General features: G+C 46.7%; 2 protein-coding genes, 1 long non-coding RNA gene and 1 pseudogene across 3 annotated transcripts in view; 1 reads left to right on the forward strand and 3 right to left on the reverse strand.

Moving 5' to 3' along the window:
• Positions 1-30,885: 30,885 nt before the first annotated feature.
• LOC116989882 lies at positions 30,886-40,630 on the reverse strand. The gene is made up of 3 exons (XR_004416359.1): positions 40,274-40,630; positions 40,058-40,176; positions 30,886-30,935 (listed from the first exon to the last, which is right to left on the reverse strand). It is a non-coding gene; the product is annotated as an uncharacterized LOC116989882 (long non-coding RNA).
• Positions 40,631-45,792: 5,162 nt separating this feature from the next.
• LOC116989956 lies at positions 45,793-60,038 on the forward strand (annotated as a pseudogene).
• Positions 60,039-66,405: 6,367 nt separating this feature from the next.
• LOC116989857 (nuclear factor 7, brain-like) lies at positions 66,406-69,853 on the reverse strand. The gene is made up of 5 exons (XM_033047426.1): positions 69,225-69,853; positions 68,773-68,868; positions 68,450-68,683; positions 66,894-66,916; positions 66,406-66,624 (listed from the first exon to the last, which is right to left on the reverse strand). The coding sequence occupies exons 1-5, from the start codon at positions 69,627-69,629 to the stop codon at positions 66,477-66,479; spliced, it is 906 nt and encodes a 301-aa protein (XP_032903317.1). The 5' UTR covers positions 69,630-69,853; the 3' UTR covers positions 66,406-66,476.
• A 60,132-nt stretch (positions 69,854-129,985) lies between these two features.
• LOC116989957 overlaps positions 129,986-144,179 on the reverse strand; it is a 551,502-nt gene continuing 537,308 nt past the window's right edge. Inside the window, exons 10-11 of the mRNA XM_033047512.1 lie at positions 136,085-136,128; positions 129,986-130,015 (exon numbers count right to left, since the gene is read on the reverse strand). Coding sequence (XP_032903403.1) covers positions 129,986-130,015; positions 136,085-136,128 — 74 coding nt within the window. The remainder of the gene's footprint in view (positions 130,016-136,084; positions 136,129-144,179) is intronic.

Below are 144,179 nucleotides of genomic sequence, written 5' to 3' on the forward strand. Positions count from 1 at the left end.
AGGGCTTTGAAGGCGAGGAATTCAAATGATGCTACTGGGGGGGAAGGTGAGTTCAGTGATACGAAAATTCTGGTTGAAAATAACAGCGAGGCCACCTCCATGGTGGGAGGGGCGGGGCTTGGAAATATAATTAAATCCAGGTGGGGATGTTTGATTGAGGGAGAAGAAGACATTGGGTTGTTGCCAGGTCTCAGTGAGCAGAAGGAAGTCCAGAGTGTTGTCAAGGATTAGTTCATGGAGGGCAAGGGCTTTGTTGTTGAGCGACCTGGTGTTGAGGAGGGCAAAGTTGGCATTATGAAAGGGTGGAGGGATGGGGGCAGGCTGGAGAGATCTGAGGTTGTCCCGGTTGACAGTGCGTGCGGTCAGCTGGGATGGGGGTGACGCGGGTGAGGGGGGGGCAGAGCGTGTAAGTGAGCAGATGGATGGAATGGAATGTCCGTGGTTGAAGCAAACAAGCCAGCAACTAAGGTAGACAAAAATGCTGGAGGAACTCAGCGGGTGAGGCAGCATCTATTGAGAGAAGGAATAGGCGACGTTTCAGGTCGAGACCCTTCTTCAGACTTTCAAAGCATTTAGACAGTTTGTCTAAATCAGGGTTGGGGATCCTTTTCATGTTGGAATGCCACATTAAGTTAGCTGTAATCTTGATGAAGCTGAATTTTAGTTAAAATATAAGAAGATATTAAATTGGCTTCTGGGCTAGCTTGCAGCTTATATTTAGTCTCAAATTAGGCTTGCCTCAGGTTGCTGTGTGTGAGATAATAAATCCTATAACATTGTCTCCCAAGTGACAAGCAGAGAGGAGAAGCTAGAGAGATCTCTTTGAAGTAAGATGCCATAAACCAAATGGCCAATGTTATGGGGGAGGAGGCGAGAAAGGAAGAGAGAAACAGCTAGTCATATCTGTGAAGTAAGATGCCATAAACCAAATGGCCTATGTTTATGAAGGACCAAATGACAGAGAGAAAGCAGCGAGAGCTAGGGTGATCTCTGTGAAGATAAAATGTTGTAAACCAAATGGCCAATGTTTTTAGTATATCATAACCTGTAAACAAAAGGCCTTTGATGTGATGCCTTTTCCTGTACCTCTGACCATGACTAATGTCTGTGGAATGTGCTAATGTGACAAAGAAACACTATATAATGCAATGTAATTCTGTTGTTCAGAGAAGGGAACAGAGGACAGTCGAGTGTCTATATTGGTCACTTAGCTGGAATTCTTGCTCCCTTCCATCGGCCGATGTTAAGTAAAGTTTTGAACTGGTCTACCAAAACAGTTTGTGTGGTGTCTGTTTATTAAGAAGCGAACCTGGTTTAGTAGTTAAGTAAGTAGCTTTTTCATTGGCGTAGTTATGCAGGCCTCGCTGGGACCACATCAACGGCTGACTGTACAAGAGGTTGCAGAGGTTGCCGGGATTGGAAGGGAGATAACTGAGCTCTATCGGCCCCCTTGTCAGACCGACTCCCTAGAAACTCCCGGGAACATCTGTGATCCTTCATCAGACAATGAATTGGTTCCCTGCCGAGGTTCTTAGAAACAGACAAAGGTAAGACCAGTTGGGCTTTATATGGTTTTTTTTTTAAGAAGGGATTGTGTATGTATTTTTAAGACAGAATTGTGTATGTATTTTTGAGAAGGGATTGTGTATGTATTTTTAAGACAGAATTGTGCATGTATTTTTAAGAAGGGCTTGTGTATATTTTTAAGAAGGACTGGAGCGGGTTCTCTTTCTATCTCTCTTTGTTTTCTCTTTTTTATCTCTCTCTACTAAGGGCTCATCGGCCTCATTGAGACATCCGTGATTTGTCGGGTTGAGATACGGGGGGTGAGGTGTTGTATATTAAGGTTAAAACGTCTGCCAGGTTGAGACAACTGGGGCTTATTTTAAGGGATAAGAAGTCTGCCAGGTTGAGAAACGGGGGTCTTGGTTATCGAGTTGGCCTCGTTGAGACACTTGGGTCGTATATTAAAGAGTTAAAAAGTCAGCCAAATTGAGAAACTGGGGTCTCGAGTAGCGAGTCGGCCTGGTTGATATATTTGGAACGATTCGGAATTAAGAAGTCTGTTTTCTCTTTCTCTTTCTTTCTATCTATCTATGGGGAATGCTCTGGATAACAGTCCAACATATGTGTTATTTGAATCCTAAGTATAATAAGAAATTTAGAATGTTAAGTTACAAGTTGACCAAACAATTGGGGGATGAAGCCTGGCCAGTAGGGGGAACATGGAATGTAGAGACATTTATATGGGAAAGGAAGACAGGAAAGAAATGGGAGAAAGGAATTAAAACATGGAAAGCAGGAACAGAGGAGAAGCATGAGGAAAGTAGAGTTCGAAGTTAGATGGATACTGTATGTAAGAAGGGGATAGAGTTATGAAACAAGGATAACACTATGAAAGGATGGAAAGTATTGCAACTAGAATGCCAGTGGGCGGAGGAACAAGAGAAAATAATTAAGAGAGGTGATAAACAGGGAGGTGAGAAACAGGTGATGGTTAGAAAAAAATAAACCCAGTACTGGTAAATCCTCTGGAGGAGACTTCGTGTCTGGCACGACGACCCTATTTGGTAATGAAGATGAGGAGTTAGATAATCTTGGGAGATGTCCACCTCCCTATGTCCTACCAGTAGCAATGGCATCCTTACCTGTGACAGTTCCGTCAGTAACATCCCTATACCTTGAAGTTCTGACCTTACAAAGCTCCCCAGGATTGGGAGCACGGGAATGCCTTTCTGTGCATAATTTGTTTTAACGCATTGATGCTACCAGAACAGCTGGTCATTGTTAAATGTACTGCACACACTGGTGCTGGGGACCCTATAACAAAAGGCAATGAGTTGCCGATAGTGTATCCAAACAGTGCAGCCTGTACATCCAAATGCGTAGTGACAGCACGTAAACAGATGCTAGCAAATAGAACGGTCCTGCCAAACATGAAGGAGGTATGTACATTACAGAGGGATGCCTCTCATATATAATAATACTATGGAAACAAGAGGGCTGTGCCATTGATACAGCACACCCCGCTTGGACAAGTTGGTGTATTCAATACATTTTTACCCGTCTTACCCATGCTGGTAAGGAAGGAATGATAGGATAACAAAGGAAACGTGGTGGCAGGCCTCTGAATGTAAAATTTGCCAACAAAATAATCCAGGCAAATCAATTAAGATACCCTCAGCGTTGACGCCAATGCCATCACGATCGTTTGAATGCATACAGATTGATTTTATTGAAATACCAAGGGCTCAGAGTTATAAATATTGCTTAGTGATTTTAGATTTATTTAGCAGATGGAGTGAAGCTCTACCAACCACTAATAATACTGCTGAAACTACAGTAACATTGTTGTAATCCCAGGTTTGGCCTACCCACTGCCATAAGTTCAGACAATGGTCCTCATTTTAACCACTATTAATAAGGAAAAATGTGCACATTTTAATATTCAACTGCAATTTCACTGTGTACACCACCCACAGGCATCTGGGATGGTGGAAAGAGTCAATGGGGATTGCAAAACAAAATTACCCCGGAGGTAAATCCTTTTTCTGACAGGCAACTATGTTATAAAAAAATTGGGGATGAAGGGAAATTTGATGGAGAAATGAGGAAAGAGCTAGGGAGACTGAAAAGTCAAGGGGAGTCTGACTAATCATGATCTGGATCAATGTCCAATTAGGGTTAGGTAACCAGGATTTTGGTAAACAGAAGTCTTGTCAGAAAAAGGGAAAGTAAATTACAAAGAGATGTCTTTGAAGATGAAATATTATATACTGCTGGTAAAACAATGTTTTTGTATATATACTGCTGGTAAAACAATGTTTTTGTATATATACTGCTGGTAAAACAATGTTTTTGTATATATACTGCTGGTAAAACAATGTTTTTTATGTGGAATGTGTGAAATTTGAAGCAATGAGCAAAGTTGTGTGTAGCTTTAAGAAGTTTGTCCTTTAAAATGCAAATGGACAGTTTATGGTGTGCTCCGTTAAGAAACAGGCATGAATGGGGGGGCGGAGCTATACTCGAATGATAAAATGTGTTGGTTGATTATAAATCTTTTGAACCAAGTTTAAAAAAGACTCATCCCGATTAAAGTGTTAAATGAGATTGGAAATGTCAAAATTACAGAGAAAAAGAAAATGTATTATTGATTACTGATTCTGAGTGAGTTCTTTTAGGAAAGATTGTTTTGATATGATAACAGAGGTTGTCTTTTAAAATGCAAATGAAGCAAGATTACTGTTTTCAAGCAAACAAAAAGATGTTGAAGCATGGGCTGTGTGAGGGAAATTAGGTAGATGAAAAATTGTCTTATGACTTACAAAAGGGGGTTTGAGGGAACTCACAATGAGGGATGAAAGCAGAGAACATAAAGTAGATTGGGGAAGAGAACATATTTGGAGAATTTAATATTTAGGTGGAGAGAGCCTCTTCGGATATTATCGAATTAAAGAATAAATTCAAAGGGAAGTGTTAGGAAGGAACTGGAGATGCTGAGAGATCAAAGGAAGACAAAAGTGCTGGAGAAACTCAGCTGGGAACAAGATTGATACAGGAAAAGCTGCGGTGTCCACCCCCTGGAGAGTGGGGGGGAAGCCACCGACAGGCCCTGGGCAATTAACTAATTATGTATGGTCGGCAATTAACCCATGTCTTGCCAGATCTACATTCCCAGGTTGGAGGAGTTTTTGCTGGAAACCAGTGACCAAGGCCATAAAAGCTATACGATGATGGTGCTGGGACAAGAAAAATTGAGACTGTGTTAAAAGAAACAACCAAGAGTTGCTAACAACATGAACTGCTGTAAAGATTGAAGATCATCGTCGCTGGATACATTTGATTGACTGTGAACAGTTTGTGGAAACAAGGACGATGGGCTATCGATGCTCCATTTATTCTGGGGTGGCCCAGCCCACATGGACTGAACTTTCTTCAGGCTGGCAAGCTTGTGGACTAACCCACATTTAAAGGATGGTACACACCTCCTTTTAAACAAGATTGAAGTCAAACATGACAAGCGCAGCAAAGATACTCTGACTACAGACAGTAAGAGGTCTGCAAAGGCCAGTTAAATCTACCTGTTTTTGCCACAACCAAGGCACTGGTGTATTTTTAGGAAACAGTATATTTGTGACAGGCATTGTTATGTTGCAAATGCAGTGCCACACAAGAGAAGCATGAACCAGTTACACCAGCACACGGGGAATTCCAAGCGAAGCCGAATAAAGGCTGAGCAATTTTAATGATCCTTTTCCTGTCCTATGGTAGTATCTTAGTGTCACGTCCGGGGGAGGTTGGTGGCCATTTAAAATGTTTGGAGGGACTTGTGGAACGATTGTCCACTATGAAATGATTGTGTTACTAGTGTACTATTAATTTGTCTGATGAGATGCTTATTGTCTTTCGTATGTACTCAGCAAGGACTGTAGTTGTTATCAAAAATTTGATAAAAGGATGGAATGATGAAGCTGAATTTTAGTTAAAATATAAGAAGATATTAAATTGGCTTCTGGGCTAGCTTGCAGCTTATATTTAGTCTCAAATTAGGCTTGCCTCAGGTTGCTGTGTGTGAGATAATAAATCCTATAACATTGTCTCCCAAGTGACAAGCAGAGAGGAGAAGCTAGAGAGATCTCTTTGAAGTAAGATGCCATAAACCAAATGGCCAATGTTATGGGGGAGGAGGCGAGAAAGGAAGAGAGAAACAGCTAGTCATATTTGTGAAGTAAGATGCCATAAACCAAATGGCCTATGTTTATGAAGGACCAAATGACAGAGAGAAAGCAGCGAGAGCTAGGGTGATCTCTGTGAAGATAAAATGTTGTAAACCAAATGGCCAATGTTTTTAGTATATCATAACCTGTAAACAAAAGGCCTTTGATGTGATGCCTTTTCCTGTACCTCTGACCATGACTAATGTCTGTGGAATGTGCTAATGTGACAAAGAAACACTATATAATGCAATGTAATTCTGTTGTTCAGAGAAGGGAACAGAGGACAGTCGAGTGTCTATATTGGTCACTTAGCTGGAATTCTTGCTCCCTTCCATCGGCCGATGTTAAGTAAAGTTTTGAACTGGTCTACCAAAACAGTTTGTGTGGTGTCTGTTTATTAAGAAGCGAACCTGGTTTAGTAGTTAAGTAAGTAGCTTTTTCAATCTAATAAGGCCGCATCCAAGAAACTTCAATTCGATATATTTCAAAATGTACATTGTTTTGTAAAAATCTAACTACTATGTACTAACTTCAAGAAAATGAAAACATTTTGTGAATTCTAAAGTTAACTAAACTTTTAATGACTTTGTTGTGACTGCTTTTTTTGGGAAAGCATTGAATATTTGGTTGCAACATGGAGGTACGCAGTTTCAGCTGATCTTCTAGATCCGTCATTTGTGACCTTAAGGGTGTCTTGGTTTGTATTAGGTAGGAGAATGTAGATTCGCAGAAATAAGTGGTTGAAAAGCAAGAAAGCATTTTTCGTGCATGTTGGGGTATTCTATTGCATTTTTCCATGTTTCAATCGGATATTTCTTAGCGTAAAAAAAGGACTTTAAAATGTCATCTTCTGAGAGCTCAATCTATTCCATATATAGTTCTTTAGGAGCCTTGGAGACATAGAAACATAGAAATTAGTTGCAGGAGTAGGCCATTCGGCCCTTCGAGCCTGCACCGCCATTCAATATGATCATGGCTGATCATCCAACTCAGTATCCTATACCTGCCTTCTCTCCATACTCCCTGATCCCTTTAGCCACAACGGTATCATAACGGAGACATCAACAGTAAGGTTGAAATGCTAATTTGAGTGTGATGTCATGATTCTCAAAGTCAGTGAACCTTTCATTGTATTCTTTAATTAATACGTTTATAACAGCTGCGTATTCTTCAAATAATTTGCATGAATCCTCCTGCTCATTGATGACCTTCACTAACTGGGGGAAATGTTTATCCAAAATTTCATTTTGAAGAAGAGTTTTGAAAAAATATAGCTTTTTTCAAAATGCTTGGATTTTTTTTTGCCACATATCATATATATACACATAGTTTTACCTTGCAAAGAAACATTCAAATCATTTTGCTTTGACATGATATCACAGGGAAATGCGGTATTTCTATAGAAATCTTCTTTCAATAATTCACATTGCTGATTCTGTTCTTCATGAAATTTAACTACCTGTTCTCGCAAAGATAAAAATGTTGCTAACACCTGTCCCTGCAATAGCGAATGCACTTTACAATGATACGGTAAATCCACACTGAATGCCTCATCGTCCAACTTTAGCATATTACGAAACTGACGATGCCGTGTTGCATTTGCACGAATATAGTTAACAATACTTATAACTTGTTGCAAAGTGTCACTTAAAATAGTAGATTTAGGACAGAGATTTTGCTGATGCAAGGTACAATGAAATGAAATTAGAGCATCTGGATCTGATAATACCTTTTTTATCTGTGTAATAAACCCTTCACGTTTTCCTGTCATGGAAGGTCTGTACATACACTCACTAAATTAACCAAATCCAGTCCAACTTCACGACATTTATCTTGAAAGTTGTTGAAGAAATCTATTCCTCGTGTTCTACCTGTAAGAGTGCCCAAAGCGACTAACTCTTCGTAGCAAAGACAATCTTCTGTTATGGCCCGAATGAAGTATAAAACCTGCGCCGAGTCAGTAGTATCAGTTGATTCATCCAAAGCGATTGATTAATATATATTTTCCTTTTGGAGTATTGCGTGAAGTTGTTCTGTGACGTTGAGGCCTAATTCATGCTGCTCATCAATGATAGTTCTCCTTGAAAGAGGCAGTTGTTTGGACTGTTAAACCTTATCGGGGTCTAAGCATCCTTCAACTTCGACAATGCATTCTTTAACGGTTTCTACATCGCTAAATGGCTCCCCCCCCCCCCCCTCCCCTCCCCCTCCCCAGTATACAAGTCGCTTCAGTAGCATTATTTCCGGATCTTGCCGCTGCTTGAAATAACTGCCTTTGCTTTTCATCTTTTAATTTCTGCAATGCAACCTTTCGCACCTCACTCTCTAATTTGAAATTTTTGTGGTCCTTAGGAGTGGCATAATGCTGATGAGCATTGGATTTCTTCAATGTTGATATTACAGTATCACAAAGCAAGCAAATAATCTTAACTTGATCTGAAACAAGTCAAGTCAAGTGAGTTAATTGTCATGTGTCCCTGATAGGACAATGAAATTCTTGCTTTGATAATGTTGCAGTTCGCATTACTCATTAAAAACTTTTTTTTTCTTCCCTCAAGCTTTTTTTTTTTTTTTTTTTTTTTTCACATGATGGGCTGTTAATCAGATAGAATTTTTAAAAATACAGTCGTACAAATACGCTGTTTAACTATTCGCAAATTCAACTTCAAACGTAAAGGCACGTGTACCACTATCAAAAATTGATAATACTGAAGACTAGATGGCCAGCGGACTCTCTCAGACATTTCCCCTCTGGTCAACCAGCCTCGGGCGGTGTTGGCGCCAATTATGCAGTGAGGTTAACGTACATTCTAGAGTCGCATTAGGACTAAATCATGAGCATAACAGGTGTTAAAATAGCCCTCATGACTTACTAATGGCCGTCAGTCGGGGAGGATTATTTAGTTGAATCTTCTTTTACTCTTTGGTATTTTAAATACGTTCATTTTAAGATTAAAATAAAATTAATAAAAGACAAACAAAAACATATTAATAAACATAAATGGATTTGCTCTACAAAATTTGGATTCATTCAAAAAGCCGCACTTAATGGCCGCAGGTTCGCCACCCCTTGTCTAAATGCTTCTGAAATGTCGTGAGGGTAATGTTATAACCCATCAATCCTCTACCCCAATACAATTCCCTGCTGCCTATTCCTTTTCACGTGCCCATTAATACCCATTTATCCGTCCACCACCCACTTTCCCAGGGATTATAACAGTCACCGATTGACCATTGAACCAGCGTGTATTGGGGACGTGGAAGGAATCCGACGCGGTCACGGGGAGAAGGCGTGAACCACACGGGCAGCACCCGAGGTCAGGATCGAACCGGTTCACCAGAACTAGGAGACAGCAGCACTACTTGTGTCACTGCGCTGCCCTATTATTACACGCATCACAGGGATCAAATCTACACAAGATCAGGAAATCGAAACTTAAAAGCCTCACCAGAACTCCAGAAATCTTCTGTTTCTGTTGCTGCTCCATTCGCTGGATCCCTGATTTCTTTTTTGTAAGAGACTGGATGAAAGATTTCACCTGATCCTGGGATTGTGATTGAAAATCAGAAAATAGAAGTGTTAGATTATAAAGATGGAATTAAACAATAATGCGATCAAAATCGGTTTGCTTTTACCTTGTAGGTTTCAGCAGCTTCATCCACGAGCATGAAGCGGTGATCTCTGTGATCCCGCGCATCTCGACAAATCACACAGATCAGCTTCTTGTCAGTTTCACAAAACAGCTTCAGTTCTTCCTGATGTTCCCCGCACTGAAGTTTACTTTCCTTCTCTGTCCGATTCAGGCTCAGTGTTCGAGCTTTCTCAGACAGTCTCGCCAAGGCCCGATTCACCCTGAGGGTGCGGTCTGTAAACTCCTCTCTACATTCCGGGCAGGGGCTTCTCCCCTCCCTGTCCCAACTCTGTGTGATACAGGAGCGGCAGAAGTTGTGCCCACACTCCAGCATAACCGGATCGGTGAAGAAATCCAGGCAGATGGGACAAACTACCTCCTCGGTCCAACACTCGACCTGCTCTTTCGCAGCCATTTTAACCTCCACTTCCTGGTTCAAAACGCATTCCCATTCGCTGAAACTGCTGACGCCCGACAGTAATTAATTGGAGCGCCGGAGGCTGAAGTGCATGGGATCAAGAGGTGAATGGATAGGGTGAATGCACAGTCTTTTACCCGGAGTAGTGGAGTCGGGAACTAGAGGACACAGGTTTGTGGTGAGAGGTGCAAGATTTAATCGGAACCTGAGGAACAATATTTTCACACAGAAGGTCGTGGGGAAATGGAACAAGCTGCCAGAGGAGGTCAGTGAGGCTGGACAACAACATGTGGGCGGGGTTTAGGACCCGGGGGAGCCCGGAGCTGTGGAACGATCAATGAAAGGGGCGGGGCACGGCTGAGGGGAGGCGGAGCTCAGCCCCGTCAATCACAGCCCTGACCAAAAAGCCGATGTCATTTGTAATCAGCTTCGGGTAAATTTCATTCCCTTAAACTAAAGTTTTTCCAGTTAAATGGGTGATTGGAACGTGAGTCTGACCATAAAATGCCAACAAAAAAACAGAAAACGTTGTCGGCATTCAGCAGGTCGGGCAGTGTACAGTATCTGGAAAGGGAAGGGTTAATATTTCTGAGGTAATATGGAGAAGCAGATTGAACCACTGCCTCACGGGGCCAGAGACCCGGGTTCGATCCTGACCATGTTCACTGTTCGGAACGTGCACATTCTCCCTGTGACCGCGTGGATTTCCTCCGGGTGCTCCGGTTTTCTCCCACATTCAAAAGACATGCGGGTTTGTAGGGTAATTGGCCCTCTGTAAATTGCCCCAAGTATGTTGGGAGTGAACGGGAAGGTGGGATAACAGAGACCAAGTGATCGATGGTCCATGTGGACTCGGTCGGCCGAAGGGCCTACTTCCATGCTGTATCTCTAAAGTAAAGTAAGCTCCACTATGGTCAGAAAATCAACCTTGCACTGCCGCTCAACAGAGAAAACAAGTCGTCATCAATACTGCACAGGAACAGGACTTTCAACACACAATGTCTAGCTTATGGAAGGACCATTCAGAAGCCTGATAACAGATGGGAGGAGGCTGTTCCTGAGACTGGTAGTGCGCGCTTTCAAGATTCTGTACCTTCTGCCCGACAAGAACAGTGAGAAGAAGGAATGGCCGGGGTAGAACAAGTATTTGATTATGTTGGCTGCTTTTCCATGATGAGGGATGATCTTAGAAGAGATGTAAAAAAATCATGAGAGGAACACATCGGGTAGTCGCACAGAGCCCCTTGCCCAGAGGAGGGGAATCATGTACCAGAGGACATAGGTTTAAGGTGAGGTTGGAAAGGTTTAATAGAAACCTGAGGGGTAACTTTGTTCACACAAGGGGTGGTGGGTGTATGGAATGAGCTGCTGGAGGAGGTAGATGAGGCGGGCACTATCGCAACGTTTTAGAAGCATTTAGACAGGTACATGGCTAGGACAGGTTAGAGGTATGTGGGCCAAACGCGGGCAGTGCAGGTCGGTTGTGGGTAAGGAGCTGGAATGGGAGCTCTAATGGAACCTGTCAGTTTTATTGACGGCCACATAGAACCAGAACAGTTCCTTCAGCCCACATCAAACTGTAATGCCTCCTCCGTATGTGCCTCGACCACCACTCCAGCAGCGCGTTCCAGGCACCCACCACCCTGTGTGATAAAACATGCCCCGCACATCTCCTTGAAATATCCCCCTACTGTGTTAAAATCTATGTCGTCCCGTCATTGACTTTTCCACGCCGGGAAAATAGCCCTGAATCATTCCAAGCGGAGAGCAACCCGGCGGGGGGCAGCCGAGAACGAGGGGGGACCCGGCGCGGGGCGCCTGGTGCGGCGGGGCCTGGTTCGCCGCTGCGGGGAAATATAGACTGTTCCATGAACTTCTCGCAACCTAGTTGGCGCCCACTGCACCGCCCAGGTCAGATCTGTATTTTACCGGGTTACTGGCAAAAACAAGGCATTTCACTGATCCGAGGTACATTGAACAATAGAGTATGATTGTTTAAGAAAGAACTGCAAATGCTGGAAAAATCGAAGGTAGACAAAAATGCTGGAGAAACTCAGCGGGTGAGGCAGCATCTCTGGAGAGAAGGAACGGGTGACGTTTAGGGTCGAGACCCTTCTTCATTACAGTGCCTGGTATTGAAGTGATGTTATTGTGTCTGGTATTGAAGTGATGTTATCACCCTTCTTCAGACTCGTATGGGGGTGGGGGGGGGGGGCGGGAAGAAGAAAGGAGGAGGCGGAGAGTGGGATGTGAGAAAGCTGGGAGACAACAAGGACTACCTGAAATTGGAGAAATCAATGTTCATACCGCTGGGGTGCAAACTACGCAAGTGAAATATGAGATGCTGCTCCTCCAATTTGCGGTGGGGCTCACTCTGGCCATGGAGGAGGCAAGGTCTGCATTTTACAGGTTTGCATGCAAAAGCAAATAATTCCACCGTCACAAGGTACACGTGACAATAGAGTATAATTGAATCATTGAATTCAAGTTTACACATGAGATTATTAAATAAAAATCGAGCGTATAAGAAGGTACTGCAGATAGACACAAAAAGCTGGAGTAACTCAGCGGGACAAGCATCAACTCTGGAGAGATGGAATGGGTGACGTTTCGAGACTAGACCCCTTCTTCATTCCAGTGTCTGGTATTGAAGTGATGTTATTGTGCAGAGTCTGAGACCAAGCGTAGGCTTGGCGATCGTTTCGCCTCTGGCTGTCTCCTCCTCCTTTTTCCTTTATTTCCCCCCCCCCCCCCCCCCATCCATTTCCTTCGCTGCATAGATGCTGCTGCATCCGCTGAGTTTCTCCAGCATTTTTGTGTACAGACAAATTACAACGTTTGCACGCGTTTTAACGTTTTTCCACGAGTACTCTCTGGAACGATAGGTGATGAATGTACAGAAGTCGAAGTCACCGCATGAATAAATAACACTATTAAAGGTACAGATACTGACCATGTGTGAATGAATAGCTTGCACGGTTGTTTGTTTTGTCTGTCTCTGGGTCTATAACTCAGCGGGACAGGACAGGCATGGAAATAGCCAACGGAGGGGTTGAGAAGGAGTTTCTTCCCAGAGGCCATTCGGACTGTAAACTCCTATCTCACCAGGGACAAACTTTACTGAACGTTTTTTCCTTCCAATATTTAATATGTAAAAGAATATGTGTGTGTTTATGATTGTGTTTGTAGTTTGTTTGGTTGTTTGTTTGTTTTTTTGCACAAAGTCCACGAGCATTGCCACTTTTCATTTCACTGCACATCTCGTATGTGTATGTGACGAATAAACTTGACTTGACTTGACAAAGATGCTGCTCCTGCTCCTGCTCCAGTATCTCAGGGCAGTCCCAGCTAAAGATCTTATAAGATCTTTGGTCCCAGCAAAGATGCTGATGCTGCTCCTGCTCCAGTATCTCAGGGAAGTCTCAGCAAAGATGCTGATGCTGCTGCTCCTCCAGTATCTCAGGGCAGTCCCAAAGGACCAGGGACTAACTTTACTGAACGTTTTTCCTTCCAATATTTAATATGTAAAAGAATATGTGTGTGTTTATGATTGTGTTTATAGTTTCTTTGGTTGTTTGGTTGTTTGTCTTTTTGCACAAAGTCCGCGAGCATTGCCACTTTTCATTTCACTGCACATCTCGTATGTGTATGTGACGAATAAACTTGACTTGACATCCCTGGAGAGAAGGGACGACGCGGGCCAATCACGCGGTCAGCGTGGGGGGGGCGGGCTATTCTGGTCTGGCCCGACCAATCACGCGTCAGTGGGCGGGACATGGCGATCTGGATCCACCAATCACGCGACAGTAGGCGGGCCATCATGATCTCAGCCGGCCAATCACGCATCTGGGGGCGGATCATAGTGATCTGGACCGACCAATCACGCGTCAATGGGCGGGCCGGTGATGTCAGAGAGAACAAAGGATTTTGTGAATGGAGCTTTAACTGGAGCGCGCTCATGAGTGACAGCAGGTTAACGAGGCAGTGTTTACGAGGCCTGTCCCACCAGTATGCGACTGACTCCATGCGTCAGGTGAATGTTATTTGTTTCAGAAGGAACTGCAGATGCTGGAAAATCGAAGGTGCACAAAAATGCTGGAGAAACTCAGCGGGTGCAGCAGCATCTATGCAGCGAAGGAAATGGGCAACGTTTCAGGCCGAAACCCTTCTTCAGACTGGTAGGGGGCGGGGAGAATAGAGGAAAAAGGAGGAGGACACAGCCAGAGGGCTGAAGGAGAGGTAGGAAGGGGAGGAGACAGCAAGGGCTAACAAAATTGGGAGAATTCAATGTGCATTCCCCATCTAGCAATGTTACAAATTTTTGAGATTTTTAAAATCAAGTCTGCAATTTATCCCATCAGATAAAGCATAAAAAGAAGTTTAATTTGTCACCTAATTCACTTTCATATCTTCAGTATTAAAAAAAGTCATAGAAACATAGACATAGTAAATAGGTGCAGGAGTAGGCCATTCGGCCCTTCGAGCCTGCACCACCAATCGATATGATCATGGTGATCATCCAACTCAGTATCCCATCCCTGCCTTCTCTCCATACCCCCTGATCCCTTTAGCCACAAGGGCCATATCTTAAATATAGCCAATGAACTGGCCTCAACTACCTTCTGTGGCAGAGAATTCTACAGATTCACCAGTCTCTGCGTAAAAAATGATTTTCTCATCTCGGTCCTAAAAGACTTCCCTCTTATCCTTAAACTGTGACCCCTAGTTCTGGACTTCCCCAACATCGGGAATAATCTTCCTGCATCTAGCCTGTCCAACCCCTTAAGAATTTTGTAAGTTTCTACAAGAATATGTGGCCATTTTCATACTCGGAAATTAGCATCTTTTCCCCTATTAATTTTCCATTGACTTAACACAAAAGCTGTGATCGAGGACAGTCAAATGGCCATAACTTTCTTAAAAATTAAGAGAACTAAAATAAATTTTCAGTTATTATAGATTGAAGCATTCTGAAACAAATATGAAACAATCTTACTTAGATGACTTGAAATTAAAGCATATAATTAGTTAGTTACCTAATTCTAGCTAATTACAAAATTCAATTACCAGATCTAAACATCTATCAATTTCTTAAGAATAGATTAATATTTTTAGTTATGGAGGGAGCGGTCTTTGCGGAAGGCAGACATGTGGGGAGATGTGGCCAGTGGTGGGGTCACGTTGGAGGTGGTGAAACTGACGGAGTTGTAGACTGTCACGCTGGTGAGTGCCCTGCCAGCCCTCTGCTGTTTTTCAGTCCTCCGAGCGCTGCGGTCCTCGCTCTGGTCCACGACGCCGGCAGCCTAGCTTGGGCCCGGTGCCCGATGGGGAGGCTTGTGCTCCATGACCGGTAGCTGCTGCCTCTACCCCCTCCCCCTCCCTCTCTACCCCCTCCCCGAGGCAGAGAAAGCGAGAGAGAGGTGGGGGGGTAGAGAAGTGGGGAGAGAGGGGGTGGATGCCTTGTGCCTATCAAACCCTCAACCCCCCCCCCCAGTTAGGCAATTAAGGGACTATTTGGGGAGTCTGGTAGGACCAAGGCAATGGGTGATTTTGTATTTCCAAAGCTGTAATTGACCATCTAAACCTGGTTTTAACTGGTATCTTTAATATCTTTAATAATAGGGTTCATTTAGGGTGTCTGGTAGACCCAAGGCAGCAGATAATTGTTCATTTATAGGTCATAGGTCAGCAGATAGGGTCATTTTATATCACCCCCCCCCCCCCCCCATGGTGTGATAGATCATTTAAACTTGGTTTTAGCCTAAGGGTTTTGGCCTGAAACGTTGCCTATTTCCTTCGCTCCATAGATGCTGCTGCACCCGCTGAGTTTCACCAGCATTTTTGTGTACCTTCGATTTTCCAGCTTCTGCAGTTCCATCTTAAAAACTTCTTAACCACTTACAATATTGTAGGTTTGTAGATTAATACAACATACACTTAATACCCTGATGTTGAATTTGGATAATTCGCATCACCAGTAACATTCACAAGAACTGAATAGAAAGATTGTATTTGAATTCTGTGCTTGGTGCTTCTAATACTACAATTGAAATAAACCCAAATCGCTTTGCACTGTATAGCATGTTTTTAAACTCCTTTTGTGTGTTCCTGTCTACAAATTGACTCCTGCATTTCAGTTGCCATTCGTGGCTGCTCTTCAAAGAGACTTATGCCCCTGTCCCACTTAGGAAACCTGAACGGAAACCTCTGGAGACTTTGCGCCCCACCCAAGGTTTCCGTGTGGTTCCCGGAGGTTTTTTGTCAGTCTCCCTACCTGCAACCTCCGGCAACCACCTGCAACCTCCGGGAACCACACGGAAACCTTGGGTGGGGCGCAAAGTCTCCAGAGGTTTCCGTTCAGGTTTCCTAAGTGGGACAGGGGCATTACGCATGTAAAGCACTGTGGGGTCTCCTAAAAGAGACGCGAGGATATTTTGTAAATGTAAGCGTGTTGTTGTTGTACTCACTCGATCTTGTGGGGAATATTGCATTTCTGATGCATGAAAAGGGGTCGAGGTTAGACGAGGTAGCCGATGGCGTCCGCGGGCTTGGAATGGATTTTGTTCACTCTTGTTTTCTCTGAGCGAGAAAGTGAAGGGAAAGGGCTCGAGCAAAGGAACGTGGGAGCTGGTTGGAAACTGGCAGTGAGGGAGCTTTTCCCATTAAGAGTAGGGAAGATTCAAACAAGAGGACATGACTTGAGAATTAAGGGACAGAAGTTTAGGGGTAACATGAGGGGGAACTTCTTCACTCAGAGAGTGGTAGCTGTGTGGAATGAGTTTCCATTGGAAATGGCGGAGGCAGGTTCGATTTTATCATTTAAAAATAAATTGCATAGGTATATGGATGGGAAAGGAATGGAGGGTTATGGTCTGAGTGCAGGTAGATGAGACCAGGGGAAAATAAGTGTTCGGCACGGACTTGAAGTGCCGAGATGGCCTGTTTTCCGTGCTGTAATTATATGGTTATATGGAGATAAAGCGTTAAGGCGGTGAACGAGAGCAAGAAGCAACACCGATACAGACATGATGTACCTGGGAGAGAGGTGAGGGAGGGATCTGGCGGCGACTGAAACAAGGAATGTTCTACATATTCTACAGAGACAGGCAGAGCCCGAGTACAACAGGCTCCCACCTGGAACCAGGAATTCGGTTTGAACCCATTCTTCCAAAGATCCTTCCCGAAGAACACAAATCTGTTGTGCGGAGAGCAAATGCTGCAAACACCTGATGAACTTCTGAACAAGTGGGAAGGGCAATTGTTTCAATCTTTATATTTTCACAAAAGTATTTCTGTTCCTTCGCCGGACGCGGTTAACGCGTTGAAATGAACGGATCGACAGACAGCTCTGATTTCAGTTGCTGTTTATTTCACTCTTCCCACATTTACATCCCCCCTGGTTTTATTTCCGCGCTCACTGGGGTTTCACGACGCGGAATTTGGGGATTAAATGGAAGCCGTTCAGCACCGACCTGTTGTCCACCGGGTTTCTGCCCCACAGCCCCTGAGCCCTGCTCCTGATGCTGAGCAGCACCGGACCAGATTCTCAGCCACTTTTCATCCCAAGGCCTGAAGAAAGGATAAAGTTTCTCCGTGAATTTGTTCCCAGCGAAGGTGTGGAGATGGGACTTGGTGTCCACGTCGTAAAATGAAACTATCCCGGACTCGTAACTGAGATAAACTCCCACCCTCCCGGGGATGGGACGGGCGGGGAGAGGGGATGGAGGGGAGGTGAATGCATCAAACACCTCATCCCACCGCCATATCCTCCAGATTCCATTCTCGGGGGTCAGTGTGACCGGCCCCTTCCTCTCCACAGACTATGCGGCGACTCCCAGACTCCAGCCCCGACACCTCCCAGTAATGTCTCCCCGATGTGAATCCCTCCGATCCCAACACACACGCCCCGGCTGTAAACCTCTTCCCGGTGTCAGGGAGACTCCTCCGGGTCTCGGTCCGTCTCACCCTCTTCCGATCCTCAGACACCTCAAGCCACTGATGCGCTGTTTCCACATCCAGGGTGACGGAGACTGGGGGGAGAAGCAGAGAATCAGAGAGTCCCCGGGGGTCGGTGGGGGAGAGTCAGGCACAGGCGGGCGGACAACTGACACCTTGCTCAGGGGTTTCACCCACAAACACATTGGATGGACAACAGACATCTTTCCATGAGCTTTTAACCGGGCTGTAGAGGGGAAATTCCGCAGATTATCGGGAACAGGAGGGGGCACGGTGCGTGGATGGGGAAAACAAACGTGGAAAGTGAGGATGTACAAGAAATTGCGGGTGGAGATGGTGAAATAAGGCGGGTTTTCAAATATCTTGGCAGTAGATGGCGAGGGAGAGGCAGATTGGAAGATGAGGAGACGGAGGTGTGTGATAATTAAAGAGGAAGTAGAGATGTGGGGTGGAGTAGCCGTGATCATACTGAACGGGAGTGGACTGGACAGGCGGGGCAATCTGCTACTCTTTACTTGCTTTCTTTAGTGGAGGGTAGATTTGATGTGTCTGTACAACCAAGAACACTCTGATCTCATTGTGAAGCAATATATGAACTTCACTGAGGGACTTGACAATGTTTCACATGTAAGGCTGGTTCATAAAAGGAAGTCAGGTTGGATCCAAGACGAGTTGGTAAAATGGTAAAAAGTAGGTGTGATCTTTCTGCCTGGAAATCTGTGACTGGTGGTGTGCATTAGAGATCGGTGCTGCAACCATTGCTGTTCATTTTATGTTTTCATGGCTTTGATGTGCATGTAGGAGGTGTGACTACTAGTTTGTGGAGAACGGGTAATGTTGTGGATAGCAAGGTAGTCTGTCAAAGTCTGCAGCAGGATGTAGGCTAGATCATCGAAACCTTATTGTCATGCAGGGAGATCAATACTGGAGGACGCAGTTTTCTTCACACACAGAGTTGTTAATACCTGGAATATTTTGCCATAGGATGTGGTGAAATCAGATGTAACCACTATATTTAAGAGGCATTGCGATTTGGCAAACGAGGGGTAGAATAAGGTACACAAAAATGTTGGAGAAACTCAGCGGGTGCAGCAGCATCTATGGAGCGAAGGAAAAAGGCAACGTTTCGGGCCGAAAACCCTTCTTCAGACTAATATGGTTCTCATGTGGGCAAATGGGATTTGTGTGGCTGGGGAAAAGGGCGGACATGGAGGCGATGGGCCGAATGGCCTGATTCTGTAATGTACAACCATGGCTCTCTGGCTCCAAGAGCATTGAATGATTGATTATGCACAGCCACCGGGTGTGCAGTGAATTCTAAAGGTTGCCTAGTCTCAGCATGCAGTAATGTCTCCTTGTCTCTGTCCTAAATGGTGCAGCTCACATTCAGAGGGTTTCCACTGGCTTCAGACCCCCTCAGACAGGGGAAACATCCTCCCTGCATCCAGCCCACTGAGCCGTGTAAGGACTTTGTGTTTCACTGAATTCTCCTCTAATACACCTGAGCCCTCGAGTACACAGGCCTAGTCTACGCAATTTCACCCAGCACAGCAAACCTATTCTCCCAGGAACAAGGATCTGTTCAAATGCAAACAATCTTTGCTTTGTCTTTGTGATACTTCCCCCAGAGTCCATTAATCTTCACATATAAGTATTGCATAAAGATGTCTTAAAAGAGATCAATGGAAAAGGTATCAGTTTTACCTCGTTTGATGATATCACATGTTTCGCTCAATGCTATGTTGTAGAAAAGGGTGCGATCATACTTTTCAATGGGCAACGCGCTATCTACCACCAACATTGGTTTGGTTTCATCAATAACCCTGCAAATATTTAACATCTGGTTAGAAACTGAGCATTAGCTGTTTTTTTGAGTGAAATTGTAAAAACGTACATTGTTTCAGTCAAAAGCATGTCCTACCTCCTCTTGCGACCAGCTTCCTCCTGAAATAAATAAAACACAAATCTCAATAGACTGAGATGGATCGTCATGATCCCGACGGCGGGTATTTCACTAGATTGCTACAAAATACCCTCTGAGAATTCCCAACTCTTTGTCGCTGTCACACAGACAGAAAGTGGATATTGTCGTAGAGACATCGAACACGGGGGAGAAAGCATTAGGAATGTCAATGAAAATAACTGCGAGTATGCAACTTACGAGTAAAACCGGGCAGGTCGTGGGATTTTATCTGGAGAAGGGAGGACAAAATGGAGACACAAGGGAAAGAGAGTAAAAGAAAAGATAAGACACCAGAATTAACGGGGCAGAACGCCCAGGAAGGGATAGGGGAGTAAGGCCAAGTGAAATGGGAATCAATGTGAAAGGTGCGGGGAGTAATGGATTAAAAGTATTATATATGACAAGGACGCTGCTGACAACCTTCTATCGCTGCACCACAGAGAGCGTATTAACGTATGGCATCTCTGTGTGGTATCTCAGCTGCACGGAGGCGGAGAGGAGCGTCTTCCACAGAGTGCAGAAGATTATTGGGACACCGCTACCAGCCTTGGAGGGCATCTACCACACACGGTGCCTCAGGAAGGCCGTCAGCATCCATAAAGACTCCTCACACCCTTGTAATGGACTGTTCGAACTACTTCCCTCCGGCAGACGTTACAAGGCCTTCTACGCCCGAACCTCCAGACTCAGGAACAGCTTCATTCCCAGAGCTATAGCGACTCTGAACCGGCCCTGCTGAGTGCCCCCCATCCCCCCTGGACTGTCTCCCTCGGATGGTCACGTCGCACAGACACATCTGCACTTTAGTCTGTTTGAACTGTTTTGACTATTTTCTATTCTTTTACAAACCATGTTCTCGGGATATCTAAATCTAAATTTTATTAGTTATTTAAGTTATGACATTGGATGGAAGCAGCATACCAAATCTAGTTGTGCTTATGTGCAATGACAATAAAAGATATTATTATTATTATTATGAATGCACGAAGTATAAGAAATAAAGTGGATGAGCTTGAGGCTCAGTTAGAAATTGACAAGTATGATGTTGTGGGAGTTACAGAGACATAGCTGCAAGAGGACCAGGGCTGGGAACTGAATATTCAAGGGTATACGTCCTATCGAAAAGACAGACAGGTGGGCAGAGGGGGTGGGGTAGCTCTATTGGCGAGGAATGAAATTCAGTCCCCAGCAAGGAGTGATATAGAATCAGGAGATGTATAGTCAGTATGGATAGAACTGAGGAATTGTAAAGGTAAAAACACCCTAATGGGACTTATCTACAGGCACCCAAATAGTAGCCTGGATATAGGGTGCAAGATGAATCAAGAGTTAAAATTGGTCGTAAAATGTCGCAAAGGTAATGCTACGGTTGTTATGGGAGATTTCAACATAGAAACATCGAAACATAGAAATTAGGTGCAGGAGTAGGCCATTCGGCCCTTCGAGCCTGCACCGCCATTCGATATGATCATGGCTGATCATCCAACTCAGTATCCCATCCCTGCCTTCTCTCCATACCCCCTGATCCCTTTAGCCACAAGGGCCACATCTAACTCCCTCTTAAATTTAGCCAATGAACTGGCCTCAACTACCTTCTGTGGCAGAGAATTCCACAGATTCACCACTCTCTGTGGTGAATGCACGTAAAGCTGCTGGCCCTGACGGCATCCCCGGGCGCGTGCTCAGGGCCTGTGCTGCGCAGCTGACAGACGTCTGGACTGACATCTTCAACCTGTCACTTGCCCAAGCAGTTGTCCCCACGTGCCTTAAAACCACCTCCATCGTGCCAGTGCCAAAACACTCCACTGCGGCAAGCCTCAACGACTTCCGCCCAGTTGCACTTACCCCCATCATCACCAAGTGCTTCGAGAGGCTGGTCCTGGCACACCTCAAAAGCTGCCTACCCCCCACACTGGATCCCTATCAGTTTGCCTACCGCAAGAACAGGAGTACGGAGGATGCCATCTCAACGGCACTTCACTCCGCCCTCTCCCACCTCGACAACAGAGACACTTACGTAAGAATGCTGTTCATCGATTACAGCTCAGCATTCAACACCATTATACCATCAAAACTGATCACCAAACTCGGTAACCTGGGCATCGACCCCTCCCTCTGCAACTGGATACTGGACTTTCTAACCAACAGACCCCAGTCTGTTAGGTTAGACAAGCACACCTCTTCAACCCTCACCCTAAACACCGGCGTTCCACAGGGCTGTGTGCTGAGCCCCCTCCTCTACTCCCTCTTCACCTATGACTGCACACCTGTACATGGTACTAACACCATCATCAAGTATGCAGATGATACAACGGTGATTGGCCTCATCAGCAACAACGATGAGTCGGCCTACAGGGAGGAGGTCCAGCACTTAGCAGCATGGTGCGCTGACAACAACCTGGCCCTTAACTCCAAGAAGACCAAGGAGCTCATTGTAGACTTCAGGAAGTCCAGGGGCGGCACGCACACCCCCATCCACATTAACGGGACGGAGGTGGAACGTGTTTCTAGCTTCAGGTTCCTGGGAGTCAACATCTCCGATGACCTCTCTTGGACCCACAATACCTCAATTCTGATCAAGAAGGCTCACCAGCGTCTCTTCTTCCTGAGGAGACTGAAGAAGGTCCATCTGTCTCCTCAGATCCTGGTGAACTTCTACCGCTGCACCATCGAGAGCATCCTTACCAACTGCATCACAGTATGGTATGGCAACTGCTCTGTCTCCGACCGGAAGGCATTGCAGAGGGTGGTGAAAATTGCCCAACGCATCACCGGTTCCTCGCTCCCCTCCATTGAGTCTGTCCAAAGCAAGCGTTGTCTGCGGAGGGCGCTCAGCATCGCCAAGGACTGCTCTCACCCCAACCATGGACTGTTTACCCTCCTACCATCCGGGAGGCGCTACAGGTCTCTCCGTTGCCGAACCAGCAGGTCCAGGAACAGCTTCTTCCCGGCGGCTGTCGCTCTACTCAACAACGTACCTCGGTGACTGCCAATCACCCCCCCCCACCCCCCGGACACTTATTATCACTTATTATTATTTATTCAAATCATTTGCTATGTCGCTCTTCCAGGGAGATGCTAAATGCATTTTGTTGTCTCTGTACTGTACACTGACAATGACAATTAAAATTGAATCTGAATCTGAATCTGAATCTGAAAAATGATTTCCTCATCTCGGTCCTAAAAGTCTTCCCTCTTATCCTTAAACTGTGACCCCCTAGTTCTGGACTTCCCCAACATCGGGAATAATCTTCCTGCATCTAGCCTGTCCAACCCCTTAAGAATTTTGTAAGTTTCTATAAGATCCTCCCTCAGTCTTATGAATTCCAACGTGTACAAGCCGAGTCTATCCAGTCTTTCCTCATATGAAAGTCCTGCCATCCTAGGAATCAGTCTGGTGAACCTTCTCTGTACTCCCTCTATGGCAAGAATAATAATAATAATAATACATTTTATTTGTATAGCGCTTTTCAAGGACTCAAAGTCGCTTTACATGGTGAGTCAAGAACAAAACAAAATAGAGCAGTAAGACAGAGATGCAAAGGGGAGGGGGACGTGGTATGCAGAGGTGAAGAGATGGGTCTTGAGGCGGGACTGGAAGATGGTGAGGGACTCAGAAGATCGGATCAATTGTGGGAAGGAGTTCCAGAGCCTGGGAGCTGCCCTGGAGAAGGCTCTGTCTCCAAAAGTGCAGAGGTTGGATTTCAGAATGGAGAGGAGACCGGCTGAAATGGATCTGAGGGACTGTGAGGGTTGGTAGGGGGAGAGGAGGTCAGTGAGATAAGGGGGGGCCAAGTGGTTGAGGGCTTTGTAGGTGAGGACCAGGATTTTGTAGATGATCCGGTGGGAAATGGGAAGCCAGTGAAGTTGTTTGAGGACTGGGGTGATGTGATGCCAGGATTTGGTGTGGGTGATGAGTCGGGCGGCTGCGTTCTGGTTCAAGATACTCCTCCATGTCTACAAAGCCCTCAATGGGCTTGCCCCCACCTACATTAAAAGTCTTCTCACCCACCTGGAATTGCTGGAATTAATGCCAAAGAGAAGAGAGTTACAGTAGTCCAGTCGGGAGGAGATGAAGGCATGGATGAGTCTTTCAGCAGCGGCGGGTGTGAGAGGGTCTGATTTTGGCAATGTTGCGGAGGTGAAAAAATGACGTTTTGACAACATGGCGGATGTGAGGCTCAAGGGAGAGGGTTGAGTCAAAGATCACGCCAAGGTTGCGGGCCTGAGGAGATGGGGAGACAGTGGTGCCGTCAATAGTGAGAGTGGGGTTGTTAATTTTGGTAAGTGTTGATTTGGAGCCAATGAGGAGAAATTCTGTTTTGTTACTGTTTAATTTAAGGAATGTCTTTCCTCAGACAAAACTGTACGCAATACTCCAGGTGTGGTCTCACCAAGACCCTGAACAACTGCAGTAGAACCTCCCTGCTCTTATCCTCAAATCCTTTTGCTATGAATGCTAACATACCATTTGCTTTCTTCACTGCCTGCTGCACCTGCATTCCTACTTTCAATGACTGGTGTACCATGACACCCAGGTCTCGTTGCATCTCCCCTTTTCCTAATCGGCCACCATTCAGATAATAGTCTACTTTCCTGTTTTTGCCACCAAAGTGGATAACCTCACAATTATCCACATTATACTGCATCTGCCATTACCTTTCATAAATCCATGCTGACTTTGTCCAATGAACTCACCACTTTCCAAATGTGCTGCTATCCCATCTTTAATAACTGACTCCAGAATTTTCCCCACCACCGATGTTAGACTAACTGGTCTGTAATTCCCCGTTTTCTCTCTCCCTCCCTTTTTAAAAAATGGGGTTACATTAGCTACCCTCCAGTCCTCAGGCACTACTCCAGAATCTAAAGAGTTTTGAAAAATTATCACTAATGCATCCACTATTTCTGCGGCTACTTCCTTAAGTACTCTGGGATGCAACTTATCCGGCCTTTAATCCATTCAATTTACCTAACACCACTTCCCGGCTAACCTGGATTTCACTCAGTTCCTCCATCTCATTTAACCCCCGGTCCCTTGCTATTTCCGGCAGATTATTTATGCCTTCCTTCGTGAAGACAGAACCAAAGTAATTATTCAATTGGTCTGCCATGTCCTTGGTCCCCATGATCAATTCGCCTCTTTCTGACTGCAAGGGACCTACATTTGTTTTAACTAATCTTTTCCTCTTGACATATCTATAAAAACTTTTGCAGTCAGTTTTTATGTTCCCTGCCAGTTTTCTTTCATAATCTATTTTCCCTTTCCTAATTAAGCATTTTGTCCTCCTCTGCTGGACTCTGAATTTCTCCCAGTCGTCTGGTAGGCTGCTTGTTCTGGCTAATTTGTAGGCTTCCTCTTTTGTTTTGATACTATCCCTGATTTCCCTTGTTATCCACGGATGCACTACCTTCCCTGATTTATTCTTTTGCCAAACTGGGATGAACACTTGTTGTAGTTCATCCATGCAGTTTTTAAATGCCTTCCATTGCATATCCACCGCCAACCCTTTAAGAATCATTGGCCAGTGTATCTTGGCCAATTCACGTTTCATACCCTCAAAGTCACCTTTCTTTAAGTTCAGGACCCTTGTTTCTGAATTAACAATGTCACTATCCATCCTAATGAAGAACTCAACCATATTATGGTCACTCTTGCCCAACATGCAGGTAGATTGGGAAAATCAGGTTGGTGCTGGACCCCACGAAAGGGAGTTGTGGAGTACCTTCGTCATGGATTCCTAAAGCATCTTGTACTGGAGCCTGCTAGGGAGAAGGCAATTCTGGATTTAGTGTTGTGTAATGAACCGGATTTGATAAGGGAACTCGAGGTAAAGGAGCCATTAGGAGATAATGACCATAATATGATAAGTTTTAATCTACAATTTGAGAGTGAGAAGGGAATATCGGAAGTGTCAGTATTACAGTTGAACAAAGGGGACCATGGAGCCATGAGGAAGGAGCTGGCCAAAGTTGACTGGCAAGATACCCCAGCAGGGATGACAGTGGAACAACAATGGCAGGTATTTCTGGGAATAATACAGAAGGTGCAGGATCAGTTCATTCCAAAGAGGAAGAAAGATTCCAAGGGGAGTAAGGGGCGACCATGGCTGACAAGGGAAGACCAGGACAGTATAAAAATAAAAGAGAAGTATAACGTAACAAAGATGAGCGGGAAGCCTGAGTGAGGATTGGGGAACTTTTAAAGGGCAACAAAAGATAACTGAAAAGGTAATACAGGGGGGGGGGGGGAGATAAGGTACAAAGGTAAGCTAGCCAAGAATGCAGACTGTAACAGGTGAATTTATTATAGGGAACAAGGAGATGGCAGACGGGTTGAACAGGTACTTTGGATCTGTTTTCAAGTTCAAGTTCAAGTGAGTTTATTGTCATGTGTCCCTGTATAAGACAATGAAATTCTTGCTTTGCTTAAGCACACAGAACACAGTAGGCATTTACTACAAAACAGATAAGTGTGTCCATATACCATAATGTAAATATATACACACATGAATAAATAAACTGATAAAGTGCAAATAACAGAAAGTGGTTACTAATAATCAGAGTTTTGTCCGAGCCAGGTTTAATAGCCTGATGGCTGTGGGGAGATATCTATTCCTGAACCTGGTTGTTGCAGTCTTCAGGCTCCTGTACCTTCTACCTGAAGGAAGACACATACAATCTCCCTGATGCACTAGTGGCCAGAGGAACTAGGGTGACAGAGGAACTGAAGGAAATTCACATTGGGCAGGAAATGGTGTTGGGTAGGCTGATGGGACTGAAGGCTGATAAATCACCAGGGCCTGGTGGTCTGCATCCCAGGGTACTTAAGGAAGTGGCTCTAGAAATCATGGATGCATTGGTGACCATTTCCCAATGTTCTATACATTCAGGATCAGTTTCTGTGGATTGGAGGGTCGCGAATGTTACCCCACATTTTAAGAAAGACGGGAGAGAGAAAACAGGGAATTATAGACAAGTTAGCCTGACATCAGTGGTGGGGAAGATGCTGGAGTCAATTATAACAGGTGAAATAGCGGCACATTTGGATAGCAGTAACAGGATCGGTCCGATTCAGCATGGATTTTCCAAGGGGAAATCATGCTTGACTAATCTGGAATTTTATGAGGGTGTAACTAGGAAAATGGACAAGGGAGAGTCAGTAGATGTAGTCTACCTGGACTTTCATAAAGCATTTGATAAGGTCCCACATAGGAGATTAGTGGGCAAAATTACAGCACATGATATTGGGGGTAGGGTACTGACATGGATAGAAAATTGGTTGGCAGACAGGAAACAAAGAGGAGGGATTAACGGGTCCCTTTCAGAATGGCAGACAGTGACTAGTGGGGTACCGCAAAGCTCGGTGTTGGGACTGCAGCTATTTACAATATACATTAATGATTAAGATGAAGGGATTCAAAGTAACATGAGCAAATTTGCAGATGACGCAAAGCTGGGTGACAGTGTGAACTGTGAGGAGGATGCCATGAGGATGCAGAGGGACTTGGACAGGTTGGGTGAGTGGGCAGATGCATGGCAGATGCAGTTTAATGTGGATAAATGTGAGGTTATCCACCTTGGTGACAAGAACAGGAAGGCAGATTGTCTGAATGGTATCATTGGGGAAAGATGAAGTACAAAGAGATCTGGGGGTCCTTGTTCATCAGTCACTGAAAGTAAGCACACAGATTCAGCAGGCAGTGAAGTAAGCTAATGGCATGTTGGGCTTCAAAACTAGAGGAGTTGAGTACAGGAGCAAAGAGGTCCTTCTGCAGTTGTACTAGACTGAAGTGAGACCAAACCTGGAGTATTGTGTGCAGTTTTGGTCTCCAAATTTGAGGAAGGACATTCTTGCTATTGAGGGAGTGCAGCTTAGGTTCACAAGGTTCATTCCCGGGATGGCGGGACTGTCATATATTGATAGAATGGAGCAGCTGGGCTTGTATAGTCTGGAATTTAGGATGGAAGGGGATCTTATTGAAACATATAGGATTATTAAGGAATTTGACACGCTAGAGGCAGGAAACACGTTCCTGATGTTCGGGGAATCCAGAACCAGGGGCCACAGTTCAAGAATAAGGCATAGGCCATTTAGAGATGAGGAAAAACTTTTTCACCCAGAGTTGTGAATCTGTGGAATGATCTACCTCAGAAGGCAGTGGAGGCTAATTCTCTGGATGCTTTCAAGAGAGGGTTTGATAGAGCTATTAATGATAGCGGAGTCAGGGGATATGGGGAGAAGGCAGGAACGGGGTACTGATTGTGGATGATCAGACATGATCATATTGAATGGCTCGAAGGGCCTACTCCTGCACCATTTGTCTATTATTGTAACATGTCAGAGATAATGGGATGGAACATTTTAAGATCAGCGGCAGATTTAAATGTGTGGGGGTTGGAAATATTGTCTCTACTTGTGGGGAGAAGAAAAATAAAACCTGAAATGTATGATGGCCTTTAATAAATTCTACAAGAATAGCAGTAAAAAGAATGTAGAACTCACAGGGTGGCCTGAAGACAATATTGCAGATAGATTTAAGTTGAAGTAGGATAAATACATGAGGTTTCCTGGAATTTGGGTCATTATTGTCGGATGTGGAGAGTAGATGGAACATTGACCCAGAACTGAATTACTGGTAAATGCAGCATTTATTTCAGAAATTTAACCCACCATTTTGTGACTGTGCACTTTCACTTCGCCAAACTGTAGTGTAACCCCTCACCTTCAGAAATATCACACCGTCCTTGTGGTCTATCTGTCCCTGTAATTTTGATAGGTCCTCCTGAATGGAATTTAAATTCTCTTGAATCTCTTGAAGATTTTTCTCCATTGTTTTTACAATCTTCGCCTCTTCTTCTCGGACATCTCCGAGTAACCGCTGCTCTTTCTCAGTGAGAATCTGGTGCAGTTCAGCAAACTGGGATGTGATCAGTGACTGAAGGTTGTGTGACTCTTCCTGTCAGATGAAAGATGCAAATCAATATAAACCACGTCAAAGCAAAACTGGCAAAGTCTATAGCAATATTGGGAAAATCAAGACACATTCTGGACCACAAATCATTACATACTTTGTATAATACACTCATATTGCCATATCTGAGTTACTGTGTGGAGATATGGGGTAACACCTACAAAACCAACCTACAGCCGTTATGCACATTACAAAAAACAGCAATAAGAATTATCAATAACGTTGGATATCTTGAACATACCAATTTATTATTCTTAAAGTCACATACACTGAAGTTCACTGATCTGGTTAAATTTAAGACTGCGCAAATCATGTACAAAGCAAGAAATAATTTACTTCCAAGAAATATACAAAAACTGTTTATGGAAAGACAGGGTGGGTATAATTTGAGAGTGGAACATAATTAAAAAAAACTCTTAAACAGAACAACTTTTAAAAGTATGGGCATAGCAATCTGTGGTGTGAATTTGTGGAATGGTCTGGAACAGGAGATAAAACTTAGCACAAGCATAATTCAGTTTAAAAATATATACAAAAACACTTGTTTAAAGGGATATTGGGATGAGGATAGGTGAGTGGGATATTTGTTATACTGATTGTATTGGGAAGGGTGATTATAGAGTGATGGGTTGTATATATGACTAAGATACTGTATAGTATATGCGGGATTTCTATTTTTTTATTTTTTGTATGGCTTTGTAAATATTTGATTAGTGTTCAAATGTAACTAATTTGGTGTACATATAGTGGCTGGTGTACATATGGTGTACATATAGCTGCTAAATTTGTATAAGATAATTACAAGCAGTTGAATAAGGGGTGGGAATTAATAAGCTTTGGCTTCTTCCTGCTCCTTTTCGGACACATATGATTTCATTTATTTATAGATATTGTTTATGACGCTATAAATATTTTTGTTTTGTTTTTTTATGCTGTTTCACATTTGCTTTTTATTCTTTTATTCTGTTCGAAATAAATAATAAAATTAAATTTTAAAAATATATATAATGTGTCACTCTGCCGTGTTTCCTCTTGACATGGAATGTGACAATCGGCTAATCAATGTCGAGTTCTGGAGTGCAGAAATATGCCATTCGGCCCAACATGTCCATGCTGGGCTCTGTACGTATCTACACTAATCCCATTTACATTATTTAATCCATAGCCCTCATTACCTTGGCAATTTAAGTACTCGTCTTGATAATTATGAAATATTATGTGAAAGTAACGCACAATCAAATAATTCCCATTTCACCAGTATAATTACCTGCAACCTATTCCATTTCATGTGTCCATTAACCCCCAGTGGACAGAACCAGGTCATCAGAAGTAGCAGACACCAGCACCACTTAGAATGACAGACTTCATAGAGTCATACAGCAAGGTTGATTAGTAGGACTGGGTGTTACAATCCCTAAGATTTTCACTACAATTGACATTCTTGGGGATGACCACCAAGTGAATTTGCTAACAATCAGACACATCTTCAGTTGTGGACCTCAACGTCACTGGGTGTTTCGGCCTTTTATCACAAGACACCCTCAGTCGAGGCAGGCCCACCGCAGGGAGATCAGACCTCCCCCCCCCCCTCCCCCCCACCCACAGCCCCCTCTCCCCGCTCCTGACGCCGGTCACGGGACCCGACCCGTATACACACCCGGAGCGGAACCGGAGCAGATTGTCAGCCAGTTTACATTTTGAGTCTGGAAGAAAGGATAAAGTTTCTCCGTGAATTTGTTCCCAGTGAAGGTGTGGAGATGGGTCTTGGAGTCCGCGTCGTAAAATGAAGCTGTCCCGGACTCGTAACTGAGATAAACTCCCACCCTCCCGGGGATGGGACGGGCGGGGAGAGGGGATGGAGGGGAGGTGAATGCTTGAAACCCTTCACCCAGGCACCACCCGATGCTCCAGACTCCAGTCTCCGCGGTCGGTGTGACCCCTCTCTTCCTCTCCACAGACTCTGCGGCGACTCGCACACTCCACCACATATTCCCCGCCACCTCCACCTTCCAGTAATGTCTCCCCGATGTGAATCCCTCCGATCCCAGCACACACAGACTGTATGTAATAATAATAATAATAATGGATGGGATTTATATAGCGCCTTTCTAATACTCAAGGCGCTTGTATAGTATATGCGGGTTTTTTATTTTGTAAACCTCTTCCCGGTGTCAGGGAGACTCCTCCGGGTCTGGGTCCATCTCACCCTCTTCCGATCCTCAGACACCTCGAGCCGCGGATGCGCTGTTTCCACATCCAGGGTGACGGAGACTGGGGGGAGAAGCAGAGAATCAGAGAGTCCCCGGGGGTCGGGGGGAGACTCGGGCACAGGCGGACGGACAACTGAAACCTTGCCTGGGGTTTCACCCACAACTACATCGGGTGGACAATACACATATTTCCTGGAGTTTTATCCAGGGAAGGAGAGGGGAATTTTGTGAAGTGGGGGGGGGGAATGAAGTGGGCTTTTCAGATATGGAAGCAGATCGGAGCAAGAGGATATTGAGGTGAGTGGTAGTTTGAGGTTGTTAAAGAGGAGGTAGAGGTGTGGGGTGGAGTCACCATGATCATAGTGAATGGGAGGGGGAGACATGAGGGGCCAGATGACCTGCCTCTGTTTCTTTGAGTGGAGGGTGAGAGAGAGGGAGGGGTGGTTTGGACCATGGAAGGAAGCAGAGGTTGAATGATCAGGTGTTAGACAGAATGGGTGGAGACTTGTGGTTGTAGGGTCGCTGAAAGAGAGGGGATTCACGGGTGGATTTGATGGGTGTGTACAACCAAGAACACGCTGATCTCATTGTGAACCAATATATGAACTTCACTGAGGGACTTGACAATGTTGCGCATGTAAGGCTGGTCCAGAAAGTGAAGGCAGGTGGGATCCAAGTCGAGCTGGTGAAATGGATCCACAATTGGCTTGGTGGTTGGAGGTAGAAGGTAGCGGTAGAAGGATGAGTTTTCTGCTTGGAGGTCTGTGACTGGTGGAGTGCAGCAGAGATCGGTGCTGCAGCAGGGATATCAAATCAAGAGTGCAGGTTTATCTTGAGAGAAAGGAATTTTAAAGTGGTTCTGAGTAGTAAGTTTTCTTTACACTGAGAGTGGGTGATATCTGGAACATGCTACAGAGGAGGCGGTGGTGAGATCTAATCATTATATTTGAGGCACTTATCTAGGTGAGATGCAGAAGAATACCAATGTATTGTGGGCAAATCGATTAGTAAAGCTGGGAAATAGGTGCACATGGACATGATGGGCCGAAGGGCCTGATGCTGTAATGTACAACCATGGCTCTCAGCTCCAAGACAACTGAATAACTGAATCACCACAGCCACCTGTGCAGGGAATTCCAAAGGTTCCCCAGTCTCTGCGTGCAGTAATGTCTCCTTATCTCTGTCCTACATGGTGCAGCCCACATTCTGAGATGGTGCCCGTTCTCCAGACCCCTCAGACAGGGGAAACATCCTCCCTGCATCCAGCCCACTGAGCCGTGTAAGAACTTTGTATTTCACTGAGATCTCCTCCAATACACCCGAACACTCGAGTACACAGGCCTAGTCTACTCAATCTCACCACGCACGGCAAACTCATTGTCCCAGGAACAAGTATTGTTAATCTTTGCTGCATTTCCTCTGTGTCAAGTCTGTCAATTTATCGGTACACAGGAGCATAGGAACACAAGAAAACAGGAGCAGGATTAGGATCTGCACCTCAGGCTTGCCCCTCCATTCAATGTGATCATGGCTGATCTAAGCTGGCACCAATTCCTCTTCTGTGTGAGTTCCCCATCATCTTAAATATTGGATCAATCAAATATTTATTTGTAGCCAAGATGCACATATCCAATAACTCAGCCTTTTACCACCACCTTGGACACAACATTCCAGATATTCACTGCCCTCTGAGAGATGCAACTTCTACACACCGCATGAGAGGCCGCTCTGGAAGGTTGGATCTCATGGAATCCGGGGTGAACTAGCCGATGGAATACAACATTTACCTGAAGGTCGCAGACAGAGGATGTTGGTAGAGGGTTGTTTTTCAGACTGGAGACAGAGTCCACTGTTGTTCCTTATTTATATACACGATTGGGTGTGTATGTAGGTTGCACAGTTAGTCAGTTTGCAGATGGAACTAAAATTGGTGACATCGTGGAGAGTGAAGAAGGTTATCTGAGAGTAAATGGGATCCCTGTGAACTGGGCCAATGGGCTCAGGAACGGCAGGTGGGATTTATTCATGTGAAGGTGAGGTGATGCACTTTGCTGAGACAAACCAGGGCAGGACATACACAGTAAACGGGGAACATTATAGAACTGAGAGATCTCGGGCTGCAGGTATACAGTGCCATGGAAGATGCAACAGTGCAGGCAGGGTGGTGAAGATTGTGTTTGTCACTCATGCTTTCATAGGTCAGGGTATTAAATACGGCGTTTGACACAATAAAGTTGTTAGCATATTAGAGAGGGTGCAAAAGTATTTACGATAATTTCATCAGGTCTGAAGGACTGGATTATAAGGAAACGTTGGACAGGCAGGGACATTTGTCTCTGGAGCCCGTCCGGGTGTTTTTATAGATGTGTATAAGATCTATATAAGGTGCACAGATAGGGTGAATAGCCACAGTATTTCACCCAAAGCAGGAGAGTATGAACGTCTGACTCTGTGATGCTTCCCAGCTGATGGGTTTAGTGGTATCTCCAATTTCCCTTCAGTCCACAATACTATTAATGTTTGCATCTAGGTATTGCTTAAAGATATCAGAAACAATAATAATGGAAAAGGTACAAGCTTTACCTTGCTTGAAGTCATCAGATGCTTCTTTGAATGCCGTGTTGAACGAAACAGGGCAATGAAACTTTTCAATCGGCAAGGCTTCATCTACCACCGACAGTGGTTTGGCTTCATCACGAACCCTGCAAATATTGAACAGCTGGTTACAAACTGAGCATTAGAAATGTTTTAAGCTGTTCCACAAAACACTTACACTGTTTCCATCAAGACAATGTCCTACCTTCGCTTGCGACCAGCTTCCTCCTGAAAGAAAGAAAACACAAATCTCAATAGACTGAGATGAACCGTCCTCATCCCGATAGCGGGAATTTCACCAAATTTCTACAACCCTCTGATAATTCCCATTTCCCAACTCTTATCGCCACTGTCATGCAGAGAGAAAGCGGATATTGTCGCAGAGATGTAGAACGATGGGGGAAAGCACAAGGAATGTTCATGAGAATGACGCCATAACTGAGAGGATGGAACTTAATGAAAAGACTGGGCAGGTCGTGGGATTTCATCTGGAGAAGATGTCAGGAATGATGAGAGAGAATTTAATATTATCGGTGCATTTAAATGTGTGGGGATGAAATAATATCTCAAATCGAAGGGGAGACCAAGAATCAAAGGTGAAATGTAACGTGGTCTTCAATAAATACCTAAAGCAATGCAGTCATGAGAACATGGACCTCACTTGCATTGGTGGAACTGAAGCCAACAGCAGAGATAAATTTAAATGCAAGCGGTGACAATTGCTCGGTTCTAAGCTTCCCCCCAGTCTAGTTTCAGTAAAAACACTGAATCAAGCACTTGAATCAATTAATTGTATTCTACCAAAAGCACGTCACAGATCACGCCTTGTACCTATCCCACCGTGGGTTCGATCCCTGCGTCTATCTGTTCACATCTCTGATGGGCGTGCACATCTCTGAAGATCTTTCCTGGTCCGAGAACACTAACGCAATTATCAAAAAGCTCATCAGCGCCTCTACTTCCTGAGAAGATTACGGAGACTCGGTTTGTCAAGGAAGACTCTCTCTAACTTCTACAGGTGCACAGTAGAGAGCATGCTGACCGGTTGCATCGTGGCTTGGTTCGGCAATTTGAGCGCCCTGGAGAGGAAAAGACTACAAAAAGTAGTAAACACTGCCCAGTCCATCATCGGCTCTGACCTTCCTTCCATCGAGGGGATTTATCGCAGTCGCTGCCTCAAAATGGCTGGCAGTATCATCAAAGACCCACACCATCCTGGCCACACACTCATCTCCCTGCTACCTTCAGGTAGAAGGTACAGGAGCCTGAAGACTGCAACAACCAGGTTCAGGAATAGCTACTTCCCCACAGCCATCAGGCTATTAAACCTGGCTCGGACAAAACTCTGATTATTAATAACCACTTTCTGCTATTTGCACTTTATCAGTTTATTTATTCATGTGTGTATATATTTATATCATGGTATATGGACACATTTATCTGTTTTGTAGTAAATGCCTACTATTTTCTGTGTGCTTAAGCAAAGCAAGAATTTCATTGTCCTATACAGGGGCACATGACATTAAACTCACTTGAACTTGAATCGGCCCTGAGCCTCGTGACCAGTGACTTTTATATGGCCCGCAAACTCGAGGGGCCTAACCACACGGGTCTCTTAATCACCCAATTACAAATATCGATTAACCCCATACATAACAGGCAATTTCCTAACCCAATGATACAACAATTCAATACATTGTTTCACAACGGACTTCAAGATGAAGTCAACTTGGAAACATTTACCCTGATGAACAGAACTCTCAGACAAGGCTCAACACCCCATGCAATCAACTCTTAGCAGAGCCAGACTCTGCAACATTATTTACAAGCTATTTACAAGGTATATGTCTGGTTTGCAGCCATCCAATCCATTTTATGCATTTAGTACCAGATTGACAGGATTTGCAAGGCTTCCCATTCTTTGCTTGCAAATTGTATCTAAGTTCCAGACTTCCTGGCATCTCTCGCAGCCTGTCCCAGAGAGCAATTCCAATTTAACCAAATCTCCCAGCAAACCCTGAAACTTAACCCCATTTTGAAGTCCTGGCTGGTCCAATTTAGGGCTCATGGAATTTGGGGTATTGTTATCGGGTGTGGAGAATAGATAGGAGGGATGATGAGTGGAGCAGAAATCTTGACTGGATAGGATGGGCCAAATGGCCTGTCTATGATGTAGAATGGGATGTCATTCTATGGTGAAACAAGGTGGACAAAACAAACAGCAAATTCCCTCAAGGTGACCACCCACTGCTGATGGGAACCGGATATAAATGATCAATCTGATGTGTGCACCACGTTCTAGATTTCAATGTTAATGCCCACAATGTGGCCATGGCTGATCTAGCCCAGAACTGAACTCCTCCTCTTTGCCTCATTCCCATCAATTACAATTCCCCAAATTTCTTTTAAATGTATCCTACTCTGGTTTAAAAATATGTCCAACATGTAAAACCTCTCAGAGTCTCTTGGTTGGAGACTCCCAGATATTCACTGCCCTCTGTCCATTCGTGGTCCTTGGGATCAGATATAGGATCACCTGTCAATGTTCTAAACTCCACATAATATAAACACCTCTCTACATTCCGGCCAGACAGTCCTGAGATCCCATAGATTCAGCGGGAGGCCAATTAGTTTCTGAACAACAACAGCTGGAACAGACGGAACATTTACTCAGTTCCGAATTACTGGTAAATACAGCATTTATTTCTGAAATGTCACCCACCATTTTGTGACTGCACTTTCACTTCACCAAACTGTAGTGTAACCCCTCACCTTCAGAAACACAACACTGTCTTTTTGATCCATCTGTTGCTGCAACTTTAAAAGTTCCTCCTGAATAGATTTTAAATTCTCTTGAATCTTTCCAAGATTTGTCTCCATTGTATTTAGAATCTTCTTCTCTTCCTCCCGGATATCTGCCAGTGTGCGCTGCTCTTTCTCAGTGAGAATCTGGTGCAGTTCAGCATACTGGGATGTGATCTTGGACTGAAGGGTGTGTGACTGTTCCTGTGAAATAAAAGGTGAATAATAATATATAATGTCACTGGTTGTGTTTCCTCACGACTTTGACCGTAACATTTGTCCTTGACATATTTTATTTGCTTTGCCAATTCAATTCTTTGTCTAAATGCTTCTGAAATGTCGTGAGGGTAATGTTATAACCCATCAATCCTCTACCCCTAATACAATTCTCTGCTGCCTATTCTTTTTCGCGTGCCCAATAATTCCCATTTATCCATCCACCACCCACTTTCCCAGGGATTATAACAGTCCATTGAACCAGCGTGTATTGGGGACGTGGAAGGAATCCAACGCGGTCACAGGGAGAAGGCGTGAACCACCCGAGGTCAGGATCGAACCCGCTCACCAGAACTAGGAGACAGCAGCACTACTTGTGTCACTGCGCTGCCCTATTATTACACGCGTCACAGTTATCAAACTACACAAGATCAGGAAATCGAAACTTAAAAGCCTCACCAGAACTCCAGAAATCTTCTGTTTCTGTTGCTGCTCCATTCGCTGGATCCCTGATTGCTTTTTTGTGATAGACTGGATGGAAGATTTCACCTTATCCTGGGATTGTGATTGAAAATCAGAGAATATAAGTATTAGATTATCAAGATGGAATTAAACAATGATGCGATCAAAATCAGTTTGCTTTTACCTTGTAGGTTTCAACAGCTTCTTTAACCGGCATGAAGCGGTGATTTCTGTGTTCCCGCCCAGCTGCACAAATCACACAGATCAGCTTCTTGTCAGTTTCACAAAACAGCTTCAGTTCTTCCTGATGTTCCTCGCACTGAAGTTTACTTTCCTTCTCTGTCCGATTCAGGCTCAGTGTTCGAGCTTTCTCAGACAGTCTCGTCAAGGCCCGACTAACCCTGAGGGTGCGGTCTGTAAACTGCTCTCTACATTCTAGGCAGGAGTTTCTCCCCTCCCTGTCCCAACTCTGTGTGATACAGGAGCGGCAGAAGTAGTGCCCACACTCCAGTATAACCGGATCGGTGAAGAAATCCAGGCAGATGGGACAAACTGCCTCCTCGGTTAAACCCTCGACCTGCTCTTTCGAAGCCATTTTAACATTTGATTTTAACCATCCACTTCCTGGTTTAAAACGCATTCCCATTCGCTGAAACTGCTGACACTGCGCACGCAGCCGTTTCGGGGAATGAATGTAATTCGGCTGCAAGTGTTCAGTGTGAAGATGCAGAAACATGGAACTGCAGATGCAGCTTCACAACAAAAAGGCACAAAGTGCTGGATTAACTCAGCGGGTCAAGTAGCACCTCTGGAGAACATGGACAGGTGATGTTGCGGGTCTGGACCCTTCTTCAGACTGATTGTAGGGGCGGTGGGTGGGAGATGGGAGAACGATGGAAGGATCCCCCCCCCCCTCTCTCTCCCCCCCACCCCCCCCCCACAGGTGTGCTGTACAACCAGTTCCTGTCGCAGGTGGACTTTGAGTTGCTGCGTGACTATGCGCGGGACCTGGGGGTGCTGGTGTGGGAGAATCCCCCCAAGCGGCTGATGGTGGTCACCCCCACCGGCCACCCCGACGTCAAACGCTTCTGGAAACGGCAGAAACACAACTGACCAACCGGGGAATCTCCAATATGATCATGACTGATCATCCAACTCAGTATCCCGTACCTGGCTTCTCTCCATACCCCCTAATCCCTTTTGCCACAAGGGCCACATCTACCTCCCTCTTAAATATAGCCAATGAACTGGCCTCAACTGCCTTCTGTGGCAGAGAATTCCAGAGATTCACCACTCTGTGTGAAAAATGTTTTTCTCATCTCGGTCCTAAAAGACTTCCCCCTTATCCTTAAACTGTGACCCCTTGTTCTGGACTTCCCCAACATCGGGAACAATCTTCCTGCATCTAGCCTGTCCAACCCCTTAAGAATTTTGTAAGTTTCTATAAGATCCCCCCTTAATCTTCTAAATTCTATCGAGTACAAGCCGAGTATCCAGTCTTTCTTCATATGAAAGTCCTGACATCCCAGGAATCAGTCGGGTGAACCTTCACTGTACTCCCTCTATGGCAAGAATACAATAGTACAAAGAATTGCTGAACCATTATACTGCACTGGCCTCAATTAGAGTCTCGTATTGTGCGGGAAGGAACTGCAGATGCTGGTTTAAACCGAAGATGGACACAAAATGCTGGAGTAACTCAGAGGGACAGGCAGCATCTCTGGAGAGAAGGAATGGGCGACGTTTCGGGTCGAGACCCTTCTTCAGACTGACCCGAGACGTCACCCATTCCTTCTCTCCGGAGATGCTGCCTGTCCCGCTGAGTTACTCCAGCATTTTGTGTCCATCTAGGAGGAGTGTGTACATAGAAAGTGACATCTCAGAGGATTAAGGGTGGAGGTGTACACAATCATGTGAGGAATAGATTGGGTGGATGCAGTCTCTGTTTCCCAGAGTAGGTGAATGGAGAACCAGAGGACATAGGTTTAAGGTGAGGGAGGAAAGAGTTAATAGGAACCTGAGGGGTACCTTTTTGACCCAAAGTGTGGTGGGTGTATGGTGTACCTCCGGAGATGATCTTTGAGATAGGTGCCATTGTAGTATTTAAGAAGGTACATAGATAGGACAGGTTTAGAGAGATCAGTTTAGAGACAATGTTTCGGAAGGAACAGAATCTTGATTAGTACGTGTGTCAGGGGGTTATGGGGAGAAGGCAGGAGAATGGGGTTGAGAGTGAAAGATAGATCAGCCACGATTGAATGAGGGAGGAGACATGATGGGCCGAATGGCCTTATTCTGCGTTAAACATTATTCACTTATCATGTAGCTGTACTCTGTGAATGGCTGGATTGTAATCATGTAATCATGGTTAGCAGGCAATAGAAGCTTTTCACTGCACCTCGGTACACGTGACAATAAATACAATACAATAATACATCATTAGCCAAGACTGATTCCTGGGATGTCAGGACTTTCATATAAAGAAAGACTGGATAGACTCGGTTTGTACTCGCTAGAATTTAGATGATTGAGGGGGGATGTTATAGAAACTTACAAAATTCTTAAGGGGTTGGACAGGCTAGATGTCGAGCTTGCACAGTTGGGAACATTTGTCTCAGGGTGACATTAGAGACATGTATAAGATGCACACTTAAGGTGAAAAGCCACGGCATTTTTGTAATCTAATACTTGAAGACATCCATTTCAGGTGAGAGGGGAAACACGAAAGGGCACTTGAAGAGCATCTTTCTCGAGCAGTAGGTAGCTCCTATATGGAACAAACTGCCAAAGGAAGTGGTCGAGGAGGTACAATTACGATATTTAAGAGACACTTGGGCAGGTAGGTGGACAGGAAAGACAGAAGGATATGGGCCAGACGCAGGCATGTGGGTGTAGCTTGGTTGGGCTACTTGGTCGGTATGGGCAAGTACAGTCAAAGGGCCTGTTTCTGTGCTGCATCCCTCTCTGACTCTGTGATGCTTCCCAGCATAGATGAATTTGTCTGAGAACAATATTTCAATTTCCCTTCAATCCATTCATCACACCAACCTCTGCATCAAAGTATTACATAAAGACATCAAACAACAATGGAAAGGGATTAAGATTTACCTTTCTTGATGACATCAGTTGTTTCTTTTAATACGGTGTTGAGCAGAAAAGGGTTATCAAATCTTTCGATCGGCAAGGCTCCATCTACGACTGACAGTGGTTTGGCTTCATCATGAACCCTGGAAATATTTAATGACTGGTTATAAATCGAGCATCATTATGTATTTGAACTGTTCTACAAAAACATACAGTGTTTCAGGCCGGAGCATGTCCTACCTCATCTTGCGACCAACTTCCTCCTGCAAGAAATAAAACACAAATCACAATTAACTGATATGAACTTTTCTCGTCACGACTTTGGGAATTTCACGTGGATTGCTACAAGCCTCTGATAATTCCCCTTTCCCAACTCTGATTGACAAGATTACAGCAACTCTTTCCCAAGGAGTTTGCAGGCAGTGCTGAGCTCCCATAGATTATGAGGGAAGCCATTTAGTTTGGAACAACAGCAGCACATTGCTGGGACAGAGGGAAGATTGACCCAGTTCTGAATCACTGGTAAATGTGGCATTTATTTCACAAATGTCACCCACCATTGTGTGAATGTGCACTTTCACCTCACCAAAACTGTAGTGTAACCCCTCACCTTAGATCCAGTAGTTCCTGTAACCTTTTGACTTCCTTCTCAATGGAATTTAAATTCTCCTGGTCCTTGGGATCAGATATAGGATCACCTGTCATTGTTCTAAACGCGTCTATCTGTTCAAGCCAGGGCAGGACATACACAGTAAACGGGGAACCTAATAGAACTGAGAGATCTCAGGCTGCAGGTACACAATGCCATGGAAAATGCAACAGTGACAAGGCAGGGTGGTGAAGAATGTGATTGTCTCTCATGCTTTCATAGGTCAGGATATTAAATACAGCATTTGACACAATACGGTTGTTAGCAAATTAGACAGGGTGCAAAAGGATTTATGATGATTTCATCAGGTCTGAAGGACTGGGTTATAAGGAGACGTTGGACAGGCAGGGACATTTGTATTTGGAGCACATCCAGGTGTTTTTATAGATGTGTATAAGATCTATATAAGGTGCACAGATAGGGTGAATAGCCACAGTATTTCACCCAAAGCAGGAGTATGAACGTCTGACTCTGTGATGCTTCCCAGCTGATGGATTTAGTGGTATCTCCAATTTCCCTTCAGTCCAAAAGACCATTCATGTTTGCATCTAGGTATTGCTTAAAGATATCAGAAACAAGAATAATAGAAAAGGTACAAGCTTTACCTTGCTTGAAGTCATCAGATGTTTCTTTGAATGCCGTGTTGAACGAAACAGGGCAATGAAACTTTTCAATCGGAAAGGCTTCATCTACCACCGACAGTGGTTTGGCTTCATCACGAAACCTGCAAATATTGAACAGCTGGTTATAAACTGATCATTAGAAATGTTTTAAGGTGTTCCACAAAACACTTACAATGTTTCCGTCAAGACAATGTCCTACCTTCGCTTGCGACCAGCTTCCTCCTGAAAGAAATAAAACACAAAGCTCAATTGACTGAGATGAACCGTCCTCATCCCGACAGCGGGAATTTCACCAAATTTCTACAATCCTCTGATCATTCCCATTTCCCAACTCTTATCGCCGCTGTCATGCAGAGAGAAAGCGGATATTGCCGCAGAGATGTAGAACGATGGGGGAAAGCACAAGGAATGTTCATGAGAATGACGTCATAACTGAGAGGATGGAACTTAATGAAAAGACTGGGCAGGTCGTGGGATTTCATCTGGAGAAGTTTTCAGGAATGATGAGGGAATTTAATATTATCGGTGGATTTAAATGTGTGGGGATGAAATATCTCAAATCGAAAGGGAGACCAATAATCAAAGTTGAAATGTAACGTGGTCTTCAATAAATACCTAAAGGAATGCAGTTATGAGAACATGGACCTCACTTGCATTGGAGGGACTGAAGCCAACAGCAGAGATAAATTTAAATGCAAGTGGTGATAATTGCTCGGTTCTAAGCTTCCCCCCAGTCTAGTTTCAGTAAAAACACTGAATCAAGCACTTGAATCAATTAATTGTATTCTACCAAAAGCACGTCACAGATCACACACTGTACCTATCCCACCGTGGATTCGATCCCTGCATCTATCTGTTCAAGCCCTCTAGGCCTCGCACAGACAGAGGCTCTCCAGAAGGGAACCTGGACCTGAGCGCTCTTCCAGAAGATGGGCCCTGAGCCTCGTGACCAGGGACTTTTATATGCCCCGCAAACTCGAGGGGCCGAACCACACGGGGGTTGTCTCTTAATCACCCAATTACAAATATCGATTAACCCCATACATAACAGGCATTTCCCTAACCCAATGATACAACAATTCAATACATTGTATTCACAACGGACTTCAAGATGAAGTCAACTTGGAAACATTTACCCTGATGAACAGAACTCTCAGACAAGGCTCAACACCCCATCCAATCAACACTTAGCAGAGTCAGACTGCAACATTATTTACAAGCTATTTACAAGGTATGTGTCTGGTTTGCAGCCATCCAATCCATTCTATGCATTTAGTACCAGATTGACAGGATTTGCAAGGCTTCCCATTCTTTGCTTGCAAATTGTATCAAAGTTCCAGACTTCCTGGCATCTCTCGCAGCCTGTCCCAGAGAGCAATTCCAATTTGACCAAACCCTGAAACTTAACCCCATTTTGAAGTCCTGGCTGGTACAATTTAGCCAGGATTAACGGTGGGGTAAACACATTAGGGCTCATGGAATTTGGGGTATTGTTACCGGGTGTGGAGAATAGATAGGAGGGATGATGAGTGGAGCAGAAATCGTGACTGGATAGGATGGGCCAAATGGCCTGTCTATGATGTAGAATGGGATGTCATTCTATGGTGAAACAAGGTGGACAAAACAAACAGAGCAAATTCCCCCAAGGTGACCACCCACTGCTGATGGGAACCGGATATAGATGATCAATCTGATGTGTGCGCCACGTTCTAGATTTCAATGTTAATCCCCACAATGTGGTCATGGCTGATCTAGCCCAGGACTGAACTCCTCCTCTTTGCCTTATTTCCTCTATTACAATTACCAGATTTAAAAAAAAAATGTATCCTCCTCTGGTTTAAAATGTGTCCAACATTTAAAACCTCTCAGAGTCTCTTGGTTGGAGACTCCCAGATATTCACTGCCCTCTGTCCATTCGTGGTCCTTGGGATCAGATATAGGATCACGTGTCATTGTTCTAAACTCCACATAATACAAACACCTCTCTACATTCCGGCCAGACAGTCCTGAGATCCCATAGATTCAGCGGGAGGCCAATTAGTTTCTGAACAACAACAGCTGGAACAGAGGGAACATTTACTCAGTTCCGAATTACTGGTAAATACAGCATTTATTTCTGAAATGTCACCCACCATTTTGTGACTGTACACTTTCACTTCACCAAACTGTAGTGTAACCGCTCACCTTCAGAAACACAACACTGTCTTTTTGATCCCTGTTGATGCAACTTTAAAAGTTCCTCCTGAATAGATTTTAAATTCTCTTGAATCTTTCCAAGATTTGTCTCCATTGTATTTAGAATCTTCTTCTCTTCCTCCCGGATATCTGCCAGTGTGCGCAGCTCTTTCTCAGTGAGAATCTGGTGCAGTTCAGCATACTGGGATGTGATCTTGGACTGAAGGTTGAGTGACTGTTCCTGTGAAATAAAAGGTGAAGAATAATATATAATGTCACTGATTGTGTTTCCTCACGACTTTAACGGTGACATTTGACCTGTGCATTTTTTATTTGCTTTGGCAATTCAATAGTTTGTCTAATGTAGACAAAAATGCTGTAAGAACTCAGCGGGCGAGGGAGCATTTATTGAAAAGGAATGGGCGTCGTTTCGGGTCGAGACCCTTCTTCAGACTTCAGAAGCATTCAGACAGTTTGTCTAAATGCTTCTGAAATATCGTGAGGGTAATGTTATAACCCATCAATCCTCTACCCCAATACAATTCCCTGCTGCCTGTTCCTTTTCACGTGCCCATTAATTCCCATTTATCCGTCCACCATCCACTTTCCCAGGGATTATAAGTCACCGATTGACCATTGAACCAGCGTGTATTGGGGACGTGGAAGGAATCCGACGCGGTCACGTGCAGAAGGCGTGAACCACACGGGCAGCACCCGAGGTCAGGATCGAACCCGCTCACCAGAACTAGGAGACAGCAGCACTACTTGTGTCACTGCGCTGCCCTATTATTACACGCGTCACAGGTATCAAATCTACACAAGATCCTGCCATCCCAGGAATCAGTCTGGTGAACCTTCTCTGTACTCCCTCTAAGGCAGAGAATTCCACAGACTCACAACTCTTTGTGAGAAGGAGTGTTTTCTCGTCTCCATTCAAAATGGCTGACCCCTTATTCTTAAACTGTGTGTGGCCCCTGGTTCTGGACTCCCCCAACATCGGGAACATGTTTCCTGCCTCTAGCGTCTCCAAACCCTTAATGATCTTATGTTTCCATAAGATCCCCTCTTATTCTAAACTCCAGAGTCCCGCCATCCCGGGAATTAACCTTGTGAACCTACGCTGCACTCCCTCAATAGCAAGAATGTCCTTCCTCAAATTAGGGGGCCAAAACTGCACACAATACTCCAGGTGTGGTCTCACTAGGGCCCTGTACAACTGCAGAAGGACCTCTTTGCTCCTATATTCGACTCCTCTTGTTATAAAGGCCAACATGCCATTTGCTTTCTTCACTACCTGCTGTACCTGCATGCTTACTTTCATTGTGCTCCTAATTCTGCTCCTATCACTTATGACCTTCTGTGTCTTGTCTCTGCGCCCTTTCCAGCTTGATGGCATTTGCTGCTTGTTGTCCCGTGAGGACCTGCACTAATTATAGTCTAGGCGGGAAGCCTGATCGCGACTCGTTATTTATACTGGAAGAAATTAATGGCCGTCTATTAGATTGCAGATCGCTCCTCACTCCTGCTGTTCTGCCAGCGACCTCAATCAGTCCCCTTGCCCTGGGGAATGTACCCAATAACAGAGTCTCACTTTGTCTCCTGTCCTGGTCATCTTTTCCCAAGGGCAGCTTTGTGGCGCAGTGGTAGAGTTGCTGCCTCACAGCGCCAGAGACCACGGTTCAATCCCGACTACGTGTGCTGTCTGTACGGAGTTTGCACGTTCTCCCCGTGACCTGCGTGGGTTTTCTCAGAGATCTTCGGTTTACTCCCACACTTCAAAACTTACAAAATTCTTAAGGGGTCGGACAGGCTAGATGCAGGAAGATTGTCCCCGGTGTTGGGGAAGTCCAGAACTAGGGGTCACAGTTTAAGGATAAAGGGGAAATCTTTTGGGACCGAGATGAGAAAATCATTTTTCACACAGAGAGTGGTGAATCTGTGGAATTCTCTGCCACAGAAGGTAGTTGAGGCCAGTTCATTGGCTATATTTAAGAGGGAGTTAGATGTGGCCCTTGTGGCTAAAAGGATCAGGGGGTATGGAGAGAAGGCAGGTACAGGATACTGAGTTGGATGATCAGCCATGATCATATTGAATGGCGGTGCAGGCTCGAAGGGCCGAATGGCCTACATCTGCACCTGTTTTCTATGTCTATGTCTAAGTTCGGCATGCCCCCAACAACTCTCACCAACTTCTACAGATGAGCCGTAGAAAGCATTTTACCTGAAGAAGGGTCTCGACCCGAAATGTCACCCATTCCTTCTCTCCAGAAATGCTGCCTGTCCCGTTGTGTTTATTTTTGAGTATTCTCGGGATGAATCACAGCCTGGTTTGGTAACAGCTCCATCCAGGACTGCATGAAATCACAGAGAGTTGTGGACACAGCCCAGACCATCTCACCAAGACCCTGTACAACTGCAATAGAACCTCTCTGCTCCTATACTCAAATCCTTCCCGAGCCTTCTGAGGACGTAGAGATGTTGGTGTGTATTTTGGACATCGCTTCGATGTGGCTGGTCCTTAGGGATGCCAACTTTCTCACTCCCAAATAAGGGACAAAAAGGTCAAAATACGGGACAAATTCCCCACGGCAATTCGTTGACCGACTGGGCTGTGGCTGGGTGAATGATGAGTTGGCCCGGGTGCTGGACTGGCCTGCACACAAAGCCCAGCCGGCTGGCCAGCTGTGAGGAGTTTTGGCCCGGGGGCCGCCCGCACAGTCCGGCGCCCCGTCCAACCCGTGAACCGATGATCAGCCATGAGAAAGAGGGGTGGTGGTGTCAATAGACAATAGACAACAGGTGCAGGAGGAGGCCATTCAGCCCCTCAAGCCAGCACCGCCATTCAATGTGATCATGGCTGATCATCCACATTCAGTACCCCGTTCCTGCCTTCTCCCCATATCCCCTGACTCCGCTATCTTTATTTAACTCTCTCTTGAAAGCATCCAGAGAATTGGCCTCCATTCCCTTCTGAGGCAGGGAATTCCACAGACTCGCAACTCTCTGGGTGAAAACCGATGATTGGCCATGAGAAGCAGGGGTGGTGGTGTCGGCGGTCAGCGAAGGCGTAGGTTTATGGTTGGCGTGGTGTACTGAGGTGGGGGCGTGTTGGTGTGCCTGTTGCCTCTACTCATTGCTGACTCTTCACCCCCCCCCCACCCCCACCCACAGGTGATCCTGCATTTCATGGTGGGCTCACCCAGTGCAGCCGTCAGCCAGGATCTGTCCCAGCTCCTCATCCAGGCCGGGCTCATGAAGAGGTGAGTAATGCCGTGTACCAGCCCAGCCCAGTGTATGACCACACACACACACGCACACGCGCATGCACACACGAGCGCACACGCACACGCACACGCGCGCGCACACACACACACACACACACAGCAGATCTGACCCTCCCCCACTGTCTCCACATACTAGTGTTGCCAACTGCCCCGTATTAGCCGGGACATCCCGTATATTGGGCTACATTGTTTTGCCCCGTACGGGACGGCCCTTGTCCCGTATTTAACCGCCACTACCAGATGCCCCTCCACGTACGTTCTGATAAACCCATCGTGAATGGAAAATATCATAAGTGGAAAATGCCAACACCAGAGGGTTCAGGGTTGGACCGCCAGGCACTTGTGGGTTTTCAATCTCCGGGTTAGTTCCATCCCCCCCCTCACCTCCCCACCCTCTCTCTCCTCTTCAGTCCTCTGCCTCTGGGAGTGTTTTTAATTTCCACGTTTTAATTATAAAATCTCTTTTGCCTCTCTGTGGTAATGTTCATTCTCTCCGCTCCAGTGAAGGGACAGAAGCCCCCTGTATCACATCTGCTGGCTTCCAGTTCCTGCTCCTCGACACCTCCTCCCAGCTTTGGTACTTCATGCTCCAGTACCTGCACACTGCTGAGGTAGGCAGCTGGACAGGGAACTCTCACCCCCCCCCCCCTCACCACCCCCTTCCCCTTTCACTCCACCCCCATCCCCCCCCCCCCACCTCCACCCCCCTCCCTCCACCCCCCCCCCCCCCCTCCTCTCCACACTGCTGAGGTAGGCAGCTGGCCAGGGAACTCTCTCCCCCCCTCCCCCCTCACCACCCCCTCCCCCTTTCACTCCACCCCATCTCCCCCTCCCTCCACCCTCTGCCCCATCTCTCTCCCTCACCTCTCTCCCCCACCTTTCTCTCCCCCACCTTTCTCTCCCCCCACCTCTCCTTCTCCCGCACCTCTCTCCCCCCACCTCTCCTTCTCCCGCACCTCTCTCCCCCCACCTCTCTCTCCCCCACCTCTCTCCCCCCCCACCTCTCCCCCCCCACCTCTCTCCCCCCCACCTCTCTCCCCCCCACCTCTCTCCCCCCCACCTCTCTCCCCCCCACCTCTCTCCCCCCCACCTCTCTCTTCCCCACCTCTCTGTCTCTGTCCACAGTGGTGAGGTGGGACAGACCCTTAACTCTACGGCTGTTGCCACCGTGACCCCCAGTGAGGGACGAACTTGTTGCTAATTCACCTCTTGCTTTATTTCCTCCAGACACGAAAGATGGACCTGGTTGAGATCCTGTCGTTTGTTTTCCAGCTGAGTTTCTCCACGCTGGGCAAGGTGAGCAGGGTGTCGTCTTGTTCCTGTACCCTGTACCCTGCACCCCCACCCCCACCCACCCACCGTGGCAGGGGGGAGATAGAGAGAGAGGGGCGTAGGGTTGCCAACTTTCCCACTACCAAATAAGGGAGAAAAAGTCAAAATACAGGACAAATTCCCCGGTGGCAATTCGTTGACCGGCATGGCCCGTGGCTGGGTGAATGATGAGTTAGCCTGGGTGCTGGACTGCACACAAAGCCCAGCCGGCGGGCCAGGCACGGTCCAGCGCTCCGTCCAACTCACGAACGATGATCGGCCGTGAGAAGAAGAAGAAGAAGAAGAAAAGGCGGCGGCGGCGGCTGCTGCTGCTGCTGCTTTAGTAACTTGTCAGTTTCTTTGTCGAACTAAATTAAGGCGCATGTTGCAATCAAAAGCGCTTGAACAATTGGAAACGAGAGATATAGACGGTGATGTAGAGAGATATAGAACAATGAAAGATTCAAATTATATGATGGATAGATAAATATGAAAACTGTCAGAACTCGTATAATACAAATTTTAATGTGTAAGAAGGATCTACAGATGCTGGTTTAAACCGAAGATAACAAAAAGCTGGAGTAACTCAGCGGGAACGACCATTCCTTCTCTCCAGAGATGCTGCCTGTCTCGCTGATCAGCAAGATAACATGTGATATCACTGTTCAAATATTCACAAAGGGTTAAATTTCCCCCAATGAAATGCTGCACGTACTAGACCAAATATAGCAGGTATACTCGAATTCAGCACGAATAATGTTGAACATCAAATTGCACGAGTCAACTTTTTCTTGCAAAACTTGAAATATCACTCTTTCCGCGTGATTTTACGACAAAAAAAAGTTGTACTCCCTCTACCGAAGCACCAAACCAAAGAAAGAATTCCGCAAAGAAGGAATACCTCCGGAGATAATGAAAATCCGAGTACAGAAAATAAACATGTCAACAATACCAATTCAAAACAGCAGTCCAACGGTATCATAAGTTTCAGCAACCCTGGTCATAAACCAACTAGCCATTCAAACCATGTGATTTGTTGTAAAAAGCTAATTGTTTCAAGCGATTGATCGTTGCTGGATTGGGCGCTACTTAATCCGCTTAATTCGCTCTCCCGCCTTTCTGCGGCTCAGCAGCTGAGTACAAGTGACTGGGGCAAGTGAACTTCCTGTCAGCGCCTTAAAACCATGTTTCATTTCTTTCAGAAGCTGCCACGGAATAAAACGCGTTCATCAGAGCCGGCATGGAGCCGTTGTTCGTTTGGGCAAGGCCCTGTCAATGCCGGGCCAGGCCGGGGCCTAAGACCAACCGCGGCCTCACTCACACAGGCCCTCATTCCCTCCCTCCCTCCCCCTCACTCACTCACTCATTCACTCACTCCCACCTCTGCTCTCTCCCTGCACGGGAGACCCGACCTTTTCTTTGTCGGGTCTCCGTTGTCGTTGGGGCTGCAACGAGGAGCGGCCTCCAACATGAAGACCGGGGACTCCAGTGCCGAACTCACCTCACCGTCGCGGAGCTGGCCGAGTCCAGAGCGGGTGGAGCTGTGGTGGACGCTGCTGCGACCCGACCCCCGGAGTTTCGGTGGCTGCAACTGCGGGTTTGGCGGACGGCGACACCGGGAGCCCGCGGGTCCCTGGAGGGAGACCGCTTTTCGGGGCTTCCGCAACGGCGACTTCTCCCGCCCGAGTTGCGGGGTTGAAGAGCTCCTGGAGCGGGGCCTTACAGCACCGCCCCGCGCGGCTTGGAATGGCTGCGGGTCTCTGCGAGCGCCCGCCGGGGATCTAACACCAAGACCCGGTGTGCGACCTTGCATCACCCGACGTGGCTTTAATGGCCACGGGACAATTCGCCATCGCCCGCCGGGGGCTTTGACTTTGACTCTGACATGGGGGGGGGGGGAGAGTGCAGTGGAGAGAGAAGTTTTTTTGGCCTTCCATCACAGCAATGTGATGGATGTTTATGTAAAATATGTTGTGTCTTGGGTCTATTTGTTTGTAATGTATGGCTGCAGAAACGGCATTTCGTTTGGACCTCACGGGGTCCAAATGACAATAAATTGAATTGTATTGTATTGTATTGTATCTCTCCCGCCGCTTCGTCAGTGGCCGCTTGTTGCTCGTGTCCTGGTCTCGGGATCTGCAGCATCTCCGGCAGCGCTGCCTCCCGCCGGCTGTTGGTGGAGGAGCCCGGCCACCGCGCCACTGCCTCCCTCTTCCTTCCTTCCTTCTCTCTCCCTCCCTCCCTCCAGCCGCCGCCGCCAGCACTCGGCTCCCGCGCTCAGCGCGCGCTCCAACCGCCAACCCGCTCTCGCTCGCGCCGCCGCCCCCGCGTTCCCTCGCGCCGCCGCCCCCGCGTTCCCTCGCGCCGCCGCCCCCGCGCGGTCCCTCGCGCCGCCGTTCCCGCGCGTTCCCGCAGCGCCGCCCCCTGCCGTCCGCTCACATTTGGCGGGAAGCTGATTGACTGGCGTCTCCCACGTGGGCCCTGCAGCAACGTCCCGGCAATATTCCAGTAATATTCACAATGTGACAAATGTGAAGTTGAAACCAAAGACTTTCAAAAGGTTAAAGATGCTCCACAAACTGCCTATCGGACTGCCACGGATAGGCTGGAGTAATCTTTAGTTTAAACTGTGTTCATAAGCGGTGACAAAGGCAGAACGCTGTGGGCTCAGTGACCGGTAGGCGCAGAATATCTCCAATCGGACACAGAACATAGACACATAGAACATAATGCAGGGCTGCCAACACTGGGTGGGAGTTGGGAGTGAGAAATTGCGAGAGACCACCCTAGGGGCCTAGCGACCGAGAGGGGGGGGGAGAGAGAGGGGAAGATGGAGGGGGGGGGGGGGGGTCGGAGAGGGTGTGTGTGGGGGGGGGGGGGATGGGGTGTGGGTGGGGGGGTAAGAGAGGGTGTGGGGGGGGGGGTTTGTGTGGGGGGGGGGGGGGGGAAGAAGGGTTTGGGGGTGAGTTGGGGGGGGGGGCTTCCTCTCGGTGGTGGGGGCGGTGTGGGGGGGGGTGGGTTGTGGGTGGGGGAGAGGGGTGTGGGGGGGCCGGGTGTGGGGGGGGGGAGGTGTGGGGGGGGAAAGGGTGTGGGGGGAAAATGAGGGTGTGGAAGGGGGTGTCCACCCTCGCATGGCACGGATCTTTTGCATTTTTCAGTTTGAAATTGTGCAATCAGCTGCATACTGTAGCAAGCCTTTTAACTTACACTTGAATGCAACATTTGTGCTTTAAATTGGATTAGCTATGAATAAGGTTGGGCTAAATTACATTCCACAGTAGAGCCAGGCTCTGATCAACAGGTGCAGCAAATGAATGAATTTAGTATATTCATGTATGGAAATCAGATTATAATCAAGCACTTGGCTCATGTTGACCAACCTGAGTCTCACTGCACACCTGGTACTACTCCTGACCCTGACTCCAGTTGCATACCATCTCATTCCTGACCCTGAGTCCAGCCTTACACCTGCCCCCCTATTCTACCCTGATCATAGCTGCTTACCTGCTTTGGTTCCCAGTGCAGAACACTCCCATTGTCCCAGCTTTGACCACACCTAGTACCGTTCCAGACCTTGACTATGGATGCACACTTGGCCTTGCTTCTAGTCCCTCTGACCACATATCTGGCCCACACATGAAGCCCAATATCAGACCCCCTGGACTATTATATTCAAGTCTACAGGTGCTTATCTAATCTTTTATGGGGCACTTCACGGGGTCGTCATGGCTGGTCGTGGTTTTGCCACGCTCACTGTCAGTGCGCTTGTTCTGAGATTCTGGATTTCGGAGGTCCTCAGAAGAAGAGAAAAATACGCCTGCAGGCCGGATAATTTCGGGTTATGAAATGTGTCTCGCCAAAAAAAGTGGAGGGGCTGCACCCCCTCTGGTTGGTATTGGTGGAGGGGCTGCAGCCCATCCGTTGGTATTAGTTTTGAAATTCTCGTTGATGTTCTCACGACAGAGCGTGAGAAATTCTGCGATCAGCTTGAGAGCGTGAGAATTGGGTGAAAGCTTTACCAATTTTTTTTTTTTACTTCTGGGCAGTCAATATTAAAAATATGAACTTCTGGTTGGAAGAAATGGACCAGCAACCGGACTGGTTAAAAATGGAAAAGGAAGACTGTTTGCCTTTTGAGATTGGCTCGATTCTGTTAGCTCCCACAAAACTGAACAAAAAAAGCTATAGTGAAAACCCTATAATATATAGTGGTATACGAATTTGGAAGACTTTAAAATTGGATAATTTATCACTCCTTCCCATTGTAAACAATCGTTCATTTAAACCCTCAGTGTTGGATAAAGATTTTACACACAATGGAAAAATTATGGAATTAAAAAGGTGGGACATCTTTATAGGAAAGGTATTTTTCTTACATTTCAGGAGTTACAACAGAATTACGGACTACACTCAAATAATTATTTCAGATATTTACAACTTAGAGATTATGTTAAATCACATATACAAGATTACAGAACTAGAGAACCAGAAACTCTTGATGAATGTTTGAATAAACATCCTAATACAGATAAATTAATATCTCATATTTATAATACCCTCTTAGATAGTGAGGTCCCATCGACGGAATTATATTGACAAATATGGGAAAACGAATTAGGCCAACCTATAACAAAAGATATTTGGGACGAAAGTCTACAACATATACATCAATGCTCGTTAAATGCCAGACATTCTTTAATACAATTTAAAGAATTACATAGACTGCATTACTCTAAAACAAAATTAAATAGAACATTTCCCACATATCTCTCCTATCTGTGATAAATGTCAATACTCAAGACGCTAACTTAACTCATACTTTTGTAAATTGTGTAAAAATCAAAAATTTCTGGACGGATATTTTTAGAATAATTTCTGAAGTTGTTAATTGGATCCCGACTCAAAACTAATAATATTAGGAATATCAGAACAAAGCCTAAAACTCACAACAAGCCAAAGAAACTTCCTTGATTATGGTATAATAACTGGGAAAAATTAATATTAAAATTTTGGAAAGGTCCTACAACCCCCAGTTTAGAGATACAGTGCGGAAACAGGCCCTTCAGCCCAAACTCTGCACAGACAGTACATTAGCAAATTTGCAGATGACCCAAAGCTGGGTGGCAGTGTGAACTGTGCGGAGGATGCTATGAGAATGCAGGGTGACTTGGACAGGTTGGGTGAGAGGATGCTATGAGAATGCAGGGTGACTTGGATAGGTTTGGGGAGTGGGCAGATGCATGACTCTCCCCCTCTCTCTCTCCCTCTCCCTCTCCCCCCCCAGGATTATTCGGTGGAGGGGATGAGTGAGTCGCAGTTGACCTTCCTGCAGCATCTGCGTGAGTTTGGGCTGGTCTTCCAGAGGAAGGTACGGGGAGACACAGCGTGAATGGGTGTGGGGGGGGGGGGGATTCTGTGGGGGAGGGGGAGGGGCAGGGGGTGAGACACTGAACGGGGAGAGCAATACATCTCTCCCTTCTCTCTGCCCCACTCTCTCTAAACTGTCCCTCTCTCCCCCCTCTCCCCCCTCTCGCCCCCTCTCGCCCCCTCTCTCCCACTCCCCCTCCCTCCCTCTCCCCCCCTCTCCCCCTCTTACTCCCTCTCTCCCACTCTCTCCCCCCCCTCTCTCTCCCCCCTCTCCTCTCTCCCCTCTCCCTCCCTCTCCCCCCCCCCTCTCCCCCTCTCTCTCCCCCTCTCTCTCCCCCTCTCTCTCCCCTTCTCTCTCCCCTCTCTCTCCCCTCTCTCCCCCCCTCTCCCCCCTCTCTCCCCCTCTTCTCTCCCCCCCCCTCTCCCCTCTCCCTGCCCCGGTCCAGCGTAAGTCTCGGCGGTTCTACCCGACACGGTTGGCCATAAACCTGGCGCTGGGTGTGACGGGCAGCGCGTTGGATGTTCACCGGCAGGGTTACATCGTGGTGGAGACCAACTATCGTATCTACGCCTACACCGGTCAGTGTACAGTCCTGTGTGTGTGTGTGTGTGTGTGTGTGTGTGAGATCTATGTGTGTGTGTGTGTGTGTGTGATCTATGTGTGTGTGTGTGTATGTGTGTGTGATCTATGTGTGTGTGTGTGATCTATGTGTGTGTGTGTGTGTGAGATCTATGTGTGTGTGATCTATGTGTGTGTGTGTGTGATCTATGTGTGCGTGTGTGTGTGATCTATGTGTGTGTGTGTGTGATCTATGTGTGCGTGTGTGTGTGATCTATGTGCGTGTGTGTGGGATCTATGTGTGTGTGTGTGATCTATGTGCGTGTGTGTGTGAGATCTATGTGTGTGTGTGTGTGATCTATGTGTGCGTGTGTGTGTGATATATGTGTGTGTGTGTGTGTGATCTATGTGTGTGTGTGTGTGATCTATGTGTGTGTGTGTGTGTGATCTATGTGTGTGTGTGTGTGATCTATGTGTGTGTGTGTGTGTGTGTGTGTGTGTGATCTGTGTGTGTGTGTGTGTGTGAGTGATTGTGTGTGTGTGTGTGTGTGTGTGTGTGTGTGTGTGTGCGAGCGCGTGTGCGTGATCTGCGTGTCTCTGATCTGTGTCCGTGTCACTCCAGACTCAGAGCTCCAGCTGGCCCTCGTTGCGCTTTTCTCCGAGATGCTTTACCGGTTCCCCAACCTGGTGGTGGCTCAGCTGAGCAGAGAGAGTGTGCAGCAGTCTATAGCGAACGGGATCAGTGCCGAGCAGGTCAGTGCCCAGCCCCCCACCGTGTCCCCCACCTCCCCTCCCCCACCCCCACCTCCCTTCTCTCCCTCCCCTCTTTCTCTCCCCTATTTCTCTCTCTCCCCCCTCTCTCCCCTTTCTCCCCTCTCTCCCCTCTTTCTCTCCCCTCTCTCCCTCCCTCCCCCTCACCCTCACCCTCAGCTCATTCTCTGCTTTACTCCTGCAGATCATCCACTTCCTGAGGACCAGAGCTCACCCCGTGATGCTGAAAACGGTGAGACAAACACCTCCTCACTCCTCCCCCTCACTCCTCCCCCTCACTCCACCCCCCTCCCCCCACACCCCATCCCTCGCCCCCCACCCCCACACCCCTCACTCCTCCCCCTCCCCCCACCCCCCTCCCCCCACACCCCCCTCACCCCTCCCCCACCCCTTCCCCCAAAGTGGGTCAGGCAGCATCTGTGCATTTGCAATTCCTTCCTACAGTCTGAGGAAGAGTCTCGACCTGAAACTTCACCCATTCCTTCTCTTCAGAGATGCTGCCTGTCCCGCTGAGTTACTCCAGCACCTTGTGTCCACCTGTAACTTGACCCGCTGAGTTACTCCAGCACCTTGTGTCCACCTGTAACTTGACCCACTGAGTTACTCCGACACTTTTGAATTGAATTGAAGAAATGTTATTAGCCAAGTATGTACACATACAAGGAATTTGCTTTGGTGCTCCGCTCGCAAGCAACAACACGACATACAGTAGACAATTACAAATAAAACATAATTTAATCTTGTGAAGAATTAAATAAAATACCAAAGCAAAAGGTGATGTGTGGCTGTTGAGAAACTACTCTCCTAAAGACTACTATCAATTCCACTGTCTTAAGAGTCCATTGTCCACTGGCTTTAAGGATAAGGGGGAAATCTTTTAGGACCGAGATGAGAAAAACATTTTTCACACAGAGAGTGGTGAATCTCTGGAATTCTCTGCCACAGAAGGTAGTTGAGGCCACAGTTCATTGGCTATATTTAAGAGGGAGTTAGATGTGGCCCTTGTGGCTAATGGGATCAGGGGGTATGGAGAGAAGGCAGGTACAGGATACTGAGTTGGATGATCAGCCATGATCATATTGAATGGCGGTGCAGGCTCGAAGGGCCGAATGGCCTCTACTCCTGCACCTATTTTCTATGTTTCTATGAGGATTGAGCTCCAGGTTGTTGCGATGGCACCAGCACGCAACAAGCTGGGGCTCAGGTTGCGGGGTTCAGGCACAGTCAACCGGGAGAGTTTGGAGTGTAGTATCTCTGGGACAATGGTGTTGAATGCAGAGCTAGAATCCACAAACAGGATCCTTGCATGGGTCCCCTGTCCGTCTAGAGTCGACACCACCATCTGCTGGTCACGGCCGGTGCTACAGGGGACAGTGCGCACTCTCAGGCTCTGTCCGTGGAGCGATGCCACCATCTGCTGGTCACGGCCGGTGCTGCAGGGGGCAGGTTCTTACATAGAAACATAGAAAATAGGTGCAGGAGGAGGCCATTCGGCCCTTCGAGCCTGCACCGCCATTCAATATGATCATGGCTGATCATCCAACTCAGTATCCCATCCCTGCCTTCTCTCCATACCCCCTGATCCCTTTAGCCACAAGGGCCACATCTAACTCCCTCTTAAATATAGCCAATGAACTGGCCTCAACTACCTTCTGTGGCAGCGAATTCCACAGATTCACCACTCTCTGTGTGAAAAATGTTTTTCTCATCTCGGTCTTAAAAGATTTCCCCTTTATCCTTAAACTGTGACCCCTTGTTCTGGACTTCCCCAACATCGGGAACAATCTTCCTGCATCTAGCCTGTCCGACCCCTTAAGAATGTTGTAAAGTCTTGACTGCAGGAGGCATGTCCACCCATCGCCAAACCACCCCCTCCACTATCAGGGGTTACACGGTGGCTCAGCGGTCCCTGTGGGTTGGAGGGTAGCTAATATTATCCCACTTTATAAGGAAGGCGGGAGAGGGAAAACGGGGAATTATAGACCAGTTAGCCTGACATCGGTGGTGGGGAAGTTGCTGGAGTCAATGATCACATTGTATGACGGTGCTGGCTCGAAGGGCCGAATGGCCAACTCCTGCACCTATTGTCTATTGCTTCCTCACAGTGCCAGAGACCCAGGTTATATACTAACTACGGGTGCTGTCTGTGCGGAGTCTGTACGTTCTCCCCCCCGTGACCTGTGTGTGTTTTCTCCGGGATCTTCTGTGTTTCTTCCCACGCTCCAAAGACGTGCAGGTGTGTAGACTAATTGGCTTGGTGCTAGTGTAAACTATCCCTCGTGTGTGTAGGATAGTGTGGGGATCACTGGTCAACCATGATAGAATGGCGGAGTAGACTCGATGGTCCAAATGGCCTAATTCTGCTCCTATATCTTATGAAGGGTCCCGAGCTGAAACGTCACCTATCCATGTTCTCCACAGATGCTGCCTGACCCGCTGAGTTACTCCAGCACTCTGTGAAACGTCACCTATCCATGTTCTCCACAGATGCTGCCTGACCCGCTGAGTTACTCCAGCACTCTGTGAAACGTCACCTATCCATGTTCTCCACAGATGCTGCCTGACCCGCTGAGTTACTCCAGCACTCTGTGAAACGTCACCTATCCATGTTCTCCAACTATGCTGCCTGACCCGCTGAGTTACTCCAGCACTCTGTGTAATTTTTTTGTAAACCAGCATCTACAGTTCTACTTATGGCTAGCAAATGGAATCAGCAGTGGGACATCGAGGGCGAGATGGGCTGAAGGGCCTGTCCCTGTTTCCCCGTCTCTGGAGAACACAGAGTGCTGGAGTAACTCAGCGGGTCAGGCAACATCTGTGGATAACATGGATAGGTGACGTTTCACAGAGTGCTGGAGTAACTCAGCGGGTCAGGCAGCATCTGTGCAGAACATGGATAGGTGACGTTTCACAGAGTGCTGGAGTAACTCAGCGGGTTAGACAGTATCTCTGGAGAACGTGGAGAGGTGACGTTTCAGTTTGAGACCTTTCATCTTCTTACAAACCAGCATCTGCAGTTCCTTATTACAGTCTGAAGAAGGGTCTCGACCTGAAACGTCACCTATTCTTCTTGGTTTCTTGGTTTCTTGGTCCTCCAAAATATTCCAAATGGAATTTAAACTGGAGGTGGTGAAGGGAGGGCTTAAGCCAGAAAGGGTTATTGGGAAGAAAGAGCTACTTTAAATTTAGTTGCATCTGGTTGGGTAACTATAGTTGGGTGGAGATTATTCCATGCTTTAATTGTGCGGGGGAAGAACGAATTGCTGTACACATCTGTCTTTGTAGCTGGGATCACAAATTGGATCGCATGCCCTCGTTTGCTCCTAATTGGTTTGGGTTTGGTGTAGGTCTTGTCGAGCTGACCATTTTGTAAAAACAGGTCAAACGGTGAGCTTCACGTCTGTCTTGGAGAGGGTTCCTTCCACCCCAGAGAATTCAGAAGTTTGGTGACACTCGCTTCTCTCTCATAGGTGTTAGTAACAAATCGAGCTGCCCGTCTTTGGACACGTTTGATGGAAGAAATGTTTTTATTTGTGTATGGGTCTCATGCTGCAACTGCGTAGTCCTTTCTCTCCAGAGATGCGGCCTGACCCGCTGAGTTACTCCAGCACTATGTGAAGCGTCACTTGTTACTTGACCCGCTGAGTTACTCCAGCACTTTGTAATTTTTGCTCCAGAGTCCAGCGCCTGCAGTTCCTGGTGGCTTGGTTTCCTCGGTGGAGGGTGAGGGGAGCTTCTATGTTGGACTGAGATGATCCAATATGACCCTCAGTCCCTCTGCACCTGGCTGTGCCCATCTGTGGAGCGACACCACCACCTGCAGGTCACGGCCGGTGCTGCAAGGGACAGTGGGCTCTCTCAAGCTCTGCAACACTTGTCCCTTTACCTCCCCCCTCGACTCCTTTCAAGGACCCAAGCAGTCGTTCCAGGTACGATAGAGGTTCACCTGTATCTCCTCCAACCTCATCTATTGCATCCGCTGCTCTAGATGTCAGCTGATCTACATCGGTGAGACTAAGCGGAGGTTGGGCGATCGTTTCGCCGAACACCTCCGCTCGGTCCGCAAGAACCTACCTGACCTCCCGGTGGCTCAGCACTTCAACTCTCCCTCCCATGAGGTGCTGTCCTGGGTCTCCTCCATGGCCAGTGTGAGCAACAAAGGAAATTGGAGGAACAGCACCTCATATTCCTCTTGGGGAGCCTGTATCCAGTGGGCATGAACATTGAATTCTCCCAATTTTGTTAGCCCTTGCTGTCTCCTCCCCTTCCCCAGCCCTCGGGCTCCTCCTCCTCCTTTTTCCTTCCTTCTCCCCGCCTCCCCCTATCAGTCTGAAGAAGGGTTTCGGCCCGAAACGTTGCATATTTCCTCCGCTCCATAGATGCTGCTGCACCCGCTGAGTTTCTCCAGCATTTTTGTCTACCTTCTCTCAGGCTCTGTCCGTGGAGCGACACCACCACCTGCAGGTCACGGCCGGTGCTACAGGGGCCAGCATCTTGTGCATTGTGGGTGGAGGTCTCTGTGGTTTCCCCGTTGACCCAGTCTGTGTTTGTCTCCCACAGACCCCGGTGCTGCCTCCCACCATCACCGACCAGGTGCGGCTCTGGGAACTCGAACGTGACCGGCTACAGTTCACCGAAGGCAAGTTCACCGTGTGGTGGCTGCACCGGGGAGAGGTTGGGGAGGACGGGGACAGGGAGGGGACTGGGGGGGGGGTCAAGGATGGTGGAGCGGGGGGGCAGGAGGGTGCGGGGCGGGGAGAGGGGGATGGAGAGAGGGGTATGGGGAGGGAGAAGGGGAGGGCAGAGAGGGGGGTTGGGGAGAGGGGAGGGGAGGGGATGGGCTGAGGGGAGACGGGAGGGGGGGGGAGGTGGGGAGGGGAGACGGGAGGGGAGAGGGAATGGGGAGGGGATGGGGATGGGGAGAGAAGGGCCGGGCAGAATGCAGCCTCGAGATCTCACGGTCGAGTTTAGGGTGATCTCCCCCTTCTCATTGTACCCCTCCTTACTTCCCCCCACCCACTTCTCCCCCCCCCCTCTCTCTCCCCCCACAGGTGTGCTGTACAACCAGTTCCTGTCGCAGGTGGACTTTGAGTTGCTGCGTGACTATGCGCGGGACCTGGGGTGCTGGTGTGGGAGAATCCCCCCAAGCGGCTGATGGTGGTCACCCCCACCGGCCACCCCGACGTCAAACGCTTCTGGAAACGGCAGAAACACAACTGACCACCCGGGGAATCTCCCCACATTCCCGCCCCATCCCCTCTCCCCCATTCCTGCCCCCCAAAGCCCAGACTGGAGTAACCCTCCCAGCTTTGTCTCCCCCTCCCGCACATTCAGTCTGAAGAAGGGTCTCGACCCAAACCGTCAGCTGTTCCTTTCTCTTCAGAGACGCTCACAAGTTATAGGAGTAGAATTAGGCCATTCGGCCCATCGAGTCCACTCCACCATTCAATCATGGCTGATCTCTGCCTCCTAATCCAATTTTCCTGCCTTCTCCCCATAACCCTTGACACGCGTTAAGGCTGCCTGACCCGCTGAGTTACTCCGGCACTCTGCGCCCTGTCCATGTTCCCCAGAGATGCTGCCTGACCCGCTGAGTTACTCCGGCACTCTGTGTCCTCTCCATGTTCCCCAGAGATGCTGCCTGACCCGCTGAGTTACTCCGGCACTCTGTGTCCTCTCCATGTTCCCCAGAGATGCTGCCTGACCCGCTGAGTTACTCCGGCACTCTGTGTCCTCTCCATGTTCCCCAGAGATGCTGCCTGACCCGCTGAGTTACTCCGGCACTTTGTGTCCTCTCCATGTTCCCCAGAGATGCTGCCTGACCCGCTGAGTTATTCCGGCACTTTGTTTCCATCTCCCACCCATATTCCACAAAGATAGACACAAAAAGCTGGAGTAACTCAGCGGGACGGGCAGCATCTCTGGAGTGAAGGAATGGGTGACGTTTCGGGTTGAGACCCTTCTTCAGACCTGCCTCTCCCGCTGAGTTACTCCGGCATTCTGTGCCCTGTCCATGTTCAGCAGAGATGCTGCCTGGATCCTCCCCTACCCCCACCCAGGTCACGGGGAGGATTGTTGGGGGTGGGGGGGTCACTGGGTCCAGTTTCCAGCACCCCCTCCCCAAGTTGGGCTGGGCAGCGGGAACCGTCCCACCCTCCCGACCACGCGTGATCCTGGGACCGGCGAAGATTCACCACCGACAGAGGCGGCCGCTGTTTCTGTGTGTTTTTGCATTTTCTTAATAAAAGGTGGATGACGAGAAGTCTGTCTCAGTGCACGTTGCCAACGCCAGCCCAGAGAGCATGTAAAATAAAACTTCATTCACAGAAGTATTCACGTGTACACACCAGCGCCCAGCGTTCAACACATTCATTTTATGCAGGAAGGAACCGCAGATGCTGGTTTAAACCGCAGATACACACACACACAAAATGCTGGAGTAACTCAGTGGGACAGGCAGCATCTCTGGCGAGAAGGAATAGGTGATGTTTTGGGTTGAGACCCTTCATCAGTCTGCAGTTCCTTCTTTATATAATATGGGTGAATATGTTGACATATTCTGTTGAGCTGCTGCAAGTAAGAATTTCATTGTTGTGTCTGGGACATGTGGAAATAAAGCACTCTTGACTCTTGGATTGAAAGCATCTGTAAATGCTTGTGTCTCAGAACTGTTCTGTAGCTTTAGCATTTTGTACGTGATTATATTTTCTAGAAACACCTCCACAAGTCCCATGGCATGATTTGGCACAGAATACATAAAGAACATTGCAATAGTCTTGGCGTGGTTCAGTCTGAGCCACAGCCCACTGTTCCAATGCACATTATAAGCAGATGGCACTGTGCTAAATGTCGCAACTCTCCCTACACACAAAGAGCAATTTACAGAGGCCAATTAACCAATAAACCCACATGTCTTTTGTATGTGGGAGAAAACCGGGGCACCTGGAGGAAACCCACGTGGTCACGGGGAGAACGTGCAAACTCTGAACAGACAGCACCCAAGGTCAGGATTGAACCCTGGTCTCTGGCCCTGTGAGACAGCGGCTCTACCCGCAGCTCCACAGTACCTCAGAAATATTAACCCTTTCCAGACACTGTATACTGCCCAACCTGCTGAAGGCCCACAACGTTTTCTGTTTTTTGTTGGCAGTTTATGGTCAGACTCACATTCCAATCACCCATTCAACTGGAAAAACTAAAACAAAACACAGATGCTGAAAATCCAAATGGAAACACAATTCGTCATCAGTATTAGATCTGAAATGTAAGGTCTGTTTCACCTTGCAGATGCTGCCTGACCTGCTGAGTATTTGGGGCAATATCAGCTTTTATTCCACATTTTAAGCCATGCATTTGGTTTGGGCCGCAGGTGTGGTAACTGGTCACAAAAGTCACTTATTAAATCAGATTCCCGCTGTTTCTACAATTGTCAAAGTTAATTCTCAAAATGAACGGATCGACAGACAGCTCTGATTTCAGTTGCTGTTTATTTCACTCTTCCCACATTTACATTCCCCCTGGTTTTATTTCCGCGCTCACTGAGGTTTCACGACGCGGAATTTGGGGATTAAAGGGGAGCCGTTCAGCGCCGACCTGTTGTCCACTGGGTTTCTGCCCCACTGCCCGAGCCCCGCTCCTGACGCCGGTCCCGGGACCCGACCCTTTTACACACCCGGAGCGGAACCGGTGCAGATTCTCAGCCAGTTTCCATCACAAGGCCAGAAGAGAGGATAAAGTTTCTCCGTGAATTTATTCCCAGTGAAGGTGTGGAGATGGGACTTGGTGTCCGCGTCGTAAAATGAAACTGTCCCGGACTCGTAGCTGAGACAAACTCCCACCCTCCCGGGGATGGGACGGGCGGGGATACGGGATGGAGGGGAGGTGAATGCATCAAACACCTCATCCCACCGCCATATCCTCCAGACTCCAGTCTCCGGGGTCAGTGTGAGCCCTCTCTTCCTCTCCACAGACTCTGCGGCGACTCCCAGACTCCAGCGCCGACTCCCCGCTACCTCCACCTCCCAGTAATGTCTCCCCGATGTGAATCCCTCCGACCCCAGCACACACTGCCAGTCTGTAAACCTCTTCCCGGTATCAGGGAGGTACCTCACGGTCCGGGTCCGTCTCACCCTCTTCCGATCCTCAGATACCTCGAGCACCGGATGCGCTGTTTCCACATCCAGGGTGACGGAGACTGGGGGGAGAAGCAGAGGATCAGAGAGTCCCCGGGGGTCGGGGGGAGACTCGGGCAGCGCGGCCCCGGGGCCGGGGGAGAAGCCGCTCGACCTCAGGCACAGGCGGGCGGACAACTGACACCTCGCCCGGGGTTTCACCCCCAACCACATCGGGTGAACAACAGACATATTTCCTGGAGTATTTATTCAGGGAAGGAGAGGGGAATTTCGTGAGGTGGGGGAGGGTGGACGGGGAGGACGAGTGCAGAGAGTGAGGAGGATTGCGAGATTGCAGAGGCGATGGAGAAATGAAGCGGGCTATTCAGATATGGAGGCAGATCGGAGAAAGAGGATATTGAGGTGAGTGGTTGTTTGAGGTTGTTAAAGAGGAGGTAGAGGTGTGGGGTGGAGTCACCATGATCATAGTGAATGGGAGGGGGAGACATGAGGGACCAGATGACCCGCCCCTGTTTCTTTGAGTGGAGGGTGAGAGAGAGGGAGGGGTGGCTTGGACCATGGAAGGAAGCAGTGGTTGAATGATCGGGTGTTGGACAGAATGGGTGGAGACTTGTGGTTGTAGGGTCGCTGAAAGAGAGGGGATTTACGGGTGGATTTGATGGATGTATACAGCTAAGAACACACTGATCTCATTGTGAACCAATATATGATCTTCACTGAGGGACTTGACAGTGTTGCGCATGTAAGACTTGTCCAGAAAGTGAAGGCAGGTGGGATCCAAGGCGAGCTGGTGAAATGGATCCACAATTGGCTTGGTGGTTGGAGGTAGAAGGTAGCGGTAGAAGGATGATTTTTCTGCTTGGAGGTCTGTGACTGGTGGAGTGCAGCAGAGATCAGTGCTGCAAACTTTGCTGTTTATGTTATATGTTCATCCTTTGGATGTGAATGCATGAGGTGTGATTAGTAAGTCTGTGGAGGACTCAAAAATTGTGTATAATGGGGAAGGTTGTCAAAATCTGCAGCAGGATATCGGGTAAACTATCAAAATCGTATTAGCATGCAGGGATATCAGATCAAGAGAGAGCAGGTTTATCTTTAGAGCAAGGAATTTTAAAGTATATCTGAGATTTAGCTTTACTTTACACTGAGAGGGTGATATCTGGAACATGCTACAGAGGAGGTGGTGGAGTGAGATAGAATCACTATATTTGAGGCACTGGTGAGGTGTAGATGTGGGCAAATCGATTAGTATAGCTGGGGAAAAGGTAGACTCAGACATGAACTTTTAACACTGCAACGTAACCTGTGTGATTTAAAACTTGTTTTAAATGCTGACAAGACAAAGCTCATGCTGTTCACTAAAGCTAAATCAAAGCCCTCGGACCCCCCTCCTATCACCACTTTGCAGGGCTCTGTGATTGAATCTGTGTCTCAATATAAATATCTGGGAATTATAATTGACGATTCTCTCTCTTTTAAACCTCATATCCAGCAACTTGTGAAAAAACTAAAGATAAAATTAGGTTTTTACTTTAGAAACAATCTTGTTTTTCTTTTGAAGCCAAAAAAAGACTTGTTGCTTCAACGTTTATGTCTCTGTTGGACTATGGTGATGTTTTATATATGAATGCATCTTCAAAATGCCTACAGTCTTTGGACACGGTCTGCCACGGTGCACTGAGATTTGTTACTAATTTTAAAACCCTCACGCACCACTGCTCGTTGTATGCTCAAGTTGGATGGTTTGCCCTGTCCACCCGCAGACTCCATCATTGGCATATCCTTATTTATAAGACTATCCTCGGTGTTCTTCCTTCATACCTGCAGAAGTATGTAATTCGAAAAAGCACAGGAACTTATCAGCTCCGCTCTGAGGACTTGTTCTTACTAACTGTACCTAAAGTCCGCACTGAACTGGGGAAAAGGGCATTTAGTTATGCTGCGCCCTTCGCATGGAACCAGCTGCAGAATGAACTGAAACTTAAGGAGCTGGTTTCTCTAAACAGATTTAAATCCCTTCTTAATGATGTTGAAGCGGACTCTTCTGTCTGTACATGCTTTGTTTGATGATGTTCTGACTGTGACTATATTTATATGTTCTCTGTTGTTTTTAAATTATTGTCTGTAACTGTGGAACTGTGCTGCTGCCTGTCTTGACCAGGACTCTCTTGTAAAAGAGATTGTTAATCTCAATGAGACTTCTCCTGATTAAATAAAGGTTAAATTTAAAAAAAAAAATTTAAAATGAAGGGACATGATGGCCCCTTGGACAACAGTGAACATAATATGGTGGAATTCTGCATTAGGATGGAGAGTGACACGGTTAATTCAGAGACTAGGGTCCCGAACTTGAATAAAGGATACTTTGAAGGTATGAGACGGGTATCGGCTAGGATAGACTGGGAAAATATACTTAAAGGGTTGACAGTGGAGATACAATGGCAAAGATTTAAAGACCGCATGGATGAACTCCAGAAATTATTTTCCTTGTGTGGCGAAAAAATAAAACTTGGAAGGCGGATGATGAGGGAAGGATAGTGTTAAATCCAGGGAAGAGGCATTTAAATTGGCTAGAATAAGCGGAAAACCAGAGGACTGGGAAAAATTTAGAACTGAACAGAGACCAAAGGGTTTAATTAAGAAGGGGGAAAAGAGCATGAAAAAAAGCTTGTGGGGAATATAAAAACTGACTGTAAACGTTTCTTTAGGTATGTAAAAAGGAAAAGATTAGTGAAGACAAATGTAGGTCCCTTACAGTCAGAGACAGGTGGGAAACACGGAAATAGCAGAAGAGTTAAACCAGTACTTTGGTTCCGTCTTCACTAAAAGCCACAGACAATCTCCCGGATATACTCGGGGATCGAGGATCTAGTGGGAGGGAGGAACTGAAGGGAATCTACATTAGTCAGATAAAGGTGTTTGGTAAACTGTTGGGACTGAAGGCAGATATGGTCTGCTTCCCAGAGTAGAAATCGTGGATGCATTGGTGATCATTTTCCAATGTTCTCTCGACTCTGGGTCAGTTCCTGGGGACTGGAGGGTAGCCAATGTAACTCCACTTTTTCAGAAAGGAGGGAGAGAGAAAACGGGGAATTATAGACCAGTTAGCCATGCATCGCTCGTGGGGAAGATGCTGGAGTCGATTATTAAATATATTTAGTGTTCACTGTAGTAACAACGTTTGTCTGTTGTTTGCACTGCGGTTGTGTTCAGGGAACTGACATGTCCAGCGGTATGAATATTGACTTCTGCCCTTTCACCCAACCATTCCAAGTCACCCTTCAGCCTCATAGCATCCTCCTCGCAGCTCACATTGCCACCCAGCTTGGCAACATCTGCAAACCTGGAGGTATTACATTTAATTCCTTCGTCTAAATCGTTTATATATATATTGTAAATAACTGGCGTGCCAGCACCGAGCCTTGCGGCACCCCATTGTGCATCGCTGCTTGCAATTCTGAAAAGTATCCGTAAGAGAGGCGCAAGTAATTCAAACCTGGAACCACAGGAAGTTGAAGCACCCAGTCCAGTATTAAATATACACTGTACATGTAATTGATACATCAAGTACTCTAACGGTTTAAAACAAAAACGTTTTTACCTCTCTTAATGTCACCGGTCACTTTGCTGAACACCGTGTTCAACAAAAATGGGTGATTGAACTTTCCAATTGCCAAGGCACCGTCTGCTACCGACAGCGTCCGTTCTTCATCACTCACCCTGCATGAATTAAACACCCGGTTATAAGACCCGCATCAACGATTTCTGTGTTCAAGAAGGAACTGCAGATGCTGGAAAATCGACGGTACACAAAAAAGCTGGAGAAACTCAGTGGGTGCAGCAGCATCTATGGAGCGAAGGAAATAGGCAACGTTTCGGGTCTGAAGAAGGGTTTCAGCCCGAAACGTTGCCTATTTCCTTCGCTCCATAGCTTTTTTGTGTATCAACGATTTCTGGGTCACTTTCCAAAAGAGTGCAGATAGTCTCACCTCCTCTTCTGACGAGTTTCCTCCTGAAATATATAACATCAGAAAGATCCATTAATTTACACTGAGCGACCACATCGTGACAGCAGAAATGTCATCCAAATTGTTACAATATTCCTACAGATCTTTGCTCTCGTTGCTGATGGAGCGCCCCATCAGTCCGGTATTAAGTATGAATAAAGTAGTATTTAATACTGGACCTATGGGGCGATTCAACGTCCTCTGGTTCCAGTCATGAATTACATAATTTGTCCAGCAAGGGTCGCCCTGTACTCATTGTTACCATATTGCGTTTAATATCTGTGTGACAAGCCATGGAATTTTCTTCTATCCTATTCGCCAACGATCCTACATTGCCACTTCAAACACCCCCTGGTTCCTCTTGCGATATAGGTCAGCAAGAGGGGACCCATATCGTCTATGTCTCCACAGACATCATGTTGCCAGCTTGTGACCAGATGTTCATGTCAGACATAGAGAGGATCTGGCTTGAACCACATGGAAATTATGACACTGCTCAATGTGATAAGTACAACTACTCTTCCCGATAAAGATGCAGCCAGCCCTGCCATGGAATGGTGTGTGTTAATGGGAGTAAGACAGTAATATGGCACCGGAGAAAATATACCATTTATTTGGAGACACAAGATGCTGCATAGAGTGGAATGGTGATCAGGCCAGCCAGGATCTGAGGAAGGAAATGTACACATGACGCGTCTGGACAGGAGCCTCTTTCCATCTTATGGAACAGATGGGAGAGTGCTGGTAAATAGAGGCGGAGGGGAGGAACTGGGGCAATAAATGGCAAGAGATACGTGAATTTGGGCGAGGATGACTGGTGAGTGGTGAGTGGTGAATCTCTGGAATTCTCTGCCACAGAAGGTAGTTGAGGCCAGTTCATTGGCTATATTTAAGAGGGAGTTAGATGCGGCCCTTGTGGTTAAAGGGATCAGGGGATATGGAGAGAAGGCGGGTACAGGATGCTGAGTTGGATGATGAGCCATGATCATATTGAATGGCGGTACAGTCTCGAAGGCCGAATGGCCGACCTCTGCACCTATTTTCTATGTTTCTATGTTTCTATGATGACAGACTGATTGATGGCACTGCTGATGGCGAAAGGGAGAAAACTTGCAACTGAATTGGAATCTGAACAGAGAGAATGTGCTGGGTGCCAAGTAGGATGGGTTGGGGATCAGCGGTTGGAGAAGGGGAAGCAACATGGTGACGGGGATTTGGGATGAAAATAAATACCTGTGGGGGACAATTGGATGAACAGGGAGATCTGGAAGGGATAAGGTTTACCTGTAAGATTCAGATTCAGATTCAGATTCAGATTCAACTTTAATTGTCATTGTCAGTGTACAATAACAGGGGAATACAATGTACATGTTGTTGGGTTGTAGGTTGCTCAAAATATGAGGTGTTCGTCTTCCCTTCCAACTGATTGGTTTCAATCAGCCCTGAATTATTGGGGAATTCTGCATTTATCGCACACTTATCCACTATTTTGTGATTGTGCCCTGACACTGAATCAAAGTGAATATGTAACTCCTTACCTTCAGAAATATCAAACTGTCCATTTGATTCATCCGCTCCTGCAGCTTTAGGAGTTTCTCTTGAATAGAGTTTAACTTCTCTTGAATCTCTTGTAGATTATTCTCCATTGGGTTTAGAACTCTCTCCTCTTCTTCCCGGAGTTCCTTGTGAAAGGACCGCTCTTCCTCATTGAGAATCTGGCGCAGTTCAGCAAATACAGATGTGATGTGGGTCAACACATTCTGTGACTGTTCCTGTCAAATGAAAGATGAAGATGAATAATATCGAGCCTGGAATCTAAGACAATAGCACAAAATCAGAGAAGGGAAACTGGATACCTTACCCGAACTCCAGAAATCTTCTGTTTCTGCTGCTGCTCCATTTGCTCCACCGCTGATTTATTTTTTGTGACAATCTCTAAGGATGTTTTAATCTGCTCCTGTGGATTGAGATTCAGATTCAGTGAGTAAAAGAATTAGACCAGACAGAACCAATGAACTGTAGACACGGAACTGCACATGAAAGATTTACAAATAGATACAAACTGCTGGAGAACTCAGTGGGTTAGGAAGCGAATCAAGGCTGTCTCACCTGGAATGATTGCTGGAGTCCTGTAAGGGCGAAGGTATATGGGGACAGGTGTTTCATCTCCAGCGGTGACTGGGACTGGGGCAAGTAACTGGGCAAAGGGCTGGTTTTGTGTGGGAGTCTGTGTGAACCGAACAATCGCCAAGGGAGCGCGGTCCGCAAAATGCAGAAAGGAAATTCTGATAATGAAATTCTGTTTGTTTTTACCTTGTAGCTTTCAACGGCTTCTTTAATCGGCAGGAAACGGTGAGAGTTGTGTTCCCGCGCGTCTCGGCAGATCAGGCAGATCAGTTTCTTGTCTGTTTCACAAAACAGCTTCAGTTCTTCCTGATGTTTCTCGCACTGAAGTTCTTTCCCTTCCGTGTTCAGGCTCAATTCTCTAGCTTTCTCAGACAGACTCGCCAAGGCCCAATTCACCCTGAGGGTGCGGTCTGTAAACTCCTCTCTACATTCCGGGCAGGAGTTCCTCCCCTCCCTGTCCCAACTCTGTGTGATACAGGAGCGGCAGAAGTTGTGCCCGCAGTCCAGTGTAACCGGATTGGTGAAGAAATCCAGGCAAATGGGACAAATCGCGTCTTCGGTTATACTCTGGATCTGGTGTTTCGAAGCCATTTTAACTCCGACCACTTCCTGCTTCAAAATCCTTCCCCCTTCAGGAAGCTGCCAACCCGCACAGAACCGCAGGTGTCTACTGCGCCGCACGTTGCAGTGCGCCGGGGAATTGATTCTGTGTTGAATAATAGGAGGTAAACAAAAATGCTGGAGAAACTCAGTGGGTGAAGCTGCATGGAGAGAATGAATAGCTGACGTTTCGGGTCGAGACCCTTCTTCATACTGATTATCCGTGAACGTCGCCTATTCCTTCACTCCACAGACGCTGCCTCACCTGCTGAGTTTCTCCAGCATTTTTGTCTACCTTCGATTTTTTTCCAGCATCTGCGGTACTTTCTTAAAGACTGTGTTGGATAATGTTGTTTTGCTGCGAGTGTTCCGGGCGAAGAGCCTCTGGCAATCTCCCACTGATTTCACCGCAGCAAGCGGCTGGTAACTCGTTAAACGAGTCCGAATATTACGGGAGGTAGACAAAAATGCTGGAGAAACTCAGCGGGTGCAGCAGCATCTATGGAGCGAAGGCAATAGGTAACGTTTCGGGTCGAAACCCTTCTTCAGACTGATCGGGGGTGGCGGGGAGAAGGAAGGAAAAAGGAGGAGGAGGAGGAGGAGGAGCCCGAGGGCTGGAGGATGGGAGGAGACAGCAAGGGCTAACGAATATTACACGAACCGGGCGGCCGAGCTCCGCGCAGTCTAAGGAAGGGCAGAAATGAAATGGGAATGTATTAAGTTATCTCTGAGTAGATTGTGAAGCGGTGGTTAAATATCAACTGAACAACTGCTGGTAAAATAATGTCTCCAATAAAATAGGGGACCTGGAGAGAATATTGTGTTTTGAGGTGCCGGATTCGCGACAATCGCTGCATAAAAAGTAGGAAAGCGAATAGTCTGTTACTGCGTGGAACACATTCATCTTCTCTGTGAAAGTCGGCTCGATTTCCACTGGCCTTCCTATGCTGAAGGACCCTGACATTAACCCTGCATGGCCCAGCTCTGATGTAAGATCAGAGGGGGGATCTTATAGAAACTTACAACATTCTTAAGGGTTTGGGCAGGCTAGATGCAGGAAGATAATTCCCGATGTTGGGGAAGTCCAGAACAAGGGGTCACAGTTTAAGGATAAGAGGGAAGTATTTTAGGACCGAGATGAGAAAATCATTTTTTACACAGAGAGTGGTGAATCTGTGGAATTCTCTGCCACAGAAGGTAGTTGAGGCCAGTTCATTGGCTATATTTAAGAGGGAGTTAGATGTGGCCCTTGCTACAGGGATCAGGGGGTATGGAGAGAAGGCAGGGATGGGATACTGAGTTGAATGATCAGCCATGATCATATCGAATTGCGGTGCAGGCTCGAAGGGCCGAATGGCCTACTCCTGCACCTATTTTCTATGTTTCTATGATTTTGGCCACTCAAGTTTTCCCTGAAACGGCGACAGACACGGCGAGAAAGCGGAGGGAAGAGTCGGGGTTCGAACAGAGGAAAGTGGGAGTTGATTGGAAATTGGCAGTGAGGGAGATGAAGCGTTAAAGCGGTGAACTAGAGGCAAGAAATATGTTCACGATGTTGGGGGCGTCCAGAACCAGGTGTCACAGTTTAAGAATAAGGGCTGAGCCATTTAGAATGAGACGAGGGAAACTTTTTCACACAGAGAGAATTGTGAATCTGTGGAATTCTCTGCCTCAGAAGGCAGTGGAGGCCAATTCTCTGAATGCATTCAAGAGAGAGCTGGATAAGGCTCTTAAAGATAGCGGAGTCAGGGGATATGGCGAGAAGGCAGGAACGGTGTACTTATTGTGGATGATCAGTCATGACCACATTGAAGAGCCGAATGGCCTCTACTCCTGCGCCTATTGTCTATTGTCTGTTGTCTATTGACTGATCTAAACTCGCACCTATTTCTGTTCAGTGTGAGTTCCCTTTACACCTCAATTCCTCCACCTTTCAACTATTAATCTATGTCCCCTTCACATATTTTGCAATAATCTACATAGGACGAAGTAGTTTAGTTTTGTTCAGGTGAGTTTTGATTATTGTCACGTGTATCGAGGTACAGTGAAAAACATTTTTACGTACAATCCAGTCAGCGGAAAGACAGTGAATGTGTCTATCAGTGTGATTGACTTGAACTATTATGACCATGGACTCTTGTGAAGAGTTTGACTGTTTAAACTTGACACCAGCTGGAAATGAAAGGGACAATGATGACTGTGATGGTTGGAACTTTAAATCATTTAAATTCACTGATCATAATATGCATGATTTTGAACAAGATATTGACCCTGAAAATAATTTTCTTAACAATATAAACAATAACTGCTGTTATTACTCTGAACATCAATTCAATATGAACATAAAATCAGATCATGGAATGTCAATAATTCATTTCAATAGCAGAAGTTTATATGCAAATGTTTACAACATCAAAGATTACTTAAGTCATCTAAACAAACCATTCAATGTGATAGCCATATCTGAGACCTGGCTTAGTACTGAAAAGGGTGTGGATTTTGCGTTAAATGGATATGAACTGAATTACATATAGAGGAAAAATAAAAAAGGAGGGGTGGCTTTGTATGTAGATAAAAGATTAAATTATAAAATAGTGGAAAATATGACAACTAATATTGATGATGTGATGGAGATTATTACTGTAGAAATCTACCTGGAAAAAAAATCAAAAATGTAATTGTAAGTTGTGTATACAGAGCACCTGGTTCCAATATTGGAATATTCAAGAATAGTATGGAAAGATTGTTTGCCAAGAAAGATCACAGAGTTGTGTTCATTTGTGGGGATTTTAATTTAGATCTCTTAAATTCCAACAAGCACAAACAGACTGATGAATTTATCGATGTATTGTTCAGTATGAGTTTTTTTCCACTTATCACCAAACCAAGTAGAATAACATCTGACTGTGCAACTCTAATAGACAACATATTTACAAACAGTATGGACAACAGCATAAAGAGTGGGTTACTACTAAATGACATCCGTGACCATCTGCCGGTTTTTGTAATGTTTGTTTGTGATTATGTTAAGTGTAAGGATGTTAATAAGATTAGATACAGGAGAGTAAGAACAGAAGAATCTATAAATAAATTTAGAAATGTATTACTGACCCAAAATTGGAAACAAGTGTTTAAAGGGACTGATACCAACAAGCGTATGAAACATTCCTGATAATATTTAAATCATTATATGATGAACACTGACCTTTGAAACAACACAACAAGAAGCAAAAATATATAGATAGGCCATGGATGACAAAAGGACTACAAAATGCATGCAAAAAAAAAAATATCTTGTATAAAGAATTCATAAAATTCAGAACTATAGAAGCAGAAAGTAAATACAAAATACAAAAATAAATTGACTAGTATTATGAGGATATGAAAGAAAGATTATTATAATAAAATATTAAACTATAATAAAAATAGTATCAAGGCATATGGAATGTGTTAAATAATATTATCAGGAATGGATCAATGAATATAAACTACCCTCAGTATTTTAAAGACAATGATACAACTGTAAGCGATATGAATGATGTGGTTAATGGGTTTAACAAATTTTTTGTAAGTGTGGGACCAAAACTGGCAGAAGGAATCGATAATCCACAGTCAGAGGAAGGAGAGGGGAAGGTTGTGGATTTGTTACACAGCAACCCAAACTCAATGTTTTTGAAAGCAGCTGATGAAAAGGAGATTATTGACATTGTTAGTAATTGTAAGAATAAAAGGTCTACAGACTGGAATGACAATGATATGGCTTTAATCAAGGTAGTCATTGGTGTAATTGTAAAACCCTTAACTTATATTTGCAATTTATCTTTCAAAACTGGTGTATTTCCATGTAAAATGAGTACTGCCAAAGTCATCCCACTATACAAAGCTGGAGACAGAAATCAATTTACAAATTACAGGCCGGTGTCGTTATTCTCTCAGTTCTCAAAAATATTAGAAAAACTGTATGTAAGTAGATTAGATAACTTTATCGAGAAACACGAATTGCTAGTTGATAGTCAATATGGATTCAGGTCAAACAGATCGCATCCATGGCATTAATGGAGTTAATTGAAGACATTACCAGTTCTATAGCTAACAAGAAATATGCAGTGGGTGTATTTATAGATTTGAAAAAAGCATTCGATACAATTGATCATCATTTGCTAATCAAAAAACTGGAAAAGTATGGAATCAGAGGGGTTGTACTAGAGTGGATGAGAAGCTACATAAGTAAAATACATCAGTTTGTGCAAATAGGGGACTGCAAATCAACATGCTTAGAAATAACTTGTGAAGTCCCACAGGGGTCGGCTTTGGGCCCCAAATTATTTATTTTGTATATTAATGATATAATGTAGGGTGTCAAACATCTTGAAATTTGTGTTATTTGCAGATGACACTAATATTTTCTGTGATGGGGACAATTTGCAGCAGCTTTTGGAGGTGGTCACAGCAGAAATGAGTAAACTAAAAACATGGCAACGTTTCGGGCCGAAACCCTTCTTCAGAGTCTGAAGAAGGGTTTCGGCCCGAAACGTTGCCGATTTCCTTCGCTCCATAGATGCTGCTGCACCCGCTGAGTTTCTCCAGCCTTTTGTGTATCTTCGATCTTCCAGCATCTGCAGTTCCTTCTTAAAAACTAAAAACATGGTTTGATTTGAATAAATTATCATTGAATTTAAACAAAACCAAACTTATGCTGTTTGGAAAACGCAAAATAAATACACAAGTAAAAGTAATGATAAATAATGTTGAAATAGAAAGAGTGTATGAAAATAAATTTCGGGCTGTGATTCTTGATCACAAAATCTGCTGGAAACCCCATATAAAACATGTGAGAGCAAAAGTAGCACGGAGTATTGGAGTGATGGGGGAAAGCAAGGCATGTTTTGAATGAGAGAGCACTGTATATTCTGTACAGCTCACTTGTGTTACCGTATTTAAATTACTGTGTGGAAGTATGGGGCAACACCTACAAAACCACCTTACAATCACTAAGCACACTACAAAAAAGAGCTATTTGTAGAGTAAACAATGTAGGATATCATGAACACACCAATATACTGTATTTAAAATTACACACCTTAAAGATTAAGGATCTGGTAGAATTTAAGACTGCACAAATAATTTATAAAGCAAAAAATAAACTGCTACCTGTAAACATACAAAAACTGTTCAAAGACAGAGGGAGGTTATAACTTTAGAGGGAAACTAAACTTGAAACAGCATTATGCTCGGCCCAATTTAAAAAGTATGTGTATTTCCATTTGTGGGGTGGTTTTGTGGAATGGTCTTGACGAAACGATTAAACAAAGTATGAATATAATGCAATTTTAAAAAATGTACAAAAGATATATCTTTGAAAAGTACAGTAATGAGGAAGGAGAATGTAAATCTCACAGATGTTAATGGTGCTTGTTCTTTTTGTTCTTTTTTTCTTAATAGCTTGATTGGAGTAGTTTTATTTGAATTGTCTGTTTAGTTTATTTTATTGAATTTTGCATTTGTTAATGGTGAAGAATGGGGGTAAGACTTGACAAGCATAGGCTTCTTCCTATCCCTTTTCCAACGAGTCTAATGTGTATTATGTTGAATTTGGCTTTTGATTTTTTAATGTATGTATGTACATATATGTTATGTATATGTGTATATGTATGTATGTATATATGTACATGTATATGTATGTATGTATTTATGTATATACTAGACCAAGTGCAGACCCGTTGGGTCTGTTTCCCCAATGGCGTTTGCGGGGCGGGGGCGGCTGCGGCATCAAACTCACATTAACCACCCCCCAAACACACCGGTGGGGGGAGGGTGAGAAGAAGGGAGGGAGGGGAGAGGAGGAGGAGGAAACGGGATAAATTTGGGAGGGAAAGGAGAGCGGGGTAGTGGATGAGAGATGGGGAGAGAGATGTGGGGGAGGGGGGATGGGGAGGGAGGGGAGGAGGGAGGGATGGGGAGAGGGGTGGGGGGAGAGAGGGGAAAGAGTGGGGAGGTAGAGTGGAGGGGAAGGGGGAGAGAAGTGGAAGAAGTGGGGGGAGGGAGGAGGAGAGGGGTAGGGGAGTGATGGAGAGGGACAGAGGGTAGGGGGGGGGCGGTGAGAGGGAAGGGGGTGGGTGAGAGAGGAAGGGGGTGGGGAGAGAGGATGGGTGAGAGGGAGGGGTGATGAGAGGGAATCAGAAACTGGAATTAAGTGCAGAGTAGCATTCGGAGCTTCGAGCCTGCACACCATTCAGATGTCATGGGATCTCAGAAGATCCGTACCTGCCTCTCTCATAGGGTGGAGGGGACAGAGGGGAGGGGAGGGGTGGGGGAGAGAGGGGAAGGGAGCGGAAGAGAGAGGGGTGGGGAAGGGAGAGGCGTCGGGTAAGGGGATAGAAGTGGAAGAATGGGGAGGGAGGGGTATGGGGAGTGGTGAAAGAGGGACAGAGGGGTAGGGGTAAGGGGTGGTGGTAGAGCGGGAAGGGGGGTGGGGGAGAGAGGGATGGGTGGGAGAGGGAGAGGGGTGAGGATGAGGGAAACATAGAAACATAGAAATTAAGTGCAGGAGTAGGCCATTCGGCCCTTCTAGCCTGCACCACCATTCAATATGATCATGGCTGATCATCCAACTCAGTATCCTGTACCTGCCTTCTCTCCATACCCCCTGATCCCTTTAGCCACAAGGGCCACATCTAACTCCCTCTTAAATATAGCCAATGAACTGACCTCAACTACCTTCTGTGGCAGAGAATTCCAGAGATTCACCACTCTCTGTGTGAAAAATGTTTTTCTCATCTCTGTCCTAAAGGATTTCCCCCTTATCCTTAAACTGTGACCCCTTGTTCTGGTCTTCCCCAACATCCGGAACAATCTTCCTGCATCTAGCCTGTCCAACCCCTTAAGAATTTTATACGTTTCTATAAGATACCCCCTCAATCTTCTAAATCTAGCGAGTACAAGGCGAGTCTATCCAGTCTTTCTTCATATGAAAGTCCTGACATTCCAGTAATCAGTCTGGTGAACCTTCTCTGTACTCCCTCTATGGCAACGATGTCTTTGAGCATTGGGCATTGTGACATCACACGATGGAACGTTCATCAGGGGCTGGGGCTGCTTCTATGGGTGAGAAGCCAGTATTTTCTGAAATATTGGGGGGGGGGGGGGGGGGGGGGGGTGTGCGGCATCACACTCACATTAACCACCCCCCAAACACACAGGTGGGGGAGGGGGGGTGAGAAGAGGGAGGGTGGGGAGAGGAGGAGGAGGAAATGGAACAGATTTGGGAGAGAAAGGAGAGCGGGGTAGGGGGTGATGAGAGGGGGATGGGGAGAGAGAGGTGGGGGAGGGGGGATGGGGAGGGAGGGGAACAGGGAGGGAGGGGGAGAGGGGTGGGGGGAGAGAGGGGAAAGAGTGGGAGGGAGAGTGGAGGGGGTGGGGGGAGAGAAGTGGTAGAGTGGGAATGGAGGAGGAGAGGTGTAGGGGGAGTGATGGAAGACGGACAGAGGGACTAGGGGAAGGGGGCGGGGGGGGAGAGAGGGAAGGGGGTGGGGTTTAGAGAGGGAAGGGGGTGGGGGGAGAGAGGGATGGGGAGGGAGAGGGGGTGAGGATAGGGAGGGGGGAGGAGAGAAGGGGGAGAGAAGTGGTAGCGTGGGGAGGTGAGGGAGGGGTTAGAGGGGTAGCGGGAGTGGTGGAAGAGGGAACGGGTGAGTGGGGGAAGAGACAGAGGGTAGGAGGAAGGGGTGGGGGAGAGAGGGAAGGCAGGGGAAGAGAGAGGGGTGGGGAGGGAGAGGGGTGGGGTAAGGGGAGACAAGTGGAAGAGTGGGGAGGGAGGGGTAGGGGGAGTGGTGGAAGAGGGACAGAGGGGTTGGGCGAAGGGGGCGGGGGAGAGAGGGAAGGGGGTGGGGTAGAGAGGGAAGGGGGGTGGGGGAGAGAGGGATGGGTGGGAGAGGGAGAGAGGTGAGGAGAGGGAGACATAGAAACATAGAAATTAAGTGCAGGAGTAGGCCATTCGGCCCTTTGAGCCTGCACCACCATTCAGTATGATCATGGCTGATCATCCAACTCAGTATCCTGTACCTGCCTTCTCTCCATACCCTCTGATCCCTTTAGCCACAAGGGCCGCATCTAACTCCCTCTTAAGTTCCGATTGCACATATGTGAACATTGGGCATTGTGACATCACACAATGGAACGTTCACCATTGGCTGGGGCTCCTGCAAAGGCATATGTAAATGGATCCATTCCGATTGGACATCTGTGAGCATCAGGCATTGTGACATCACATGATGGAACGTTCATCAGGGGCTGGGGCTGGGGCTGCTTCTATGGGTGAGAAGCCAGTTTATTTTTGAAATATTGGGGGGAGGGGGGAAGGATTTGATTAAAAACGTGTACTTAAACACGACGAAATGTAATGAGGAGCGGATACTTAGAAGGAAAAGTGAAATCTCTACCGAAATGGAAAAGATGTCAGCGATTCTGCGTCTGGTTTCGGAGTTGCAGTGAATCAAAGGAAGAAAGGCGGCCAGCAGCCGTCCATGTAAATGGATCCATTCCGATTGGACATCTGCGAGTATTGGGCATTGTGACATCACACGATGGAACGAATCAAAAGGAAGAAAGGCAGCCGGCAGCCGGACGGACGGCAGGCGACAGGCACACAGTTTTATATATTAATAGATAGAATAGATAGATAGATGTTCATGGCTTGGATGTGAATGCAGGTGGTGTGATTAGTAAGTCTGTTGAGGACTCAAAAATTGTGGAGCCCACATTCTGAGAGGGTGCCCATTCTCCACACCCCCCAGACAGTGGAAACATCCTCCCTGCAACCAGTCCACTGAGCTCTGTAGGAACTTTGTGTTTCACTGAGATCTCCTCCAATACACCCGAAAATCGAAGGTGGACAAAAATGCTGGAGAAACTCAGCGGGTGCATCAGCATCTATGCAGCGAAGGAAATGGGCAACGTTTCAGGCCGAAACCCTTCTTCAGACTGATGGGGGGCGGGGAGAAGAAAGGAAAAAGGAGGAGGAGGAGATAGGAAAGGGAGGAGACAGCAAGGGTTAACAATATTGTGAGAATTCAATGTTTATACCACCAGGATGCAGACTCCCCAAGCGGAAGATGAGGTGCTGTTCCTCCAATTTCCGATGTTGCTCACTCTGACCATGGAGGATGCCCAGGACACAGCAAAGATCTTATAGGATCTTTGGGACACAGGGCCGCTATAGGATCTTTGGGACACAGGGCCGCTATAGGGAGGTTTCACGGCAATCGGGTCACAACCCATGACCCGTACTGTTGCTACACTACTCCAAATGGATTACACGCGATGAACTGCAGGTAGGCGCTTACCATTGTTTCCAGCGTAGCGGCCCGTTAAAACCCGCTGAAATTGTCAATTTTTGCGCTGTAAATAGCGAAGAGTGAGGAGGATTGCGAGATTGTGGTGGGGATGGAGGAATGAAGCCGGCTATTCAGATATGGAGGCAGATCGGAGGAAGAAGATATTGAGGTGAGTGGTAATTTGAGGTCGTTAAAGAGGAGGTAGAGGTGTGGGGTGGAGCCACCATGATCATAATGAATGGGGGACGCCATGAGGGGCCAGATGACCTGCCCCTGTTTCTTTCAATGGAGGGTGAGAGAGAGGGAGGGGTGGCTTGGACCATGGAAGGAAGCAGAGGTTGAATGATCAGGTGTTAGACAGAATGGGTGGAGACTTGTGGTTGTAGGGTCACTGAAAGAGAGGGGATTCACGGGTGGATTTGATGGGTGTGTACAACCAAGAACACACTGATCTCATTGTGAATCAATATATGAACTTCACTGAGGAACTTGACAATGTGCCACATATAAGGATGGTCCAGAAAGTGAAGGCAGGTGGGATCCAAGGCGAGCAGGTGAAATGAATCCACAATTGGCTTGGTGGTTGGGTAGAAGGTAGCGGTAGAAGGATGAGTTTTCTGCTTGGAGGTCTGTGACTGGTGGAGTGCAGCAGAGATCGGTGCTGCAACCTTTGCTGTTTATGTTATATGTTCATGGCTTGGATGTGAATGCATGAGGTGTGATTAGTAAGTCTGTTGAGGACTCAAAAATTGTGGATAGCGGGGAAGGTTGTCAAAGTCTGCAGCAGGATATCGGGTAAACTATCAAAATTGTATTCGAATGCAGGGATATCAGATCAAGAGAGCAGGTTTATCTTCAGAGCAAGGAATTTTAAAGTGGATCTGAGTTGGAAGTTTTCTTTACACTGAGAGTGGGTGATATCTGGAACATGCTAGAGGAGGTGGTGGAGTGAGATATAATCACTATCTTTGAGGCACTATATGTGAGGTGCAGAAGAATAGCGATGTAATGTGGAAAAAATCAATTAGTACAGCTGGGGAAAAGGTGGACATGGACGTGATGGGCCAAAGGGCCTGATTCTGTAATGTACAACCATGGCTCTCAGCTCCAAGAGCACTGAATGACTGGGTCTCCACAGCTACCAGTGCAGGGAATTCCAAATGTTCCCCAGTCTCTGCGTGCAGTAATGTCTCCTTATCTCTGTCCTACATGGTGCAGCTCACATTCTGAGAGGGTGCCCATTCACCAGACCCCCGACAGTGGAAACATCCTCCCTGCAACCAGTCCACTGAGCTCTGTAAGAACTTTGAGTTTCACTGAGATCTCCTCCAATACACCCGAACTCTCGAGTACACAGTACATGCAGATGGAACTAAAATTGGTGACATTGTGGAGAGTGAAGAAGGTTATCTGAGAGTAAATGGGATCCCTGTGAACTGGGCCAATGGGCTCAGGAACGGCAGGTGGGATTTATTCATGTGAAGGTGAGGTGATGCACTTTGCTGAGACAAACCAGGGCAGGACATACACAGTAAACGGGGAACATTATAGAACTGAGAGATCGCGGGCTGCAGGTACACAGTGCCATGGAAGATGCAACAGGGACAGGCAGGGTGGTGAAGAATGTGTTTGTCACTCATGCTTTCATAGGTCAGGATATTAATTACAGCATTTGATAAAATAAGGTTGTTAGCAAATTAGAGAGGGTGCAAAAGGATTTACAATCATTTCATCGGGCGCTTTTATAGACGTGTATAAGATTTATATAATGTGCACAGATCAGGTGAATAGCCACAGTATTTTGCCCAAGGCAGGAGAGTCTAAACCTCTGACTCTATGATGCTTCCCAGCTGATGAGTTTAGTGGTAGATCAATTCTCTAATTCCCCTTCAGTCCACAATAGAACTCCTTTGCATCTACGTATTGCTTAAAGATGTATAGAAATGAACTGCAGATGCTGGTTTAAACTGAAGATAGACTCAAAGAGCTGGAGGAACTCAGCAGGACAGTCAGCATCTCTGGAGAGAAGGAATGGGTAACGTTTCAATTCGAGACCCTTCTTCAGACTGGTTATGGATAAGGGAAACAAGAGATATAGACGATGATGTAAAGAGATAAAGAATAATGAATGGAAGATATGTAAAAAATAACAATGATATAGGAGACAGGCCATTGTTAGTAGTTTGTTTGGTGAAAATGAGAAACTAGTGCGACTAGGGTGGGGGAGGGATAGAGAGAGAGAGGGAATGTCGGGGCTACCTGAAGTTAGAGAAATCACCATTTCATACCACAGGGCTGTAAGCATCCCAAGCCAAATATGAGATGCTGTTCCTCCAATTTGTGTTTAACCTCACTCTGACAATGGAGGAGAGCTAGGACAGAAAGGTCTGTGTGGGAATGGGAAGGAGAATTAAAGTGATCAGCAACCAAGAGATCAGGGAGGTTCAGGCAGACTGAGCAAAGGTGTTCAGCGAAACGATAGCCCAGTCTGCGTTTGGTTTCATCAATGTATAAGAGTCCACATCTTGAACAATAGATACAGAAGATGAGGTTGGAGGAGGTGCAAGTGAACCTCTGCGTAACCTGAAAGGACTGTTGGGGTTCCTGGACAGTCAAGGGAGGAGTTATAGGGACCGGTGTTGCATCTTCTGCGGTTACATGGGAACGTACCTGGGGAGAGGGTGGTTTAGGTGGGAAGGGATGAGTTAACCAAGGAGTTGTGGAAGGAGCGGTCTCTGTGGAAGGTAGAAAGGGATGGCGATGGGAAGATGTGGCTAGTGGTGGGATCCCATTGGAGGTGGCGGAAGTTTTGAAGGATTAGTTGTTGTATGCGGCGGCTGATCGGGTGAAAGGTAAGGACAAGGGGGACTATGTCTATGTTGTGACTAGGGGGAGGGGGAGCAAGGGCAGAGCTGCAGGATACCGAGGAGACACGTGTGGGCCACATCTATGGTGGGAGAGGGGAACCCCCATTTGTAATAGACGTCTATCGATAGTCTATTTCCTGTGATGGAGACTGTGAGATCAAGAAAGGGGAGGCTGTCGCAGATTGTCCAAGTAAATTTGATTGCAGGATGGAAATTGGTGATGAAGTTGATGAAGTCCATGAGTTCTGCATGGGTGCAGGAGGTAGCACCGATGCAGTCATCAGTGTAATAGAGATAGAGTTCAGGGATAGGGCCTTGGAGGATTCCAAGGAGAAGTTATTAAGAGCGAGAACCAGCTCCGCTGGGCGTAGTAGTGTTAGTGGAGGGAAATTGGATGGTTCTGCGGTCGAGGAAGAAACGGAGAGGGCTTTAAGTCCTTCCTGGTGGGAGATGGAGGTGTAGAGTGACTGAACGACCATTGTAAAGATGATGGGGTGGGGGCTCGGAATGTGGAAGTCATTAAAGGGATGAATGGCATGGGAGGTCTCTCGGACATAGGTCGGTACAGATCGGATGAGAGGAATAGGATGGAGTCGAGGTACGTGGAAATCATTTCAGTGGGACAGGAGGAGGCAGAAACAATGGGCCTGCCAGGGCAGTTGTGTTTATGGATTTTGGGGAGAAGGTAAAACCGGGCTGTGTGGGGCTGGGAAATGCTAAGGTGTCAGGTGTACGGCTTAAAGGTGTCAGAAACAAGAATAATGGAAAAGGTACAAGCTTTACCTCGCTTGAAGTCATCAGATATTTTTTTGAATGCCGTGAACGAAGCAGGGCAATGAAACTTTTCAATCGGCAAGGCTTCATCTACCACCGACAGTGGTTTGGCTTCATCACGAACCCTGGAAATATTTAACAGCTGGTTATAAACTGAGCATTAGAAATGTTTTGAGTTGTTCCACAAAACACTTACAATGTTTCCACAAGACAATGTCCTACCTTCGCTTGCAACCAGCTTTCTCCTGAAAGAAATAAAACACAAATCTCAATTGATTGAGATGGACCGTCCTCATCCAGACAGCGGGAATTTCACCAAATTTCTACAACCCTCTGATAATTCCCATTTCCCAACTCTTATCGACACTGTCATGCAGACAGAAAGCGGATATTGTCGCAGAGATGTAGAACGATGGGGGAAAGCACAAGGAACGTTCATGAGAATGACGTCATAACTGAGGGAATGGAACTTAATGAAAAGACTGGGCAGGTCGTGGGATTTCATCTGGAGAGGATGTCAGGATTGATGAGAGGAAATTTAATATTATTGGTGGATTTAAATAGGTGGGGATGAAATAATATCTCAAATCGAAAAGGAGACCAATAATCAAAGCTGAAATGTAACTGGTCTTCAATTATTACCGAAAGGAATGCAGTCATGACAACATGGACCTCACTTGCATTGGAGGGACTGAAGCCAACAGCAGAGATAAATTTAAATGCAAGCGGGATAAACACATTAGGGCTCCTGGAATTTGGGTTAATGTTACCGGGTGTGGAGAGTAGATGGGAGGGATGATGAGTGGAACAGAAATCTTGACTGGATAGGATGGGCCAAATGGCCTGTCTATGATGTCATTCTATGGTGAAACAAAGTGGCCAAACAAACAGAGCAAATTCCCCCAAGGTGACCACCCACTGCTGATGGGAACCGGATATAGATGATCAATCTGATGTGTGCGCCACGTTCTAGATTTCAATGTTAATCCACACAATGTGGTCATGGCTTATCTAGCCCAGGACTGAACTCCTCCTCTTAGCCCCATTCTCATCGATTACAATTCCCCGATTTTTTTTAAATGTATCTTCCTCTGGTTTAAAATATGTCCAACATGTAAAACCTCTCAAGAGTCTCTTGGTTGGAGAATCCCAGATATTCACTGCCCTCTGTCCATTCGTGGTCCTTGGGATCAGATAAAGGTCACCTGTCATTGTTCTAAACTCCACATAATACAAACACCTCTGTACATTCCCGCCAGACAGTCCTGAGATCCCATAGATTCAGCGGGAGGCCAATTAGTTTCTGAACAACAACAGCTGGAACAGAGGGAACATTTACTCAGTTCTGAATTACTGGTAAATGCATCATTTATTTCTGAAATGTCACCTACCATTTTGTGACTGCGCACTTTCACTTCACCAAACTGTAGTGCAGGGTAGGACCTGAGGTCATCAGATATTTTTTTGAATGCCGTGTTGAACGAAGCAGGGCAATGAAACTTTTCAATCGGCAATCTACCACCGACAGTCGTTTGGCTTCATCACGAACCCTGCTAATATTGAACAGCTGGTTATAAACTGAGCATTAGAAATGTTTTGAGTTGTTCCTCAAAAACTTACAATGTTTCCATCAAGACATTGTCCTACCTTCGCTTGCGACCAGCTTCGACCCTGAAATAAATAAAACACAAATCTCAATTGACTGAGATGGACCGTCCTCATCCCGACAGCGGGAATTTCACCAAATTTCTACAACCCTCTGATAATTCCCATTTCCCAACTCTTATCACCACTGTCATGCAGACAGAAAGCGGATATTGTCGCAGAGATGTAGAACGATGGGGGAAAGCACAAGGAATGTTCATGATTCTTTTATTTGTTTTTAAATCGTTGAATGGGCTCGCCCCGCCTTACCTCTCTGAGCTGCTCCACCTATATGCTCCTGCCCGGTGCCTCAGGTCAGCTGATCAGCTGCTCCTTGAGGTACCAAGGTCTAAGCGGAAGCTCAGAGGGGATAGAGCCTTTTCTGTTGCTGCTCCGGCACTCTGGAACACCTTGCCGTTGCACATCAGACAGGCCCCCTCACTGTCCATCTTCAAATCCTCCCTAAAAACATATTTTTATTCTTTGGCTTTCGACACTGGCTGAGGCATTGCTCCTGTTTTTAGTGCTTTTAATGTCTTTTAATTTTTAGTGTGTTTTTTATAGTCCTTCGTTTTACGGTTTTTAATGGTTTTTAATTGTTTGTAATAGCTTTTTGTTCATGATTTCTCATGTACAGCACTTTGTGGCAACTGTAGTTGTTTAAAGTGCTTTATAAATAAAGTTATTATTATTATTATTATTATTATGAGAATGACGCCATAACTGAGAGGATGGAACTTAATGAAAAGACTGGGCAGGTCGTGGGACTTCATCTGGAGAAGATGTCAGGAATGATAAGAGGGAATTTAAGTTTATCGGTGGATTTAAATGGGTGGGGATGAAATAATACCTCAAATCGAAGGCGAGACCAAGAATCAAAGCTGAAATGTAACTGGTTTTCAATTATTACCGAAAGGAATGCAGTCATGAGAACATGGAACTCACTTGCATTGGAGGGACTGAAGCCAACAGCAGAGATAAATATAAGTGCAAGCGGGATAAACACATTAGGGCTCCTGGAATTTGGGGTATTGTTACCGGGTGTGGAGAATGGATAGGAGGGATGATGAGTGGAGCAGAAATCTTGACTGGATAGGATGGGCCGAATGGTCTGTCTATGGTGTAGAATGAGATGTCATTCTATGGTGAAACAAGGTGCACAAAACACACAGAGCAAATTCCCCCAAGGTGACCACCCACTGCTGATGGGAACCGGATATAGGTGATCAATCTGATGTGTGCGCCACGTTCTAGATTTCAATGTTAATCCCACAATGTGGTCATGGCTGATCTAGCCCAGGACTGAACTCCTCCTCTTTGCCTCATTCCCGTCTATTACAATTACCCGATTTTTTTTTTAATGTATCCTCCTCTGGTTTAAAATATGTCTAACATGTAAAACCTCTCAGAGTCTCTTGGTTGGAGACTCCCAGATATTCACTGCCCTCTGTCCATTCGTGGTCCTTGGGATCAGATATAGGATCACCTGTCATTGTTCTAAACTCCACATAATACAAACACCTCTCTACATTCCGGCCAGACAGTCCTGAGATCCCATAGATTCAGCGGGAGGCCAATTAGTTTCTGAACAACAACAGCTGGAACAGAGGGAACATTTACTCAGTTCCGAATTACTGGTAAATGCAGCATTTATTTGTGAAATGTCACCCACCATTTTGTGACTGTGTACTTTCACTTCACCAAACTGTAGTGTAACCCCTCACCTTCAGAAACACCACACTGTCTTTTTGATCCATCTGTTGCTGCAACTTTAAGAGTTCCTCCTGAATAGATTTTAAATTCTCTAGAATCTTTCCAAGATTTATCTCCATTGTGTTTAGAAACTTCTTCTCTTCCTCCCGGATATCTGCCAGTGTGCGCTGCTCTTTCTCAGTGAGAATCTGGTGCAGTTCAGCATACTGGGATGTGATCTTGGACTGAAGGTCGTGTGATTGTTCCTGTGAAATAAAAGGTGAAGATCAATATATAATGTCACTGGTTGTGTTTCCTCACGACTTTGACCGTAACATTTGTCCTGGACATATTTTATTTGCTTTGCCAATTCAATTCTTTGTCTAAATGCTTCTGAAATGTCGTGAGGGTAATGTTATAACCCATCAATCCTCTACCCCTAATACAATTCTCTGCTGCCTATTCTTTTTCACGTGCCCATTAATTCCCATTTATCCGTCCACCACCCACTTTCCCAGGGATTATAACAGAATAGAATTCAATTGCTTTTTCTATCAGCATTAAGCTGTGAGACCTGTGCTGCTGCCCAGATGCACAAATCAAACAGATCAGTTTCTTGTCAGTTTTACAAAACAGCTTCAGTTCTTCCTGATGTTTCTCGCACTGAAGTTTACTTTTCTTCGCTTTGAGATTCATGCTCAGTGTTCGAGCTTTCTCAGACAGTCTAACCAAGGCCCGATTCACCCCGAGGGTGCGGTTTGCAGATTCCTCTCTACATTCCGGGCAGGGGTTTCTCCCCTCCCTGTCCCAACTCTGTGTGATGCAGGAGCGGCAGAAGTTGTGTCCGCAGTCCAGCGCCACCGGATCGGTGAAGAAATCTTTGCAGATGGGACAAACTACCTCCTCGGTCCAACTCCCGGCCGGGCGTTTCGCAGCCATTTTATTAACTCCCGCACTTTCTTTGCTTTCTGGTTTAAAACGTTTTCACTCCACGTGTAGTTGCAGAACCCCTGCAGTACCGCGAGTGTCCACTGCGCTCGCTGCCGTCCCGGGCAGTGAATGTAACTTGTTTAAGAAGGAACTGCAGATGCTGGAAAATCGAAGGTGGACAAAAATGCTGGAGAAACTCAGCGGGTGCAGCAGCATCTATGCAGCGAAGGAAATAGGCAACGTTTCAGGCCGAAACCCTTCTTCAGACTGATGGGGGGCGGGGAGAAGAAAGGAAAAAGGAGGAGGAGGAGATAGGAAAGGGAGGAGACAGCAAGGGTTAACAATATTGTGAGAATTCAATGTTTATACCCCCAGGATGCAGACTCCCCAATGAGGTGCTGTTCCTCCAATTTCCGATGTTGCTCACTCTGGCCATGGAGGATGCCCAGGACATAGCAAAGATCTTATAGGATCTTTGGGACACAGGGCCGCTATAGGATCTTTGGGACACAGGGCCGCTATAGGGAGGTTTCACGGCAGTCGGGTCACGACCCATGACCCGTACTGTTGCTACGCTACTCCAAATGGATTACACGCGATGAACTGCAGGTAGGCACTTACCATTGTTTCCAGCGTAGCGGCCCGTTAAAACCCGCTGAAATTGTCAATTTTTGCGCTGTAAATAGCGAAGAGTGAGGACGATTGCGAGATTGCGGTGGGGATGGAGGAATGAAGCCGGCTATTCAGATATGGAGACAGATCGGAGGAAGAAGATATTGAGGCGAGTGGCAATTTGAGGTTGTTAAAGAGGAGGTAGAGGTGTGGGGTGGAGCCACCATGATCATAATGAATGGGGGACGACATGAGGGGCCAGATGACCTGCCCCTGTTTCTTTCAATGGAGGGTGAGAGAGAGGGAGGGGTGGCTTGGACCATGGAAGGAAGCAGAGGTTGAATGATCAGGTGTTAGACAGAATGGGTGGAGACTTGTGGTTGTAGGGTCACTGAAAGAGAGGGGATTCACGGGTGGATTTGATGGGTGTGTACAACCAAGAACACACTGATCTCATTGTGAACCAATATATGAACTTCACTGAGGGACTTGACAATGTTGCGCATGTAAGACTGGTCCAGAAAGTGAAGGCAAGTGGGATCCAAGTTGAGCTGGTGAAATGGATCCACAATTGGCTTGGTGGTTGGAGGTAGAAGGTAGCGGTAGAAGGATGAGTTTTCTGCTTGGAGGTCTGTGACTGGTGGAGTGCAGCAGAGATCGGTGCTGGAACCTTTGCTGTTTATGTTATATGTTCATGGCTTGGATGTGAATGCATGAGGTGTGATTAGTAAGTCTGTGGAGGATTCAAAAATTGTGGATAGCGGGGAAGGTTGTCAAAATCTGCAGCAGGATATCGGGTAGATTATCAAAATTGTATTCGAATGCAGGGATATCAGATCAAGAGAGAGCAGGTTTATCTTCAGAGCAAGGAATTTTAAAGTGGTTCTGAGTTGGAAGTTTTCTTTACACTGAGAGTGGGTGATATCTGGAACATGCTAGAGGAGGTGGTGGAGTGAGATATAATCACTATCTTTGAGGCACTATATGTGAGGTGCAGAAGAATAGCGATGTAATGTGGCAAAAATCGATTAGTACAGCTGGCGAAAAGGTGGACATGGACGTGATGGGCCAAAGGGCCTGATACTGTAATGTACAACCATGGCTCTCAGCTCCAAGAGCAGTGAATGACTGGGTCTCCACAGCTACCAGTGCAGGGAATTCCAAATGTTCCCCAGTCTCTGTGTGCAGTAATGTCTCCTTATCTCTGTCCTACATGGTGCAGCTCACATTCTGAGAGGGTGCCCATTCTCCAGACCCCCCAGACAGTGGAAACATCCTCCCTGCAACCAGTCCACTGAGCTCTGTAAGAACTTTGTGTTTCACTGAGATCTCCTCCAATACACCCGAACTCTCGAGTACACAGTACATGCAGATGGAACTAAAATTGGTGACATTGTGGAGAGTGAAGAAGGTTATCTGAGAGTAAATGGGATCCCTGTGAACTGGGCCAATGGGCTCAGGAACGGCAGGTGTGATTTATTCATGTGAAGGTGAGGTGATGCACTTTGCTGAGACAAACCAGGGCAGGACATACACAGTAAACGGGGAACTTTATAGAACTGAGAGATCTCGGGCTGCAGGTACACAGTGCCATGGAAGATGCAACAGGGACAGGCAGGGTGGTGAAGAATGTGTTTGTCACTCATGCTTTCATAGGTCAGGATATTAATTACAGCATTTGATAAAATAAGGTTGTTAGCAAATTAGAGAGGGTGCAAAAGGATTTACAATCATTTCATCGGGTGCTTTTATAGACGTGTATAAGATTTATATAATGTGCACAGATCAGGTGAATAGCCACAGTATTTTGCCCAAGGCAGGAGAGTCTAAACCTCTGACTCTATGATGCTTCCCAGCTGATGAGTTTAGAGGTAGATCAAATCTCCAATTCCCCTTCAGTCCACAATAGAATTAATCTTTGCATCTAGGTATTGCATAAAGATGTATAGGAATGAACTGCAGATGCTGGTTTAAACTCAAGATAGACTCAAAGAGCTGGAGGAACTCAACGGGACAGGCAGCATCTCTGGAGAGAAGGAATGGGTAACGTTTCGATTCGAGACCCTTCTTCAGACTGGTTATGGATAAGGGAAACAAGAGACATAGGCGATGATGTAAAGTGATAAAGAATAATGAATGGAAGATATGTAAAAAAATAACAATGATATAGGAGACAGGCCATTGTTTGCTGTTTGTTTGGTGAAAATTAGAAACTAGTGCGACTTGGGTGGGGGAGGGATAGAGAGAGAGAGAGGTAATGCCCGGGCTTCCTGAAGTTAGAGAAATCAACATTTCATACCACTGGGCTGTAAGCTGCCCAAGCCAAATATGAGATGCTGTTCCTCCAATTTGCGTTTAACCTCACTCTCCCTAGGACAGAAAGGTCTGTGTGGGAATGGGAATTAAAGTGCTCAGCAACCAAGAGATCAGGTAGGTTCAGGCAGACTCAGCAAAGGTGTTCAGCGAAACGATAGCCCAGTCTGCGTTTGGTTTCATCAATGTATAAGAGTCCACATCTTGAACAATGGATACAGTAGATGAGGTTGGAGGAGGTACAAGTGAACCTCTGCCTAACCTGAAAGGACTGTTGGGGTTCCTGGACAGTCAAGGGAGGAGTTATAGGGACCGGTGTTGCATCTTCTGCGGTTGCATGGGAACGTACCTGGGGAGAGGGTGGTTTAGGTGGGAAGGGATGAGTTAACCAAGGATTTGTGGAGGGAACGGTCTCTGTGGAAGGTAGAAAGCGATGGCGATGGGAAGATGTGGCTAGTGGTGGGATCCCATTGGAGGTGGCGGAAATTTTGGAGGATTAGTTGTTGTATGTGGCGGCTGATCGGGTGAAAGGTAAGGACAAGGGGGACTCTGTCTATGTTGTGACTAGGGGGAGGGGGAGCAAGGGCAGAGCTGCAGGATACCGAGGAGACACAAGTGTGGGCCTCATTTATGATGGGAGAGGGGAACCCCCAATTGTAATAGACGTCTATCGATAGTCTATTTCCTGTGATGGAGACTGTGAGATCAAGAAAGGGGAGGGAGCTGTCGCAGATGGTCCAAGTAAATTTGATTGCAGGATGGAAATTGGTGATGAAGTTGATGAAGTCCATGAGTTCTGCATGGGTGCAGGAGGTAGCACCGATGCAGTCATCAGTGTAATAGAGATAGAGTTCGGGGATAGGGCCTTGGAGGATTCCAAGGAGAAGTTATTAAGAGTGAGAACCAGCTCCGCTGGGCGGAGTAGTGTTAGTAGAGGGAAATTGGATGGTTCTGCGGTCGAGGAAGAAACGGAGAGGGCTTTAAGTCCTTCCTGGTGGAAGATGGAGGTGTAGAGTGACTGAACGACCATTGTAAAGATGAGGGGGTTGGGGCTCGGAATGTGGAAGTCATTAAAGTGACGAATGGCATGGGAGGTATCTCGGACATAGGTCGGTACAGGTCGGACCGGGGGGGGATAGGATGGAGTCGAGGTACGTGGAAATCATTTCAGTGGGACAGGAGGAGGCAGAAACAATGGGTCTGCCAGGGCAGTTGTGTTTATGAATTTTGGGGAGAAGGTAAAACTGGGCTGTGCGAGGCTGGGGAATGATAAGGTGTCAGGTGTACGGCTTAAAGGTGTCAGAAACAAGAATAATGGAAAAGGTACAAGCTTTACCTCGCTTGAAGTCATCAGATGTTTCTTTGAGTGTCGTGTTGAACGAAACAGGGCAATGAAACTTTTCAATCGGTAAGACTTTATCCACCACTGACAGTGGTTTGGCTTCATCACAAACCCTGGAAATATTGAACAGTTGGTTATAAACTAAGCAGTAGAAATGTTTTGAGTTGTTCCACAAAACACTTACAATGTTTCCATCAAGACAATGTCCTACCTTAGCTTGCGACCAGCTTTCTCCTGAAAAAAATAAAACACAAATCTCAATTGATTGAGATGGACCGTCCTCATCCTGACAGCGGGAATTTCACCAAATTTCTACAACCCTCTGAAAATTCCCATTTCCCAACTCTTATCGCCACTGCCATGCAGACAGAAAGCGGATATTGTCGCAGAGATGTAGAACGATGGGGGAAAGCACAAGGAACGTTCATGAGAATGACGTCATAACTGAGGGAATGGAACTTAATGAAAAGACTGGGCAGGTCGTGGGATTTCATCTGGAGAGGATGTCAGGATTGATGAGAGGCAATTTAATATTATTGGTGGATTTAAATAGGTGGGGATGAAATAATATCTCAAATCGAAAAGGAGACCAATAATCAAAGCTGAAATGTAACTGGTCTTCAATTATTACCGAAAGGAATGCAGTCATGACAACATGGACCTCACTTGCATTGGAGGGACTGAAGCCAACAGCAGAGATAAATTTAAATGCAAGCGGGATAAACACATTAGGGCTCCTGGAATTTGGGTTATTGTTACCGGGTGTGGAGAGTAGATGGGAGGGATGATGAGTGGAACAGAAATCTTGACTGGATAGGATGGGCCAAATGGCCTGTCTATGATGTCATTCTATGGTGAAACAAAGTGGCCAAACAAACAGAGCAAATTCCCCCAAGGTGACCACCCACTGCTGATGGGAACCGGATATAGATGATCAATCTGATGTGTGCGCCACGTTCTAGATTTCAATGTTAATCCACACAATGTGGTCATGGCTGATCTAGCCCAGGACTGAACTCCTCCTCTTAGCCCCATTCTCATCGATTACAATTCCCCGATTTTTTTTAAATGTATCTTCCTCTGGTTTAAAATATGTCCAACATGTAAAACCTCTCAGTTTCTTGGTTGGAGAATCCCAGATATTCACTGCCCTCTGTCCATTCGTGGTCCTTGGGATCAGATATAGGATCACCTGTCATTGTTCTAAACTCCACATAATACAAACACCTCTGTACATTCCAGCCAGACAGTCCTGAGATCCCATAGATTCAGCGGGAGGCCAATTAGTTTATGAACAACAACAGCTGGAACAGAGGGAACATTTACTCAGTTCTGAATTACTGGTAAATGCAGCATTTATTTCTGAAATGTCACCTACCATTTTGTGACTGCGCACTTTCATTTTTCCAAACTGTAGTGCAGGGTAGGACCTGAGGTTAACAGATATTTTTTTGAATGCCGTGTAGAACGAAGCAGGGCAATGAAACTTTTCAATCGGCAAGGCTTCATCTACTACCGACAGTCGTTTGGCTTCATCACGACCCCTGCAAATATTTAACAGCTGGTTATAAACTGAGCATTAGAAATGTTTTGAGTTGTTCCTCAAAAACTTACAATGTTTCCATCAAGACAATGTCCTACCTTCGCTTGCGACCAGCTTCCCCCTGAAAGAAATAAAACACAAATCTCAATTGACTGAGATGGACCGTCCTCATCCCGACAGCGGGAATTTCACCAAATTTCTACAACCCTCTGATAATTCCCATTTCCCAACTCTTATCGCCACTGTCATGCAGACAGAAAGCGGATATTGTCACAGAGATGTAGAACGATGGGGGAAAGCACAAGGAATGTTCATGAGAATGACGTCATAACTGAGAGCATGGAACTTAATGAAAAGACTGGGCAGGTCGTGGGACTTCATCTGGAGAAGATGTCAGGAATGATAAGAGGGAATTTAAGTTTATCGGTGGATTTAAATGGGTGGGGTTGAAATAAAATCTCAAATCGAAGGCGAGACCAAGAATCAAAGCTGAAATGAAACTGGTCTTCAATTATTACCGAAAGGAATTCAGTCATGAGAACATGGAACTCACTTGCATTGGAGGGACTGAAGCCAACAGCAGAGATAAATATAAGTGCAAGCGGGATAAACACATTAGGGCTCCTGGAATTTGGGGTATTGTTACCGGGTGTGGAGAATGGATAGGAGGGATGATGAGTGGAGCAGAAATCTTGACTGGATAGGATGGGCCGAATGGCCTGTCTATGGTGTAGAATGGGATGTCATTCTATGGTGAAACAAGGTGCACAAAACACACAGAGCAAATTCCCCCAAGGTGACCACCCACTGCTGATGGGAACCGGATATAAATGATCAATCTGATGTGTGCGCCACGTTCTAGATTTCAATGTTAATCCCACAATGCGGTCATGGCTGATCTAGCCCAGGACTGAACTCCTCCTCTTTGCCTCATTCCCGTCTATTACAATTACCCGATTTTTTTTTTTTAATGTATCCTCCTCTGGTTTAAAATATGTCTAACATGTAAAACCTCTCAGAGTCTCTTGGTTGGAGACTCCCAGATATTCACTGCCCTCTGTCCATTCGTGGTCCTTGGGATCAGATATAGGATCACCTGTCATTGTTCTAAACTCCACATAATACAAACACCTCTCTACATTCCGGCCAGGCAGTCCTGAGATCCCATAGATTCAGCGGGAGGCCAGTTAGTTTCCGAACAACAACAGCTGGAACAGAGGGAACATTTACTCAGTTCCAAATTACTGGTAAATGCAGCATTTATTTCTGAAATGTCACCCACCATTTTGTGACTGTGCACTTTCACTTCACCAAACTGTAGTGTAACCCCTCACCTTCAGAAACTCCACACTGTCTTTTTGATCCATCTGTTGCTGCAACTTTAAGAATTCCTCCTGAATAGATTTTAAATTCTCTTGAATCTTTCCAAGAATTGTCTCCATTGTATTTAGAATCTTCTTCTCTTCCTCCCGGATATCTGCCAGTGTGCGCTGCTCTTTCTCAGTGAGAATCTGGTGCAGTTCAGCATACTGGGATGTGATCTTGGACTGAAGGTCGTGTGACTGTTCCTGTGAAATAAAAGGTGAAGATCAATATATAATGTCACTGGTTGTGTTTCCTCACGACTTTAACGGTGACATTTGGCCTGTGCATTTTTTTTATTTGCTTTGGCAATTCAATAGTTTGTCTAATGTAGTCAAAAATGCTGGAGGAACTCAGCGGGTGAGGCAGCATCTATTGAGAGAAGGGATAGGCGACGTTTCGGGTCGAGACCCTTCTTCAGACTTCAGAAACATTTAGACAGTTTGTCTAAAAGCATCTGAAATGTCGTGAGGGTAATGTTATAACCCATCAATCCTCTACCCCCAATACAATTCCCTGCTGCCTGTTCCTTTTCACGTGCCCATTAATTCCTATTTATCCGTCCACCACCCACTTTCCCAGGGATTATAACAGTCACCGATTGACCCAGCATGTGTTGGGGACGTGGAAGGAATCCGACGCGGTCACAGGGAGAAGGCGTGAACCACACGGGCAGCACCCGAGGTCAGGATCGAACCCGCTCACCAGAACTAGGAGACAGCAGCACTACATGTGTCACTGCGCTGCCCTATTATTACACGCGTCACAGGGATCAAATCTACACAAGATCAGGAAATCAAAACTTAAAAGCCTCACCAAAACTCCAGAAATCTTCTGTTTCTGTTGCTGCTCCATTCGCTGGATCCCTGATTTCTTTTTTGTAAGAGACTGGATGGAAGATTTCACCTGATCCTGGGATTGTGATTGAAAATCAGAGAATGAAAATGTTAGATTATAAGGATGGAATTAAACAATGATACGATCAAAATCGGTTTGCTTTTACCTTGTAGGTTTCAACGGCTTCTTTAACCGGCATGAAGCGGTGATCTCTGTGTTCCCGCCCAGCTGCACAAATCACACAGATCAGCTTCTTGTCAGTTTCACAAAACAGCTTCAGGTCTTCCTGATGTTCCTCGCACTGAAGTTTACTTTCCTTCTCTGTCCGATTCAGGCTCAGTGTTCGAGCTTTCTCAGACAGTCTCGCCAAGGCCCGATTCACCCTGAGGGTGCGGTCTGTAAACTCCTCTCTACATTCCGGGCAGGAGTTTCTCCCCTCCCTGTCCCAACTCTGTGTGATACAGGAGCGGCAGAAGTTGTGCCCACACTCCAGTATAACCGGATCGGTGAAGAAATCCAGGCAGATGGGACAAACTATCTCCTCGGTTAAACTGTCGACCGGGTCTTTCGCAGCCATTTTAACCTCCACTTCCTGGTTCAAAACGCATTCCCATTCGCTGAAACTGCTGACGCCCTGCAGTAATTAATTGGAGCGCCGGAGGCTGAAGTGCATGGGATCAAGAGGTGAATGGATAGGGTGAATGCACAGTCTTTTACCCGGAGTAGTGGAGTCGAGAACTAGAGGACACAGGTTTGTGGTGAGAGGTGCAAGATTTAATCGGAACCTGAGGAACAATATTTTCACACAGAAGGTCGTGGGGAAATGGAACAAGCTGCCAGAGGAGGTAAGTGAGGCTGGACAACAACGTGTGGGCGGGGTTTAGGACCCGGGGGAGCCCGGAGCTGTGGAACGATCAATGAAAGGGGCGGGGCCCGGCTGAGGGGAGGCGGAGCTCAGCCCCGTCAATCACAGCCCTGACCAGAAAGCCGATGTCATTTGTAATCAGCTTCGGGTAAATTTCATTCCCTTAAACTAAAGTTTTTCCAGTTAAATGGGTGATTGGAACGTGAGTCTGACCATAAAATGCCAACAAAAAAACAGAAAATTGTCGGCATTCAGCAGGTCGGGCAGTGTACAGTATCTGGAAAGGGAAGGATTAATATTTCTGAGGTAGTATGGAGAAGCAGATTGAACCACTGCCTCACGGGGCCAGAGACCCGGGTTCGATCCTGACCATGTTCACTTTTCGGAACGTGCACATTCCCCCTGTGACCGCGTGGGTTTCCTCCGGGTGCTCCGGTTATCTCCCACATTCAAAAGACATGCGGGTTTGTAGGGTAATTGGCCCTCTGTAAATTGCCCCAAGTATGTTGGGAGTGAACGGGAAGGTGGGATAACAGAGACCAAGTGATCGATGGTCGATGTGGACTCGGTGGGCCGAAGGGCCTACTTCCATGCTGTATCTCTAAAGTAAAGTAAGCTCCACTCTGGTCAGAAAATCAACCTTGCACTGCCGCTCAACAGAGAAAAGAAGTCGTCATCAATACTGCACAGGAACAGGCCCTTCAACACACAATGTCTAGCTTATGGAAGGACCATTCAGAAGCCTGATAACAGAGGGGAGGAGGCTGTTCCTGAGACTGGTAGCACGCGCTTTCAAGATTCTGTACCTTCTGCCCGACAAGAACAGTGAGAAGAAGGAATGACCGGGGTAGAACAAGTATTTAATTATGTTGGCTGCTTTTCCATGATGAGGGATGATCTTAGAAGAGATGTAAAAAAATGATGAGAGGAACAGATCGGGTAGTCGCACAGAGCCCCTTGCTCAGAGGAGGGGAATCAAGTACCAGAGGACATAGGTTTAAGGTGAGGGTGGAAAGGTTTAATAGGAACCTGAAGAATAACTTTGTTCACACAATGGGTGGTGGGTGTATGGAATGAGCTGCTGGAGGATGTAGATGAGCCAAGTGCCATCGTAACGTTTCTGCCCTCACCCCAACAATGGACTGTTTACCCTCCTACCATCCGGGAGGCGCTACATGGCTCTCCATGGCATGGATCTACCAACAGGTCCAGGAACCCCTTCTTCCCTGTGGCTGTCACTCTACTCATCAATGTACCTCGGTGACTGCCAATCACCCCCCCCCCCCCCCCCCCCGGACACTCCTCCCACAGGAAAAACACTATAACTGTATACATGTAAATAGATTTATTTATTGAAATCATATTCTATGTCGCTCTTCCAGGGAGATGCTAATTGCATTTCGTTGTCTCTGTACACTGACAATGACAATTAAACTTGAATCTGAATCTGAATCTGAATCAGAAGCATTTAGACAGGTACATGGCTAGGACAGGTTAGAGGGATATGGGCCAAACGTGGGCAGTGCAGGTCGGTTCAAGAACCTAATGGTTGTGGGTAAGGAGCTGGGAATGGGAGCTCTAATGAACCTGTCGGTTTTGTTGACGGCCACATAGAACCAGAACAGTTCCTTCAGCCCACATCAGACTGCAATGCCTCCACCGTATGTGCCTCGACCACCACTCCAGCAGCACGTTCCAGGCATTGGAGTGATGTTATTGTGCAGAGTCTGAGACCAAGCGTAGGCTTGGCCATAGTTTCGCCTCTGGCTGTCTCCTCCTCCTTTTTCCTTTATTCTCCCCGCCCCCCCACCAGTCTGAAGAATTGTTTCTGCCTGAAATGTTGCCCATTTCCTTCGCTGCATAGAAGCTGCTGCATCCGCTGAGTCTCTCCAGCATTTTTGTTTACAGACAAATTACAACGATTGCACGCGTTTTAACGTTTTTCCACGAGTACTCTCTGGAACGATAGGTGATGAATGTACAGAAGTCGAAGTCACCGCATGAATAAATAACACTATTAAATGTACAGATACTGACCATGTGTGAATGAATAGCTTGCACGGTTGTTTGTTTGTTTTGTCTGTCTCTGGGTCTATAACTCAGCGGGACAGGACAGGCATGGAAATAGCCAACGGAGAGGTTGAGAAGGAGTTTCTTCCCAGAGGCCATTCGGACTGTAAACTCCTATCTCACCAGGGACTAACTTTACTGAACGTTTTTCCTTCCAATATTTAATATGTAAAAGAATATGTGTGTGTTTATGATTGTGTTTATAGTTTGTTTGGTTCTTTGTTTGTTTGTCTTTTTGCACAAAGTCCGCGAGCATTGCCACTTTTCATTTCACTGCACATCTTGTATGTGTATGGTACGAATAAACTTCACTTGACTTGACTTGACAAAGATGAAGCTCCTGCTCCTGCTCCTGCTCCAGTATCACAGGGCAGTCCCAGCTAAAGATCTTATAAGATCTTTGGTCCCAGCAAAGATGCTGATGCTGCTCCTGCTCCAGTATCTCAGGGAAGTCTCAGCAAAGTTGCTGCTGCTGCTGCTCCTCCAGTATCTCAGGGAAGTCCCAAAGATGCTGCGCCTGCTTCTCCAGTATCTCAGGGCAGTCCCAAAGATGCTGCTCCTGCTCTAGTATCTCAGGGCAGTCCCAGCCAAAGATGCTGCTCCAGTATTTCATGGCAGTCTCAGCAAAGATGCTGCTCCTCCTCCAGTATCTCAGGGCAGTCCCAGCTAAAGATGCTGCTGCTGCTCCTCCAGTATCTCAGGGCTGTCCCAGCTAAAGATGCTGCTCCTGCTCCTCCTTCAGTATCTCAGGGAAGTCCCAAAGATGCTGCGCCTGCTTCTCCAGTATCTCAGGGCAGTCCCAAAGATGCTGTTCCTGCTCCAGTATCTCAGGGCAGTCATAGCCAAAGATGCTGCTCCAGTATTTCATGACAGTCTCAGCAAAGATGCTGCTTCTCCTCCAATATCTCAGGGCAGTCCCAGCTAAAGATGCTGCTGCTGCTGCTCCTCCAGTATCTCAGGGCTGTCCCAGCTATAGATGCTGCTCCTGCTCCTCCTCCAGTATCTCAGGGCAGTCCCAAAGGACCAGGGACTAACTTTACTGAACGTTTTTCCTTCCAATATTTAATATGTAAAAGAATATGTGTGTGTTTATGATTGTGTTTATAGTTTGTTTGACTTGACATCCATGGAGAGAAGGGACGGCGCGGGCCAATCACGCGGTCAGCGGGGGGGCTATTGTGGTCTGGGCCGACCAATCATGCATCTAGGGGCGGGCAATCGTGATCTCGGCCGGCCAATCACACGTTAGTGGGCGGGACCTGGTGATCTGGACCCACCAATCACATTTTAGGGGGCGGGCCATCGTGATGTGGACTGACCAATCACGCGTCATTGGGCGGGTCATAGTGATCTGGACCGACCAATCACGCGTCAGTGGGCGGCCCGGTGATGTCAGAGAGAACAAAGGATTTTGTGAATGGAGCTTTAACTGGAGCGCGCTCATGAGTGACGGCAGGTTAACGAGGCAGTGTTTACGAGGCCTGTCCCACCAGTACGCGACTGACTCCATGCGGCAGCAAAGATCCCATAGCGGAGCTATAGGATCTTTGGTGAATGTTATTTGTTTCAGAAGGAACTGCAGATGCTGGAAAATCGAAGGTGCACAGAAATGCTGGAGAAACTCAGCGGGTGCAGCAGCATCTATGCAGCGAAGGAAATGGGCAACAGTCTGAAGAAGGGTTTCGGCCCGAAACGTCGCCTATTTCCTTCGCTCCAGTTTATCCAGCAATTTTGTGTCCCTTCTTCAGACTGGTGGGGGGCGGGGAGAATAGCGGAAAAAAGAGGAGGAGACAGCCAGAGGGCTGAAGGAGAGGAGATAGCAAGGGCTAACAAAATTGGGAGAATTCAATGTGCATGCCCCCATCAAGCAATGTTACAAATTTTTGAGATTTTAAAAATCAAGTCTGCAATTTATCCCATCAGATAAAGCTTAAAAAGAAGTTTAATTTGTCACCTAATTCACTTTCATATCTTCAGTATTAAAAAAAGTCATTGAAACATAGACATAGAAACATAGAAAATAGGTGCAGGAGTAGGCCATTCGGCCCTTCGAGCCTGCACCGCCATTCGATATGATCATGGCTGATCATCCAACTCAGTATACCATCCCTGCCTTCTCTCCATACCCCTGATCCCTTTAGCCACAAGGGCCATATCTTAAATATAGCCAATGAACTGGCCTCAACTACCTTCTGTGGCAGAGAATTCTACAGATTCACCACTCTCTGCGTAAAAAATGATTTTCTCATCTCGGTCCTAAAATACTTCCCTCTTATCCTTAAACTGTGACCCCTTGTTCTGGACTTCCCCAACATCGGGAATAATCTTCCTGCATCTAGCCTGTCCAACCTCTTAAGAATGTTGTAAGTTTCTATAAGAATATGTGGCCATTTTCATACTCGGAAATTAGAATCTTGTTCCCTATTGCTTTTCCATTGACTTAACACAAAAGCTGTGATCGAGGACAGTCAAATGGCCATAACTTTCTTAAAAATTAAGAGAACTAAAATAAATTTTCAGTTATTATAGATTGAAGCATTCTGAAACAAATATGAAACAATCTTACTTAGATGACTTGAAATTAAAGCATATAATTAGTTAGTTACCTAATTGTAGCTAATTACAAAATTCAATTACCAGATCTAAACATCTATCAATTTCTTAAGAATAGATTAACATTTTTAGTTACGGAGGGAGCGGTCTTTGCGGAAGGCAGATATGTGGGGAGATGGGAAGATGGGGCCAGTGGTGGGGTCACGTTGGAGGTGGTGAAACTGACGGAGTTGTAGACTGTCACGCTGGTGAGTGCCCTGCCAGCCCTCTGCTGTTTTTCAGTCCTCCGAGCGCTGCGGTCCTCGCTCTGGTCCACGACGCCGGCAGCCTAGCTTGGGCCCGGTGCCCGATGGGGAGGCTTGTGCTCCATGACCGGTAGCTGCTGCCTCTACCCCCTCCCCGAGGCAGAGAAAGCGAGAGAGAGGTGGGGGGGTAGAGGGGGGGGGGGGGGGGGGGGGGTGGGGAGAGAGGGGGTGGAGAGGGGGGGGGGTGTGGATGCCTTGTGCCTATCAAACCCTCAATTCCCCCCAGTTAGGCAATTAAGGGACTATTTGGGGAGTCTGGTGGGACCAAGGCAATGGGTGATTTTGTATTTCCAAAGCTGTAATTGGCCATCTAAACCTGGTTTTAACTGGTATCTTTAATATCTAGGCTAGCCTAGATGGGCCCAAGGATCCATTTAGGGTGTCTGGTAGACCCAAGGCAGCAGATAATTGTTCATTTTTAGGTCATAGGTCAATGGATAGGGTCATTTTATATCTCCCCCACCCCCCCCCCCCCCCCCCATGGTGTGATAGATCATTTAAACTTGGTTTTAGCCTAAGGGTTTTGGCCCGAAACGTTGCCTATTTCCTTCGCTCCATAGATGCTGCTGCACCTGCTGAGTTTATCCAGCATTTTTGTGTACTTTCGATTTTCCAGCATCTGCACAGTTCCATCTTAAAAACTTCATAACCACTTACAAAAATTGTAGGTTTGTAGATTGATACAACATACACTTAATACCCTCATGTTGAATTTGGATAATTTGCATCACCAGTAACATTCACAAGAACTGAATAGAAAGATTGTGTTTATTTGAATAATGTGCTTGGTGCTTCTAATGCTGCAATTGAAATAAACCCAAATTTTAAACTCCTTTTGTGTGTTCCTGTCTAAAAATTGACTTCTGCATTTCAGTTGCCATTCGTGGCTGCTCTTCAAAGAGACTTATGCCCCTGTCCCACTTAGGAAACCTGAACGGAAACATCTGGAGACTTTGCGCCCCACCCAAGGTTTCCGTGCGGTTCCCGGAGGTTTTTGTCAGTCTCCCTACCTGCAACCTCCGGCAACCACCTGCAACCTCCAAGAACCGCACGGAAACCTTGGGTGGGGCGCAAAGTCTCCAGAGGTTTCCGTTCATGTTTCCTAAGTCGGTCAGGGGCATTACGAATGTAAAGCACTGTGGGGTCTCCTAAAAGAGACGCGAGGATATTTTGTAAATGTAAGCGTGTTGTTGTTGTACTCACTCGATCTTGTGGGGAATATTGCATTTCTGATGCATGAAAAGGGGTCGAGGTTAGACGAGGTAGCCGATGGCATCCGCGGGTTTGGAATGGACTTTGTTCACTCTTGTTTTCTCTGACAGAGATAGAGACGGCGAGAAAGCGAAGGGAAGAGTCGGGGCTCGAGCAGAGGAACGTGAGAGCTGGTTGGAAACTGGCAGTGAGGGAGATGAAACGTTAGAGCGGCGAACGAGAGCAGGAAGCAGCAGCGATTCAGACATGATGGACCTGGGAGAGAGGTGGCGACTGAAACAAGGAATGATATACATATCCTACAGAGACAGGCTGAGCCTGAGCACAACAGGTTCCCACCTGGAACCGGGAATTCGGTTTGAACCCATTCTTCCAAAGCTCCGTTCCGAAGAAAACAAATCTGTTGTGTAGAGAGCAAATGTTGCAAACACGTTTAAAATCTCTGAATCTGCGGACTTTAGGGCCCGGGTGAGCCCGGAGCTCAGGACCCGCAGCTGCTGCTGAACCCGCGGGAAGGGCGATTGTTTCAATCTCTATATTTTCACAAAAGTATTTCTGTTCCGTTGACAGATGCAGTTAACGGGTTAAAATGAACGGATCGACAGGCAGCTCTGATTTCAGTTGCTGTTTCTTTTACTTTTCCCACATTTACATTCCCTCTGGTTTTATTTCCGCGTTTACTGGGGTTTTCACGACACGTAATTTAGGGTAGAAATGGGATCCGTTCTTCACCGACCTGTTGTCCACCGGGTTTCTGCCCCACAGCCCCCGAGCCCCGCTCCTGACTCCAGCAGATTCTCAGCCAGTTATTATGCCAAGTTGCAAAGAAAGGATAAAGTTTCTCCGTGAATTTAATCTTATTGAAGGTGTGGAGATGGGACTTGGTGTCCGCGTCACAAAATGAAACCGTCCCAGACTCGTAACTGAGATAAACTCCCAGCCTCCCGGGGATGAGACGGGCGGGGAGAGGGGATGGAGGGGAGGTGAATGTAACAAACATGTCAACCTGCCGCCCGATGCTCCAGACCCCAGTCTCCGGGGTCAGTTTGACCCCTCTCTTCCTCTCCACAGACTCTGTGACGACTCCCAGACTCCAGTACCGATTCCCCGCCACCTCCACCTCCCAGTAATGTCTCCCCGATGTGAATCCTTCCGATCCCAGCACACACGGACTGGATGTAAACCTCTTCCCGGTGTCAGGGAGACACCTCTGGGTCCGGATCCGTCTCACCCTCTTCCGATCCTCAAACACTTCGAGCTCCGGATGCGCTGTTTCCACATCCAGGGTGACGGAGACTGGGGGGAGAAGAAGAGAGTCAGAGTCCCCTGGGGTCGGGAGGGGGGGGAGACTCGGGCAGTGCGGTCCCGGGGAGAAGCCGCTCGGCCTCAGGCACAGACGGGCGGACAACTGAACCCTTCACCCACAACAACATCGGATGGACACACACATTTCCCCCGGTTTCTCAAGCGGGCAGAAGAGCGGAAATTCTGCGAGTTATCGGGAAGGGGAGGGGGCGAGGCATGCGGACGGGAAGAACGAACGCGGAAAGTCAGGATGAACGGGACATTGCTGGTGAAAATGGAGAATTGAAGCGGGTATTCCAATATCTTGCCAGTTGCTGGGGAGGGAGAGGCAGATTGGCAGATGAGGAGACTGGTGTGAGTGGTAAATACAGATGGTTAATGAGGATGTAGATAGACAATATGTGTAGGAGTAGGCCATTCGGCCCTTTGAGCCAGCACCGCCATTCAATGTGATCATGGCTGATCATCCCCAATCAATACCCCGTTCCTGCCTTCTCCCCATATCCCCCGACTCCGCTATTTTTAAGAGCCCTATCTAGCCAGTGAACCTGCCTCCACCGCCCTCCGAGGCAGAAAATTCCACAGACTCACCACTCTCTAAGAGATAAAGTGTTTCCTCATCTCCGTTCTAAATGGCTTACTCCTTAATCTTAAACTGTGGCCTCTGGTTCTGGACCCCCCCCAACATCGGGAACATGTTTCCTGCCTCTAGCATGTCCAAGCCCTTAACAATCTTATACGTTTCAATGAGATCCCTTCTCATCCATCTAAACTCCAGAGTGTACAACCCAGCTGCTCCATTCTCTCAGCATATGACAGCCCCACCATCCCGGGAATTAACCTTGTAAACCTACGCTGCACTCCCTCAATAGCAAGAATGTCCTTCCTCAAATTAGGGGACCAAAACTGCACACAATACTCTAGGTGTTGTCTCACTAGGGCCCTGTACAACTGCAGAAGGACCTCTTTGCTCCTATATTCGATTCCTTTTGTTATAAAGGCCAACAAGCCATTCGCTTTCTTCACTGCCTGCTGTACCTGCATGCTTACTTTCATAGACTGATGTACAAGGACCCCCCAGATCCCGTTGTACTTCCCCTTTTCCCAACTTGACGCCATTTAGATAGTAATCTGCCTTCCTGTTTTTGCTACCAAAGTTGATAACCTCACATTTATCCGCATTGAACTACATCAGCCATGCATCTGCCCACTCCCCCAACCTGTCCAAGTCACCCTGCATTCTCATAGCATCCTCCTCACAGTTCACACTGCCACCCAGCTTTGTGTCATCTGCAAATTTGCTAATGTTATTTTGAATCCTTTCATCCAAGTCATTGATGTATATTGTTCCTTTCTGCCAACCACTTCTCTATGCATGTCAGCACTCTACCCCCAATACCATGTGCCCTAATTTTGCCCACTAATCTCCTATGTGGGACCTTATATTGCTTTCTGGAAGTCCAGGTACACTACATCTACTGGCTCTCCCTTGTCCATTTTCCTAGTTACATCTTCAAAATATTCCAGAAGATTAGTCAAGCGTGATTTCCCCTTCGTAAATCCATACTGACTCGGACTGATCCTGTTACTGCTATCCAAATGTTCAGCTATCTCATCTTTTATAATTGACTCCAGCATCTTCCCCACCACCGATATCAGGCTAACTGGTCTATAATTCCCTGTTTTCTCTCTCCCGCCTTTCTTAAGAAGTGGGATAACATTAGCTACCCTCCAATCCGCAGGAACTGATCCTGAATCTATAGAACATTGGAAAATTATCACCAATGCATCCATGATTTCTAGAGTCACTTCCTTAAGTACCCTGGGATTCAGACCATCAGGCCCTGGGAATTTATCAGCCTTCAGTCCCATCTGTCTATCCAACACAATTTCCTGCCTAATGTGGACTTCCTTCAGTTCCTCTGTCACCCCAGATCCTATGGCCACTACTATATCAGGGAGATTGTTTGTGTCCTCCTTAGTGAAGACAGATGTGTGGTGGAGTTGCCGTGATCATACTGAACGGGAGGGGACTGGACAGGTGAGGCAATCTACTGCTATTTACTTGCTTTCTTTAGTGTAGGGTGGTTTGATGCATCTGTACAACCAAGAACACTATAATCTCATTGTGAAGCAATATATGAACTTCACTGAGGGACTTGACAATGTTTTGCATGCAAGGCTGGTCCAGAAAGCGAAGGCAGGTGGGATCAAAGACAAGTTGGTAAAATGGACCCACAATTGGTTTAGTGGTTGGAAGTAGAAGGTGGAGGTTGAAGGATGATTTTTCTGCCTGGAGGGTCTGTGACTGCTGGAGTGCAGCAGATCGGTGCAGCAACCATTGCTGTTTATTTTATGTTTTCATGGCTTGGATGTGAATGTAGGAGGTGTGACTACTAAGATTGTGGAGAACGGGTAATGTTGTGAATAGCAAGAAAGTCTGTCAAAGACTGCAGCAGGATATAGGCTAGATCATCGAAACCTTATTGTCATGCAGGGAGATCAATACTCGAGGATGCACAAAAAGTTAATACCTGGAATATTTTGCCAGAGGATGTGGTGGAATCAGATGTAACCAGTACATCTAAGAGACATTGCGATTTAGCAAACGAGGTGTAGAATAATACGGCTCTAATGTGGGCAAATAGGATTTGTGTGGCTAGGAAAAAAGGTGGACATGGACGTGATGGGCTGAAGAGCCTGATTCTGTAATGTACAACCATGGCTCTCTGGCTCCAAGAGCATTAAATGATTGATTATGCACAGCCAACGGTGCAGTGAATTCTAAAGTTTGCCTAGTCTCAGCATGCAGTAATGTCTCCTTGTCTCTGTCCTAAATGGTGCAGCTCACATTCTGAGAGGGTTTCCACTGGCTCCAGGCCCCCTCAGACAGGGTAAACATCTTCCCTGCATCCAGCCCACTGAGCCCTGTAAGTACTATGTGTGTTTCACTGAGTTCTCCTCTAATACACCTGAACTCTCAAGTACGCAGGCCTAGTCTACGCAATTTCACCCAGCACAGCAAACCTATTCTCCAGGATTTGTTCAAGTGCAAACAAACTTCACTCTCTGGTTCTGTGATACTTCCCCAGAGTCCATTAATACCATTAATCTTCACATATAAGTATTGCATAAAGATGTTTTAAAAAAGAACAATGGAAAAGGTATTAGTTTTACCTTGTTTGATATCAGATGCTTCGCTCAATTCTATTTTGTAGTGTAAGTTGCAATCATACTTTTCAATGAGAAAAGCCCCATATACCACCAACATTGGTTTGGTTTCATCACTAACCCTGCAAATATTTAACAGCTGGTTAGAAACTGGGCATTAGATGGTTTTTTTGAGCTGTACTATAAAAACATACATTGTTTCAGTCAAAAGCATGTCCTACCTCCTCTTGCGACCAGCTTCCTCCTGAAATAAATAAAACACAAATCTCAATAGACTGAGATGGATCGTCATGATCCCGACGGCGGGTATTTCACCAAATTGCTGCCAAAAACACCCTCTGCTAATTCCCATTTCCCAACTCTTTGCCGCTGTCACACAGACAGAACTTGGATATTGTCATAGAGACATCGAACACGGGGGAAAGCAGTAGGAATGTCGATGAAAATAACTGCGAGTACGCAGCTTACGAGTAAGTCTGGAGAAGATGTCAGAGATAATGGGATGGAACATTTTAAGATCAGCGGCGGATATAATGGGTGGGGATTGGAAATATTATCACTACTTGTGGGGAGGAGAAAAATAAAACCTGAAATGTATGATGGACTTTAACAAATTCCACAAGAAATGCAGTAAACAGAAACTGGAACTCACAGGGCGGCCTGGTTATTGCAGATAAATTTAAGTTGGTGGGATAAATACAAGAGGATTCCTGGGATTTGGGGCATTATTGTCACATGTGGCGAGTAGATGGAACAGACGGAACATTGACCCAGTACTGAAATACTGGTAAATGCAGCATTTATTTCAGAAATTTAACCCACCATTTTGTGACTGTACTCTTTCACTTCACCAAACTGCAGTGTAACCCTTCACCTTCAGAAATATCAGGCCGTTCTTGTGGTCTGTCTGCTCCTGTAGCTTTGAGAGTTCCTCCTGAATTGATTTTAAATTCTCTTGTATCCCTTGAAGATTTTTCTCCATTGATTTTACAATCTTCTCCTCTTCTTCCCGGACATCTCCGAGAAAACACTGCTCTTTATCAGTGAGAATCTGGTGCAGTTCAGCAAACTGGGATGTGATCTGTGACTGAAGGTTTTGTGACTCTTCCTGCCAGATGAAAGATGAGAATCAATATATTATATCACTCGAGTAAAGACCTTGGCTGCTCAACCTCTGCCAACAGTTCTGGCTCTCGACTACTGATCTTTATAGAGGTGCCAAATTATTGCACACATCACAGGGTTGAAATCTACACAAAAACATTAAATCGATAGTACAAAGCCTCACCTGCACTCCAGAAATGCTCTCTTTCTGTTCCTGTTCAATTTTCTGGATCTCTGATTCCTTTTCTGTGACAGATTCGAAAGAAGTTTTCACCTGTTCCTGGGGTTGGGTTTCAGATCAGAGAATAAAAAATGTCAGACAATGAAGAAAAGATTAGACAATGATGTGATCAAAAGTGATTTGGTTTTACCTTGTAGAATTCAATTGCTTCTTCTATCAGCATTAAGCTGTGAGACCTGTGCTGCTGCCCAGTTGCACAAATCAAACAGATCAGTTTCTTGTCAGTTTTACAAAACAGCTTCAGTTCTTCCTGATGTTTCTCGCACTGAAGTTTACTTTTCTTCGCTTTGAGATTCAGGCTCAGTGTTCGAGTTTTCTCAGACAGTCTAACCAAGGCCCGATTCACCCTGAGGGTGCGGTTTGCAGATTCCTCTCTACATTCCGGGCAGGAGTTTCTCCCCTCCCTGTCCCAACTCTGTGTGATGCAGGAGCGGCAGAAGTTGTGCCCGCAGTCCAGCACCACCGGATCGGTGAAGAAATCTTTGCAGATGGGACAAACTACCTCCTCGGTCCAACTCCCGGCCGGGCGTTTCGCAGCCATTTTATTAACTCCCGCACTTTCTTTGCTTTCTGGTTTAAAATGTTTTCACCAAAGATCCTATAGGGTGATTTCACGAAAGGTCACTGGAGCGTAAATCCCCACTCACGTGACCGAAAATTTTAACTGGGGGACAAGCGTCACTTCCGGTACATGTTAGTGGATGGGAAAACACGCACTTTCACACCCGTTAAAAACATCGAAAACGGCCAGTTTTTGAGCTGCAATTAAGTGAGCCAGTCGGGGTGACCGTGAGGAACAGCTACCTAAATTTACAGTCCAAAAAAAAGATAGAAACTAAGGTAAATTCAAGAGCGAGCTGAAGGTGTAAACAAGGCGGAAGTGCTAGCGGACTTTTTTCTTGGAGATTTAAAGATCCAAAATATCGGGAATTATGGCGTTTGCTCGCTGCGTTTCATCAAAAGTGGCATTATTGACGTTTTATCTTTATTCATTTGTTATATGAAAAGTATTAAAAGTTAGAAACCCGTCAGTAAAATTGCAAAATCGCCCATGGATCTCGGGTGGGTTTAACATGCAAAATGAAAACGCTTCTGAAGCTCCATTTACCATTTAAATAATCGTAAGCTTGCATCTCAGTAAAATTGATTTCCAAACGCATTGAGAGTTTACGATTATTTAAATGGTAAATGGAGCTTCAGAAGCGTTTTTATTTTGCATGTTAAACCTCACCCGAGATCCATGGGCGATTTTGCAATTTTACTGACGGGTTTCTAACTTTTATTACTTTTCATATAACAAATGAATAAAGATAACAAAGTCAATAATGCCACTTTTGATGAAATGCAGCGAGCAAACGCGATAATTCCCGATATTTTGGATCTTTAAATCTCCAAGAAAAAAGTCCGCTAGCACTTCCGCCTTGTTTACACCTTCAACTCGCTCTTGAATTTACCTTAGTTTCTATCTTTTTTTTGGACTGTAAATTTAGGTAGCTGTTCCTCACGGTCACCCCGACTGGCTCACTTAATTGCAGCTCAAAACCTGGCCGTTTTCGATGTTTTTAACGGGTGTAAAAGTGCGTGTTTTCCCATCCACTAACATGTACCGGAAGTGACGCTTGTCCCCCAGTTAAAATTTTTGGTCACGTGAGTGGGGATTTACGCTCCAGTGACCTTTCGTGAAATCACCCTATAGCGCTATAGGATCTTTGATTGAAGGTGGACAAAAATGCTGGAGAAACTCAGCGGGTGCAGCAGCATCTATGCAGCGAAGGAAATAGGCAACATTTCAGGCCGAAACCCTTCTTCAGACTGATGGGGGGCGGGGAGAAGAAAGGAAAAAGGAGGAGGAGGAGATAGGAAAGGGAGGAGACAGCAAGGGTTAACAATATTGTGAGAATTCAATGTTTATACCACCAGGATGCAGACTCCCCAAGCGGAATATGAGGTGCTGTTCCTCCAATTTCCGATGTTGCTCACTCTGGCCATGGAGGATGCCCAGGACACAGCAAAGATCTTATAGGATCTTTGGGACACAGGGCTGCTATAGGATCTTTGGGACACAGGGCCGCTATAGGGAGGTTTCACGGCAGTCGGGTCACGACCCATGACCCGTACTGTTGCTACGCTACTCCAAATGGATTACACGCGATGAACCGCAGGTAGGCGCTTACCATTGTTTCCAGCGTAGCGGCCCGTTAAAACCCGCTGAAATTGTCAATTTTTGCGCTGTAAATAATTATGGAAATCGGGATAAGCGTGTGAGACATTTAGCCTACTTCAGAATTCCAAAAGTGAGGAGAAATGACGGTAGATAGAAGCGAGAGCTGAAGGGACAACAACAACCAGATTGCTTAGCGAACCCCCACACACACACCCCCATCCACATTAACGGGACGGAGGTGGAACGTGTTTCCAGCTTCAGGGTCCTGGGGGTCAACATCTCCGATGACCTCTCTTGGACCCACATTACCTCAACTCTGGTCAAGAAGGCTCACCATCGTCTTTTCTTCCTGAGGAGACTGAAGAAGGTCCATCTGTCTCCTCAGATTCTGGTGAACTTCTACCGCTGCACCATCGAGAGCATCCTTACCAAGTGTATCACAGTATGGTATGGCAACTGCTCTGTCTCCGACCGGAAAGCACTGCAAAGGGTGGTGAAAATTGCCCATCGCCGGTTCCTCGCTCCCCTCCATTGGGTCTGTCCAAAGCAAGCGTTGTCTGCGAAGGGCGCTCAGCATCGCCAAGGACTGCTCTCACCCCAACAACAGACTGTTTACCCTCCTACCATTCGGGAGGCGCTACAGGTCTCCGTTGCCGGACCAGCAGGTCCAGGAACAGCTTCTTCCCTGCGGCTGTTACACTGCTCAACACTGGACCTCGGTGATTGCCAATCACCCCTCCCCCCCCCCCCCCCCCCCCCCCCCCGACACTCCTCCCACCAGGAAAAAAATACTATGACTGTATGCACGTAAATATATTTATTTATTGCTCATATTTATGTCGCTCTTCTAGGGAGATGCTAACTGCATTTCGTTGTCTCTGTATTGTACACTGCACAATGACAATAAAGTTGAATCTGAATCTGAATCTGAATCGGATCTGAACATTGACCGTTTGCTCACTGCATTTCATCAACTAAGGCATTATTTGTGTTTTCTCTTGATTCCTTTGGCATCTAAAATGTTTCAGAAGTGATAAATCTGGCTGTAATTTTTTTAAATCGCCCATGGTTCGCAAGTGGGTTTTTACATACAAAATAAAAACACAAATAATGCCTTACTGTTGATGAAATGCAGTGAGCAAACGCGATAACCCCAATATTTTCAATTCCGATATATGCTCGGCCAATGTTTACCAAGCACTTTAGCTGCTGTTGTCCCTTCAGCTCTCGCTTCTCTTTACCTTCATTTCGCTTCACGTTTGGAATTCTGAAGTTGGGTACATGTCTCTCACACTTACCCCGACTTCCACAATTTTTTTCAGTGCAAAATTTCAACATTTTGGCGGGTTTTAACAGGTAGGAAAGTACGCGTTTCTTGCATTAATAACATATACCGGAAGTTACGGATGTCCTCCAGATGGATTGGGCGGCTGCGTGCGTCAAGCCCTATGACCCAGTGACCTTACGTGCAACCCCCCCTATTGTCACATGTATCAAGGGACGGTGAGATTCTTTGTTTTTCCATGTAATCCGGTCAAATACAGACCTCACCCAGGCAGTACAGAGAGAGTCGCCACGTTTCTGGCGCCGCCAAAGTTGCGATAAATTCAGTGAATTCAACGTTATTTTCCTCTCTTGGATTATTTTTTCCAATTTCATTCCCTGCTCCCATTTACACATCCTCAGTAAGACCTATACTGTCCTCGTCCGATCAACATCAACACCAATTCATTCACTCTGGTACAGCGGACTCGGAATTCTTCTAAGTTTCAGACATGCCAAACTTCCTCGGTCTACTGAGGAAGTAGAGGCGTTTAGATGTAGAGGAGGCCACATCAAGAGAACCGAGTGCCATAGACGAGGATAGAGGAGATGCAAGTGAATCTCTGCCTCCCATGAAAGGGCTGTTTGTATTCCTGAATGGTGGTGAGGGTCGAGGTGTAGGGACAGAGTGGCGCCTCCCCTGGTGGGTTGTAGGGGAAAGCGCCTGGGGATGGGGTGAAAGATGAAGACCAGGGATCTCTACGCTTATTCTCTCTGGAGGGGAGGGGGGTGAGATCTGATGTGCGGATAGTGGTGGAGATACAAGTGAGGGCACCATCAATAGCAGTAGAGTTGAAGCCCTGTTTCCTGAAGAAAGAGGACACCTCCGATGTCTTGGAGCAGAAGACCTCTCGCTGTTCCCCCTCTGTGATCCCGAACCAGTCTGAAGAAAGGTCTCGACCTGAAACGTCACCCATTCCTTCTCTCCAGAGATGCTGCCTGTCCCACTGAGTTACTCCAGCTTTTTGTGTCTATCCCCGGTTTAAACCAGCATCTGCACTTCCTTCCTACACACCTCATCTAGATCACTGATGCGGCGGAGACGGAGGAACTGAGCGAAGGGGATGGCATCCTCACAGGAGGCTGGGCTGGAGGAGGCACAGAGTGGGTAGCTGTTGGAGTCAGTGTGTTTGTGGTCAATTTCCCGATGTCTAAGGGAAAATGGAGCCCACAATGATCCATTGTTGACTGTGGAAGAGATGATGATTATGGGACACGAATAGTAAAACTAGCGGGACGCCTATGGTGGGTAGGGAGAGAAGGAGGGAGAGGGAATGAAAGGGTTACATGAATTTAGAGAAATCAATATGAATACCGCTGGGTTGCTAGCTGCCCAAGCGAAATATGAGATGCTGTTCCTCAAATTTGCATGTGGCCTCACTCTGACAGTGGAGGAGGCCCAGGGCAGAAATGTCAGTATGGGAATGCGAAGGGGAGTAAAAACGTTTGTCACCGTGAGATTGCGTAGGCCAAGGCGGATGCCCTATGACAATTGTCTCCCACAGACCCTGGTGCTGCCTCCCACCATCACCGACCAGGAGCGGCTCTGGGAACTCGAACGTGACCGGCTACAGTTCACCCAAGGCAAGTTCACCGTGTGGTGGCTGCACCGGGTGAGGTTCGGGGGGACGGGGAGAGGGAGGGGACCGTGGGGGGATGGGGGGGGGTGAGGGGAGACGGATGGTGAGAGGGAGTGGGGAGGAGATGGGGAGGGGGAGAGAAGGGACGGGCAGAAATCAGCCTCGAGATCTCACGGTCTAGTTTAGGGTGATCTCCCCCTTCTCATTGTACCCCTCTTACCTCCCCCTCTCTCCCCCCCCCCTCTCGCTCTCCCCCCACAGGTGTGCTGTACAACCAGTTCCTGTCGCAGGTGGACTTTGAGTTGCTGCGTGACTATGCGCGGGACCTGGGGGTGCTGGTGTGGGAGAATCCCCCCAAGCGGCTGATGGTGGTCACCCCCACCAGCCACCCTGACGTCAAACGCTTCTGGAAACGGCAGAAACACAACTGACCACCCGGGGAATCTCCCCACATTCACGCCCCCTCCCCTCTCCATTCCCCCATTCCTGCCCCCCAAAGCCCCCTCCCGCACATTCAGTCTGAAGAAGGGTCTCGACCCTAACCGTCAGCTGTTCCTTTCTCTTCAGAGACGCTCACAAGTTATAGGAGTAGAATTAGGCCATTCGGCCCATCGAGTCCACTCCACCATTCAATCATGGCTGATCTCTGCCTCCTAATCCCATTTTCCTGCCTTCTCCCCATAACGCTTGACACGCGTTAAGGCTGCCTGACCCGCTGAGTTACTCCGGCACTCTGTGTCCTCTCCATGTTCCCCAGAGATGCTGCCTGACCCGCTGAGTTACTCCGGCACTCTGTGTCTTCTCCATGTTCCCCAGAGATGCTGCCTGACCCGCTGAGTTACTCCGGCACTCTGTGTCCTCTCCATGTTCCCCAGAGATGCTGCCTGACCCGCTGTGTTACTCCGGCACTTTGTCTCCATCTCCCACCCATATTCCACAAAGATAGACACAAAAAGCTGGAGAAACTCAGCGGGACAAGCAGCATCTCTGGAGAGAAGGAATGGGTGACGTTTCTGGTCGAGACCATTCTTCAGACCTGCCTCTCCCGCTGAGTTACTCCGGCACCTGCGCCCTGTCCATGTTCTCCAGAGATGCTGCCTGGATCCTCCCCTACCCCCTACAGGTAACAGGGAGGATTGTTGGGGGTGGGGGGGGGGGGGGGTGTCCACTGGGTCCAGTTCCCAGCACCCCCTCCCCAAGTTGGGCTGGGCAGCGGGAACCGTCCCACCCTCCCGACCACGCGTGATCCTGGGACCGGCGAAGATTCACCACCGACAGAGGCGGCCGCTGTTTCTGTGTGTTTTTGCATTTTCTTAATAAAAGGTGGATGAAGAGAAGTCTGTCTCAGTGCACGTTGCCAACGCCAGCCCAGAGAGCAGAGAACACGTTGTAAAATAAAACTTCATTCACAGAAGTATTCACGTGTACACACCAGCGCCCAGCGTTCAACACATTCATATTATGCAGGAAGGAACCGCAGATGCTGGTTTAAACCGCAGATACACACACACAAAATGCTGGAGTAACTCAGTGGGACAGGCAGTATCGTTTAGTTTAGAGATACAGCACGGAAACAGGCCCTTCGGCCCACCGGATCGACACCGACCAGTGATCCCCGCACACTAACACCATCCTACATCCACTAGGGACAATTTGTACATTCACCAAACCAATTAACCTACAAACCTGCACGTCTGTGGAGTGTGGGAGGAAACCGAAGGTCCCGGAGAAAACCCACGCAGGTCAGGGGGAGAACGTGCAAACTCCGTACAGACAGGCCCGTAGTCGGGATCGAACCCGGGTCTCCGGCGCTGCATTCGCTGTAAGGCAGCAACTCTACCGCTGCGCCACCGTGACCGATTTGTGGAATTCTCTGCCTCAGATGGCAGTGGAGGCCGATTCACTGGATGCGTTCACAAGAGAGTTCGATGGAGCCCTTAGTGCTGGTGGAATCAAGGGATATGGGGAGAAGGCAGGAACGGGGAACTGATTGTGGATGATCAGCCATGATCACATTGAATGGCGGTCCTGGCTCGAAGGGCCGAATGGCCTCCTCCTGCACCTATTTTCTATTTATCGATGTATCCCATCTTGTTCCCCTCCCCTAAACCTCTCCTCTTCTCCCTCCCCTCCTTTCTCACCTCTCTTGCCCCCCCACCCCTCCTCCCCTCTCCGCTTCCCCACCCCCCTTCCCCTCCCCATCCCCTCACCAAGGAAAGGTTTCGAGGGATAGACACAAAGTGCTGGAGTAACTCAGCGGGTCAGGCAGCATCTCTGGAGAGAAGGAGTGGGTGACGTTTCGGGTGGAGATCCTTCTTCAGACTGAGAGTCGGGGGGAGAGGGAAACGAGAGATATAGACGGTGATGTAGAGAGATATAGAAGAATGAATGAAGGATACGCACAAATAGTTTGCATGATACGGTGTTGTGCAATGTGTTGGGAGAATTGAGTAACGGACGAGGTGACGCCAGGTGGCAGCCTGTTTGAACTTCCTCATTCGGGAGGAAGTGGATGTACTTGTGGATACAATGTGTTGGAGTAACTCAACGCTTTGGGCATCATTCTTGGGGGAAACCAGCTGAGTTACTCACTTTGTACTTTGCGAAATTGCTCGCAATTTGTTTAACTTGACGAGTGGAAACGAGCCGCTCGGTCCACCAAGTCTACGCCGACCAACAATCTCCGCACACTAACACCGTCCTGCACGCACTTCGCGTAACTCAATTCAACCTCCCTCATATATACCAATTTCTAAAACACCTCTATCCATCTATCCGCAATAAATATTATGTCGGATCTTATTTGTAGATACATTTTGGTTTATATCTATATCAAAAGTAAGATCTTGACCACTTCCGATGTTATTCTGCCCTTCTATCTGCACCTATCCCCAAACTCGCCTTTACGCCGCTGTTGAATTCCGCACCAACACCGCTTGTGTCACGTTGTTACTCGGGGGGAGTTTAGGACCCGGGGAGCCCGGAGCTCAGGACCCGCCGCCCACCCGCGGCTGCTGCTGAACCCGTGGGAAGGCGAGATTGTGTCAATCTTTATATTTTCACTAAAGTAATTTCTGTCCCGTTGCCGGAACGGTTAACGCGTTAAAATGAACGGATCGACAGACAGACAGACAGACAGCTCTGATATCAGTTGCTGTTTATTTCACTCTTCCCACATTTACATTATTTTACACACACCCGGAGCGGTGCACATTCTCAGCCAGTTTCTATCCCAAGGCCCGAAGAAAGGATAAAGTTTCTCCGTGAATTCATTCCCAGTGAAGCTGTGGAGATGGGACTTGGTGTCCGCGTCGTAAAATGAAATTGTCCCGGACTCGTAACTGAGATAAACTCCCACTCTCCCGAGGATGAGGCGGGCGGGGAGAGGGGATGGAGGGGAGGTGGATGCATGAAACTGGTCACCCACCCGCCAGATGCTCCAGACTCCAGTCTCCGTGGTCAGTTTGACCCGTCTCTTCCTCTCCACAGACTCTGCGGCGACTCCCAGACTCCAGCGCCCACTCCCCGCCACCTCCACCTCCCAGTAATGTCTCCCCGATGTGAATCCCTCCGATCCCAGCACACACTCCCTGCCTGTAAACCTCTTCCCGGTGTCAGGGAGACTCCTCTGGGTCCCGGTCCAGCTCAACCTCTTCCGATCCTCAGACACATCGAGCTGCGGATGCGCTGTTTCCACATCCAGGGTGACGGAGACTGGGGGGAGATGCAGAGAATCAGGCGGGCGGACAACTGAAACCTTACCCGGGGTTTCACCCCAACCACATCCGGTGGACAACAGACATCTTTCCCAGAGTCTTTATCCAGGGAAGGAGAGGGGAATTTTGTGAGGTGGGGGAGGATGGACGGGGAGGACGAGTGCGGAGAGTGAGGAGGATTGCGAGATTGCAGTGGGGATGGAAAAATGAAGCGGGCTATTGAGATACGGAGGCAGATTGGAGCAAGAGGAAATTGAGGTGAGCGGTAGTTGGAGGTTGTTAAATAGGAGGTAGAGGTGTGGGGTGGAGTCATCATGATCACAGTGAACGGAAGGGGGAGACATGAGGGGCCAGATGACCTGCCCCTGTTGCTTTGAGTGGAGGGTGAGAGAGGGAGGGGTGGCTTGGACCATGGAAGGAAGCAGAGGTTGAATGATCAGGTGTTGGACAGAATGGGTGGAGACTTGTGGTTGTAGGGTCGCTGAAAGAGAGGGGATTCACGGGTGGATTTGATGATCTCATTGTGAACCAATATATGAACTTCACTGAGGGACTTGACAATGTTCCGCATGTATGGCTGGTCAAGAAAGTGAAGGCAGGTGGGATCCAAGGCGAGCTGGTGAAATGGATCCAAAATTGGCTTGGTGGTTGGAGGTAGAAGGTAGCGGTAGAAGGATGAGTTTTCTGCTTGGAGGTCTGTGACTGGTGGAGTGCAGCAGGGATCGGTGCTGCAGCAGGGATATCAAATCAAGAGTGCAGGTTTATCTTGAGAGCAAGGAATTTTAAAGTTGATCTGAGTAGTAAGTTTCCTTTACATTGAGAGTGGGTGATATCTGGAACATGCTACAGAGGAGGTGGTGGTGAGATCTAATCATAATATGTGAGGCACTTATCTAGGTGAGGTGCAGAAGAATACCAATATAATGTGGTCAAATCCATTTGTAAAGCTGGGAAATGGGTGGACATGTACATGATGGGCCGAAGGGCCTCATTCTGTAATGTACAACCATGGCCCTCAGCTCCAAGAGCACTGAATGACTGAGTGTCCACAGCCAACGGTACAGGGAATTCCAGAGGTTCCCCAGTCTCTGCGTGCAGTAATGTCTCCTTATCTCTGTCCCACATGGTGCAGCCCACATTCTGAGAGGGTGCCCGTTCTACAGACCCCTCAGACAGGGGTAACATCCTCCCTGCATCCAGCCCACTGAGCCCTGTAAGAACTTTGTGTTTCACTGAGATCTCCTCCTATACACCTGAACACTCGAGTACACAGGCCTAGTCTACTCAATCTCACCACGCACGGCAAACTCATTGTCCCAGGAACAAGTATTGTTAATCTTTGCTTCAAATCCTCTGTGTCAAGTCTGTAAATTTATCGGTACACAGGAGCATAGGAACACAAGAAAACAGGAGCAGGATTAGGATCCGCTCCTCAGGCTTGCCCCTCCATTCAATGTGATCATGGCTGATCTAAGCTGGCACCAATTCCTCTTCTGTGCGAGTTCCCCATAATCTTAAATATTGGATCAATCCAATATTTATTTGTAGCCAAGTTGCACATATCCAATAACTCAGCCTTTTACCACCACCTTGGACACAACATTCCAGATATTCACTGCCCTCTGAGAGATGCAACTTCTACACACCGCATGAGAGGCCGCTCTGGAAGGTTGGATCTCATGGAATCCGGGGTGAACTAGCCGATGGAATACAACATTTACCTGAAGGTCGCAGACAGAGGATGTTTGTAGAGGGTTGTTTTTCAGACTGGAGACAGAGTCCACTGTTGTTCCTTATTTATATATACGATTGGGTGTGTGTGTAGGTTGCACGGTTAGTCAGTTTGCAGATGGAACTAAAATTGGTGACATTGTGGAGAGTGAAGAAGGTTATCTGAGAGTAAATGGGATCCCTGTGAACTGGGCAAATGGGCTCAGGAACGGCAGGTGAGATTTATTCATGTGAAGGTGAGGCGATGCACTTTGCTGAGACAAACCAGGGCTGGACATACACAGTAAACTGGAAACTTTATAGAACTGAGAGATCGCAGGCTGCAGGTACACAGTGCCATGGAAGATGCAACAGGGCCAGGCAGGGTGGTGAAGAATGTGTTTGTCACTCATGCTTTCATAGGTCAGGATATTAAATACAGCTTTTGACACATTAAGATAGTTAGCAAATTAGAGAGGGTGCAAAAGGATTTATGATAATTTCATCAGGTCTGAAGGGCTGGGATATAAGGAGACGTTGGACAGGCAGGGACATTTGTCTTTGGACAAGATTTATATAAGGTGCACAGATAGGGTGAATAGCCACAGTATTTCACCCAAAGCAGGAGTATGAACGTCTGACTCTGTGATGCTTCCCAGCTGATGGGTTTAATGGTATCTCCAATTTCCCTTCAGTCCACAATACTATTAATGTTTGCATCTACGTATTGCTTAAAGATATCAGAAACAAGAATAATGGAAAAGGTACAAGCTTTACCTTGCTTGAAGTCATCAGATGTTTCTTTGAATGTCGTGTTGAACGAAACAGGGCAATGAAACTTTTCAATCGGCAAGGCTTCATCTACCACCGACAGTGGTTTGGCTTCATCACGATACCTGGAAACATTGAACAGCTGGTTATAAACTGAGCACTAGAAATGTTTTAAGGTGTTCCACAAAACACTTACACTGTTTCCGTCAAGACAATGTCCTACCTTCGCTTGCGACCAGCTTCCTCCTGAAAGAAATAAAACACAAATCTCAATTGACTGAGATGAACCATCCTCATCCCGACAGCGGGAATTTCACCAAATTTCTACAACCCTCTGATAATTCCCATTTCCCAACTCTTATCACCACTGTCATGCAGAGAGAAAGCGGATATTGTCGCAGAGATGTAGAACGATGGGGAAAAGCACAAGGAACGTTCATGAGAATGACGTCTCCTAATCTGAGGAAAGACATTCTTGCCATAGGAGTACAGAGAAGATTCACCAGACTGATTCCTGGGATGGCAGGACTTTCATATGAAGAAAGACTGGATAGACTCGGCTTGTACTCGCTAGAATTTAGAAGATTGAGGGGGGATCTTATAGAAACTTACAAAATTCTTAAGGGGTTGGACAGGCTAGATGCAGGAAGATTATTCCCGATGTTGGGGAAGTCCAGAACTAGAGGTCACAGTTTAAGGATAAGAGGGAAGTCTTTTGGGACCGAGATGAGAAAATCATTTTTTACACAGACGGTGGGGAATCTGTGGAATTCTCTGCCACAGAAGGTAGTTGAGGCCAGTTCATTGGCTATATTTAAGAGGGAGTTAGATGTGGCCCTTATGGCTAAATGGATCAGGGGGTATGGAGAGAAGGCAGGGATGGGATACTGAGTTGGATGATCAGCCATGATCATATTGAATGGCGGTGCAGGCTCGAAGGGCCAAATGGCCTACTCCTGCACCTATTTTCTATGTTTCTATGTCATAACTGAGAGGATGGAACTTAATGAAAAGACTGGGCAGGTGATGGGATTTCATCTGTAGAAGTTTTCAGGAATGATGAGAGGGAATTTAATATTATCGGTGGATTTAAATGTGTTGGGATGAAATAATATCTCAAATCGAAGGGGAGACCAATAATCAAAGTTGAAATGTAACGTGGTCTTCAATAAATACCGACAGGAATGTAGTCATGAGAACATGGACCTCACTTGCATTGGAGGGACTGAAGCCAACAGCAGAGATAAATTTAAATGCAAGCGGTGATAATTGCTCGGTTCTAAGCTTCCCCCCAGTCTAGTTTCAGTAAAAACACTGAATCAAGCACTTGAATCAATTAATTGTATTCTACCAAAAGCACGTCACAGATCACGCACTGTACATATCCCACGGTGGGTTCGATCCCTGCGTCTATCTGTTCAAACCCTCTAGGCCTCGCACAGACAGAGGCACTCCAGAACGGTACCTGGTCCTGAGCTCTCTTCCAGAAGATGGGCCCTGAGCCTTGTGACCAGGGACTTTTATATGCCCCGCAAACTCGAGGGCCGAACCACATGGGGGTTGTCTCTTAATCACCCAATTACAAATATCGATTAACCCCATACATAACAGGCATTTCCCTAACCCAATGATACAACAATTCAATACATTGTATTCACAACGGACCTCAAGATGAAATCAACTTGGAAACATTTACCCTGATGAACAGATCTCTCAGACCCCATCCAATCAACACTTAGCAGAGTCAGACTCTGCAACATTATTTACAAGTTATTTACAAGGTATATGCCTGGTTTGCAGCCATCCAATCCATTCTATGCATTTAGTACCAGATTGACAGGATTTGCAAGGCTTCCCATTCTTTGCTTGCAAATTGTATCTAAGTTCCAGACTTCCTGGCATCTATCGCAGCCTGTCCCAGAGAGCAATTCCAATTTGACCAAATCTCCCAGCAAACCCTGAAACCTAACCCCATTTTGAAGTCCTGGCTGGTCCAATTTAGCCAGGATTAACAGTGGGGTAAACACATTAGGGCTCATGGAATTTGGGGTATTGTTAGCGGGTGTGGAGAATAGATAGGAGGGATGATTAGTGGAGCAGAACTCGTGACTGGATAGGATGGGCCAAATGGCCTGTCCATGGTGTAGAATGGGATGTCATTCCATGGTGAAACAAGGTGGACAAAACAAACAGAGCAAATTCCCCCAAGGTGACCACCCACTGCTGATGGGAACCGGATATAGATGATCAATCTGATGTGTGCGCCACATTCTATATTTCAATGTTAATCCCCACAATGTGGTCATGGCTGATCTAGCCCAGGACTGAACTTCTCCTCTTTGCCTCATTTCCTCTATTACAATTACCAGATTTAAAAAAAATGTATCCTCCTCTGGTTTAAAATGTGTCCAACATGTAAAACTTCTCAGAGTCTCTTGGTAGGAGACTCCCAGATATTCACCGCCCTCTGTCCATTCGTGGTCCTTGGGATCAGATATAGGATCACCTGTCGTAGTTCTAAACTCCACATAATACAAACACCTCACTACATTCCGGCCAGATAGTCCTGAGATCCCACAGATTCAGCGGGAGGCCAATTAGTTTCTGAACAACAACAGCTGGAACAGACGGAACATTTTCTCAGTTCCGAATTACTGGTAAATGCAGCATTTATTTCTGAAATGTCACCCACCATTTTGTGACTGCACTTCCACTTCACCAAACTGTAGTGTAACCCCTCACCTTCAGAAACACCACACTGTCGTTTTGATCCATCTGTTGCTGCAACTTTAAGAGTTCCTCCTGAATGGAATTTAAATTTGCTTGAATCTTTCCAAGATTTGTATCCATTGTATTTAGAATCTTCTTCTCTTCCTCTCGGATATCTGCCAGTGTGCGCTGCTCTTTCTCAGTGAGAATCTGGTGCAGTTCAGCATACTGGGATGTGATCTTGGACTGAAGGTCGTGTGACTGTTCCTGTGAAATAAAAGGTGAAGGACAACATATAATGTCACTGGCTGTGTTTCCTCGCGGCTTTAACGGTGACATTTGGCCTGTACCCGTTTTATTTGCTTTGGCAATTCAATAGTTTGTCTAATGTAAGGCAAAGGCAAAGGCAAATTTATTTGTATAGCACCATTCGTGCAAACAGCAATTCAAGTGGCTTTACAAGAAAGAAAAATAAAATAGTCAATAATTAAAAATTGCAAAATAAGCAATACGACAAATGTATGAATAATAAAACAACGTCAATGAAACAATAAAACGATTTTAAAAAGCACATAAAAGGGTTAAAATTAGACGGTTAAGATTACCTGCATGTCGGGTTATGGAAAAGCTATAGTAAACAACAGTGTTTTTAGGCCTGATTTAAATGCGCTTACAGTCTGTGCACACCTCAGGTATTGTGGACATTATACATTATAATTACATTAGATTGTACATTAATGTAGACAAAAATGCTGGAGGAATGTACAACAGGGAGAAGGCGTGAACCACACGGGCAGCACCCGAGGTCAGGATCGAACCCGCTCACCAGAATTAGGAGACAGCAGCACTACTTGTGTCACTGCGCTGCCCTATTATCACACGCACCACAGGGATCAAATCTACACAAGATCAGGAAATCGAAACTTAAAAGCCTCACCAGAACTCCAGAAATCTTCTGTTTCTGTTGCTGCTCCATTCGCTGGATCACTGATTTCTTTTTTGTGAGAGACTGGATGGAAGATTTCGTCTGATACTGGGATTGTGATTCAAAATCAGAGAATAAAAGTGTTAGAATATAAAGATGGATTTAAACAATGATGCGATCAAAATCGGTTTGCTTTTACCTTGTAGGTTTCAACAGCTTCTTTAACCGGCATGAAGTTGTGAGACTTGTGTTCCCGCCCAGCTGCACAAATCACACAGATCAGCTTCTTGTCAGTTTCACAAAACAGCTTCAGTTCTTCCTGATGTTCCTCGCACTGAAGTTTACTTTCCTTCTCTGTCCGATTCAGGCTCAGTGTTCGAGCTTTCTCAGACAGTCTCGCCAAGGCCCGATTCACCCTGGGGGTGCGGTCTGTAAACACCTCTCTACATTCCGGGCAGGAGTTTCTCACCTCCCTGTCCCAACTTTGTGTGATACAGGAGCGGCAGAAGTTGTGCCCGCACTCCAGTATAACTGGATCGGTGAAGAAATCCAGACAGATGGGACAAACTATCTCCTCTGTTAAACTCTCGACCGGGTCTTTCGCAGCCATTTTAACCTCCACTTCCTGGTTCAAAACGCATTCCCATTCGCTGAAACTGCTGACGCCCTGCAGTAATTAATTGGAGCGCCGGAGGCTGAAGTGCATGGGATCAAGAGGTGAATGGATAGGGTGAATGCACAGTCTTTTACCCGGAGTAGTGGAGTCGAGAACTAGAGGACACAGGTTTGTGGTGAGAGGCGCAAGATTTAATCGGAACCTGAGGAACAATATTTTCACACAGAAGGTCGTGGGGAAATGGAACAAGCTGCCAGATGAGGTAAGTGATCAAAAGGGAACTGCAGATGCTGGAATATCGAAGGTACACAAAGTTGCTGGGGAAACTCAGCGGGTGCAGCAGCATCTATGGAGCGAAGGAAATAGGCGACGTTTCGGGCCGAAACCCTTCTTCAGAGGAGGTAAGTGAGTCTGGACAACAACGTGTGGGCGGGGTTTATGACCCGGGGGAGCCCGGAGCTGTGGAATAATCAATGAAAGGGGCGGGGCACGACTGAGGGGAGGCGGAGCTCAGCCCCGTCAATCACAGCCCTTACCAGAAAGCCGATGTCATTTGTAATCAGCTTCGGGTAAATTTCATTCCCTGAAACTAAAGTTTTTCCAGTTAAATGGGTGATTGGAACGTGAGTCTGACCATAAAATGCCAACAAAAAAACAGAAAACGTTGTCGGCATTCAGCAGGTCGGGCAGTGTACAGTATCTGGAAAGGGAAGGGTTAATATTTCAGAGGTAATATGGAGAAGCAGATTGAACCGCTGCCTCACGGGGCCAGAGACCCGGGTTCGATCCTGACCATGTTCACTGTTCGGAACGTGCACATTCTCCCGGTGACCGCGTGGGTTTCCTCCGGGTGCTCCAGTTTTCTCCCACATTCAAAAGACATGCGGGTTTGTAGGGTAATTGGCCCTCTGTAAATTGCCCCAAGTATGTTGGGAGTGAACGGGAAGGTGGGATAACAGAGACCAAGTGTTAATTGGTGATCGATGGTCGATGTGGACTCGGTGGGCCGAAGGGTCTACTTCCATGCTGTATCTCTAAAGTAAAGTAAGCTCCACTCTGGTCACAAAATCAACCTTGCACTGCCGCTCAACAGAGAAAACAAGTCGTCATCAATACTGCACAGGAACAGGCCCTTCAACACACAATGTCTAGCTTATGGAAGGACCATTCAGGAGCCTGATAACAGAGGGGAGGAGGCTGTTCCTGAGACTGGTAGTACGCGCTTTCAAGATTCTGTACCTTCTGCCCGACAAGAACAGTGAGAAGCAGGAATGACCGGGGTGGGACAAGTATTTGATTATGTTGGCTGCTTTTCCACGATGAGGGATGATCTTAGAAGAGATGTAAAAAAATCATGAGAGGAACAGATCAGGTAGTCGCACAGAGCCTCTTGCCCAGAGGAGGGGCATCAAGTATCAGACGACACAGGTTTAAGGTGAGGTTGGAAAGGTTTAATAGGAACCTGAAGGGTAACTTTGTTCACACAATGGGTGGTGGGTGTATTGAATGAGCTGCTGGAGGAGGTAGATGAGGCGGGCACTATCGCAACGTTTTAGAAGCATTTAGACAGGTAGATGGCTAGGACAGGTTAGAGGGATGTGGGCCAAACGCGGGCAGTGCAGGTCGGTTCAAGAACCTAATGGTTGTGGGTAAGGAGCTGAGAATGGGAGCTCTAATGAACCTGTCGGTTTTGTTGACGGCCACATAGAACCAGAACAGTTCCTTCAGCCAACATCAGACTGCAATGCCTCCAACGTATGTGCCTCGACCACCACTCCAGCAGCACGTTCCAGGCACGCACCACCCTGTGTGATAAAACATGCCCCGCACATCTCCTTGAAAGATCCCCCTACTGTGTTAAAATCTATGTCGTCCCGTCATTGACTTTTCCACGCCGGGAAAATAGCCCTGAGTCATTCCAAGCCGAGAGCAACCCGGCGGGGGGCAGCCGAGAACGAGGGGGGACCCGGCGCGGGGCGCCTGGTGCGGCGGGGCCTGGTTCGCCGCTGCGGGGAAATATAGACTGTTCCATGAACTTCTCGCAACCTAGTTGGCGCCCACTGCACCGCCCAGGTCAGATCTGTATTTTACCGGGTTACTGGCAAAAACAAGGCATTTCACTGATCCGAGGTACGTTGAACAATAGAGTATGATTGTTTAAGAAAGAACTGCAAATGCTGGAAAAATCGAAGGTAGACAAAAATGCTGGAGAAACTCAGCGGGTGAGGCAGCATCTCTGGAGAGAAGGAACGGGTGACGTTTAGGGTCGAGACCCTTCTTCATTACAGTGCCTGGTATTAAAGTGATGTTATTGTGTCTGGTATTGAAGTGATGTTATCACCCTTCTTCAGACTCGTATGGGGGTGGGGGGGGGGGGGGCGGGGGGCGGGAAGAAGAAAGGAGGAGGCGGAGAAAGTGGGATGTGAGAAAGCTGGGAGACATCAAGGACTACCTGAAATTGGAGAAATCAATGTTCATACCGTTGGGGTGCAAACTACGCAAGTGAAATATGAGGTGCTGCTCCTCCAATTTGCGGTGGGGCTCACTCTGGCCATGGAGGAGGCAAAGTCTGCATTTTACAGGTTTGCATGCAAAAGCAAATAATTCCACCGTCACAAGGTACACGTGACAATAGAGTATAATTGAATCATTGAATTCAAGTTTACACATGAGATTATTAAATAAAAATCGATCGTATAAGAAGGTACTGCAGATAGACACAAAAGGCTGGAATAACTCAGCGGGACAAGCATCATCTCTGGAGAGATGGAATGGGTGACGTTTCGGGACTAGACCCCTTCTTCATTCCAGTGTCTGGTATTGAAGTGATGTTATTGTGCAGAGTCTGAGACCAAGCGTAGGCTTGGCGATCGTTTCGCCTCTGGCTGTCTCCTCCTCCTTTTTCCTTTATTCCCCCCCACCTGTTTGAAGAATTGTTTCTGCCTGAAATGTTGCACATTTCCTTCGCTGCATAGATGCTGCTGCATCCGCTGAGTTTCTCCAGCATTTTTGTGTACAGACAAATTACAACGTTTGCACGCGTTTTAACGTTTTTCCACGAGTACTCTCTGGAACGATAGGTGATGAATGTACAGAAGTCGAAGTCACCGCATGAATAAATAACACTATTAAAGGTACAGATACTGACCATGTGTGAATGAATAGCTTGCACGGTTGTTTGTTTGTTTTGTCTGTCTCTGGGTCTATAACTCAGCGGGACAGGACAGGCATGGAAATAGCCAACGGAGGGGTTGAGAAGGAGTTTCTTCCCAGAGGCCATTCGGACTGTAAACTCCTATCTCACCAGGGACAAACTTTACTGAACGTTTTTTCCTTCCAATATTTAATATGTAAAAGAATATGTGTGTGTTTATGATTGTGTTTGTAGTTTGTTTGGTTGTTTGTTTGTTTTTTTGCACAAAGTCCACGAGCATTGCCACTTTTCATTTCACTGCACATCTCGTATGTGTATGTGACGAATAAACTTGACTTGACTTGACTTGACAAAGATGCTGCTCCTGCTCCTGCTCCAGTATCTCAGGGCAGTCCCAGCTAAAGATCTTATAAGATCTTTGGTCCCAGCAAAGATGCTGATGCTGCTCCTGCTCCAGTATCTCAGGGAAGTCTCAGCAAAGATGCTGATGCTGCTGCTCCTCCAGTATCTCAGGGAAGTCCCAAAGATGCTGCTCCTGCTCCAGTATCTCAGGGCAGCCCCAGCTAAAGATGCTGCTCCTGCTCCTCCTCCAGTATCTCAGGGCAGTCCCAAAGGACCAGGGACTAACTTTACTGAACGTTTTTCCTTCCAATATTTAATATGTAAAATAATATGTGTGTGTTTATGATTGTGTTTATAGTTTGTTTGGTTGTTTGTCTTTTTGCACAAAGTCCGCGAGCATTTGCCACTTTTCATTTCACTGCACATCTCGTATGTGTATGTGACGAATAAACTTGACTTGACATCCCTGGAGAGAAGGGACGGCGCGGGCCAATCACGCGGTCAGCGGGGGGGGGGGCGGGCTATTCTGGTCTGGCCCGACCAATCACGCGTCAGTGGGCGGGACATGGTGATCGGGATCCACCAATCACGCGACAGTAGGCGGGCCATCATGATCTCAGCCGGCCAATCACGCATCCGGGAGCGGATCATAGTGATCTGGACCGACCAATCACGCGTCAATGGGCGGGCCGGTGATGTCAGAGAGAACAAAGGATTTTGTGAATGGAGCTTTAACTGGAGCGCGCTCATGAGTGACGGCAGGTTAACGAGGCCGTGTTTACGAGGCCTGTCCCACCAGTATGCGACTGACTCCATGCGGCAGGTGAATGTTATTTGTTTCAGAAGGAACTGCAGATGCTGGAAAATCGAAGGTGCACAAAAATGCTGGAGAAACTCAGCGGGTGCAGCAGCATCTATGCAGCGAAGGAAATGGGCAACGTTTCAGGCCGAAACCCTTCTTCAGACTGGTGGGGGGCGGGGAGAATAGAAGAAAAAGGAGGAGGAGCCAGCCAGAGGGCTCAAGGAGAGGTAGGAAGGGGAGGAGACAGCAAGGGCTAACAAAATTGGGAGAATTCAATGTGCATTCCCCATCTAGCAATGTTACAAATTTTTGAGATTTTTAAAATCAAGTCTGCAATTTATCCCATCAGATAAAGCATAAAAAGAAGTTTAATTTGTCACCTAATTCACTTTCATATCTTCAGTATTAAAAAAAGTCATAGAAACATAGACATAGTAAATAGGTGCAGGAGTAGGCCATTCGGCCCTTCGAGCCTGCACCACCAATCGATATGATCATGGTGATCATCCAACTCAGTATCCCATCCCTGCCATCTCTCCATACCCCCTGATCCCTTTAGCCACAAGGGCCATATCTTAAATATAGCCAATGAACTGGCCTCAACTACCTTCTGTGGCAGAGAATTCTACAGATTCACCAGTCTCTGCGTAAAAAATGATTTTCTCATCTCGGTCCTAAAAGACTTCCCTCTTATCCTTAAACTGTGACCCCTAGTTCTGGACTTCCCCAACATCGGGAATAATCTTCCTGCATCTAGCCTGTCCAACCCCTTAAGAATTTTGTAAGTTTCTATAAGAATATGTGGCCATTTTCATACTCGGAAATTAGCATCTTTTTCCCTATTAATTTTCCATTGACTTAACACAAAAGCTGTGATCGAGGACAGTCAAATGGCCATAACTTTCTTAAAAATTAAGAGAACTAAAATAAATTTTCAGTTATTATAGATTGAAGCATTCTGAAACAAATATGAAACAATCTTACTTAGATGACTTGAAATTAAAGCATATAATTAGTTAGTTACCTAATTCTAGCTAATTACAAAATTCAATTACCAGATCTAAACATCTATCAATTTCTTAAGAATAGATTAATATTTTTAGTTATGGAGGGAGCGGTCTTTGCGGAAGGCAGACATGTGGGGAGATGTGGCCAGTGGTGGGGTCACGTTGGAGGTGGTGAAACTGACGGAGTTGTAGACTGTCACGCTGGTGAGTGCCCTGCCAGCCCTCTGCTGTTTTTCAGTCCTCCGAGCGCTGCGGTCCTCGCTCTGGTCCACGACGCCGGCAGCCTAGCTTGGGCCCGGTGCCCGATGGGGAGGCTTGTGCTCCATGACCGGTAGCTGCTGCCTCTACCCCCTCCCTCTCTACCCCCTCCCCGAGGCAGAGAAAGCGAGAGAGAGGTGGGGGGGTAGGGAGGGGGGGTGGAGAAGTGGGGAGAGAGGGGGTGGAGAGGGTGTGGATGCCTTGTGCCTATCAAACCCTCAACCCCCCATCCCCCCCAGTTAGGCAATTAAGGGACTATTTGGGGAGTCTGGTAGGACCAAGGCAATGGGTGATTTTGTATTTCCAAAGCTGTAATTGACCATCTAAACCTGGTTTTAACTGGTATCTTTAATATCTTTAATAATAGGGTTCATTTAGGGTGTCTGGTAGACCCAAGGCAGCAGATAATTGTTCATTTATAGGTCATAGGTCAGCAGATAGGGTCATTTTATATCCCCCCCCGCCATGGTGTGATAGATCATTTAAACTTGGTTTTAGCCTAAGGGTTTTGGCCCGAAACGTTGCCTATTTCCTTCGCTCCATAGATGCTGCTGCACCCGCTGAGTTTCTCCAGCATTTTTGTGTACCTTCGATTTTCCAGCTTCTGCAGTTCCATCTTAAAAACTTCTTAACCACTTACAATATTGTAGGTTTGTAGATTAATACAACATACACTTAATACCCTGATGTTGAATTTGGATAATTCGCATCACCAGTAACATTCACAAGAACTGAATAGAAAGATTGTATTTGAATTCTGTGCTTGGTGCTTCTAATACTACAATTGAAATAAACCCAAATCGCTTTGCACTGTATAGCATGTTTTTAAACTCCTTTTGTGTGTTCCTGTCTACAAATTGACTCCTGCATTTCAGTTGCCATTCGTGGCTGCTTTTCAGAGACTTACGCCCCTGTCCCACTTAGGAAACCTGAACGGAAACCTCTGGAGACTTTGCGCCCCACCCAAGGTTTCCGTGTGGTTCCCGGAGGTTTTTTGTCAGTCTCCCTACCTGCAACCTCCGGCAACCACCTGCAACCTCCGGGAACCACACGGAAACCTTGGGTGGGGCGCAAAGTCTCCAGAGGTTTCCGTTCAGGTTTCCTAAGTGGGACAGGGGCATTACGCATGTAAAGCACTGTGGGGTCTCCTAAAAGAGACGCGAGGATATTTTGTAAATGTAAGCGTGTTGTTGTTGTACTCACTCGATCTTGTGGGGAATATTGCATTTCTGATGCATGAAAAGGGGTCGAGGTTAGACGAGGTAGCCGATGGCGTCCGCGGGCTTGGAATGGACTTTGTTCACTCTTGTTTTCTCTGAGCGAGAATGTGAAGGGAAAGGGCTCGAGCAGAGGAACGTGAGAGCTGGTTGGAAACTGGCAGTGAGGGAGCTTTTCCCATTAAGAGTAGGGAAGATTCAAACAAGAGGACATGACTTGAGAATTAAGGGACAGAAGTTTAGGGGTAACATGAGGGGGAACTTCTTCACTCAGAGAGTGGTAGCTGTGTGGAATGAGTTTCCATTGGAAATGGCGGAGGCAGGTTCGATTTTATCATTTAAAAATAAATTGCATAGGTATATGGATGGGAAAGGAATGGAGGGTTATGGTCTGAGTGCAGGTAGATGAGACCAGGGGAAAATAAGTGTTCGGCACGGACTTGAAGTGCCGAGATGGCCTGTTTTCCGTGCTGTAATTATATGATTATATGGAGATAAAGCGTTAAGGCGGTGAACGAGAGCAAGAAGCAACACCGATACAGACATGATGTACCTGGGAGAGAGGTGAGGGAGGGGTCTGGCGGCGACTGAAACAAGGAATGTTCTACATATTCTACAGAGAGACAGGCAGAGCCTGAGTACAACAGGCTCCCACCTGGAACCAGGAATTCGGTTTGAACCCATTCTTCCAAAGATCCTTCCCGAAGAACACAAATCTGTTGTGCGGAGAGCAAATGCTGCAAACACCTGATGAACTTCTGAACACGTGGGAAGGGCGATTGTTTCAATCTTTATATTTTCACAAAGGTATTTCTGTTCCTTCGCCGGACGCGGTTAACGCGTTGAAATGAACGGATCGACAGACAGCTCTGATTTCAGTTGCTGTTTATTTCACTCTTCCCACATTTACATTCCCCCTGGTTTTATTTCCGCGCTCACTGGGGTTTCACGACGCGGAATTTGGGGATTAAATGGGAGCCGTTCAGCGCCGACCTGTTGTCCACCGGGTTTCTGCCCTACAACCCTACACAGGTAGTATCTTTGGGTGCCACAGGTGCTGTCGCCGAGGGAGGACGGACGGAGCCGCGGCTCGAGAGACTAACAGAGACTAACAGAGGCAAAGAGGTTTGCCACGCACTGCAAGGGAGCAGTGGACCAGACAGGAAGAGCGGACGGAATTACCACTAGACAGCCAAACCAGTAGGTAATTTACGGCTGGGGTGAGTACTTTCCCATTTATAGGAGGTAGGATTATATAAATAAGGGGTGTATCAATACAGTAGGGGATTCTTAAATAGGACCAGTTAATTACTTATATAAGATGGGCGGTCAGGAGATGTGCCAATACTGCGAGATGTGGGAATTTGTCGACACCATTGATGTAGAAGATCCCTACAGCTGCAGTAAGTGTTTGAGGCTAGAGGAACTCCAGCTCCGCATTGATGAGCTGGAGACCCAACTTCATACGCTGCGGTACATCAGGGAGGGGGAGTATTACCTGGATGTTTTGTGCCAGGGGATGGTCACACCGACCAGTTTAACTAATTCAGTAGGCAGTGAGCAAGGAAAGGAAGGTGTGGCCATAAGCGAGGCAGGTAGGGGGAACCAGGAGGAGATGCGGCAGGAGCCACAGCCCTTGTCCCTGACGAGCATGACCGAGGCTCTTACTCAATGTAAGGACGGGATCAGGGGCTGTGGGAGGGATGAGCAACCTGGCTGCAGCACCGTGGATCAGGAGGCCATTCAAGAGGGGGGAGTTAGAAGAAATGCCGTAGTGATAGGGGATAGTATTATTCGGGGGGTAGATAAGGTTCTCTGCGGCCAGCAGAACATGTCCCGAAGGCTGTGTTGCCTACCCGGTGCTAGGGTTAAGGATATCTCTGCGATGCTGGAGAGAAATTTGCAGAGGGAGGGGGAGGATCCAGTGGTCGTGGTCCATGTGGGGACCAATGACATAGGAAGGACGAGGAAGGAGGATCTGCTGAAGGAGTTTGAGCAGTTAGGGAATAAATTAAAAAGCAGAACCTCGAGGGTACTGATCTCCGGATTGCTACCTGAGCCACGGGCCAAATCGGCGAGGGTACGTAAAATTAAAAAGCTAAATGCGTGGCTCAAAGACTGGTGTGGGAATAATGGGTTTGGTTTCTTGGGCCACTGGCACCAGTACTGGGACGGGGGGATCTGTTCTGTAAGGACGGACTTCACCTGAACGGTGCTGGGACTGGGGTCCTGGCAAATCATATAACTAGGGCAGTAGAGAGGTCTTTAAACTAAGTAGCGGGGGGAGGTATCAAGGGGGGTAATAACGGCAGGGGTAGAGGAAATAGAGCAGGGTATCAGTGGGGAAGCGGAAAGTCAAAATGTGACAGGAGACAGAATGTGTGAAGATAAAGCTCTAGATGTAAAAGGGGCAAAAACGGAAAGGAAGGGTAGTAAAAATCATCTGAAAGTGCTTTATCTAAATGCACGGAGTATTCGTAATAAGATAAATGAATTAACGGTGCAATTAAGTATATATAGTTATGATATCGTGGCCATTACGGAGACATTGCTGCAAGGGGATCAGGACTGGGAGTTAAATATAGAGGGGTACTCGACAATTAGGAAAGATAGACAGGAAAGAAAGGGAGGAGGGGTGGCCCTTTTAATAAGGGAGGGAATAACGGCAATAGAGAGGAAGGATATTGCGTTGAAGGATCAGGATAGTGAAACAGCTTGGGTACAAATAGAGAATAATAAGGGGAAAAAAACACTAGTGGGTGTAATTTATAGACCTCCAAATAGCTGTGACGCTGTTAGTCAGAACATAAATCTGCAAATAGTTGACGCATGTAAAAAGGGAACTGCTGTAATCATGGGGGACTTCAATTTTCATATTAATTGGGCAAACCAAACTGGGCAGGGTAGACTAGAGGAAGAGTTTATAGAATGTATTAGAGACGGGTTCCTAGAACAGTATGTCACAGAACCGACAAGGGGGGAGGCAATCTTGGATCTGGTCCTGTGTAATGAAGCAGGATTAATTAAAAATGTCATAGTTAGGGACTCGTTGGGAACAAGTGACCACAATATGGTCGAATTCCATATTCAAATAGAAGGGGAGCAGGTTGAAACTCAGGCTAGGGTGCTTAGTCTAAATAAGGGGGATTATGAAGGTATGAGGACTGAGCTGATCAAAGTTGACTGGGATAGCAGACTCAAGAATAAGACGGTACATGAGCAGTGGTGTACGTTTAAGGGTATACTGTATAACCTTCAAGAAAAATTTATTCCTATGAAGAAAAAAAGGGGTAAGGGTAAGAACAGTCAGCCATGGCTCAGTAAAACTATAAAGGATAGTATTCGGCTGAAGGCAAGGGCATATAAGGTAGCCAGAGATAGTGGGAGGGTAGAGGATTGGGAAGCATTTAAAGGTCAGCAAAAAATAACTAAGAGATTAATTGAGACGGGGAAAATAGACTATGAAAGGAATTTAGCGAACAACATAAAAACTAATAGTAAGAGTTTTTATAGCTATATAAAAAGAAAAAGGGTGGCTAAGGTGAACGTTGGTCCATTGGAGGGTGAGACTGGAGAGTTGTTGGTGGGGAACATGGAAATGGCAAAGGCATTAAACGAGTATTTTGTATCAGTCTTCACCATAGAAGACACAAAAAATATTCCAACGCTGGATAAACAGGGGGCGGTAGGAATGGAGGAGCTAAATACTATTAAGATCACCAAGGAGGTGGTATTAGGGAAATTAATGAGACTGAAGGAGGATAAATCCCCTGGGCCTGATGGATTACATCCAAGGGTCTTGAGGGAGATAGCGGTGGGGATTGTGGATGCATTGGTGATAATTTTCCAAAACTCCCTGGAGGCAGGAACGGTCCCAGTGGATTGGAAAATGGCCAATGTAACACCTATATTTAAAAAAGGAAGTAAACAGAAGGCGGGTAACTATAGACCGGTTAGTCTAACATCGGTGGTGGGTAAAATGTTAGAGACAATTATTAAAGAAACACTAACGGGGCACTTGGATAAACATGACTTCATCGGACAGAACCAGCATGGTTTTGTGAAGGGGAAGTCCTGTTTAACGAATCTGCTCGAATTCTTTGAGGAAGTAACAACCCGGGTGGATAAAGGGGAACCGGTGGATGTGGTATACTTGGACTTCCAAAAGGCTTTTGACAAGGTGCCACATAAGAGACTATTGCTAAAAATAAAAATTATTGGATTGGGGGTAATATATTAGCATGGGTAGAGGATTGGCTAACAAATAGGAAGCAGAGAGTGGGGATAAATGGTTCATACTCGGGATGGCAACCGGTAACTAGCGGGGTTCCGCAAGGGTCGGTGCTGGGACCCCAGTTGTTCACAATTTATATAAATGATTTGGAGGAGGGAACCAAGTGTAATATATCAAAATTTGCGGACGATACAAAAATGGGAGGAAAAGTAGGGGATGAGGAGGATAGGAAGAGTCTGCAAAAGGATATAGATAAGCTAGGTGAGTGGGCAACAACTTGGCAGATGAAATTTAATACTAATAAATGTGAAGTCATTCACTTTGGGAAAAGAAATGATAGGGCAAGTTATTTTCTAAATGAGGAGGAGCTGCGTTGTAATGCAACGCAAAGGGATCTAGGGGTATTAGTACATGAATCACTAAAAGTTAGTATGCAGGTGCAGCAAGCAATCAGGAAGGCCAATGGAGTTTTGGCCTTTATTGCTAGGGGGATTGAGTATAAAAACACGGAGGTCTTGCTGCAGCTGTACACAGTATTAGTGAGACCACATTTGGAATACTGTGTACAGTTCTGGGGTCCATACTTAAGAAAGGATGTACTAGCCCTGGAGGCAGTGCAGCGAAGGTTTACAAGATTAATTCCTGCAATGAGGGGATTGACATATGAGGAAAGGTTAAGTAGGCTGGAACTCTACTCTTTGGAGTTTAGAAGAATGAGAGGCGATCTCATTGAAACATATAAGATCGTGAGGGGCCTTGATCGGGTGGATGCACCGAGGATGTTCCCAATGATCGGGGAAACTAGAACTAGGGGACATAGTTGCAGAATAAGGGGGGGCTCTAAAACTGAGATGAGGAAGAACTTCTTCACCCAGAGGGTGGTTAATTTATGGAATTCACTGCCCCAGGGAGCAGTGGAAGCAGAAACTTTAAATATATTTAAGACTAAAATAGATGGTTTTTTAGCTGCCAAGGGGATAAGGGGCTACGGGGAGAGGGCAGGGATATGGACCTAGGTATGGTTAGTATAGTAAGACCTGAGTGATCTCCTGGACAAGTGTCGATCGCCTGGATTGGGGTCGGAGAGGAATTTCCCGGATTTTTTTCCCGAATTGGACCTGGGTTTTTATCCGTTTTTTTGCCTCCCCCAGGAGATCACGAGGTTCTTGGGGTGGAGAGGGGTGATAGCGGTATAAAGGGGAGGGTAGTGTCTTGTGTTCTGTGTCTTGTGTCTACTGTTTGTGGGTAAGGGTGTCTGTTTAGTGTTCAGCCATGAGCGAATGGCGGTGCGGGCTCGACGGACCTGGTGGTCTACTCTCGCACCTACTTTCTATGTTTCTATGTTTCTATGTAACCCCTGAGCCCTGCTCCTGATGCTGAGCAGCACCGGACCAGATTCTCAGCCACTTTTCATCCCAAGGCCTGAAGAAAGGATAAAGTTTCTCCGTGAATTTATTCCCAGCGAAGGTGTGGAGATGGGACTTGGTGTCCACGTCGTAAAATGAAACTATCCCGGACTCGTAACTGAGATAAACTCCCACCCTCCCGGGGATGGGACAGGCGGGGAAAGGGGATGGAGGGGAGGTGAATGCATCAAACACCTCATCCCACCGCCATATCCTCCAGACTCCATTCTCGGGGGTCAGTGTGACCGGCCCCTTCCTCTCCACAGACTCTGCGGCGACTCCCAGACTCCAGCCCCGACTCCCCGCCACCTCCCAGTAATGTCTCCCCGATGTGAATCCCTCCGATCCCAACACACACGCCCCGGCTGTAAACCTCTTCCCGGTGTCAGGGAGACTCCTCCGGGTCTCGGTCCGTCTCACCCTCTTCCGATCCTCAGACACCTCAAGCCACTGATGCGCTGTTTCCACATCCAGGGTGACGGAGTCTGGGGGGAGAAGCAGAGAATCAGAGAGTCCCCGGGGGTCGGTGGGGGAGAGTCAGGCACAGGCGGGCGGACAACTGACACCTTGCTCAGGGGTTTCACCCACAACCACATTGGATGGACAACAGACATCTTTCCATGAGCTTTTAACCGGGCTGTAGAGGGGAAATTCCGCAGATTATCGGGAACAGGAGGGGGCACGGTGCGTGGATGGGGAAAACAAACGTGGAAAGTGAGGATGAACAAGAAACTGCGGGTGGAGATGGTGAAATAAGGCGGGTTTTCAAATATCTTGGCAGTAGATGGCGAGGGAGAGGCAGATTGGAAGATGAGGAGACAGAGGTGTGTGATAATTAAAGAGGAAGTAGAGATGTGGGGTGGAGTAGCCGTGATCATACTGAACGGGAGTGGACTGGACAGGGGGGGGGGGCAATCTGCTACTCTTTACTTGCTTTCTTTAGTGGAGGGTAGATTTGATGTGTCTGTACAACCAAGAACACTCTGATCTCATTGTGAAGCAATATATGAACTTCACTGAGGGACTTGACAATGTTTCACATGTAAGGCTGGTCCATAAAAGGAAGTCAGGTTGGATCCAAGACGAGTTGGTAAAATGGTAAAAAGTAGGTGTGATCTTTCTGCCTGGAGATCTGTGACTGGTGGTGTGCATTAGAGATCGGTGCTGCAACCATTGCTGTTCATTTTATGTTTTAATGGCTTGGATGTGAATGTAGGAGGTGTGACTACTAAGTTTGTGGAGAACGGGTAATGTTGGGGATAGCAAGGTAGTCTGTCAAAGTCTGCAGCAGGATGTAGGCTAGATCATCGAAACCTTATTGTCATGCAGAGAGATCAATACTGGAGGACGCAGTTTTCTTCACACAAAGAGTTGTTAATACCTGGAATATTTTGCCATAGGATGTGGTGAAATCAGATGTAACCACTATATTTAAGAGGCATTGCGATTTGGCAAACGAGGTGTAGAATAAGGTACACAAAAATGTTGGAGAAACTCAGCGGGTGCAGCAGCATCTATGGAGCGAAGGAAAAAGGCAACGTTTCGGGCCGAAAACCCTTCTTCAGACTAATATTTGCTCGCTTTGAAGTGGAGCCACCCGAGACAGCCACATCACACCACATGGTCCACAGCAGCCTAACCCTCAAGATAGAGGAGCATGAGGTGAGGCGCACGCTGCGGGCCATCAATCCAAGGAAGGCTATGGACCCGACGGCGTCTCTGGACGCGTGCTGAAGGACTGCGCTGACCAGCTGGCTGGAGTCTGTACGAGGATTTTCAACCAGTCTCTGGCCCAGTCCACTGTTCCACCCTGTCTGAAGTCCGCAACCATAGTCCCCTTGCCCAAAAAACCCCACATTTCCAGCCTCAACGACTACCGGCCAGTCGCACTCACACCAGTGGTGATGAAGTGTTTTGAAAAACTGGTCCGGGGTCACATCACATCACTCCTGCCCCGAAGCTTTGACCCCCACCAGTTTGCGTACAGAGCGAATAGATCTACAGAGGACGCTGTAGCCACAGCTCTCCATGCTGCACTGTCCCACCTGGAGCAGCGGGGGAGCTACGTGCGGATGCTCTTTGTGGACTACAGCTCTGCCTTTAATACCATCCTTCCCCACAAACTGGTGGACAAACTGGGGGACTTGGGCCTTCCACACTCCACCTGCATGTGGATAAATAGCTTCCTGTCGGGTCGCAGCCAGAGAGTCAGAGTGGGCCATCACACATCCACGGCCCTCAGCCTCAGTACCGGCTCTCCACAGGGCTGCGTGCTGAGCCCCCTGCTCTACACCATCTACACACATGACTGCATCCCCGCCCACCACAGCAACACCATTGTCAAATTTGCGGATGACACTACGGTGGTGGGACTCATCTCCGGGGGGGACGAGTACGCCTACCAGGATGAGGTGGAGCAGCTGACAGTGTGGTGTGGAGAAAATAACCTGCTCCTTAACACCTTAAAGACCAAGGAGATAATAATAGACTTCAGGAAGAATAAAACGGACATGGTACCATTAGTTATCAGAGGGGACTGTGTGGAGAGGGTGGCGGATTTCCGCTTCCTGGGAATCCATATTGAGGAGGACCTGACGTGGAGCGTGAACACCTCTGCGCTGCTGAAAAAGGTCCAGCAGAGACTGCACTTCCTGAGGGTGCTCAGGAAGAATAACATCACTCAGAGACTGCTGCTGTCCTTTTATCGGTGCTCCATTGAGAGCCTCCTAACATACTGTGTATGCGTATGGTACACCAGCTGCACAGCGGCTCAGAGGAAAGCGCTCCAGAGGGCCATTGACAACGCCCAGAGGATTGTCGGATGCCCTCTCCTTACCTTGGAGGACTTACACAGTTCCCGCTGCATCAAAAAATCCCAGAGTATTATAAAGGACATTTCCCACCCCGGACACTCCCTGTTTGAACTGTTACCGTCAGGCAGACGGTACAGATCTACAAGGACAAGGACAAACAGACTTAAAAACAGTTTTTACCCCACTGCTATAAAGGCACTAAATGTAGCCGCCAAGGAACGCAGGGGCGATACATACATACATGAAATCGACAGAAGGATGTAGGGCTGGGTGTTTATGCGTGCTATTTTTATGATATATATTTTAGTTGTTTATCTTTTTAAATATTTTACCTTGTATGTATCGTTAGCTTTTAGAAATGTTTGAATGGTGCACTGACTGGCTGACATTTTACAATTTCGTTGTACATGGTTCATGTTACAATGACAATAAAGAAACTATTCTATATGGTTCTCATGTGGGCAAATAGGATTTGTGTGGCTGGGGAAAAGGGTGGACATGGAGGCGATGGGCCGAATGGCCTGATTCTGTAATGTACAACCATGGCTCTCTGGCTCCAAGAGCACTGAATGACTGATTATGCACATCCGCCGGGTGTGCAGTGAATTCCAAAGGTTGCCTAGTCTCAGCATGCAGTAATGTCTCCTTGTCTCTGTCATAAATGGTGCAGCTCACCTTCAGAGGGTTTCCGCTGGCTTCAGACCCCCTCAGACAGGGGAAACATCCTCCCTGCATCCAGCCCACTGAGCCGTGTAAGGACTTTGTGTTTCACTGAATTCTCCTCTAATACACCTGAACCCTCGAGTACACAGGCCTAGTCTACGCAATTTCACCCAGCACAGCAAACCTATTCTCCCAGGAACAAGGATCTGTTCAAATGCAAACAATCTTTGCTTTGTCTTTGTGATACTTCCCCCAGAGTCCATTAATACCATTAATCTTCACATACAAGTATTGGATAAAGATGTCTTAAAAAAGATCAATGGAAAAGGTATCAGTTTTACCTCGTTTGATGATATCCTATGTTTCGCTCAATGCTATGTTGTAGAAAAGGGTGCGATCATACTTTTCAATGGGCAACGCGCTATCTACCACCAACATTGGTTTGGTTTCATCAATAACCCTGCAAATATTTAACAGCTGGTTAGAAACTGAGCATTAACTGTTTTTTTGAGCGGTACTGTAAAAACGTACATTGTTTCATTCAAAAGCATGTCCTACCTCCTCTTGCGACCAGCTTCCTCCTGAAATAAATAAAACACAAATCTCAATAGACTGAGATGGATCGTCATGATCCCGATGGCGGGTATTTCACTAGATTGCTACAAAATACACTCTGAGAATTCCCAACTCTTTGTCGCTGTCACACAGACAGAAAGTGGATATTGTCGTAGAGACATCGAACACGGGGGAGAAAGCACGGGGCGACTTGACGCAAGAGTTAACCAGAGTTTAACATCGTGGGAACCTCGTGCGATAACAGTACGGCATTCGTGGACCACCGTGGACCACCGTAGCGCTAACGGCAGGTAATCGTGTAACTTGGTGACTCGGGAGAAAATTCAAGCAAGTTTGAATTTCTCCAAGAGTGACTTGTACACTTGTGGTTGAGCATTGCAACATTATATGAACGTAGTGGCCAGTGCGATATCCGTGCGATATCCGTAATAACTCTTGCGGTTACCGTGGGAACTCCTGCGAACGGTGAACCCGGAAGCTGGACAGAGGGGACAGAAGGTGAGTAAAAATTGTCTTCTGTGGGATTGAATTTAAAAAATAAAGGTTTGCATCCGCATATGGACATCAACTTATTCATGAGTTATGTTAATGAGATTCCAGAAAATAACTATAATCTTTAAAAGGGACTTTAAAAGGGACTTTACTGAAAGGTCCCGCTTTTTATGGTCCGTGAGGAATTTTTCATATGTACTTCTTTGAGAGATACAGCTCGGAGTCCTCGCTGACTAGCGATCGATGCCTTTCCGAAGCAGGGTCCGGGACGCTACCAATCAATGTTCTCCAGAGACCCGTGTAAGGAGTGAACTGCACATGCTGGTTTAAACCGAAGACAGACACAAAAAGCTGGAGTAACTCAGCGAGTCAAGCAGCATCTCTGGAGAAAAATAGCTGATGTTTCGGGACGAGACACATCTTCAGACTCAATTCCGATTAGGCTGTCTGAAGAAGGGTTCCGATTCGAATCGCCACCTATTCTTTTTCTCTAGAGATGCTGCCTGACCCGCTGACTTACTCCAGCTTTTTATGTTTTTCTTCCCAGATCTGACTTACCTGCTGAGTTACACCAACATTTTGTGTCCTTTTGTGCGTATTAACCAGCATCTGCAGTTCCTTTAGACATTACCTAACTTCAGATTTTAGAGATATAGCGCGGAAACAGGCCCTTCGGCCCACCGAGTCTGCGCCGACCACCTATTCTTATCCGGCTTCAGAACGGTTCTTCCTTCCATTCGTTTGTGCACTGACCCGACCTACCAACCTACCTCAATGCGGACATTGGACTTTTTCCCCCTGGAACTGTCCTGAAAACATATATTCGGAACTCTGGTATTTTCCTCTTCGCTCTACCTGGTGTTCTTGTGCATGTGTCGGAAGGAACAGCAGATGCCGGTTTAAAGAGAATGCTGGAGTAACTCGACGGTTCAAAATGCTGGAGTAACTCAACGGGACATGCAGCATCTCTAAAGAGAAGGAACGGGTGACGTTTCGGGTCGAGGCCCTTCTTCAGACTGTACGTGCCTTGGTTATATTCATGTATAGCATTATCTGATATGATTGTATAGCACGCAAACAAAAGTTTATTCCCTGCATAGAATCATACAGCATAGAAACAGGCCCTTCGACCCAACTTGCCCACACCGACCAATATGTCCCATCTACACTAGTCCCACTTGCCCGCGTTTGGCCCATAACCATCTAAACCTATCCTATCCATGCTTCAGTCTAATGCGTCTTAAACATTGCGACAGTACCTGCCTCAACTACCTTAACGGATAGCTCATTCCATACACCCACCACCCTTTGCGTAAAATAGTTACCCCTTAGGCTCTCATTAAATCATTCCCCCCGAACCTAAACCTGTATCTGCCGGTTCTCGATATGAGACAATAATAACAAACCAAAGCGAGTTAGGACATCAACGGGGAGTTCGTGGATAAACCCAAGGTAGCCACAAAATGGAGGAACTCAGCGCAACAGGCAGCATCTCTGGGGAGAAGGAATGGGTGACATTTCGGGTCGAGACCCTTCTGATATGCTGCCTGTCCCGCTGAGCTACATGTTGTGTCTATCTTCGTTTTAATCCAGCATCTGCAGTTCCTTCCTGGCCGAACCCGATTGAAAGATGAGAGGCTGGGCGATAGAGCACTGGGTGTGACAAGGATCAGGCTTCAGTAAGCAAAGTAAAGAGAGGTGGCAACGTTATGGAAATGAAGCGGGTAATCCGAGTGATGGCGAGACGGTATCCTCTAATGTGTCGGAAAGAACTGTAGATGTTGGTTTGCGCCGATGATAGACACAGTAATACTGGAGACAGACATAAAATACTGGACGGGCAGCATCTGGATAAATGGAATGGGTGACGTTTCGGGACGAGACTCTGAAGAAGGGTCTCGAAACGAAACGTCACACATTCCTTCTCTCCAGAGATGCTGCCCGTCCCGCTGTGTTACTCCAGCATTTCGTGTCTATCTTCCGTATGCTCTGTGATGGTCATCTCGGAGTCAAGTGGCAACTCTGGTCTGTAGACACGAGGAACAGCAGATGCAAGAATCACGAGCAAAACACAGAGCGTTGGACGAGCCTGACCCTTTGAGTTTCTCCATCACTTTGTGTTGAAGTCAGGTCTGGACATTGCTTGGCTCAGTCTCAGGCGCCGGCTAACTAGGAAGATCGAGTCAAAGTCCAGCATTAACACTCAAGAAATAACGTTTGCGGCCTGATGTTCCCAATATTTAATTGAAATAATTAATAAAGCAAATAAATAGATACCGGTCTAATCAGTATCTACGGGCTTGGACAGGCTAGATGCAGGAAGAATGTTCCCGATGTTGGGGGAGTCCAGAACCAGGGTCCCAGTTTTACAGTCTACCGTGGGAACTCTTTAACTCAGTAAAGTAAAGTAAAGTAAAGTAGCCTTTATTGTCATATCAGCGCACAGGCAGCAGTTGATTGTTGCTCTATTCAGTTTCCCAGGGGGTCGGGACGGGACTGGAGTTGGGAGGGAAAGGTGGGGGAGTCGAGGGAGAGGAGGGGGAGACAGATGGGGGTGTCTTCATTTACTGGCGGCGGGTGTCTGTCACTGAAACAGGCAGGTGAGATTTCACATCCACCTTGTGTGTGCCTCTCTCTCTCTCTCCCTCCCTCCTTCTTACACAGGCTGAGAGACTCTGCCTCTGTGAGTGTACGTCTCTTTCTCCCCCTCTCCCACACACAGTAAGACCGAGGTACTGTGCTCAGTCCATCTGTGTCTCCCACATACACAGTAAAACATGTCTCCAAATGAGCCAATTCAACCAAGGGAGGATATTTATAGTGTGTGAAAAAAAAGTGACATCATTTGTGCCACGTGATGATTTAACAACACTTCACAATGTTCATTCAAGATTTAACGGGAAAGCTCGGGAGACGGACAAGTCACTCGCACAAATAACAGAAATGCCGAGTACCGTGGGAACTCTTTATCTACCCCCCCGTTATATCGTGTGATATCGTGCTAGACCACGACCACTTCACTCTGGTTACATCTTGCGTCAAATCGCCCCGTGAAAATGCCGCATTAGGAATGTCGATGAAAATAACTACGAGTATGCAACTTACGAGTAAGACCGGGCAGGTCGTGGGATTTTATCTGGAGAAGGGAGGACAAAATGGAGATACAAGGGAAAGAGAGTAAAAGAAAAGATAAGACACCAGAATTAACGGGGCAGAACGCCCAGGAAGGGATAGGGGAGTAAGGCCAAGTGAAATGGGAATCAATGTGAAAGGTGCAGGGAGTAATTGATTAAAAGTATTATATATGACAAGGACGCTGCTGACAACCTTCTACCGCTGCACCACAGAGAGCATATTAACGTATGGCATCTCTGTGTGGTATCTCAGCTGCACGGAGGCGGAGAGGAGCGTCTTCCACAGAGTGCAGAAGTTTATTGGGACACCGCTACCAGCCTTGGAGGGCATCTACCACACACGGTGCCTCAGGAAGGCCGTCAGCATCCATAAAGACTCCTCACACCCTTGTAATGGACTGTTCGAACTACTTCCCTCCGGCAGACGTTACAAGGCTTTCTACGCCCGAACCTCCAGACTCAGGAACAGCTTCATTCCCAGAGCTATAGCGACTCTGAACCGGCCCTGCTGAGTGCCCCCCATCCCCCCCTGGACTGTCTCCCTCGGATGGTCACGTCACACAGACACATCTGCACTTTAGTCTGTTTGAACTGTTTTGACTATTTTCTATTCTTTTACAAACCATGTTCTCGGGATATCTAAATCTAAATTTTATTAGTTATTTAAGTTATGACATTGGATGGAAGCTGCAAACCAAATCTAGTTGTGCTTATGTGCAATGACAATAAAAGATATTATTATTATTATTATGAATGCACGAAGTATAAGAAATAAAGTGGATGAGCTTGAGGCTCAGTTAGAAATTGACAAGTATGATGTTGTGGGAATTACAGAGACATGGCTGCAAGAGGACCAGG

This window comes from Amblyraja radiata, chromosome 30 (genome assembly GCF_010909765.2).
Source record: "Amblyraja radiata isolate CabotCenter1 chromosome 30, sAmbRad1.1.pri, whole genome shotgun sequence".
Taxonomy (NCBI): Eukaryota; Metazoa; Chordata; class Chondrichthyes; order Rajiformes; family Rajidae; genus Amblyraja; species Amblyraja radiata.

Excerpts from the sequence above, each read along its gene's own strand:
- LOC116989857 (XM_033047426.1), bottom strand. The coding sequence starts at position 69,629 with ATGGCTTCGAAACACCAGATCCAGAGTATAACCGAAGACGCGATTTGT. Across the intron at positions 68,684-68,772 it reads AGAAGATTTCTGGAGTTCGG|GAACAGTCACAGAATGTGTT; the intron begins GTAAGGTATCCA and ends TTCATTTGACAG. Across the intron at positions 66,917-68,449 it reads ACAGTTTGATATTTCTGAAG|GAGGAAACTCGTCAGAAGAG; the intron begins GTAAGGAGTTAC and ends TATATATTTCAG.